Source organism: Onychomys torridus, chromosome 16, assembly GCF_903995425.1.
Source record: "Onychomys torridus chromosome 16, mOncTor1.1, whole genome shotgun sequence".
NCBI lineage: Eukaryota > Metazoa > Chordata > Mammalia > Rodentia > Cricetidae > Onychomys > Onychomys torridus.
The window spans coordinates 62,656,331-62,772,403 of NC_050458.1; the positions used below are offsets into that span (position 1 = coordinate 62,656,331).

Consider the following 116,073-nt stretch of genomic DNA (forward strand, 5'->3'; position numbering starts at 1 on the left):
GCCGCCTCCAGCCCTCCGTCAGCTAATAAACTCAGCTGAGAACTGGCTTTGCACTACAGCCCTCCTTGCCTCTCCCCCAATCTCTTCTTAGACGCCAGAGGTCAGATTCAAGGGTCAGGGGCTGAGGACCTTCCCACCGGGCTGCCTGGCTTGGCTTATCAGTCTGTTGCCTCCAGCAATCTGTTGGGTCAGAAAACTGGGACCTGGGACAGGGAGAGGTCATCCACCAGGAACACTGGGCTCCCCTGCATCTGAGGTGCCCAGCCACTGAAAAAGCAGCTTCTTTCTGATCACATTCTACTCACTGAGTCCTAGGAACTCCCGGCATCTTTAGAAAGGGAAACAGAGACAGAGCTAGAGATGAGTTGAGTCTTTCCCCATGCTGCAGAACAGCCTCAGTGACAGGCCAGGCCTCCCTACCTGTCCATCCCTTGATGTTCAGCAGCTGACTTTAACCCCTCTCTACCCATTCATGTGTACCACCAGCTCTTTAGGCTCCATGGCCTTTTGCAGTGTGGGACCACATGCATCCCTGCCCAGCGCTTCCTGCTACGTTCCCTATTATCACTACTTTCAGCCAGCCCTGTCTGCTAGCTGCTCCCCATTCCGTCCTCACACTTACCTACTTCCTAGCCTGACCTGAGACGCTCCCTACAGAGCAAAAGCCCTCTGTCCGCTTTCTCCCCATGTTGACATCCCTTTTACTTCGCAGTACTTTGAAATGTTCCGTGATTCCCATAGCCGGAAGGATTTGCCTTTTCTTTGAAGGACTCCACCCCAGCACTGTAGATTTTTCTCTCCACACTGACCTTCACCCATCTAGTCTAGTCGTCTTCCTCACAAGCATTGGAGAAAAGACACCAAGCTTGAAGCCACTACCTCAGCCAAGGCTGCATTTCTCACAGTGCTTTGCACAGAATTCAAACTCAGCGTGTTCTCAGTTGAATGATGACAGATGTTCATGGCCTCCAAGGATCATCTTCCGGCTGGACATCTCTGATACACCCTTCAGTCCAGTGATTTAACCATATTGGCTCTGTAAGACACGCTTGCCCTTCTACTGAGCCCTCTTTCCAAACTCCTCTTTGAGGCCTACAGCCCTTCAGAAAAAGCAGTGACTAGAGCAGACAGCCAGTCTCTCTCTTTATGTCCCTCCTCCTGTCACCATACGTCGCCCCTGTGCGCACCTGTCTCCCTTTCCAGAGGCTTGCGCAGTGCTCAGGTTTTTTATCTCCTTGTTGGCTGATTTCTGCAAGTGCAGCATTCATGTACTTCTTTGTGAATCCACCTTTTCTTTTTAATCTAACCACTAACTTCTGAGTGATTGGACTAGAGATGGGTGGCTGTCCATCTAGGTTCACAGTGCCTGCCTAACCCCTGGCTTTGGGCACACACCAGGACTCACTGACCCCAAAGTGTAGGCAGAGAGGAAAACATCATGTACAGTAAGTGTCTGGGATGCTGAACTGGGTCCTTCCTGCTGCTGCCAGATCTACCTATGACTCCAACAGCTCTTGCCCTACAGTGGATTCCCAAGCCAGTTTCTAACCCGTGTTCCCTAGTGGCATATGTTAGCTTCTAGGAACCCCTAGAGATATAACAGAAAAATGCAGGCTACCTCCTTCTTGCTATGGTGAGTGGTTACCAGGGGAGGTTTCTAAAGAACTTGTGTCCAGACTTCTTACAGCCTGCTCAGTTGGACACCTGGTGTAAGAGACTGGCCCCACAGGATCCACCTCAGGTTCTTCAAAGCTCCCCTAGCTCTCTGGACAATACAAAGTCTCCAGGTGCCCCTTTTTGTTTGCCCATGACTTAGGGCCTGCATGTCATCCTCTTTATCCCTTCCCTTTTCCTCTTGCCTTGGTAAGCTACCTTTTACCAAGTGTTTACCAAATATCAGCCCTATTCTAGCCTTTGGACAAATATCAGATGGCTTTTTTTTTTTAAAGATTTGTTGATTTTATCTTCTGCATATGAGTGTTTGTGGTCTGCATGTATGCATGCATGCTACATGGGTCCCTGGTGTCCACAGAGACCAGTAGAGGTTGCCAGCCTTCCTAGGGCCAGGTGACTTTTTTCAGATAACTGGAGTTAATCTACCAGCAGTTGTGAGCTGCCCTGTGGGTGCTGGGAACTGAACCCAGGTCCTCTGCAAGAACAGCAAGTGCTTTTAACCACTGAGCCATCTCTCCAACCTCCAGATCCTTCCTTTCTTCTTCTTCTTCTTCTTCTTCTTCTTCTTCTTCTTCTTCTTCTTCTTCTTCTTCTTCTTTTTGGTTTTTGTTTTTGTTTTTTTTTTTTTTTTGTTTGTTTTTGTTTTTGTTTTTTTCCAAGACAGGGTTTCTCTGTGTAGCTTTGTGCCTTTTCTGGAGCTCACTCTGTAGCCCAGGCTGGCCTCAGACTCACAGAGATCCTCCTGACTCTGCCTCCCAAGTGCTGGGATTAAAGGCACGCGCCACCACTGCCTGGCCAGATCCCTTATTCTTAATAATCTTTATTATGCTCATGAACAAAATATGGCCCATAAATGTGAGGAAACCTGACAGAATTTGCTCAACAAGTTACAGGCGAATTTGCTCATTGAACAAATCCTGCTGGGAGCCTACTCAAGGCCAGGATACCAGGTTGCAGAAAGGCTACAGTCTAAGTGTCAGGACACTAGGGACCACACCTGTCCTAGCCTTCCACACGTGCTGACTGCAGGTACAAGTCTTCCCCCAGCCTGCACTTCCTCTCACACATGCCTCACACAGCCAACCAGAGTGTGCTCCTTCCTCAGGGCCCCCGGGGGACCTCAGGGCCCAGCACTGAGTGGAGCCTGGGGTTGAGCTGAGGATCAAATGCCAACTGTTTTGGGACTTAGGGGAGGTTAAGTTCTCAACTCCAAATAAAGAGTTTCCTGGGACTAAAAATAAGAAATAGGAGGAACAGGCAGAGCAATTAAGAAAGACATTTGTGCGGACCTCAGACCTCCACATGTTCCTGCACATTGGTATATACATGCACCTGTATATATGGATACGAGCCCCTGTATATATGGATACGAGCCCCTGTATACATACACACCCACACACACATCCAAACACTAAGCACACATACACACAAGTACCCACAGTCAAAGAAAAAGAAATAAGGAGCCGGAGAGAGAGAGAGTTCACTGGGTCAAAGTGCTTAGCGTCCTTGCAGGGAACAGAGTTCAGTTCTCAGTTGTGGCTCCTAGCTACCAGGTCTAGGGGCTCAGACACCTTCTCCTGGCCTCTGAGGGTCCTCCACACATACACACATAAATAAAAAGCAATCTCAAAGAGAAGAAATAAAGGGAAGGAGCAGAGGAGGGGGAAGGAAAGCAGTTTAGCCTTCACTGAACACCTCCTGTGTTTCCTCGCTCATTTCACTCACAGTTCACTAGTACACCATTGTTTAGTGAGCAGACCCGCGTTCAGAAAGAGCAGATGATTTTCCCAGCGCCACGGAGCCAGCAAACGGCTTGATCCTAGTGTTCCTGACTCAGAGCCGTGCCGTTTCTCTAGCAGGGCCAAACAGCAGAGAAGAAGACCCGTGCCAGGGTCTTCCGCTCCGGTGCAGCCTGGTTACTTGAGGTTGACCTCTGCATATCACTCCAGATGACCGGTTTCCCACCTCACTGAACCCGGACATATGGACTCATCTCTGCCCTCCACCTTTCTCTGCCACGTTGCATAGGCAGGATCAACAGGCTGTGTGAGTATTCTGGGTAAAGTTGGCAGGTGTGGGGTTGGGGTGCAAGCATGCAGGCTGACCCCACTCTAGGAATTCAAGGTCCGAGACAAGAAGTATTAGGTGTTTTTAGGCTGGAGTTGAGTGGTGGATTAGGAAGACATGACAGCCATGACTACCAGTCCAGATAGCCCAGGCTAGGAGGATTGATGACTGGGGAATAGGGCAGGCTGAGAACTACCCAAGTCTCTTCCCTCATCCCCTTCGCCTCCCTCCAGAGTCAACAAAGGTGATGTGGTTTCTCTTGTGGTTGGTTGCCCTAGACACCTGCAGTTCTGAACATACATGTGTGTCTGTGTGCCAGCAATGTGGTGGGGAGATACAGGGACAGGATGGGGAGGGGGCAGGAAGCCAGGAACAGGGTCTCTTCAACCCGGCATGAAGATAAATGGATGCAAACACTGGCAGAGGTCACCCCTTGACGACCCTAATAAAGAGCTCAAGGAACCAGGTGGTGGTGGCACACCTTTATTCCCAGCACTCAGGAGACAGAGGCAGGTGGATAGCTGTGAGTTCAAAGCCAGTCTGGTTTAAAAATCGAGATCCAGGACAGCCAGAGCTACACAGTAAAACCTTGTCTTGAAAAACCAAATGAGAAAATAAAAATAAAAATCAAAGAGTATAAGGCAAGAGCTGGGAGAGAAGCATTGTGGATATTGGGACTTTAGGCTGAGATTAGGGAAACATAAGTTCTGGGTGAGTTCAGCCATGAACTTCTTGGGTGCTGCCTACATCTCAGATCCCCCGCTCTGTAAAACAGCAAAATCTTGGCTACCTACTTCACCCAACATGTGTCGGAAATCACATGAATAATATATGCAAACATTCACACCACCATCTTGTAATGTGTACCCTCTCTCTGGTGGCTTTAGAGTCCGTCACCATGGAGTATGGGTGATTAGAATTGTTTACTGTGGTTCCTGGATAAACCACACACACACACACACACACACACACACACACACACACACACACACACTGGAATGTGGAGACAAAGGACATTAAACATAAAAACAAAAACATCCCTGTCGATCACAATGTGTTGAGGAAACTAAACAAACACAGCATACTTGAATGCCGCTTACAAAGCCCAACTATTTGGAATCTCTTGGTCTGCATGATCTTGGCTCAGTCACAGCCTCTTTGGCCTCAGTTTCCCCCCAATCGCATGTGTGGGTCGCTTCGGATCATTGCTCCTTTTCTCTGCACCTCAAGCTGGTTTTCCCATTCTGTGATCCCAAGTGTAAAAGGGTACGTGGCAGAGAGGAGAGACTCAAGGAGACTGGAGCTTAAAGCAGCCTGGAGAAAGGACGGCAGTCCTGAGCTGAGCTGGGTTGTGATGGAGCCCAGAAGTGTGAATCAGTGCAGGAGAGTGGGGCGGGCAGGGAGGGGGGGTGCTGGGGGGGGTGACATTCCAGGTAGGTTGAATGGTATGTGCAAGGGTGAGGCTAGGAGGCTGAGGGGTGGCAAACAGATTAGCAACGCTCAAGAATGAGGTTGGCAAGAGCCGGAGGGAGGAAGTCGGGAAGGGGCAGTCCCCAGGCTCAGCAGCTAAGCTGGGAAAGTGGGGGAGGAAGGTGGGTGGGGGAAGAGACTCTCTCAGCCCAGAAATTGGTGCCAAAGCTCATCTAGCCAAACTCCAGTCACCCCTGCCAAGAGGACCCACCCACCAGGGAAGGCCCTTCCCACCCCTCCCTGCTCTGCTCTCTCAGCCCCACCTCCAACCCTGAGGTGAGCCAGGACCCCTGAGGCCAGGGCCTCCTTCACCAAGGAGCAGATGAGGCACCACCCCATCCTCGAGGCAATAATGCAGCAATAAAATAATAGTCGTGGGTAAGAATAATGACAAAATAAATTATCTCCTACCCGCCCTCTGATAAAGCCAGTCCCAGAGCAGCAAAACCTCATAGTGTGACTATTGTGTTTACTAGGATCTGCTTCTTTGAGCAACAGGAGATTTATAAGGTCATCTAACCTACAAAGTTCCCTGGCTGGACATGACCTTGAAGTTGTGAAATACTCCTAGCCCCCCTTGTATGCTTTGAAACTCTCAGCTCAGTGTAAGGTAATGTTTAGTTTGGAGCTCCCTGATCTAATCCACGCCACTCCTTGCAGACGAAGAAACTGAGGCACGGGGTGGGAAGGGGAGGGGGAGAGCTTGCCAGCAGTGACATGGTTAACAAGTGACAGGGCAGGCAGAGGTTCCCTGCTCTGCCTTCTAGGTCAGTACTTCTTCCACAGGCCAGCAGCCCGGCCCCAGCTACCAGTGCCAACATCGATTAAGTCAGCGAGGCAGCACTGGGCCATTCTCTAATCATGAGAAGAAATTCATCTGAGTTGCAAAATGCCTTTCTGCATCCAGTTTGCAATTACTCGCTCCAGTGGGCCCCTACAGGGACACTGTGGTCCACCCACTGGCCCGCTTGACATTGGCCTCGTCATATCTCCCAGTGTGACCCTTTGTTGCTAGTGGCTGTAATGGCTGGAGAAGGGGCCCATCCTGAACAGATCTCCTCTTTGGGGGTCATGGATTTCAAGGCTCAGAACGTCAGGAGAAAGGAGAGAAGGTCTTGGCCTGGGGTCCACTCTCCTTCCCCACTAGAAGTGTCTTCTAAAATGAATTTGAGTTGGGTTTGTGTCCGTCAGTGGAGAGGAGGCAGCAGAGACAGCATGAAGTTAAAGTCAGGGATAAGTGGGGTGGGTGGCCACCAAGCTAGGATGAAAATAAGGGTGTCCAAGCTAAGCTCTTAAGATACCTCACCCAAGCAGACACTCCCTCACTCTCCTCTTCATCTGCTCACAGGAACACCCAGTGTGGCATACTTCTCCAGAATACCACTCCGGGCTCTTCCACATAGAGGCGGGATAAGCTGCCATCTACCATGGAGGAAGCCATCATCCCCTGAGGAGAGTACAGTCTAGTCTAGGAAGAGAACCTGCAGCTCAGAAGAATGCCCAACAAGGACAACATGGGCTAGAGAGACAGAGAGTAGTGACTTGAGAAGGCCCAGAGTCCCCCTTTGGACAGGTTACCAGGCCATCGTGGGCTGGATCAGGGAGGGGATTCGGTTTTCACCTGCCCCTCAGGCCTGGTTATTAGAGGGGGGCTTGACAGTGAATCTAGCAGTCTCTGTCCTGCCAGAGCTCTCTTGCTGGGTCCAGGGGGTCAGGGTAAGAGGGCTGGGAAGGCTGGGTATAGACAACTCCTCTTCCCTTCAAGAGCCCTGTAGTCAGGGTTCTAGAGTTTTCTAGAGCGTTTGAAGACGTAGAGGAACAGAAAGGCATGGAAGTGTTGCACTGTGGCTAAGGGTAAAGATCTGGGCTCCAGTTGGTCTCTTCCCCAGTATGTAAGGCATATTGTTTAACCTGGAGGAGCCTTAGCTCCCTCTCTGCAGATCAGGGCCAGTGGTGCTGCCATATTAGGGCTGCTGGGAGGCTGTGAGATCAGGACATGCAGTGCTCAGCACAGAGCCTGACGCAGGCTGTGCTCTGCTAGGGCTGGAGTGTGGATGCCAGCATCGGGAACAGAAGAAAGTCTCTGGTCTCCTCATCTCCCTCAGCCTGTGTTTCTCTGCAGATTCAGTCTCAGATGAGTCCTGACCTAATTTTTGCAAGTGAATCTAGTTGGGTCTGTAGGGTCTGGGCTCCTAACACCCTTCTAGGGGACATAGTGGAACCTAGCAAGGCGAGGGGAATAGAAAAAATGGTACAACATTTCTGACGCTCCTGAGATACTCAGAGATTTTTCTTGGCCTTGAGAGGAGCCTGGGCCAGACTCAGGGGATACCATGTGAATTGCAGAAGGGGCCTGGCCTCTTCTCTGAAATGTGGCACTGCACATCTGGAGTGATCTGCGCATCTGGCTGCATCCCTGGGGCAATGGCCACAGCTGCTGACATTTGAGGGAGAGGGCCAGTTCCTCAGTGGGGCCTGGGGGGGCTATAAATAACCGGCTAAGAGGGCCAAGGGAACCAGGTTGACCTTTGGGGGGCAGGAGCTACAGGCAATGTCCCCCTCCCCCTTGGGTCCAGAGCCAGAGATTTAGCAAAACAGGAAGAGGCAGTGGCAGTTGCTGGGAAAGTGGGCGTGGCCCGCCCTCCCCCATTTGCCTGGAGCCTTAGGATCCCAGCCAGGACCTGGAAAAGGTGGAGTCAGCTAGGCTGGAGGGAGGGGCAGGCAGGGCAGGCAGGGCAGGCAGATGGGCCTAGTCCCTGCCCTCCTGTGGCTCAGCTGGGCACAGGAAAGGGGAGAGCTGACTGAGAAGGGCAGCCTGATGGGGTGTGCCCATGCACCTCCATGCCACCTCCTCTTCCCTTTCTGCTCCCCATCAGAGGATGAGAAGGTTAGGCACGGAACACAAAATGTCCCTAAGATGCAGGTAGTGTATTTGCAGGCTCAGGGTCAAGGTGAGCCCACCTCCATCTCTCATCCTCATCCAGCATGTAGGTAGGCTGAGACTAGAGAACTCCAGATGGGCGGATAGACACCTCCAGCCTTCTGCAGAGGAGGCTGAAGGGGGCCAGGACCTGGTTCAAGAGGGATGGTGGAGAACTGAACTGTGAGCTGTGAGGAGATCGAAAGCTGGGCTGGTCCTGTGACTTGTACACAGGACAGACCCCTGGAAGCTAACCTCTAACTCAGAAGCAAGTCAGACGTGAAGGAGGTTTCCAGCAAATGTGTAGCTCTGCTTTGCCTTGGGGAGGCTGGCCACTGAGAAGCTACAGACATCTAATAGGTGTATTGCCTGGCTCCCATCTCCAGGGAGCTTGATACTCAAATCCACTGGGTTGTCACTGACTCCTCAGCCTGTAGCCTGAGTGTTGTGGAATATTTAACTACATAGAGATGTGTTACATTTGTTTATGCTGCGTTTGTTTAAATTATGAAACAATGTGTTGCTGTTTCACCTTGCCTGCCTAAGGCACTTGATTGGTCTAATAAAGAGCTGAACGGCCAGTAGCTAGGTAGGAGAGGGATAGTCGGGGCTGCCGGGCAGAGAGAATAAACAGGAGAGAAGAAGAAGGGAGACGCCCAGGACCAGCAAAGCCAGACAGACATGGACAAAGCAGGAAAAGTAGAACATACAGAAAGAAGAGGGCAATGGTGGTGCACGCCTTTAAACCCAGCACTCGGGAGGCAGAGGCAGATGGATCTCTGTGAGTTCGAGGCCAGCTTGGGCTACAGAGTGAGATCCAGACAGGCTCCAAAGCTACACAGAGAAACCCTGTCTCAAAAAACCAAAATAAATAAATAAATAATAAAAACAGAAAGAAAAGGTAGATAAACAGGTTAATTTAAGTTAAAAGAGCTAGCCCGAAGTATGAGCCTAAGCTAGGCTGAGCATTTATAACTAATAAGAAGTCTCGGTGTCATGATTTGGGTGCTGGTTGGTGGCCCAAAAGAAAAAGCCTGGTACACCTGTGTTTCCCCTGCTTGGACAGTCTAGACCAGAGCCATCCAGTAGAAACAGGCTAAGGGCAGCCTGTGTAGCCCCACATACCCTAGTTGTCATACCACCGAAGCCAGGGATAGAAGATTAAACAGTGTGTTTACTCAATATATTGAAAGTATCATTTCATATATAATCAAAATGAAAATTATTGTCTTCTTTTTTTCATGCCAAGTCCTTGAAACCCAAGGTGTGTGTTACACCTACAGCACATCTCATTTCTGACTGGCCACTATGGCTGTGGCTACTGAAGGGACAGCGCAGGTTTATGATTTTGAGCTTAAGCCCTTTGTAAGGCCCTCCTTAATAAGAGCCTAGAAGGAAGCCAGCAAGGCCAGTGTCATGGGTGGATTTACTTTAGGAGAATGGCTGATCATCTCGCTTTCAAGCATGTCTCTTTAGACCTGAATCAGTCCTAATACATCTGTAAGCCGGGAAACTGAGTCACACAGCAGCCGGCATTCTCATCCTCTTCCCAGGCCTCTGGTCTGAAGGTTGGCAGGATCTTACTTCCTCTTTAAGAACACTAGCCTGGGGCTGGAGAGATGGCTCATTGGTTAAGAGCTCTGTTGCACTTGCTCTTCCTGAGGACCCTGGTTCGGTTCCCAGCACCCGCTCACAGCTAACTAACACCTATAACTCCAGTTCCAGGGGATCCAACATCATCTTCTTCCTTTTTCTCCCCTCAAGACAGGGTCTCTCTATGTAGCCTTGGCTGTCCTGAATTTCATTCTGTAGAGGAGGCTGGCTTTGAACTCACAGAGATCCCCCTGCCTCTGCCATTGGGATCAAAGGGGTGTGCCACCACTGCCCAGCCCAACATCCTCATCATCACCCCATAGGCACCAGGCACACATGTGTTGCACTTACATATATGCAGACAAATTAATAAAAAAAAATAATAAATCCTTAAAGAAGATCTGCAGGGAAATGTGGACTCAAGCTAGCGACAGGTTTGAGGCGCTTGGAAGACAAACAGAAGACACGGAGGGGCCAGTTGCTCTAGAGCTCAAAAGTGGAGGGGAGGCTTGACAAACCGACGGGCCAAAGACTGGAAGGGAGTGGTGGTGGTGGTGGGGAGACTGGGAGGAGCGGGCAGAAACTGAAATAAAGCGAAGAGTGCCGGGTCGGCATCTGGAGAGCAGAGGGGACGTACGGGAGAGATTCGCAGTCATTCAAGCGACAGCTTTTAGAACCTTTCCCACAGAGAGAGCACACACAACGACAGGCAGCCCCCCAAAGCATCAGTAGACTGACGTTCAAAGCACAGAAGAGGACTCTCCAGGGAAAGAGGAAACGCAGGACGTTAAGGCGACGCTCAGCCTGAAGGCGCTCAGAATAATGTCAACTGAACAAAGAGAAGGCAGGTGCCATTCCAAACAGCGGTGAGAACAGCGAAAGGGGCGTGCTGTTCACGGTGGCGGACCTCTTTTGAAGTCAGCTTGGCAGTATATGGTGAGAACTATATGAGATGTTTTCACCCGTTGCCGAGGTACCCCACCCAGTGTACTCCAGACCAAATATCTATAGCCAAAGGTTAGGCACGGAGGTAAAATATGTGCACAGTGACGTTCACCATCAAGCTACTTGTAATACGGAAAATGAGAAATGATTTGAATACCTACAATTGGAAAATGATGAAACAGAGTATGGTATTTCCACTTAGTAGAAAGTTATAAGGCTGTTAAAAAGATATTTGTGGCTGTGATACAGCATCATGGGAGAAGACAAGAGCTGTACATGCCCTGTGATGGGGACCATATAAACATAGGAGCAGGAAGGGATTGAGAGGAAAGGTTCAGAGTGGGACATGGTGCCCACTCAAGAGGCTGAGTCAGAACAGTTACAAGTTCAAGGCCAGCCGTGACTACATGGAGAGACCCTGTCTGACAAAGAAAAGGAAAAAAAAAAAAAAAAAACGAAAGAGGAAACATGCACATTAGGGGCTGTGAGGCAGTGTGCGTGTTTCTCTTATCGGTTAATAACTGTTGACACTGAGAGGCTGTGGAGGCAGGATGAAGGCTCATCGAAGCCTGGATTTGGCTATACGAGGTTATTAATTCATCCATCCAGAAAGTCTGTTTCTTCAGCTCAGTCCTCATGTCCTAGCACCATGGATATGAGCTTCATTTTATTTTATTTTTATTTTTAGTTTAGTTTTTCAAGACAGGGTGTCTCTGTGTGTAGCCTTGGCTATCCTGGAACTCGTTCTATAGACCAGGCTGGCCTCAAGTTCATAGAGATCCACCTGCCTCTGCCTTCCAAGTGCTGGGATTAAAGGTGTGGGCCACCACTGCCCAGCTGCACTTAACTCTCTTGAGGGCAGAAAGCCCACAGCAAGGGGATAGGCCAGGACCCCACCCCCCAGATTCCCTGCCTGCTCCTAGGGTGCTCTGGCCATAGGCAGGAATGGAATTTCATTGTCCCTTCTACTGAGGACAGGGCCATGGCCTGAGCTTAGAGGGACAGACAGGGCAGAGGTGCTGGAACGGTATCTCATGTGTCTGTAGCAGTGGCCACAGCAAGATTGGGGAAGGGTTGGGGCATTCACCAGGGAGCTGCAGGAATAGGAGGTCTGCAGTGCTCTGGGGGAAGGGCTAGATGGTTGTGGTTGACCACCTGCTGCTTCACATCACCCTGAAGGTGACAAGAGATGTGCATGAGCCATCACCTCACTGTTCCCCACAGGAACTCTACCTGGGCCCCCACCTACAGACACCATCCGGCCTGAGAAGCTCGGGTTGCTCCCTGCTCACCCGCCTTCTTACGACAGACATGCTGGGGCCTTGAAATAACACATCTTTATTTTCACCATCATTTCCACATCATTTGCCTATGATTCATTTGTTGTCAAGAGGCATTAAAACCTCCAACCCCCAGCTCCCAGGCACCCACTTGTCCCTGTCCCCTCTCCCTATGTCCCAGTGCTCTCCTCCCCATAATGCCTTGCAACTGCCAACACACCCTATGGAAGCCCCTCTTTGTACAGATATGGCCTCCACTGGGGGGTTGGGGTGAGGGGGGCTGAGTCCACTCCACCTACTTCCCTGCCCAAGATTTTGGCCTCAACTCTGGTCTCAGGTAGCTCTGACAGGAAGTTTGGGCTTGAGATGACCTCATGAATACAAGAAGTAGCCCTGGGAAAGAAAAGAGGCATCTCATATAACACTGCCCCCCCCCCCGCCCCTGCCGTGTCCCCGCAGCCCCCAGTTCCAGAGGCTGTGCTTTTCTGAGAGTCCCCACCCCTCACTTTATCGTCATACCTTAAGGCCTGGGCTGGGGTCCCTTCCCCATCATTGTTTCCAACTGGCCTAGAGCGTGTATTTCCATCCTCTCTGTAACCATGTGCACATGCTGAGGAGGAGCAAGGCTGACTCTCACACCATCTTCTTCCACTAGGGCTTTAGGTCTCCTGGACCTTCTCTGGGGGCTCTCTAGGTGCACCAGAAGCTAGAAGGTAGAACAGCCAGGGGAGGAAGAGGGTGAGGGGTGAGGAGGAGAGGAGGGTGGGAGCAGGTCGGGTGAGGGGAGCCACTGTGGTTGGGTTATCTGATGTGGGAGCCAGGTGTGCAGTAGTTTCAGGGCTCCGGGGTGGGGGAAGAGCAGCCTGAGCCGGGAGACACTGCAGAAGCAGCAACAGCCAAGAGGCAGAGAGGAGAGGATGGGGTGAAGGGAAGAGAAGACAGCTCCTGTCAGGAGCCCCTGCCATCCTGGTCCCTGGTCGCCTAGGCACCGGGCTGTCCCCTTCCTCCCCAGCTTCTTCATTCCCAGAGAGACAGTCAGCCTGTTCTCAATACATGTGGCTGAAGGAGGGTGGCCATGAAGTGTGTGGCAGTGGGGACAGGGTCTAGCCTTATCCTGCATCAGAGCAGTTGGGGACAGTTGCTGGTCTGTCATCTCGGTTGGGGGTTATGGGTGGAGAGGGCTTTGCAGGAGGAGATAATGACATTGAGATAATAGTGCCTAGGGGCCAGATACCCCTCAGCAAGTTCTCCAGCACTGGGTCCTGCGGCCTCTGTAGAGGCTGCCCTGGCTCAACCCCCGATTCTGGGGCACGTGGCATGGCACTGGGTGTGTCCGGCTTCCGGGTCTGGTTGAGTACCCACTTAGTCCTTTACAAGAGCATCTTAGAGGGTGGACCTTGTGAATTCCAGCTCCTGGCCCCTCCAACCGTGGTTTGGGGGAGGAGCTAGAGGGAGGTGGTTGGAAGGAAGACATAACTGGGTAGAGGAAAACATCCCTGGAGGATGAGGAGAACATCCCAACGAAGGCTGACATTTCCCAAGCTCTTACTGACAGATGAGGCACCGATTCTCAGGGTTCTTCATGGAGTCATTACAGTACCTTTCTTCAGAGAGCAACGACCCTCTTTACAGAAGAGACAGAGAACGTGCCCTGAGTACAGGCAGGGCTGGGTCCCATCCTAGCCCTGGATGCTGCTTCTGCTGCCGTAGACAAAGCCCTACTAGGCATCATGCAACAGATTCCTTCTGGTGTCTTTATAAAGACTCTGTGTTGCTGTCCTAGGTGAGAAGACTGAGGCTCAGACAGCCCAAGCCATTTCCCCCAAGATTACTTGTACACTACCAAGATGACCACCTCTTTTTATTATTATTAATTATTATTATCATTTTTGTTTTGAGACAGATCTCACCGTAGTCTTGGCTGGCCTCAAGCTCTGTATGTATGCAGGTTGGCCTGGAACTCACAATGATCCACCTGCCTCTGCCTCTGAAGTGCTGGAGTTTATTTGTGTAGGGATGGAAGAGAGTTGGGGGGTAGCAGGCATGCGCGATACCGTGCGAGTGTGGCAGAGAACAACTTGTGAGAGTCTGTTTTCTCCTTCTACGGTGTAGGTCCCAGGGACTGGCTCAGGTCATCAGGCTTGATGGCTATCTCCCTGGCCCAGGAAGACCAACCCTTGAAGCCCATATCCTTATTCACTAATTGGTTTTTCTGACCAAGACTGGGGAGACACGTGGAGGAAGGTGATAAAACCACAGAGCTCATCTGCCTATGTGGTCCTCATGGCCCAGTACCACGTTCAGTCTATTGTAGGAAGAGCTGTAGTGAGCATTTACCAAGTAAACCAGCAAACAACCAAATGAACAATGACCGGTGATCTACAAAGGACTGTGCAGATGTTGTGTATCTCCTCTAAGATTAAGGCATTCCATTCTGAAGGCGAGCTTCTTGAGCATGGAGGTTAAACAACAACAAACTAGCTTCAGGAAGTCCCTGAAACTGACCAGATTCACTATGCCCCTCCCCGCCAGAGTAAGCAGAACTCAGCTTCAAATACTACTCTCAGACAAGAAAGGCTACCAGGAAGAGGCGGGAAGCATCAGAGCTGCTTGGAAGAGGGTTAGACCAATTGAGGCACCTAAAAGGACACTTTCCAACTTGTTTAGCAGTCTGCAGGCTGCGCAATGTGCTCCAGGTTCTCAGCTTTGTCAGCTGTCACCATGCTGGGGTGGGCTTACATGATGCATCTGTCTTTGAGTCATTTCTGGTCCTGTAAGTGACCCCTCACCCATACTCCTGTAAACAAATGCCAATAAAACTCACTGCCTCACCAAGTTGGACTTTGGTGGTATCTGTACTCTGGTCTGTGGTGGGTTCCCTATCTGGGGTGAGTAGATGTGTGTGAGCATCTCCCCAGGAAACGTTTTTGTCACACAACAGCAAGCGCCACCAATATCCCCCGAGCCACCTCCTTGTTCTCGGCTCCAGCACCTCAAGTCCTTCCTGTAAACACAGCAGAAAGCAGGGAGTCCCTTAGGGTGGGGTTTCTATCAGGGAGGAAGTGGAGCTGGCTTCTCACCAACTCTTTTTTTTATCATTTCCCCCATCCCCTTTTAATCACCCGGGGCTGATTCAGAATCCACTCCCTTCTGCCTCAAGGGCTCCTGGGTGGGAAAGGGTGCCGCACTGAAGTCAACATGGACCCCGGTAGGGACAAGCAGAAAGGACACCACCCTCTCATGCCTGGCCTGGTGGCCTTCAGCTCTCAGACCTTGTCAGGACCAGCTTGCCTGGGGTCCAGGACTGTTTGATCTAGCTGGCGGTGCTAGAAGGCAGTGGGAGGTGTGGTAGCCAGGTGCCGACCAAGGTGGAGACCTTGCCCTTCGTCTGCCCAGTTGCCACTGGTGTTCACAGATGGCTGCAAGAATTTCAATTAAATGGGTTTGGGTGAGGGTGGCATGGGCCTTTTCAGAGTCCTGGCACTGAACACCGGTGAAAGGGAAGAAGGGAGAACTCTCTCCTCCTCCGAGGAGAAATGGGGACTGTCAAGTTGGTCACTCCCCTCCAGGGTCTGGACATCTAAGGAGAGCTCTGCCCAGAGCCCCAGGGCTGCCTGGGCTTTCCTCCAGCTTCCTTTGATCAGCAGCTTAGGATGGAGGAGGCTGTGCCTTTCTGGGTCCAGCTCAGAGGAGATTTGCAGCTTGGGATTTGATACTTGATTTTTCCCTTCTTGAGTGTCCTGCTTCCAATAACCCTGGGTCCTGACCCTCATTTCAGATCTGGTCTAATTTACAGGTGTCTGTATACACTCGGGGTATAATGGTTGGGCCCTGGGAGCATTGATGAGCTCCCCACATTCCTGCAGAGATTTTAATCTTTCTTTTTAGCCTAGAATCCACCTCTCTTCACTCACCGATTCCTCATCAGTGCTCTCTTCAACACTGAACCAGAGAGTCCTCAACTAACGCACAAAGACTGATCTGCAGGAGGATTGGCCATGACTCCATCTCCTTCGACACCAGCCTAAGCTTTGGAAAATTCAAAGCCTGGAGAAGTGTCCTGATCATTAGATGGAGCTGGAGAGATAGCTTAGTGGTGAAGAACACTTGTTCTTGCAGACGACCCTTGTTTGATCCCCAGGACCCCCATGGTGGCTCACAGGCATTTGTAACTCCAGACTTAGAGGATCCAGTGTCTTCTCCTGACTTCCCTGGACACCAGGCAAGCACGTGGTACACATAGGTACATGCAGACAAAATATGCATACACATAAACAATTAATATGAAAAAATTAGAGAACATTGGATGGCAATAGGGGAAGTCAAAATATTCAAGCAGCCTAATATGGGATAAATTGTCAGACTGATAGGACTGTCTGAATGCTGAGTTCTCAGTTGGTACAAAACCCAATCTGGCCAAATAGGGAAGGAGAAAGATACAGTGGAAACCTTATGGAGAGGTGGTCCGTGTACGGGGTTTGAAGCCACGTGGACTTAAATGTTCAGTTTCCCAAGTTCAAGGGAAGAGTTTACATTTGCATAAGCATTTTCTTTTCGTTTTTCTTGCAGGGACCCCAGCAAAGCATTTGTTTGTTGGTTGGTTGGCTGGTTTTGAGCAAGTTTCTTGATACAAAGCTCAGGTTGGCCTGGTCCTTGGAATCCTTCTGCCCCTGCCTCTGGAGCACTAGAATTACAGATCTGTGACACCCTGCTGGCTTCCAGAAAAACTCTTTCAACTTGATGTTTATTGTGAAAAACAGACCTTCCCAAGGCTCACACAAGTGGGTGGCGCATTGTGTTGTGTGCTCATCCATCCCCATGTTCAGCGGGATCTATGGAAGCTCGACTTTGTTCTAGTGTGGGAAACAGGCTGGAAACGCATGCCAGACTTCCTTCTATGGCACAGCGAAAGTGTGACTTTACCCAAATAGGGCAAGCAGGATGGTAAAGGGCAGAGGAGAATCTGGGAAAACCATGAATCTGAGCTGGAGATTGAAGGAGCAAAAGGAGCTTGTCTTATTGGGGAACTCAAAGGGTAAAGAACAAAGGGGGTCCTGCAGGGGGCGGTGTGCAGAAGGGGGTCCCGCAGGGGGCGATGTGCGGAACAAGGGGTCCTGCAGGGGGCGGTGTGCAGAAGGGGGTCCCGCAGGGGGCGATGTGCAGAACAAGGGGTCCTGCAGGGGGTGGTGTGCAGAAGGGGGTCCTGCAGGGGGCGGTGTGCAGAAAGGGGTCCTGCAGGGGGTGGTGTGCAGAACAAGGAGGGTCCTGCACGGGGCGATGTGCAGAACAAGGAGGGTCCCGCAGGGGGCGGTGTGCAGAAGGTATACAACATGGGCCCCAAAGTGTAGTCTGGGGCCCCTGTGAGTGTTGGAGACCCCGCAAAAACAAATGCTGCAATACTTTTTTATAATAGCACGATTTGCCTTTCTTTATTCCTGTTCCCAAATGTACAGTGCCTCCCCTTCCCTCGAAGCGGCTTCCATGACGATGTGGGGTGTCACCCCCGCTTGAATGCAGACACTGATGAAGAATGTAGCTGGCTTCTGTTAAGCTCAGCATTAAAGAGCTTTGAGAAATAGTATTTTTGTCCTTACATTAGTGCTGCTTTGAAGAGCGGCCATTTCAAATAGTAATTGCTGACTATTAATGTCTAATAGATTCATTTTTACTATATTTAGAAACTTAGTAAATATGTACTTTAAATGTCTCAGTTTTGAGTTCTAACATCATAAATATTGCCAGAATTTTGGTCTCAAACTCTTACTGTAGCTTAGGCTGACCTTGAACTCTTGATCATTTTGCTACCAAAATTTCCTAAGTGCTGGGATTACAGCGATATAGCATCACACCTAGCAGCAGCTACATAGAATTTACATAAGTAAAAGTTCCCAGGGCTCCTTGTTTTTATGAGGCAAGGGAGTTCTGAGAACATCTGAGAACTTCTGGACTGGCAGGCTGTGAGAGGCACATGTAGAGACCTGGAACCTGTTGGGTACAGCAGCTGCTTATAGTCTTAACATCTGGTGCAGAGACACCAGGACCCTGGAGAGACAGAGGTGGGATTTACATTGCACCCTGGGATATGTGAATGCTGGGATACGTGAGCATGAAAAAAAAAAATGGCGTTAAGCAAAGATGACAGATCAGATCTGATTCTTGAAATGAGCATGTGCCACCGCTGTTCACCTCGGTTATGGGTGTAATCCACACATCATGAAGTCAGAAGGGAAGGAATGCTGGGTTTTCTTTCCTTTCTTTGTTGGTTTGTGGGGATGAAGTTGGAAAAGAAAGGCTGTAACTGAAAGAAGTTGGGGATGGTGGTAACCCTACTTCTTTGTATCCCAGCGTAGATTCCACGCCTCCAGTCCCCAACAACCTAGTTCAGTTGGGTCTAATTTGGTTCATTAAATGACTCACCTGCCCTCTGGTGGCCAGATGGCCCAATGGCACCTTCTTTAGATGCTGATAATTAGGGAACAGACGCCCCTGGCAAGAGGCTGAGATCTGAAGAAGAGGCTGTATAGATAGATATATGTGTGGGGACAATCAAGAGACACAGAAAGAATCAGTGGTCAGAGCATGGGAACAGCGTCACCTCCTTAGTGCACATTTATTTGACCAACTGCAGCTCAACAAGGATGCTGGCAAGCCGGTCTGATTGATGGCTATGCGCCAGATACTGCGATGATTTATTTACACAGGTTGAAGTATAGCAACAGTAACCCAACAAGGTGGCTACTGTTACTGATGCCATTTTATAGAGGAAGAAACCAAGGCTCAAAAACATCAAGGGACAACCTCAGGACTGGGTGTAGTTTCCACTCTTAACTGTTACTCTTGGTGGCTTCCCCTGCTACTGTTTCCAACTGTCTGTTTGTGGGCCTGTGCTTTGGACAAAACACACAGTCAGGCTGCAGACAACCCCAAGCTTCTCACTCTCAGCACAGATAGGGCTCAGAGGCCACACGGACAAGATCTTGACCTTGGGAGGTTCCTGCTTGAGGTGTCCAATGTAAGAGGATAGGAACAGCATTCAGCAGCAGAACCCTCAGGGCCTTGCTGTGGGGTAGTAACTCCCCCTAGTGGTGAGGCTCAAGATAAGCCTCCAGCTGAGACTTGACTGCTGGATGGGGCTCAAAGAACCCGCGGAGAGGGGTGTCTCCTTCCCCAGAGCTACAAGGAAGCCACTGGAATACTTATAGTTTGTTTCTCCTCAGGCTTGAGCAGACCTCTGAAAACCGTCCTGCCTGGGTGAGATAGCTCCACAAGAAATATGCTCTACTGCTAGTAGCCCTCGGCATATCTCAAGATCATACCAAGGTCACCCTTGATTCTGGGGACAGCCTACACCTAATGGCTCTCTGATGTAAAAGCAGAAAATCGGGGTGGGGAGGTGGGGGGTGGACAGGAGATGGGAGGCGAGGAGGGAGGGAAAACTGCGGTTGGGATCTAAAATAAAAGAAGACATTTAATTAATTTTTAAAAACAGAAAACCTACCTTCCTCAACATGAGGCCATCTGAAGTGCAGGCCAGCTCCAGGAGGCCCTTGAGCGGCACTGAGACTTAGGTCAGGATGTTTCTCAACCCAGCTCCTCTGTCTCATGTTATTTCATACAACCTCTCTCCAGGAGAACTCTGGCCTTCCAACTCCATTTTAGGGTCTCACAACACTCCCGGGATACGACGTGTGTAGACTCAGGGTGGTGGTCTGCAGCGGCGAGCCCTGAGCCACAACATCTGCTCTCTCCTACTACCAGGAGCACTGAGTTGGAAATTAGTAAGTTCCAGGCCAGCCTGTGCTATGTGGTAAAACTCTGTCTCCAGAAATAAAGACTGCTTGGGGTAGACCACCCCTGCCAATGGGACATTCTGTGATGATAAAAATGCTCTGAATGCACATTGTCCCTAATGGTAGTTCTGGGGCCACTGAGCACTGGAAACTCAGAACTGTGACTTGCCCAGTTGAAGAGCTGAATGCTAAGTTTGGTTTGATTTTTATTTATTTATTTGTCTTACTTATTTATTTAATGTCTAGTAGAAACTGATTTTTTTTTTTTTTTTTTTTTTTTTTTTTTGAGATACCCATTGCCATTCTGGAACTGGAACATCCAGGCTGGCTTTGAACCTACAGAGATCCACCTGTCTCTGCCTCCCAAATGTTAGGTTTAAAGGTGTACACCACCACACCTGGCCTTTGGTTTGATTTGAAATGGTTCAGCAGGGCATAGTGACACACGCTTTTAATTCCAGCACTCAGGAGGCTGGGGCAGGCCGGTCTCTGAGTTCAAGGCCAATTTGGTCTTGGACAAGGGCAGTCAGGGATACACAGAGAAAACCTGTCTTGCAAAACTAGGAAATAAATAAATTAAATTAGATTTAAAAAATTAAGTGGTTCAACAGTGAGGTAGAGAGCAAAAGCTTGGCGTGTGAAAACTCATCCCTTTGGCCTGGTGGTCATGGTTTCTGGATTGTGTGCTCTTCTGGATCATCTCTGAGAACATTAAGGGTTCCTGGAGCTGTTCCTCAGGTTCATCCTCCCACAGACAGGCCTGACTGAGGCAGCCATGGGTTTGCTTTCTCTGAGTCAACTGATTTCTCATGACAAAGCCCTCCAGCCCAGTCTCCAGTCCCTCTCCTCTCCTCTCATTCCACTGGGACGTCTGTCTGTCCGTGAGCTTGTGGCTTGAAATCTTTTCAGATGTTTTTGCAAATTAAACTAAATTGTGCTGTAGGTTTCTGAACCAACTTTAAAAAAAAAAGGAAAAAGAAAAAGAATACGTGTGTGTGGCAAGTTCATGCCATTTGCAATTCTCAGTGCTGAGTTCAAGGCCAATTTGGTTGGGAATTCTTGTTTGCTGTGTGTGTCTGACTCCTCTGGGCCCTTCAGGAGTCATATTTATGCACAGGGGTAATTGTAACACTCGGAGGCGGTGGCCTGACAGATGTCTCCAATGCAAGGCCTATCATTACCAGTGGTCCCTTGGTTTCCTTTGTGATGTTCTCTGGGAAGTACCACACCTGATTTCGGCCCACATATTAGGTCACATGCTTCTTGGGGGTAAGACACTCTCTGACCCAGCACCTCCAGTTTCCCCAGCTCTGAGTGGAAACCCTCCCCAGGGTGGAAGCAGGACCGCCCACCATTTGTCACACTGCTTGACTCTGCAGGGGGCGGTAGAACACTGCAGTTAATTGAAGGTTTCCAGAGACAGCTGCTGCGCTGGTCTGAAGCCCACCTCTCACACTCCACCAGTGTCGACTTGGGCAACCAATCCCCTCGTCCACGTGGGGGACAGCAAAGGCACATCTTTCGTGGGATCCTTACAAAGATCAAGCAAGTTGGTTTTCATGAGGCGTTTATTTACAGCGGTCGGCGTCACAAAGTAAGTGCTCTGTAAGAATGAGTCGCTTTTATTACCACCGACAAAGCATTTTCATTGGTTTATTTGACAAGCTCTTGGAAAACATTTCTTTTTCCCTCTCTAGAAATCTCTTTGGAGGCTCTTTAGATGTCTAACTTCCAGCAGATCTGTCAGTTGTCCCAACCATCACTGTTGGCCTGGCTTGGACTCCCCTACTTTCTTCCATATAGACAGCAGGAAGCCTCTCCTGTCTCAGGAAATCTTGCTGACTTCCCATTTCCCCGTCTCTTTGTTGCCCTTCATGTCTAATGATCTCTCTCAGAAGTGTGAGCTCTTCCAACGCCTACCTTTGTTCAGAATAAACAAACGAGCCACTTCCAAGCCTGCTGGCCCTGCTTTGTTTTCCTCCCAGCTCCTAGATGTCCCTTTGGACACTGCCTCAGGGACGGTGGACCCTTGGGCGGAGTAACTGGCCTTCTCTGGAGGCCTGTGGAGTTTTGCGGGAGGTCGGGAAGGGAAGAGGGCAGAGGCGAGGCTTTCCAAAGACGGACCCATGTTATTGACAGGACAACAGTAGCACACAGGGCAGAGGTGGAGTCCAAAAGCCAGGCTTCACCCAGGGAGGCTGATTCCTGCCCTCCTCCCACAGATGGGTGGGTGGGTTTATTACCCCGGGGAGAAGAAAGTTCCAGAGTAGGTTTGCTCTAAATCCTGGGTCAACTACCAGAGCAGTGGAAACAGGCTCAGTATAAAACGGCCCAAGGCCATAAGTTCAAAGTTTCTTCAGGCCTGGGGATGTTTCTAATTGTAAGAGTCCCAGGAAGCCACCCTCTCCTCTAATGGTGGCTTCTCATTATAAAGCAATTTTCATTTCCCCCTCCCGTTGAACAGTGAGCTGGATCAGTGTCTGCAGCGAACATCAAAGGCCTCTCTGGTTTTTCCTTTTTGTGCAGTAACAATAATCATCAATGTACAGTATTCTCTCTCTCTCTCTCTCTCTCTCTCTCTCTCTCTCACACACACACACACACACACACACACACACCCATACATTGCTCTGATTAAGGTGCTACCACCTCAATGTTAGAACACAGTATATGTGGGGTCTAATTCTGAAAACAACCCTGATTTAATCAATTTAAAACCTTAAAGCCTTCCGTATGCCATTCTACAATATGGGAATGTGGCCCCAGATGGTTTCCACTTGAATTCAGGGAAACACGGGGCCAGGTGAACACTAACGGTTCTTGCAATGTTAAACCTGTTTTGTCCCAGGGTTTTCAGGGAATAAAAAAAAAATGTAGAGAGAAGGACACATCTGGGGCTCATGTCTCCACTGACCTTAGCACTCTATGGGTACTTTCAATATGGCCGTGTTCCCCAAATCAAGCATTTACTTGAAGGGCCTTCTATGAGTCCCCCTATGAAAATCTTTTCTGTATGGGTCCCACACACCTACAACCCATGATCAGAAAGGGGTGTACTTGGGGTGAGCGAGATCAGGGTTCCCAACTCCTGGGCTGGGCTGCTGCAGAGGAAGAAGCAGAGATTGAAGAGACATACCCAGCCCATCACCTGTCTATGTCATAGGCCTACCTTGACTTTGGGGTGGTGGAGTGAGGGAGTCAGGAGGGAACCGGCACCATATCACTGTGCCCCACACCTTGTGACCACCCTCTCTACTTATCCCCTGAGGTGTGGAGCACTCCTGTCTGGCTTTCCATCTGACAAGCAGGCTTGGAGGCCCGCCTGGGCAGATCTTGGTTTTCCTCCATCCTGTTCTCCTGGGTGGAGAAAGGGCAGCTCCCCTAGGTAAGCGAGAGGAGACACTGATGCTCCAAACAGGGTGATGGGGAAGCTGAGATGGCTTCCGGGACACTCTTGGTGACAAGAGGGTAAGACCCTGGGAAGCCAAAGAAAGAGACACTTTCCTAGGTAAGGCACTGTCAGGGTCAGAGGTGAAGACAGGGCTGGGGATTTTCTGAAAGTTGGGGACATTTGGTTGTGACACAGCTGTAGGTGACAGGAGAGGTCTCACTATCTCCAGGCCGAGGGACCAAGGACAGAGGGGTCTGTCCTGCTGGGACGCTGGCTCTGTTCTTCCATACTGGGGCCCCCTGATCCACTCCCTGGGACCTTTCCTCCAGTGTTTTCTAGGTCAGTGGTTCTGGGAATGGGGAAGAAGCCCACTGTACCAGAAGTACTGACCCCAGGGAGTTCCCATGCAAAACCTCAAAAGTGGGAACTATGGGGCTGGGTGAGTCCTCGTTGGTTAGTGTGGTAGTGTATTTGGTCATCTTGGCAGTGAATGAGTCCACGAGGATAATGGCAGAGGAAGGAGGCCCCACAGTGACTTACTGCCCTGGGACAGAATGGTACACACTGTCGGCAGGATAAGATGGGATACAGTGGGGATTGTGGGTAGGTTGTGTACCCTTTTTGGAAGGGGTAGAGGATTTCCCACTAGGCTCTGGGCAGGTGGGACCGGAGCCGGGGGAGGTACAGGTACCTGTCCCTGAGGCACGGGCACATTTCTCCTGCCTGTCTCCTTTGATACAAGCAGCAGCCTCTTAGGGTGGGAGCACCCCTAGGTAGGGCTCTGCCTTTGGCCTCTGCCCTCTACCCACACTTGAGTCTCTTTGGCAAACGAATAGCAGTCTCTCATAACTGAAGTCTCAAGGGACAGGGCCAGCCTGTGGTCTGCAGGGACGGGAGACAGGCCAGGCAGGGACAAGGACAGGCCAGACAGACACGGGCGACAGCAGAGGAAGTCCAGAAGGGGCAGGAGGTGCTGCTGGGCTGCCACCAGCCCAGAGCCTGGGCACGGGGCCGTGGAGGAGCGGCCCCACCCAGGCCCCACTGCAGGCCACCCTGGTCAGGAGATCTCATTGCCAAAGACCTCTAGCACAAGGGGTGTGAGCTTCATGCTATTCTCGGGCTGGAAGGAGAGGGAGCGGTATTGTTTGGAGTGTTCCTCATTGAGGCTTCGCAGGTCAGCCAGCTTCTGGATCATCTTGGCGTAGAGCTGGTGGCTGCCTGGCGGTGGGTGGCGGCAGCGGATATAGGTCTGCAGTGTGTTGGATAGGCGGTCCTGAATGGCTTCAACCAGCTTGGCATCCTGTACCCCAGGTCGGTCTGTGTCACAGGGAATGGAGGGAGACACAGGGGTGCTCAGCTGAGTTCCTCGCTGCTCAGTTTCACAGCATCCATCCACACAGATGCCCCATGTCAGCATCCCCCCACCCCACCCTCATGACACCCCACTGCATTTGGGACCACCTCCTCTGGTCCTGTCCCCACCTCGCCTCGCTCCTTCGCTCCTTCGGCTATCTCTAGGTTCAGTCTTTGATATTCAGATCCCCCATCCTGGCCAACAGATCTTCCCTCTGCCCGGAAGTCAGCTCTCCCCTCTTTGCCTGCCCGACCGATCATCAGGGAGCAGACTCAAAGCCCTTCCTGAAGAAGGTTGTCCCGGATACCCCCCACCTCCCTGCTCCAGATCTACCTCAGGATCTCTCTTGTAGTATCACACCACCTTCATATTCAACTCTCATCATGTTGCAAATGAGTAGCATTCACTAGCATTCACTTCCTCCCAACCTTCATGAGAGAAAAGTCTATCCTGTTTGCTGAGACTCCCTGTGTCTTGCCCAGTGCCTGGCCATAATAAGTGCTCAGTAAATCATTACGGAGTGTGTGAATGAGTGAGTACACGCCAGCTAGGCACAGAGCACTAGTTCGCTCCCTGTGTACACGTGGTCCAGGCCGAGTCAGGGCTGTATCCTTTAGGCTTTACCACCAATATAACATCTCTAAGACCACAACAACTTCCTTCTCAGTCTTTTCCCCCCCTTGGGCCACAGCCCACAGCCTCCAAAATCAACCCAGGCAGAAGCATCCATTGTCCCATGAGGGTTTGTGCCCTGCCTCCGAGGAACCTCAGGTGATAGGAAAGTTCATCCCAGTTCACCCAAGAACAGAGCCTGAGTATTGGCAACACCCAAGGCCTATGCGTGGCCTGTGGAGCCCTGTTCATCTGGTTCCTCAAAGTCCCATGAATCACCCTGGCCTCCGCGGGACAAAGCCACATGTGTTGAGGGACCCCTCCACGTGCCACGGGGCTATGCCAACCCAGCAGAGTGAGCATTTCCTGATTTGCCTTGTCCTTCTTCACCTCTCCCTCAGACTACCCTGCTGGTTCTGCGCAGGTCTTTATCACTCAACAGTCCCCACCATGTCCCAGGTCTCTCCGTCCCTCCCTACGAGGCTCCGCACCTGGAGAGACAATGCAGATGGCCATGAGCAGGACATGTTCCTCCTCATGTAAGTTCAGCTTCTTCAGCCCCACCTGGAACTTTATGAGGGGCTCAATCAGCTCCAGGGTGTGTCCAGCTGTGAGAGAAAACAAACAACATAAGAGCAGAATCGCCCGCCCTAGCTGAGTCCGCTACGGGGCATCCCCTGCCCTTCCCTCCTGCTGTTACCCGGTTCCCTTCCCCGTGCCTGGTCACAACCCCAAGGGCCCACAGGCTACAGAGCCAGAGTCTGGGAGCTGGAGCAGACAGAGGAGGAGTCCAACCGCACCTTTGGTGACATCACCGACATCATACTTGTAGTCCTGGCTGCCACAGTCCCAGGACATGTCATCCATGGTGAAAGACTGATTGGAACGCAGCATGATGACCTCGATGGCACTTGACTTGAGCAGTACAATCTGGTCGTCAGAGGTGAGATCCCTGGTGGGGAAGGCAGGGAGGGAGGGGTCAGGTAACCAGTAAAAATCTCCAAGTCTCAGGCACCTGGGTAGTGCTTGGACAGGGATCTCCTGGAAGGTAAAAGACCGTGTCTCAGGGAGAAGAAGCCAAGGCTTTTCCAGTAGCTCAATAGCAGAAGCTACTGTGGACGGGAAGAAGGGACAGCCAAGGAAAGCTCCATGTGCTGTGGTGTGCAACAGAGGCTTGCAAAAGGTGGAACCAGAGTCGCCATCAACTCTCCCGGTGTCCATTCCTCCTCAGCAGCACGTTAGCCATCTCTGTCTCCAGGACAGCGCTCAACTCCTTAACTTCCTTCCTGTTTCCACTAGGACTGCTCTGGCTCAGAGCGCCATCACCTTTGGCTTTGGTGTATGTGTGGAGGCTAGAGGTTGATGCCCAATGTCTTCTATTGAATGCTGTGTCTAGAGACCAGGTCACTTGCCTGGCTAGTGAGCCATAGGGATGTACTTGCCTCCGTGCCCTAGCACTGGGGTTGCAGATGCATACTGCCACATCTGGCCTTTATGTGCGTGTGGGGGATCTGAACTCAGGTTCTCATGTTTGTGTAGCAGGTAGTTGATCTGCTGAGCCATCTCCACAGCTGTGGTGGTCTGACTGAAAACGACCTCATTGGCTCATATATTAGGATGTTTAGCTACTAGAGAGTGGAGCTATTTGGGAAGGATTAGGGGGTTTGGCCTTGCTGGAGTAAGTGTGGTCATGTTGGAGGGAAGTGTGTCACTGGGGGTGGGCTCTGAGGTTTACAGAGCCCAAATCAGGCTCAGTGATCCTCTCTCTGCCTGCTGCCTGTGGATCAGGATGTAAAGCTCTCAATTACTGCTCCAGCGCCATGCCCGCCTGCTTCCTGCCATGACGATCATGGACTAACCCTCTGAAACTGTAAGCAAGTCCCCAATTAAATGCAAGCGTTGCCTTGGTCATGGAGCAAGAAATAGAACACGAACTAAGACAATGGCCCTTTCCATGGTTTGTGCAACAGCCTCCTACTGAAATCCCAGAGTCTCAAGTCTTTCCTATTGCTGATACTGGGCAATGCGGTTCTTGTGCCCGAGATCCTCCCTAGGATCAAACACCCCGAGATCAAGCCCAGACTCCACAATTTGGCTCTGCTTGGTCTTTCCGGGCCTTTTTCCCATTACAAACGCCGCCACCCCTCTGTTCTTGCAACACGGCGCCGCTCTGCATTCAATTGCGATGCACTCCTACACACCATGTCTTTGAGGATGTACAGTTCCAGCCAGGAACAACCCTTTCTTTTAATTTTTCTATGACATTAATTTATCCTGTGTGTATATGGAGGGGTGTGTGTGGGTGCATGAGCCACAGGGGTCATGGGTGAAGGTCAAGGGAAAACTTGGGAGAGCCTCTTCTCTCTGTCTACCATGTGGGTCCCGTGGATTGACAGCAAGAGCCTTTACCTTCTGAACCACCTCACCAGGTTCAGAAACACCTTCTTTTAATATTCCATCAAATTTTTCTGGGCTCAAAACTGAGTGATCTTCCATGGAGTCCCCACTCCCAGCTGTCTGGCTCGATCGCCCAAGTCGGTTCTTTTTGTCACCAGTGCGTGTTGATGGTGCTCACCCCTTCCCTTCCTGGGCTTGCCTTGGCGTCTGCTTGTTTTGTGTCCTGGACTCTGGGGTTCTACCGAGCCCAGGCTGGCTGGAGTTCTCTCTGCCTCTTCAGAGCTGGGATTACCACTCCCAGCTCTATGTTTTGTTTATAAGTCACTTGAGAGCCAGCACCATCTCTTAATTGTGTTATTGTTTCCCACAGAATGATCATTGACTCCTGAGTATAAGAGGATCAATAAACATGTTGGTGTGACAAGAAGCCAACCATTGCAGCCTTCTGAGTCAAGAGCTGGACTTGTCTGAGCAGTGGTAGGGAAATGCAGTCGACAGGCCAGCTTGCTTCTGGCTTTCCCTTCTTTTCTTTCCTGACTGTTTAGACTTCTTTGTAGGAGTCTTCTGCAGACAGGCTAAAATGCTTTCTACAGCGCTTTAGTATGTAAGCGCAGGAAACAGACGATACATGATGGGAAGTGGAAGGCTTCCAGGGTTAGGCAACTAGCCAAGGGTCAGGACTGAGAGACTCCACTGGTACTCCAGTTGGAAGGTTCCCATTGGAGACTGCATGGCTAACTCCACTCCAACATGCCTGATGAATGGTTGTGACATGGCCAATTTCTCCAAGAGCCAAGCTCACAGCCTCTGGATCCAGCTGTGAGACTATTAGCTCCTGCATCAATAGCCTCTTCTTCTATTGAGCTATAACCAATAGAACCATATACTTGTTCATGTTCTGATGGCACACAGAACTAGACTTCTCTACTAGCCATGAGAACTACTAACCATAGCTAATTGAATGGTTTTATTGCAACATTTTATTTATTGTTATTATTATTATTGTGTGTGGTGGGGGGTGCATTGTGCTGCAGCATACTCGTGAAGGTCAGGGAACAATTTTGGAGAATCAGTTTTCTCTTCCTTCACGGTAGATTCTGGGAAATTTGAACTCAGGGCATCAGGCTTGGGCACGAGGCATTTTACCTGCTACGCCATCTCACCAGCCCTGGATTTGTTTTTAAAGAGAACTACTGTGTCCTTCTTTTAATTTTTTATCTATGACAAAAAGGTTAACAATATGGTATCTAAATGCTTCTAAGTACAAATACTTAATGCACATTAAAAAGGTGAAAAACTAACCAGGCGTAGTGATTCATGTCTATAATATGATTCAGGAGGGCTACATGTAAGTTCCAGACCACTCTGTGCTTCAAAGTGAGACCCAGTGTCCAAACAAACAAATGCTGACTGCTTCCATTTGAGTTTTGGCTCACTATTAAAACTTGGGGAATTACGGAAAAAAGTATAAAAGCAAATAAATAAATAAACAAAAACCAGCTTAGCTCTTAGGAGGCTGTGTAATGGTGCATCACAGCAACATAGAAGGCATCTTGGTCACTTCTCATGCCTGCTATCCCGTGTGACCATGTGACGCTACTCAGAATAGTGTCTAGGAGTGAGCAGTCATACCTGCTGCTCTGAAAGACAGATGTCCATAGACTCAGGACTGCTGTGAGGGAAACCTACCAAGACCCCACATTACCCTCGGCTGGGAAAGGCAGGGACTTTCTAAGCATGGTTCCCAGGGAACTGGGAAAGGGGCTTGTTCTGCTAAAGCAAGTACCAGCCCAGGGCCTAGCCAAGTGTGGTCTCTCCCAGCCTACCATCAGTCACTATTCACATCTGTGGCCACTTCTGGACACCCGAGGTGTGCCTTGGAACTCTGCTGCTGTCTGGCCAGCCCCTCCCTGCCGGGCTTCCCACGGTGTGGTACTTCCAGCAGGTTTCCAGGCGGATCTTATCTCTTGGCAGCCATTGTTTACATGCCTATCTCTTCCATCAGACCCCAAGAGTCCCTGGAGGCCAGAGATGGTGTGCTAATCAACTTCCATCCCTCAGAGTTTATACAAGAGAGCTGCTGGTTGGAAGCATACATGATACGCAGGAGAGGGTGAGGGGAGCCTCTAGGGCCTGTGACTGGAAGTGACCCTGGAAATGGAGGTGGCGGTGAGGCTGCAGGCATTTAGCTGGGCGTGAGCAGCTGGAGGCTTGTACCCTCCTTCACCGGGCACAGCACCCTGGGCATGCTCAGTCTTTGTATCCATGGCTGCTCTTGGCCGTTTAGAAACTGCTCCTGACCCTACCTCCTCCATGCACACCACAAACAGAGAGGCTTGTGGGTGAGCTGGAGCAGACAAGGGAGGGGAAGCAGAGCCAAGGGAACACTACCATGCTGTGCACGCCCAGAACAGCCCAGGAAGTCTTGCCCTAGGTTGGTCCCATGCCCATGCTGAAGTCTCATCCCAACCCCAGTCCCCTCACCCACACAGATGTCTCCTCCCGCCTACCCCACCTGTCTCCCTAGCCTTCAGGCAGCAAGATCAAAGCTGCCAAGGCCTCAGCTACTGTTCTCAGAAAAACACAACCCCTTAGTGTGGAAACCACAGACCCAGAGAGCTGCCGGGCTGGCTCCCGCCCCGGTGCGGTACCCCTTCTGTCTGGTCAGGGTATCCACATTCGCGAACTTCTGGCTAAGGCCTGGCCCGTTTTTCTTATAAAACAATCTGCTGAGACTTCTCAGGCCATGCTGAAGAAAAAGAAGCCCACCCGAGAGGGTTCAGCATCAATGTAGCACATTTTGCAGCAACACCTGGGTGGCTCCCATGTCTGCTCACGTGTGTACCCCACTTTAGCCATGGCTGCAGGGCTAGGCTAGGGAACCCTGTGAGGAAATGGGGCCTGAAAGGAAAGGAAGGTGTAGATTGTCTCAGCCTTGGAGAGGAAAATGGAGGAGAGAGTAAATAATGGGAACTAAAAATATAGGGGTTAGGAGACAGGGGCTGAGGTACTCAGGAGGGGCATTGTTGGGTGGTCTAGAGGAACAATGCTTTTCCTGCCTCTGCCTCCTCCAGACACCTAACTTCAGCATCTAGAGGGGCGTCTCAGGGGCCACCTGTCCAACCTGCCCCCCCCCCACTACACTGAAGAAAGACTTGCTAATAGAGGAGTGCGCCCTCAGAATCAGGTGGAAGCCAGCTGCTGTCAGAAGGACTTCAGTACCCTGCAGTGTTTTGTTTGCTTTCTCGTTGTTTACACAAAACAAGACTTGGGAAGGCAGTTTGCATGTGGCATGATTGAAGGAGTTGGAACTTGTACTCAACACAATGTGTTGGGTTCCATGGCCAAGCACTCAGGGTGAGCCAGGCCTCCTTCCACACAGGAGACTTACTGTGCCCACCTGGGCTGACAGACAGGCCCTGGGTCCTGTCGCCGCCCACAGCTGAACGTGCAGTGCAGGGGGGTGGGGGTGGGGGGATCTCAACACTGCTGCTTGTGGTGTTTCTCTTCTAGATGTTAGTCACGGATTCCGTCTGAGCAGGCGAGGGGTATCAGGCAACACACAGCCAGCTGTCTGCTGCGTGAGCTCTGGGAACTGCCAGTGTCGAGAGGATGGTGTGGTGACTTAGACACTAACGAACTGCTTTCCTTCACAGGAAGGTTGACAAAACCACGAGAAACACCTCATGTTAGCTTCCACCCAAGGGCACCCGATGTTGAGCCCCAGGACGCGGTACTAGACCCTAGTTTCAGCATCTGGAAGCAGTCTGGCCTTAGCCATTGCTTCGTGGTGACTGACTTCTTCCTATTTCTTGACCACATTTTATACAGGTTTTATGGAAACATACCCAGTGAACTTTTGGAAACAATAAAGAGATCAAATATACATAAAATTAACCATACAGATCTAACCATATTTCAATATATGTGTATCAAAAGTGACAATCCTGTATTGTTTTTCTGTGGGGTTTTTTGTTTGTTTGTTTTGTTTGTTTGTTTGTTTTTGTTTTTGTTTTTGTTTGTTTTTGAGACAGGGTTTCTCTGTGTAGCTTTGCTCCTTTCCTGGAACTCACTTGGTAGCCCAGGCTGGCCTCGAACTCACAGAGATCCACCTGGCTCTGCCTCCCGAGTGCTGGGATTAAAGGCGTGCACCACCCGGCTAAAAATAAACTTTTTAAAAAAAATACTACATTATTTTAAGAATATTTAATACTGCATGAATATTCAGATGTAAGTGGCATACATGTATAGACATATGTGTAAGCATATGTGTAGAGGCCAGAGACTAACACTGGGCATTCTCCTTGACCTCTCTTCATGCTCTTCCTAGGTCCTAGAGCTGGCTAATGTACTAGTCCAGGTAGCCAGCTTGCTCTGGGGATCCCCTCTACCTCCAAATGCTGGGGTTACAGGACTGCCAGGCTAGCCTGTTGTTGTTTTTTTTTTTAACATTTCTTTCTTTCTTTCTCCCTTTCTTTCTTCCTTTCTTTCTTTATAGTTTTTTAAAGATTCGTTCATCTATCTATTTATTCATTCATTCATTTATTCTGTATATAGTATGCCTGCGTGTCAGAAAAGGGCACCAGATCTCACTATTGATGGTTGTGAGCCACCATGTGGTTGCTGGGAATTGAACTCATGACCTCTGGAAGAACAGCCAGTGCTCTTAACCTCTGAGCCATCTCTCCAGCCCTAACCTTTATTTTTATTGTATATGGATGGATGTTTTGCCTGTGTATATGTCTGCACACCACATGCATGCAGTACCTGTGGAGGCCAGAAGAGGGCATTAGATGCTCTGGAACTGAAGGTACAGTTGTAGGCTATCATGAGGGTGCTGGGATTGGAACTTGGGTCCTGTGGAAGAGCAGCCTTCTTCACCACTGAGACAGTTCTCCAGTCCTGGCCTGGATTTCTCTGTGTAGTTTTGGTGCCTGTCCTGGACCTCGCTCTGTAGACCAGGCTGGCCTCAAACTCACAGAGATCCGCCTGCCTCTGCCTCCCAAGTGCTGGGATTAAAGGCATGTACCACCACCGCCCGGCAAGGCCTGGATTTCTTACATGGGTACTAAGGACCTGAACTCTGTTCTTCATGTTGTGTGAGTGTGCTCTTAACCACTGAGTTCTCTCTCCAGCTCCACGTGTCATTATTATTAAAGCAAATTTAGACATGCGTGAGCAAGATCTGTGTGAAGGAGTCTGTAAGGAAGAACGCTTACCCTGGTACAACTCGTTATCTCCACTTGTTTTGATAAGGATGGCTTAGTGCGATCAGGAGATGATATTTTGATACAGATTTGGGTGAGAAATGGCCAAGTCACAGATGCCAGGGAACCCGCCTCCAGTTTTCTAGGATCCTTTTTTCTTTCACAAGTCCAGACATCCTATATGTTCTCCTCACTATCACTTCATCCTGGCCTTGGGATTAGATGTGCAGGGACCTTGTAGGCTGAATCTAAAGTGATGATGTGAGGACTCTGGTGGGAGCCATCTGCAGGGAACAAGGGCTCCTTGGCCTGGTTCTGACACCCTAACAGAAATCCTGGCTGGCCATGAAACCTTGGTGGGAAATCATTCCATCATCTAGAAAGTGAGCAGTGGAGTTGCTCTTATAACTGTCTCTCAACATAATGCCGGGCAGCTCCATGTGCTAAAGTACAGTCCATCCTGGTCCAGAGGTCCTGGTGTAGGTGCTCTGGGATGGGCCTGAGGCTGCTGTCGGGGGAAGCAGTAGGAGATTGCCGAGTATCATCTAGCGCCACACAGGATGCTGACAGTTTTCTACACATCACAAGAGTTTCTTACCTGAATCCTGGGATCATCTTGGCAAAGCCTATAACCTTCTGGATGCTGTAGCTGACAAGGTCTGCCAGGTGCGGCAACATGGAGAGCTGGGACAGATCCAGACTCACAGAAGCATCATCAGGGTCTTCTTCATTCAGATCCAGGTTGGAAAAGCTGGACGGTTCCATCATGTCTGGGGATGATGACGAACAAGAGGGACTACTTAAGGACACTTTGGCCAGCCCCTCCAGGGAGGACCTTGTGTGCGCTGGAGGCAGAGTCAGCTGAGGACCCTGTAGTGACTACCTTCGCCCAGGGTTGCTCTACCTCCTCAGGTTCTCTCTCAGTCTCTCCCCATCTCTTATTTTAGGTCTTTGAGACCAGAAATCCAAGAAGCCAGAGACACTCTGGGGAAAAGTCCTTCTGAGTTATAATTTTGCAAAGCATGCAGTCTTCCCAACAATTCAATTAAAACTGTGTTGGGATCCCTCAACTCAGGGGCAAAAGCTCACTTCCTCAACCCATGGGGCAAAAAGCATGCTTCTGTTATGATCAAGGAAGTACACGGTAGAGAATATTTACATTTTCCAGCTACACACTGGAGACAAATATACAGTCAATGCTGGTATCTGTAAGGACTGAAGCACATGGCTTGTGGCTTACTGGTACCTTACATTATGTTTCTCATGGCGGTGGCTGGCAGCATCTCCCTCAGCCTTCCACTTCCCAGAATTCTCCTCTCTCCTTATCCCGCCTACACTATATTTCCTGCCTGGCTACTGGCCAACCAGCATTTTATTTATCCATCAATCAGAGCAACACATTCACAGCATCCCCAGCACTTCCCCTTTTCTTTTTTTTCAAAAGGGAAGGTTTTAACTTTAACATAGTAAAATTACATATAACAGAGCAATTACTGGGGATGCTGGAGAGAGGAGAATTCTAGGAAGTGGAAGGCTGAGTCAGGAGACACTGCCAGCTGATGCCATCATGAGAAGCAGATGTTAAGATACTGGTAAGCCATGAACCATGTGGCAACTTATAAATTGATAGAAATGGGTTAATTTAAGATATAAGAACTAGATAGCAAGAAGCCTAAGCTATTATGTCAAATAGTTTAAATAATATAAGCGTCTGTGTGTTTATTTGGGTCTGAGCGGGACTGGAGAAAACTCCAGCTACATCAGAACATTATTCAGTCTTTAAAAACTTTAGTCTTAAGTTTTTAAAAAAAATTATCATTCCTGGGTGGTGGTGGTGGTGGTGGTGGTGGTGATGGTGGTGGTGGTAGTGGTGGAGGTGGTGGTGGTGGTGGTGATGGTGGTGGTGATGGTGTGGTGGTGATGGTGGTGATGGTGGTGGTGGTGGTGGTGTGGTGTGGTGATTGATGGTGGTGGTGGTGGTGATGGTGATGGTGGTGGTGATGGTGGTGATTGATGGTGGTGATTGTGGTGGTGGTGGTGGTGTGGTGGTGGTGGTGATGATGATGGTGGTGGTGGTGGTGATGGTGGTGGTGATGGTGGTGGTGGTGGTGATGGTGGTGGTGATGGTGGTGGTGGTGGTGGTGGTGGTGGTGGTGGTGGTGGTGGTGGTGGTGATGGTGGTGGTGATGGTGGTGGTGATGGTGGTGGTGATGGTGGTGGTGATGGTGGTGGTGATGGTGGTGGTGATGGTGGTGGTGATGGTGGTGGTGGTGGTGGTGATGGTGGTGGTGATGGTGGTGGTGATGGTGGTGGTGATGGTGTGTGCCGCAGCATGCACATGGAGGTTAGAGGACAATTTGGTGGAGTTGTCTCCTTCCATCTTTGTATAAGTTCCAGGGATGAACTCAGGTTGTCGGGCACAGCAAGCGCTTTACCCACCGAGCCATTTCTGTGGTCCCCAAACCATCGTCTTGATACAGATTGAATAATGTGGAGATTTAATACAACATAATGTTTAGAAATCTTTAGATGTATTTATTCTATTTAACTTGTATGGATGTTTGCCTGCCTGTACACCTGTGTACCCCATGAATGCCTGGCTCTTGTAGATGTCAGAAAAGGTTCTGGAGTCCCTGACACTGGAGTTTGGTGAAGCCGTGAGCACCATGTGGATGCTGGAAACCAAACTTGGTTTCTCTGCAAGAGCAACAAGTGCTCCGACCTGAGCCGCTCTCCTGCCTCCACAACACACTGCTAGGACAAGGGAGCAAGTCGTCGGGCTACGCAGCACAATTCTGTCTCTGAAGGGAATCAGAGAGACGTGTCAAGGTGTTAACAATAACTTCCTTTGAGCAATAGGATTGAAGATTATATTCTAAAACAAAATGTGTTTGTCTACATTTTCTAAATATCTATGGTGGATGTGTATGACTTTTGTGTAGTAATTTTTAAATAACATCATTTTACCTTTCTGAGTTTGTAAATATACGATACTGAACATACCATTGGTGGGTATGTAAGGACCTTGGACCAACAAATTTATGAAAAGCTTAAAATCACCAGCACCCAGGAGGCTGAGGCAGGTGATTTTCTATGAGTTCCAGGCCAGCCTGGTCTACATAGCAAGCTCCAGGACAGCCGACGTTACAAAGTAAGACCCTGTCTCAAAATAAAATAAAATAAAATAATAAAATTACCTAAAGGACATAAATAATCATGAAAAACTAAAGTACTGTTTGTCCCCAAATGAGACAATGGCTATGTCATCGGATGGGATGAACATTGCAGGTTGGGGGGGGGGTGAGGGTGTGTGGGGGTTGGGGGGTGTGGGGCAGGGGGGTGTTGTCCCAATGAGGGGAGGGGAGGGAGTGCCAGTCACAAGCCATCCCAGTGCTCTGCACTCATGTCTGACCACCTCTCTCCCTTCATTTCTGTCTGTCCTGTTATCTCAGTCCACTTGGCACAAGCATGCCATTTCGACCCATGCACAGGTGTGCCACAGAGTCTGGAGGTCTGGTGTCTGAGGCTAAAGTCACCCAGAGCGTGCATGGGGTATGTGTGTGTGTGTGGTGTTCCATCCCCACCTTCTTCTGGGTCCTGAGAGGTGGACGCCAAAACTGGGTAAGAGAGAGAGGAAGAAAGGACAGGGCAGCATGAGGTAGGATGGATGAGGCAGGAGGATGAAGATGAATGTCTAAGAGGGCCCAGAGCAGGAAAGTACAACATCCCGGACTCCCAGGCATTGAAGGTGGAGGTTGCTTGAGGCCACAGTGCTTGGCTCCCCAGTGCTCGGCCGTAAGGCCCTCCCCCATTATAGGTCATTCTCCCACATCCATCTCACCTTCCAAAGAGTCCAGGACCCAAACATTGAATAGTGACCTCCAGGTCACTCTAGGAAGGAAGTCAAGGATAGAACCTGGCTCAGAGGCTGAGCCTGGACCCAGAGAGTCCATCTGTTCAGCCAGAACCCCAGCTTGGTCTCTTCCCAGCATGCATCTTGCACAAGCCAGCCCTCTTTCTGTGAAAGAAGGGCTGTATCCCCGGTGCCACACACACAGTACACAAATGGAAGGTTTCTGTCCCTTTCCCCATAGCCTAAGGGCGAGAGGAGTGGACGCTTTCCCCCAGTTTGCGCGGTGGAAGGTCTCCTTACCTAGTGAGGTGGTATAGAGATCGGAGCTGGAGGAGGAAGAATCCCCGGAGAAGCTGAGGGTGGGCCTGGTGCTATAGCTCCCTTCACTTCCATTCACACGAATCGGAGGCTGGAAGGTAAAAGACAGGTTCTCAGAGGTCACTATTGTGGGGGGGGGGCATTCTCCTGCCTCTGAGAGCAGAGGCTTCAGGGACGTCTGCAAGGTGGAGGGCTCTCACGGTAGTCCTGCAGCCTCCACCCCTTCCCAGCTCCCCATGCTCAGGCTGTTTCTGATTCTCCACTACCCTGGCTCAAGCCCTGGGCCAGCAGACATACCCGGAAATCCCTGAAGTCAGCGTAGGTGGGGTCGTAGGTCTTGTGGTGGGCATCCAGCAGGATTGCTATGATGCGCTGCTGTTCCTCAGAGAGCTTGGGCCTCAGGCTGTCCTTCAAAGCTTCTTCTTCCTTTCTTCTCATGATCATCTCCCGCTTGCGCTGCACCTCCTCATCTGTCAGGATGACTGTAGGGGCAAGGAGGGAGTCCGAGAGATGGCCCAAAACTCCTCCAGGAACCCTTCCTCCACAATTAAAGCACTGGTATGGGAGGGGCTGGTTAGCTCCTGACACTGGGGCTCCGTGGGACACAGCTGCCATGCTAGCTCTGATCCATGACATGGAGGAAACTGGTTTTGTTTGTTTGTTTGTTTTGTTTTGTTTTGTTTTGTTTTGAGACAGGGTTTCTCTGTGTTGTTTTGATGCCTGTCCTAGATCTTGCTCTGTAGCCCAGGCTGGCCTCGAACTCACAGAGATCCACCTGCCTCTGCCTCCTGAGAGCTGGGATTAAAGGCGTGGAAACTGGGTTTTCTACAGTGAAAAGGCAGGTGCATGTGGGAGGAGCAGAGGTCTGTCTGGCAACTGGAAGTCTACATTCTCAAGGATAAATTGTGGGACCTTGGGGAAAAAAAGCAGACTTTCTGAGCTTTTTTATCTTGCTCATAAAAAGCAAACAGTTTGGAGCATATGGTCTCTCCCAAGGTCTTGACTGAGAGGAAGGTAAGGGAGGAAGAGAAGGAAGAAGAGGAGAAAACACTCTCGAAAAATTACCTGTTTTGAGAACTGGATGTGTGCCTGGCACAAAGCCATATGTTAGTCCTTGCCCAGGCCTCATAGTCCAGGACAGTGTGGGCCTTTCCTGCGTTGGAAGCTAGGAAATGCTAGGAGACCCCTTGAAGAGGCCATTTCCACATTCTCATTTCCTGACGTGGAACTCAGCCATCTGCTCAACTCCAAACACCATAAAAAGTCTTTGTTCCTCTGCTTCTCCACACACACCATCCCTGTCCTTCAGTGTGGGTATGCTTGGAACTTGTGCTCAAGGAATGTTTTGAAGCCTCTTGGCATCCTGAAGACTGGAGCCTCACAGCCCAGGTCTGGGCCCTCCTTTCATCTGGCAACTGATCGCAGGAGATCCTGAAGGCTGGTACAGGGCTTCTGCCATGGTGCCTGCCACCCTGTGCTGGGGCAGCTGCCTACAAGGATGGGTGGGAGCAGGGATGCCTGGCACAGCAGCCAGGCAAGCAGACCGCCTGGCCAGGGCTTGCAGAGTCTGATGTTAGGAGAGAGTACTAGGGCCCTCGGCCTGTACCTACTTGCTCTGCGCTCTAGCTGCCAGGGCATCTGCCCACGGGGAGTGTGGAGTTTCACAAGAGCAGGGGAAGGAACCAGAACCAGAGAGTAAATGGGTTCTGGGCTTCAAGAAAAGCCCATTGAGCTCAGCCCGTCATGGAGGCTCAGGGAAGAGGCTGAGAGAAGTCAGCAGGCGCTGAAGAAGTACCTGTGGTAGGCAGGAACCAAAAATATGGGCACAGCAGGAAAGGGAAGTCTCTGAGAGAGATGGTGCCTTCTTTTCCACAACCAAGGTACGCAGCCCAGAGAACAGTGTTGGCAGGAAGCCACGCCCAGGTGGCTGACTCATCTGCCCAAGAACTGCCAACCCTCCTCCCACAGAGGGTGTCTGCTCAGCCCCTAGGAGGTCAGGCAGGGATGGGGGAAAGGAGCTAGGCGCATCCCAAGGAAAGGAAGGGCTGAAGGTCACGGCCTGTGGCACCATGGTCAGGTGTCCTGTCCCTCCTGCCCGTGTGAAGGGTGAGCAGAGGAAGTGAGATAGGAGCTCAGGAGGCGGAGCTCTTCCTGACACACTGTGGGCGTCCACAGGCATGTGGATCACCCTGGCAGATTTTGGTAGCCCTCCCAGGATCCTGTGGTGTTATTCTCCTACGTAGAAACCTCTGTATCTTTCCTGCTTGTCAGGACCAAATGGAAGTCAAAGCCTTTCGTGATCTGGCTTAACTCTTTCCAGACTCCTTCCCCAGCATCCTTGGACACAGCTTCTGTTCTAGGCACGTTGGCATTGCTGAGCTGTAAACGCGACCTGCTTACCCTTGCGCTGGATGCCTGTCTCCCGGGTCTTTCCTCGGTGGCCAGCTTTTTTGCCCTCTTTCCCATAAGCCTTCCCTGATTGCTCTGATCTGCTCCGAGCTCTTGTTTCTTGAGCCTCCTGTACAATTAGCGTTTTCTACACGCATTGGTTCCCGAGTCTCCCTCCCTTTGAGACTCACAGCTGGTGCAGGTTTTAATAAATGTTGACAGAGAGATTTAAGAAACTCAAGGCCTCCTTTCCTAGAGCCTAAGATGCCTAAGGACAGGGGTTAAAGCTTACAATTCTTATGTCACTTTACACAGGTTAGTCCAGGGATCCCTGCCATGGAGCTTTGCCGTGTAGGATGACACCAACGGTCAAGGACATCCACACAGAGCGTGTCTACCGGGTGAGTCATTCTCACCGGCACCGAGAGGACCGCACCAGACTGTCTGCACTCTGTAGTGTCAGGAATAGCTCTCATAGCACGCAGGTTCCCTGAGGAACACCTCAGTAACCCAAAGCCAACCTCTTTGATTTAATAATTGTGATTGAAACGCTTCCAAGACGGACTGATGGGTACGGGACCACCTGGACCACCATAAGCTTTTCTCAGATGATGCCTTCAAACTCTGCAGGTTCAGGGAGAACTCCCGAGTTGTACACTTCGGGGACTGTGTGTGATTTGGCCCGGCTTCTGCTGACACCTCTGCTAAGTTATGGGTTGTCCCTGTTATTGGCGCTTGCCTCTAGAGGTATGGCTTTCTTTCTCTTTTACATTTTTATTTTATTTTAATTTTAGGAGTGTTTGCATCTTGTACCATATGCATGCCTGGTGCCTGTAGAGGCCAGAAGAGGGTGTCAGATACCTTGGAACTGGAGTTACAGATGGCTGTGAGCTGCCATGTGGGTGCTGGGAATCAAACTTAGATCCTCTGGAAGAGCAATCAGTACTCTAATCCACTGAGTCATGACTCTAGCCCCATGTGCCTTTTTTTTTTTTTTTTTTTTTTTTTTTGGGACAAGGTAGTAGCCCTGGCTGTCCTAGAACTTACTCTGTAGCCCAGGCTGGTCTCAAACTCAGCGATCCACCTGCCTCTGCCTCCCGAGTCCTGGGTGGGTGTCACCACATTCGAACTAACTTCTGATCTTTTGGGACCTAGAATTTCTGGTGATCAAGTTTGGCATCGTAAGAAGATAAGAACAATGTGTGACTTATTTGGCTCTTTAATGTAACAAGCATTATTATAAGTAGCCTTTGGGCCTGGTGGTGGTGGCGCACGCCTTTAATCCCAGTATCTGGGAAGCAGAGGAAGGAGGATCTCTGTGAGTTCAAGGCCAGCCTGGTACATAAAGAAGTTCCAGGACAGCCAGGGCTGTTACAGAGAGAAAACCTGTCTTGGAAAAAAAAGAAAAACAACAACAACAACAACAACAACAACAAACAAACAAACCAAAAACCAAAAAACAGAGGACCTTTTGCACATTGGCTCACTATAACATTTAAGGTAAGTATCATCATTAACCCCATTTTGCAGGAGAGGAAACTGAAGTCCAGCGAGGTAGTGTGACTTGAGGTAAGTATCATCATTAACCCCATTTTGCAGGAGAGGAAACTGAAGTCCAGCGAAGTAGTGTGACTTGTTCAGGGTAGCGCAGCTAACAATAGCCAGCATTCAGACTTGGGCAGTCTGGTTCTGGAATGAATAGTCATACCCACAATTCCATCTGTCTCTGATTTTATATCGAGCTGTAACTGCTCAGGAGGACTCTGTCTCTTCGATGTGGAGTCCTGACACAAAGTGTCCTAAGGAAAGCTAAGAGTGTGAACAACTACAGGAACAAAGTTTGTCAGTGTTTTACTTGAAGGCAAACTGGCTTCGGAGACAACAGCATGGCTCAGCGGGAAAACCACAGTAGGTAAAGTGCCGGCTTGCCAGCTGCTATGACTTGAGCGCAATACTGGGGACCCACAAGTTGTCCTTTGGTCTCCACATGTGTGTGATGACACATGCCCCAGCTTAAATACACAAATAATTTAAAGTTCAGAGTTGACCTTTAACACCTCTCTTCCCCACTGCTTGCACTGACGAGCAGCCACGGCCTCTCTGCTTAGGGGGAGGACTGGTAAAATCTGAGACTCGCTGGTTCCTGTCCGGAGCCTCCAGAAGCAACATTGCAACTATACCTTATTCACATATTCACATACACTGTAGTGATTTGTGAAATAATTAGCTTAAAGGGCTTATTAACCTCTTAGGGATTTTGTTTGTTTGTTTGTTTGTTTGGTTGGTTTTGGTTTTTCCCGAGACAGGGTTTCTCTGTGTATGTAGTTTCGCACCTTTCCTGGAACTCACTCGGCAGCCCAGGCTGGCCTTGAACTCACAGAGATCCTCCTGCCTCTGTCTCCGAAGTGCTGGGATTAAAGGTGTGTGCCACCACCACCAGGCCCTCTTAGGGATTTAAAAAATAATTTTCTTGGTAAGTTGATACTTAGATGCTGCTACTACTGGTCAGAAGATGTGCTTTTTGAAGCAAAGCCAGTGACCTAGTAACTGGGTTCTGGTGAACTCTGCAATGGATGAGATTGAACGTCAGTAGTTGGCTTTGGTAAGCCTGTACAGCCTTGGAGTCGCGTTCTCCACTTCCTGGCAAATCCCTTGGGGGACATGAAATAGCTCTGCATAAGTTATTTGCATGTAAAATATGCTTCCTACCCAGCAAAGCCTAGACTCGATTGGAAAGTCAAGATCTGCAAACACAGTTTCAAAATGTGAAGATGTCACCAGTGACCTCAGAACACCAAGGGAGAGGACGTAACTTCCCCCACAAACGAATGACTCAGACAATATCAGATCTAGGCTAAGCTTACTGATCTCTATAGATCTCTAAGACCTTTTAGATCTTAGAAGAAGCATGTGGGGAGCTGGCGATCATTCATTTCACACATTTACTATGTCCCAGGTACCGTGCAAACGTAAGGAAACTGGGGACAAAAGACGCGTATCTATGAAAACATTGACGTTATCACAAGGGGGTAGTTCTGTGCAGGACAGATGTAGCAAGATGCATGAACTCAGCTCTGTAGTCAAGACCCTGAAGCAGAGGGCCGAGGCCAGCCTGAGCTTGCATAACAAGACCCTACCTCAAAACCAACAAGAATAAGAAACAAACTTCAAACATGAACCATCTGGGACTTGAAAACAGAGAAAAGGAATCTTTAGAGGAACAAAGCTCTCTTTAGTGTATTCCTTAGGGCTCCAGGCAGAGTGTGGGGAATGGAACAAGCTCTGACTCACAGCGAGTGCCTGAGCGAGTTTCCCTAGAGGGAGCCCATAGGCCAGACCTGGGGCACAGGAGATGCGGATATCATGTTAGCTCAGAGGCAGAACAGGTTAATTCTCTTGAGTTTTCTTAGCCGCTAAAACAAGTAGTAGTCACGTGCTTGGGGGTTGGTGTGAGAACTTAAGAAGAAAATGTGTGTTCTTGATGTCGCAGCTGATGCCCAGCAGGTTGTCGATAAACACTGGTTCCTGCCTGCGTCCCTTTTCCAAAAGCGTCCCCTTGCCCTGCTTCCCTATGGAGGGCCAGCTCCCTGCTCTGGCTGGAAGACAGACTGAGCAGTTCCCAGTCCTTTTCTAGTAGTTTGAAAATAGTGAGAGACTTGATTGTCCTCTGAGAGGAGAGGCAAGGCCTGGGGGACAAAGCCACTGCAGGGGATCGTCTCTGACAAGGACAGGGATTTTACGCCTGGTTTTGCAAAGGCTGGGTAACCCAAGACAGGAACTGCAATCTCTTGGAGACAAGCTTCCCTCCTGAGCAGTGAGAGATTGGTTCCATTTCTAGCCGGGGCTCTGGTGGCTCCCCTTTCCCATCCCTCAGCTCAGTGAAGCTCCTTGCTGGGAGCATCAGAATGAAGGTAAGAGGAGGTATGTGAGATGCCACGGAGGGCCCCAAAGATGGAGCTCCATTCTGGATGGCTGGCAACCATCGTGTGATAGTGTGTATCACGGGGGGGGGGTTTGATTTAGCCTAGAGGGCTGGTATGCTCCTTGTGAGGTTCCTGGGGGCTTCTAGAAAGGAACCTGAGTTGAGTTGTAGTCCCAGATCACCACCAGCTTGCTTTTGGATCTCAGACCTGCTGTTTTGTCCTTTCTGGGTCTAAGAGGATCCTCATCTTACTGAACCCCAACAATGGAACCCAGAGCCCTTGTTGGATGGCGGGAACCTTAGGACACTAAGGGACCTTCTCCGAAGAGGTATCCTGTGCCACAGAGGCAGGGCACTTCTGTGTGCTCACGTGAGCACAAGGCACAGAACAGGCCCCATTAAGAATGTTTGAGAACACCTAGGCAGCCTTGGGCCTCTGCCTCTCACTCTCCAGTATAAACACAGGAACAAATGGGTTCTGGGCTTCAAGAAAAGCCCATTGAGCTCAGCCCGTCATGGAGGCTCAGGGAAGAGGCTGAGAGAAGTCAGCAGGCGCTGAAGAAGTACCTGTGGTAGGCAGGAACCAAAAATATGGGCACAGCAGGAAAGGGAAGTCTCTGAGAGAGATGGTGCCTTCTTTTCCACAACCAAGGTACGCAGCCCAGAGAACAGTGTTGGCAGGAAGCCACGCCCAGGTGGCTGACTCATCTGCCCAAGAACTGCCAACCCTCCTCTCCACAAGAGGGCTGTCATGCTCAAGCCCCTAGGAGGTTCAGGCAAGGGATGGGGGAAGGAGGCTAGGCGCATCCCAAGGAAAAGGAAGGGCTGAAGGTCACGGCCTGTGGCACCATGGTCAGGTGTCCCTGTCCCTCCTGCCCGTGTGAAGGGTGAGCAGAGGAAGTGAGTAGGAGCTCAGGAGGCGGAGCTCTTCCTGAACACACTGTGGGCGTCCACAGGCATGTGGATCAACCCTGGCAAGATTTGGTAGCCCTCCCAGGTATCCTGTGGTGTTATTCTCCTACGTAGAAACCTCTGTATCTTTCCTGCTTGTCAGGACCAAATGGAAGTCAAAGCCTTCGTGATCTGGCTTAACTCTTTCCAGACTCCTTCCCCAGCATCCTTGGACACAGCTTCTGTTCTAGGCACGTTGGCATTGCTGAGCTGTAAACGCGACCTGCTTACCTTGCGCTGGATGCCTGTCTCCCGGGTCTTTCCCGGTGGCCAGCTTTTTTGCCCTCTTTCCCATAAGCCTTCCCTGATTGCTCTGATCTGCTCCGAGCTCTTGTTTCTTGAGCCTCCTGTACAATTAGCGTTTTCTACACGCATTGTTCCCGAGTCTCCTCCCCTTTGAGACTCACAGCTGGTGCAGGTTTTAATAAATGTTGACAGAGAGATTTAAGAAACTCAAGGCCTCCTTTCCTAGAGCCTAAGATGCCTAAGGACAGGGGTTAAAGCTTACAATTCTTATGTCACTTTACACAGGTTAGTCCAGGGATCCCTGCCATGGGAAGCTTTTGCCGTGTAGGATGACACCAACGGTCAAGGACACCACACAGAGCGTGTCTACCGGGTGAGTCATTCTCACCGGCACCGAGAGGACCGCACCAGACTGTCTGCACTCTGTAGTGTCAGGAATAGCTCTCATAGCACGCAGGTTCCCTGAGGAACACCTCAGTAACCCAAAGCCAACCTCTTTGATTTAATAATTGTGATTGAAACGCTTCCAAAGACGGACTGATGGTACGGGACCACCTGGACCACCATAAGCTTTCTCAGATGATGCTTCAAACTCTGCAGGTTCAGGGAGAACTCCCGAGTGTACACTTCGGGGACTGTGTGTGATTTGGCCCGGCTTCTGCTGACACCCTCTGCTAAGTTATGGGTGTCCCTGTTATTGGCGCTTGCCCTCTAGAGTATGGCTTTCTTTCTCTTTTACATTTTTTATTTTATTTTAATTTTAGGAGTGTTTGCATCTTGTACCATATGCATGCCTGGTGCCTGTAGAGGCCAGAAGAGGGTGTCAGATACCTTGGAACTGGAGTTACAGATGGCTGTGAGCTGCCATGTGGGTGCTGGGAATCAAACTTAGATCCTCTGGAAGAGCAATCAGTACTCTAATCCCCTGAGTCATGGCTCTAGCCCCATGTGCCTTTTTTTTTTTTTTTTTTTTTTTTTTTTTTGGACAAGGTAGTAGCCCTGGCTGTCCTAGAACTTACTCTGTAGCCCAGGCTGGTCTCAAACTCAGCGATCCACCTGCCTCTGCCTCCCGAGTCCTGGGTGGGTGTCACCACATTCGAACTAACTTCTGATCTTTTGGGACCTAGAATTTCTGGTGATCAAGTTTGGCATCGTAAGAAGATAAGGAACAATGTGTGGACTATTTGGCTCTTTAATGTAACAAGCATTATTATAAGTAGCCTTTGGGCCTGGTGGTGGTGGCGCACGCCTTTAATCCCAGTATCTGGGAAGCAGAGGAAGGAGGATCTCTGTGAGTTCAAGGCCAGCCTGGTACATAAAGAAGTTCCAGGACAGCCAGGGCTGTTACAGAGAGAAAACCTGTCTTGGAAAAAAAAGAAAAACAACAACAACAACAACAACAACAAACAAACAAACCAAAAACCAAAAAACAGAGGACCTTTTGCACATTGGCTCACTATAACATTTAAGGTAAGTATCATCATTAACCCCATTTTGCAGGAGAGGAAACTGAAGTCCAGCGAGGTAGTGTGACTTGAGGTAAGTATCATCATTAACCCCATTTTGCAGGAGAGGAAACTGAAGTCCAGCGAAGTAGTGTGACTTGTTCAGGGTAGCGCAGCTAACAATAGCCAGCATTCAGACTTGGGCAGTCTGGTTCTGGAATGAATAGTCATACCCACAATTCCATCTGTCTCTGATTTTATATCGAGCTGTAACTGCTCAGGAGGACTCTGTCTCTTCGATGTGGAGTCCTGACACAAAGTGTCCTAAGGAAAGCTAAGAGTGTGAACAACTACAGGAACAAAGTTTGTCAGTGTTTTACTTGAAGGCAAAACTGGCTTCGGAGACAAGCAGCATGGCTCAGCGGGAAAACCACAGTAGGTAAAGTGCCGGCTTGCCAGCTGCTATGACTTGAGCGCAAATACTGGGGACCCACAAGTTGTCCTTTGGTCTCCACATGTGTGTGATGACACATGCCCCAGCTTAAATACACAAATAATTTAAAGTTCAGAGTTGACCTTTAACACCTCTCTTCCCCACTGCTTGCACTGACGAGCAGCCACGGCCTCTCTGCTCAGGGGGAGGACTGGTAAAATCTGAGACTCGCTGGTTCCTGTCCGGAGCCTCCAGAAGCAACATTGCAACTATACCTTATTCACATATTCACATACACTGTAGTGATTTGTGAAATAATTAGCTTAAAGGGCTTATTAACCTCTTAGGGATTTTGTTTGTTTGTTTGTTTGGTTGGTTGGTTTTGGTTTTTCCCGAGACAGGGTTTCTCTGTGTATGTAGTTTTGCACCTTTCCTGGAACTCACTCGGCAGCCCAGGCTGGCCTTGAACTCACAGAGATCCTCCTGCCTCTGTCTCCGAAGTGCTGGGATTAAAGGTGTGTGCCACCACCACCAGGCCCTCTTAGGGATTTAAAAAATAATTTTCTTGGTAAGTTGATACTTAGATGCTGCTACTACTGGTCAGAAGATGTGCTTTTTGAAGCAAAGCCAGTGACCTAGTAACTGGGTTCTGGTGAACTCTGCAATGGATGAGATTGAACGTCAGTAGTTGGCTTTGGTAAGCCTGTACAGCCTTGGAGTCGCGTTCTCCACTTCCTGGCAAATCCCTTGGGGGACATGAAATAGCTCTGCATAAGTTATTTGCATGTAAAATATGCTTCCTACCCAGCAAAGCCTAGACTCGATTGGAAAGTCAAGATCTGCAAACACAGTTTCAAAATGTGAAGATGTCACCAGTGACCTCAGAACACCAAGGGAGAGGACGTAACTTCCCCCACAAACGAATGACTCAGACAATATCAGATCTAGGCTAAGCTTACTGATCTCTATAGATCTCTAAGACCTTTTGGATCTTAGAAGAAGCATGTGGGGAGCTGGCGATCATTCATTTCACACATTTACTATGTCCCAGGTACCGTGCAAACGTAAGGAAACTGGGGACAAAAGACGCGTATCTATGAAAACATTGACGTTATCACAAGGGGGTAGTTCTGTGCAGGACAGACGTAGCAAGATGCATGAACTCAGCTCTGTAGTCAAGACCCTGAAGCAGAGGGCCGAGGCCAGCCTGAGCTTGCATAACAAGACCCTACCTCAAAACCAACAAGAATAAGAAACAAACTTCAAACATGAACCATCTGGGACTTGAAAACAGAGAAAAGGAATCTTTAGAGGAACAAAGCTCTCTTTAGTGTATTCCTTAGGGCTCCAGGCAGAGTGTGGGGAATGGAACAAGCTCTGACTCACAGCGGGTGCCTGAGCGAGTTTCCCTAGAGGGAGCCCATAGGCCAGACCTGGGGCACAGGAGATGCGGATATCATGTTAGCTCAGAGGCAGAACAGGTTAATTCTCTTGAGTTTTCTTAGCCGCTAAAACAAGTAGTAGTCACGTGCTTGGGGGTTGGTGTGAGAACTTAAGAAGAAAATGTGTGTTCTTGATGTCGCAGCTGATGCCCAGCAGGTTGTCGATAAACACTGGTTCCTGCCTGCGTCCCTTTTCCAAAAGCGTCCCCTTGCCCTGCTTCCCTATGGAGGGCCAGCTCCCTGCTCTGGCTGGAAGACAGACTGAGCAGTTCCCAGTCCTTTTCTAGTAGTTTGAAAATAGTGAGAGACTTGATTGTCTCTGAGAGGAGAGGCAAGGCCTGGGGGACAAAAGCCACTGCAGGGGATCGTCTCTGACAAGGACAGGGATTTTACGCCTGGTTTTGCAAAGCTGGGTAACCCAAGACAGGAACTGCATCTCTTGGAGACAAGCTTCCCTCCTGAGCAGTGAGAGATGGTTCCATTCTAGCCGGGGCTCTGGTGGCTCCCCTTTCCCATCCCTCAGCTCAGTGAAGCTCCTTGCTGGGAGCATCAGAATGAAGGTAAGAGGAGGTATGTGAGATGCCACGGAGGGCCCAAAGATGGAGCTCCATTCTGGATGGCTGGCACCATCATGTGATAGTGTGTATCACGGGGGGGGGGGGGTTTGATTTAGCCCTAGAGGGCTGGTATGCTCCTTGTGAGGTTCCTGGGGGCTTCTAGAAAGGAACCTGAGTTGAGTTGTAGTCCCAGATCACCACCAGCTTGCTTTTGGATCTCAGACCTGCTGTTTTGTCCTTTCTGGGTCTAAGAGGATCCTCATCTTACTGAACCCCAACAATGGAACCCAGAGCCCTTGTTGGATGGCGGGAACCTTAGGACACTAAGGGACCTTCTCCGAAGAGGTATCCTGTGCCACAGAGGCAGGGCACTTCTGTGTGCTCACGTGAGCACAAGGCACAGAACAGGCCCCATTAAGAATGTTTGAGAACACCTAGGCAGCCTTGGGCCTCTGCCTCTCACTCTCCAGTATAAACACAGGAGGTGGGGTGGGGCATGGAGGAGGCAGCAGCAATGGCATGTCCAGACCTGCATGTTCTTGTGGTGTGAGCAGCAACCGAGGTCTGGAAACTCCTTCCAGGGCTGCCAGTGTTGGCTGGGAGCTGGGATCAGGACTGAGGAGCCTTAGTGAAGGAAGGCCCTAGGAGGGCCAAGGTGACTCTGGGCCTTCACTTTCAGCAATAGTGCATTCATTTCCTTTCCTTCATGAAAGACGCTCTCATCCAGAGTCCTGTTCCGTGACTTTCGTCCGTTCCTGACATGTCTTCCTGGTCCCTCCCCCCCCCGCGCGCACACGCGCGCCTTCCTCTTTCCTCACATCCCCATAGCCCAGAGGGCTTCACAGGGTGTCTGCAGGTTCACAGCTTGGCAAGGCCTGGACTCTGTCCTAGAGCCAGGGTTTGGGGTCTGAGTGTAAATACTGACAGCATTGTGCAAAGGGAGCAAGGGGCTTCTGTGAGGACTCCTGCCCAGGAGGCCCAGATGAGCCTTCCCCGGCATCTGCTGAATGATATGGATTCTCTCTTCAAGCACAACTCCTTGATATATCCAACCGCATCGCTTCACCCACACCCTCGCCCCTCAGGATCCTTGGGGCTACCTCGGTGGGGAAACCTGAATGACAGTGACCACAGCCGTTCTGTGACCGCAGCTTAGCCCCCTCTCCCACCTGTCCCCTGGACACTCACATTCCTTCATCATGCCGATGTCCACACAGCGTTTGAGCCGGCAGGCCTGGCAGTGACGACGGTTGTCCCTGGTGATTCGGCAGTCTCCATTGAAGGGGCAGGTGAACAGGGCCTTCCGCTTCATGCTCCGCCTGCCGAGAGAGCACAGCTCTGCACTGAGTCGCTGACCTGGCCCCTTATCCCTGCCTAGGAGCCGTCATCGGGGGCTGTAACTACAGAGACTTGGCCACAAGGCCCTCAGATGTCCATTGTCCATTCCCTTGGGCCACTCTCAGTGACCCTGAGCCCTGCCCTGAGCTAGGTATACCAACTGAAGACTAGCAGTTCACATTCATCGGAACATGGGTATTAAGATAACCACAGTCCTCAGACAACCAGACTGACTTGACCCACTGGTGGGGAAAAGACACCAGAGTGAGGCTCCACAGCCACCATAAACAGTCACAGACCCTTGGGTCCACTCCAAAGACCATTGGTATGACTGCCTCACTCAATAGATGGGGGTCACTGAGGTTAAGCACTATTCAGTAAGAAGCTAAGGCTTCAGATCTGAGAGTCGTAAGGATCTGAGGCTCAGCTTCTAGCTCCTCGGACTGCGTTCAATCCTAGAAACTCAAAGTGCTCAATAAAGTTGAGCCCTCAACCAAACAGACCCAGACAGCTCAAGGCCAGATGGGCCCAGGATGAAGGGCCGCTGTTGGCTTTGGACTTTGGCTCTGGTACCCTCCATTGATGACACTTCCATATCCAAGAGGGCAACAGCAGAGCTAGGGTTGTAATGATGGTAGGCAGTGCCAGGCTGTTAGGGGTAGTGTAGTCCTAAATTTAGGCCACCCCGTCTCTCCTGTAAATGCTCAGGAAGACACTGAGTGGCGGGCCAGTGTCCACCTTTGCGGGGACAAGAAGCTGTCAACGTTTGTCTTTCTACCTCTTCTGCAGGGACAGTTTTTCCTAGGGGACAGCAAAACGCAAAAGCAATTTGGGAACCGTCAGGGTTACCCAGGAATGACATCATCACTGCCGCGTGGGTCTATTCTAGGTTATGAGCCATGTGCCTCTTCCTCCCTCCTTCCTCCCCTTCCCACTGTGGTTCTTGAGGCTTCACCTGCTACCACAAATGCCCACGATTCTCTAAACCTACGCGAAGACTAGCTGTTTCTAATTCAGAGCAAATTTTCATTTCCTTTTTGTTCACAACGAGGCATTCTGTCCTGGGTCTTAGCAGGGCTGCTCCCTTGTTTTGTCTAGCTTAGGAGTTTCTGCGGTAAACCCTCCATGTGCACCATGGGTACCAAGAAGCACTCCTACATGTGCCCTTCACAGTGGAATGGCAAAGCCTTAACCAGTCTTTGGTGGGGCAGAGAGCTTCCAGACACCAGGTGGAGGATCCCGAGGTCTTCAGAGGCTTGCCTGCACTTCCTCAGGCGCTAGGGTCTTGCCTATGACCTATGACTGAGGGGCTGTCCCAGTTTCTTTTCCTGTCACTGTGGTAGAAGACTGTGACAAAAGCGTCTTTGGAGAGAAAGCGTTTATTTCAGCCTGTAGTTCCACATTACAGTTCACCGGAACAGGGAGGTCACAGAGACAGGAAGCTGAAGGAACTGGCCGCATCGCATCCACCCCGGAGTGTGGTCATAGTTTTCTAAATACAAGAGGTGGTCTGTAAATCTGTGACGCCTTTAAATTATAATTGTTATTTTAAAGTATGGTAACCAGCTCTTCCTGAGTATCTCTAAATATGGGACCAGGGGAAAGGAACGGTGTCTGGGAAGACAACGTTTTGACTTCACGCTCTAGGAACGACAGAAAGCTCACTAGATGGTCACCGGCTGGCTCATTCTCAGAACCAGAACCAGATCCGGAGCTAGCCTTTTGGTCTGTTTTTTTTCCCCCCTTAAGATTTATTTATGTTATTTTAAGTTTACAGTGTTCTGCCTGCATGTATTCCAGAAAGCCAGAAGAGGGCGCCAGATCTCATTGCAGGTGGTTGTGAGCTACCATGTGGTTGCTGGGAATTGAACTCAGGACCTCTGGAAGAACAGTCAGTGCTCGTAACCTCTGGGCCATCTCTCCAACCCTAGTCTGGGTTTTTTAATATGGATGTTTGCTAGACGATAGGCCCTGCTGACTTGGAGGCCAAAGTATTCTCTGTCCTACCTTCTAAAAGCACTTCCACATGTGACTGTCATCTAGTGTCTGCCCACAAGGAGTCAGTGAAGCCAGACTGGACAGCTCTGGCCCCATGCTTTGTCCTAAAGACCCAAACCCTACCCTGCCTTCCTCTCAAAGCTAATTGCCTATGAGCTAGTTTGGTTTTTGAGAAACAAGAGCCTTCCCGTTCCATGGGAACCCAGTGCTTCTCTCTGCTGCTTCGGAGTCTGAACCCTGTCATTCTCTGGCTGGCTGGCAATTATACCCTAGTTCAGGGAGGGGACCACGGGTGGTGCAACCAGGCTAAATATAGAAGCAGTTTCTAGAAAGCCAGGGGTTATAGAGGACATTGGCCAGTTCTCATGCCAGAGACCAATTCGTCAAAACATGAAAGAGACAAGGAGTTCAAAAAACATCAAGTGCCAGGGGCTAGGGCCTCAGGCCGGCAAGTGGGTGACTTCTGCCAGCAGCGTGGTGTCAAGTGCCCTCTGAACTCTGCCTGTGGCTGAGTTTTAGTGACTCGGTGCCTGGGCAGGATAAGGAGCTGCATTGAGTCCTAGATACGGGAGATCAGTGTGAGATCAGGGACACACTGTCTAGGTTGATTGTTGAAATCGCCTCACAGAATGGTGTGTGTGTGTGTGTGTGTGTGTGTGTGAGAGAGAGAGAGAGAGAGAGAGAGAAAGAGAGAGACAGAGACAGAGACAGAGAGATTGCATTGTGTACCTTAAATACAGACCAGTTCTCTTTGTCAAATATAGCCCAGTAAAGGTGGAGCAAAGGTGACATGTTGATGTCACCTGACATGGATGTTTGTAGCAATACCAGTGGGCTCTCAGCAGATGTTCTACGAAACTCTAAGAAAGGCTAACACTGGTCAAGATCACAGTACTGCTTTCTGGAGGGCATGGACCCCAAAATGCCCAGGCTACGGCTTTATCCTATAGATAGGTCAGGGGTGTCAAAACCAAACTTGTTGCCCATTACAGAGAGCAGGTTCACCATGCCATGGGACTTCCACATGATACAGGACCATGGGAAGTCAGCGGGAACAGTCAGAAAGGGGAATGGGCTCCAGCAGATAAAGATGCAGAATGAGGGTGTCGTGAAATCATGTGCATGCACATACACTAACATATGACCAGGTGCACGTGGACACACAGACTTTCAGACAAAGAATTCAGAAGTGAGTGGAAGGAGCTGGTGGCATTAATCTCTCCCAGAAAGAAATGGGGGCTGAAAAAGTGGATTGAGTAGGAGACTTGGATTTTGCTTATATATTCTTTTGAACCATCTGGATTTTTTGGTTGTTTTTGTTGTTGTTTGAGTTTTTGTTTTGTTGATTTACTTTTTGAGACAGGATCTCAGGTAGCCTAGGCTAGCCTCAAACTTGCTTTGTAGCTGAGGTCTGCCTTGAACTTCTGATCTTTCTGCCTCCATTTCCTAAGTGCTACAGTGACAAGTGTGTGTTACCACATTCAGCAAACTGGTTTTTTAGAAAATATTTTTAGTTATACTTTTAAAAGCATCTATCCAGGGGCTGGAGAGATGGTTCAGCAGTTAAGAGCACACATATTCACACACATCCAAGTCAACATAGTAAAGACAGAGAGGACATGGTTATCGATCCTCAGAAAGTGAGACATTACAAGGGAGCAACATTAGCTATTATTCCTGTGTCCTGCCTGGTCCTGCAGCTGCTCAGACCCAAGTAAACACACAGAGGGTTATATCAATTACAAATTGTATGACCATGGCCTATGGCTCAATTTTCTTGCTAGCTGGCTCTTATAACTAAACTCAGCCCATTTCTATTAATCTATATGTCGCCACGTGCTCTGTGGCTTTACCTGCGTCCCATCACATGCTGCTCCCTGGATGATGGGCGTCTCTTTCTCCTTCTCCTTTCACTCTCTCTCTTGGATTTTCCCACCTGGCTCCATCCTGCCCTGCCATAGGCCAATGCAGCTTTATTTATCAACCAATCAGAGCAACACATATTCACAGCGTACAGAAAGACATCCCACAGCAGTCTACCACACCAGCATTTCACATTTATCTCCAATACTCTTAGTACTTGTGAGAAATACACATTATCTTTATTCTCCAAGCAATCCCAGGAGGTATAATGAAGTCAAACAACAGCTTGCTTACTGCCCCATAGTTAGTAAGCATGACATGTAATATAGTCAAGATCTATCGGATTCCAAAGCTTCTGGCCTTCTTACACTCTAAGCTCTTCACCATGAATCTACCACCTCTCGTTTCAAAATAGAGCAGCAAATACATGCCTGCCCAGCATCCAGGAGCAGAAGTAGAGGCTGTCCGAAGGACTCCTCTGGGATGAAAAAGATTGGGTCATTGGTGGTCCCTAGCCGGTTGTGTTGGGTAGCACGGGGTAGCACCTGGCCACTCTGTCTTCTAGCTTCATTTTGCCTATGCACAGACAGGAGCCCCAGGGTACACTGAGAGTGAATTCATGCAAATAGCTCAGATTAGAACACCAGTTCCTACAGACATAAAAACAACAACTAAGAGGAAATGGAAGCATCTTTTTATATCTTTGCACCTGTCTTTCCTGACAATCCCACTGTCCTTTCCTTCCATGTTCTGGCCTCCTCTCTCTAACACATGACTCTTGCGCTGTCTATCAACAACCACACTGACGCTCTTTCTTCCACATGCTATAGCCCGGGTAGAGGGACAGCTGCCCTGGACAAAGTTCTCTTCATCGGCAATAACTATCCCATGAGCCATCTACCTGTGCCCACAGAAGGCCCCAGGAGGTCCTTCCTCCCAACTTTTCTCTTCACTCGACTTCATTTAAGTACTCTGTGTTTGAATCAGCTGGACATTTCCCCATTTCTCTGCTTCCTTCGCAACAAATTCTTAGAAGAACTATAAATATCAGACGAGGCATCTTCCTGAAAACAGAACAGTCCTCTTGTTCCTGGATTCTCACTAGCCTGCCTTTCACCCTCTGTACTCTGGAAGACCCATAATTAACAAGGCCACTGAGGACCTTGGGGCTAGCAAATGAAAACACATTTCTCCACATTGTTTTTTTCTCTCTTGGAACTGATAGCACTTGGCTTTACAGGGTCTGTCTGTCTGTCTGTTTGTTTGTTTGATTACAGTCTCAGGGTTCAATTGAGGGCTTCAGACAAGATGTGCAAGCCCTCTACCACTAAGCTATACCCTCCAGCCTTCAAGGTTTTAGTTAACAGACATTGATAGGGTAGGGAAGGCAAAAAAAAAAGTGACAATGAACTGTTTCTCAATCTAGTTTCCAGAACCCCCGCTTATTTTTTTTTAATTAAGAAAATTTTTCATTCATTTTACACACCAATGAAAGATCCCTCTCTTCCCTCTTCCCACCTCTCAGTCTCCCCCCTAACCCGCCTCCCACCCTCTCTTAAATTTCCTCATCAACCTTGATCTCTTCATCAGAGGGTCCCTGGGTCATTCTTCTCTGCCTTTCCTTTTACATTAGGCCTTAGACAGAGCCATTCATGATCAGAAATTCCATCTATAGATTATCCATTTTATATCTATCCTATGAGGTAGCTGTATATATTTTCTCCTTCTGGCCCTTTCTTACAAGGGCTCTGCTTGTTCATAGGCAGTCAAGAAGCTGTGGATATCCACAAACTTAGCTTCACAGACCTTGTATTTACACTGTAAATATTATATTTGATGTTCATGTACTACTGAAGAGCAGGAAGCACATAGAACATGGAACAGTCTATCGGAGGAACTGGCCAGCATTGGACTCTTAACTCCTGACTACAGATCAACTAAACCATGACCTTTCAAACTTCAGTATCACCCTTGGACTTCAGTGAGTCTTGGACTTCCTGGGCTCATCAAAACTACTATCTCTGCAGTCAGAAGCCAGACCAACCACAAATGGCTGGAGAGGACAACCAGTCCCTGGGCTTGGGGAGTTGCCTGTGAGCCGAGGCCAGGGCAAAAGTCTTCCTCATAGCTGCCATCATGGGCTAGAGGGAGCTCCTGATGAGCTGCCCCTTGGCCACACGCATCTCTGTAGTCCCAAGGAGCTGGTGTCCGACAAGGAGACAGTACTAGCCGCCTCTTGGGGTATAAAGAGATATGTGACAATGGCATACTCGAGCAACTATCTGAACTGGACTGAACTGGAAAACCATCCCAAATGAAATTTAGAAGAGTCAAAGAAATCAAGGAAGGTGCTGGGAGCATAAGGAGAGGAGAAAGGATGTAGACGCAGCCGATTCTGGTTACTGCAGGACACCTAGTCTACCTCTGATGTCACTGTGGACACTGGCGTCCTGAATGCCGAACTGTCTCCTGGGGGAAACACGGGGGTCAGGTTCCTTTGAGCCTTGAGTTACAACATTTTTCATCACCTTGATTTATGTATGTTCGCTCTCTAAAGTCTTCTTGTTTGGAATACAGTGTTGGCTTTCTAGCAATGAGTCACCAACAAACTGCGTTGCTCACAGAGGGGATTAAGCTTATCGCACATGTGTGGTTTCTCCATAAGTCACACCATGGCTTCTTGAATTTAACAGTACACAACATGTTAGTACAAAACTTAGGGACCATTTTAAGTAACAAAACCACTAATAACTATATAACTATATAACTATATATAACTATATATAACTATATATATATATATATAACTCTATATATAACTCTATATATAACTCTATATATAACTCTATATAACTCTATATAACTCAACTCTATATAACTATATATATATCTGTATATATATCCCTCAACAACAACAACAAGAACAAGAACATAGCAGTAAGTCAGTCACCTGCTAAAAGAACACTGTCTGGAGATGGAGCTCAGTGGTAGAGCACTTGCCTAGCATGCCTTCCAAGTCTAAGGTTCAACACTGCAGGGGGTGGGGATGACAAAAATACAAAGACACTCGTTTAGAGCGGGAGCTAGAAGCGAAGGCAGCTCGGTGTCCTTGCTCAGCTTTTTCTGAGAGCGTGCGCACCAAGATGACTCAGCTTGGCATAGCTCTGCACCATCCATAAACGGCAACCAAGGTGTGGCAAGGATTGATTCTGGTGAATCTTAGCAGCTGGGAACATTTTCAAATGTGGGACTCATACACACTGAATTTCAACTGTACGGTGTGTGAGTTTATTTACAGGTCAACATGAGCCAAGGAAAACCAACCACAGTGGTCGGGGTTCCTCCAGTGAGAAACCGGCCTTCATTAATCTCGTGATCAATCAGTAGCCAGCCAAGGGCCCCATTTTCCACAACTGGGCCCCAGGGGAAAAGGCAGAGAGGGAGAACAAGGTGATTTGGGGTAGGGGCTCCATCACTGAACAAAACAGCTCTAAGAGCTGTCAGAACATTGTGGTTATAGATGAGTGACGTATGATCTTTAGTGAGACTCCCAACTCCGGCAGCTCCTGGCTTTATGTTCATTCAAATTTGGTGACTGTGTGAGCAAAAGAAAACATACCAAGAGGGGTTCTGGGAGATGGCTACAGGAACTTTTATTAAGGCAGAATTCCACCAAGGGCGTCAGCATTGGCCTGTGTGGCCAAAAAGTAATATGTCACGGCCGGGCGGTGGTGGCGCACGCCTTTAATCCCAGCACTCGGGAGGCAGAGCCAGGTGGATCTCTATGAATTCAAGGCTAGCTTGGTCTACTCTATACTTTGCTCTTTTCTGATATATCATCAATTAAATCTCAGAATAACACTCCACAGCATCGGGGACGGATGTTAGCACATGTGAACAGTTGGTTAGCTGAAACACAGGGATGCTCAGAATGATTAAGTGAGGTTGGATATTAAGTCGATGGCATGGACAATACTTTAGTATTGTCCTTCTGACCAGCTTTATGGCAGGGTTGGTCTCATTGTGTGCCAATGAGACTCTCCTTGATCTCTCTGTAGGTGACTGCCCAGCTGCCCTGGCAGAAGAGTCCACTTGGGACTGCCAGGCCAACCTTGTCGCCCAGATCTGAACTCCATTTGTTCTTTCCTCTCCTCACAGCGCCCTGTTCTTCCATCTACCCACCTGCAGCCACTAGTTTCTTTCCAAAGAGTTACTTCCAGGCTATTCTCTTTCCAAGATATGCCAAATGCTAACTTTTTCAAACTTCCTGCTCCCCAAATCCTTTTCCCCCCATCTATCCCTTTCTAACTCTGGCTTTGGGTAAGATCATCCTTGGACCCTCTCAAGCATTGTCCCCAAGCTGTCTGAGCCTGCAGTCTTAGACTCACATAAGAAGAGTGCAGGAGGAAACACTGGCCCTGACTGACCTAACAGGACCGGGGCAAACCCCTGACAGTGACTGACAGGCAGGCCGCCGCTGGTTCACCTGGGTAAGCGGGCCATGGGTGAAGAGCCTCGCATAGCTCAGGCTCCGTAACCCATGGAGGGATGCAATCTCTTTTGTTCCATGCAAGGGTTTAGACTGGAGGAAGAGGCAAGCAGAAAAGCCAAATTCTGGGGCTTCCCCAAAGACGTGCCTGGTTTTTAAATGAGGAAGCTGCAATCCCCAGCAAGGAGGGGGTTCACTCTGAAGGGCAGACATGAGGCTCAGTGCAGCAGGTCAAGGGCTGGTGATAAGAAAAATCCACCTCAGGAAAGCGATTTCTGAGCAGTCAGAGGACACAGGTGGAGGGGTGGAGCCGAGAGGGTGCCGAGGAGAGAAAAGGCTGTCACCAAGCCCCCGTTGCTTACAGTAACTGGGAGAGCCACCGCAAGCATAGGGGTCCTCTTGAGGGAAAGGTTTGCTTCTCGCTTTCCCTTCCCTCTGTCGAGGGGACTCACCTGAAGAAACCTTTACAGCCTTCACAGGTCATAGCATTGAAGTGGAAGCCTGTGGCTCGGTCTCCGCACACTCCACAGATCCGAGGCACATTCCGGTCAAAGTCACCAGGGTCAGGCAGGGAAGTGCTGGCGGCCATGGCCTCCATCCCTGTAGGAACAACAGGCAGGCCACAGCCAGGGTGAGAGTCAGTGCCAGATGGCACTCAGCAGAGCCATCAGCCTATGAGAGCCCTTCCTGGAGACAGAACAGAGAGGAAGTTCCTTGGAGCCCTGGCCGCATGGCTGTCTTCACCAAGATAAGAAGAACAAGGCTCAGGACCACACTGCATTCAAATCCCACACTTTCTAGCTCCTTTTCAGAGAGGTAGTGGGCCTCTCTGTACCCCACTTCCTCATCAGAAGAGATGGTCTACTTTTGGGGGTGATCTGAACAAATGTGTGCACCCCCACACACACACCACCAGCACAGGCTCCAGTCCAGATGCCGTGAACAGGTCAGTGCCACTGTCCAAGAAGAAAATGGGGACCACAGTGGTGTGTAAACCCAAGGTCTTGCTATTCTAGAGCCTGGTTCTTGCAGCTAGGAAGCTCAGGGTCCCATGTCCTTAGTGGAACCATTTCTATTTTTGTTTCTGATGCACTTTGTGTGATTTTGGATGTCCTTCCGAGTAATGTGAGTCATCGCCGATTAGCTAATTTTGTTTTCGGAGATGATTTTTTATAAGTAGGCATTATCATCTAGACATGGATTTCACACTTGAGGAAAAGGGAGAGACAGGGAACAAAGTGTGGTGGTGCTGGTACGCCCTTCTCAAGAAATGGCTGACCTTTCTCTTCCATTAGGTAAATTTGGCCATGGGCTTTGCCTGCTGCCTCTAACTGTTGTCAGGCTCAGAGTTGACTCCAGGACATCTCAGGTCTCCCTAAAATGTTCTTGGACTCAATCTCCTAGTTTTTGTGAACCCTCTCAGAGCCATTGTATGTCTGAATGGCCTCTTTGACCCAAGGCAAGCGGGTCACTTGGGTCAGGAGGAAAACAGCAGGGAGACAGTGATGAGGGGTGGGCACCTGCTTCTGCCTCAGACTCGGGTACCGCAGGTGAGAGACAGAGGTCTAGGTACACGGGATCTCAAAGCTCATTAGTCAGATTTGGGGGTGCGGGTTTTGATTTTTTTTTTTTTTCGAGACAGGGTTTCTCTGTGTAGCATGTAGCTTTGGAGCCTGTCCTGGAACTCACTCTGTAGCCCAGGCTGGCCTCAAACTCACAGAGATCCACCTGCCTCCGCCTCCCGAATGCTGGGATTAAAGGCATGCGCCACCACCACCCAGCTATGGCCAGGGAGGGGGTGCAAGTTTTGAGATAGGGTTTCTCTGGGTAGACTTAGCTGTCCTGAAACACTCTGTAGACCAGGCTGGCCTCGAACTCACAGAGATCTGCCTGCCTCTGCCTCCTGAGTACTGGGATTAAAGGCGTGTATCACTACCTCCGGGCCATCTTTTTAAGTTTTTAAAATTACATTTACTTATGTATTGTGTGTGTCTCTATGGGGAGGTTGTGTCTGGTGCACACATGCTGTGATACACTTGTGGAGGTCAGAGGACAACTTGAGGGCTGTCTTCTCTTTCCATCATGTGGGTCCGGGAGACTGCATCAGATTCAGGCTTGGCAGCTAGTGATTTATGTGCTGAGCCATCCCAACAGCTCCTGAAATCCTGATTAATCTCAAAACAATTAAAAATAAAGGGAAAAGTGCCTTATGTCTGGCAACATTATCTCTGTGCAGATGTGCCCAACCTGTTGCCCATATACTCTATATGGCCAATGGTAGGTATAAATGTAGCTTAACACAAAACTGTGAACTTACTTAAAACATTATAAAGCATACGCATGCGTGTGTGTGTGTGTGTGTGTGTGTGTGTGTGTGTGTGTGTGTGTGTGGTGTGTGTGTTTGATTTTTTTTGTTTTTTTGCTTTTTAACATAATTGTGTGGCTCTCAAGCATGAACTTCGTGGCTGGTAGTGTCCTGCTGCAATGTCAAAAGGCTGAACATGCCTGTGGGATGATCCTGAGTCCAAGGTGACTCCTACGAATTTCTAGAACATAGCAGACATCCAAGATGTGGGCAAGGATCCCAAAGCCCAAGATCACGACAGGGTATTAGGGGAAACTGTTTAGGATGCTACTGGCTTCGCCCTAGGTCGTCAGAGACGCTGCTGTTCCAATGCATCATCATGTTGCTACAGAGTTGGGGTCAGTCAGGCTCCCAACACCTTGTGGGTTTGGTGGGAAAAGAGAATTCAAATGGGAGATGGGGAAGAATACTAGTCAGTTCAGTCCAGCAAAGTGAGTCCCACATCACATGACCTCACTGAAGAGGCTGTGATACAAGCCAGGCGGTGCCGCGGAGCCACAGCACGGCACAGTGCACTGTGAGACACTGCCTTCCCGTCAGGAGATGTCCTGGCACGGGGCTAGGAGCCATTGTCCCAGGCTGGACAGAAAGGCTAGATCTGGCTGCAAGAGACACAGGTGAACAGGATCCTCACAGGAGAGTAGAGAGATCGCCCAGCTCTGCTTGGGGCTATTAGGTACTACTAAAAAATGTCAGTGCTTCAGCAGAATCCAGATGGAGAAAGGAGGCTCAGGACTCAGGGGCCTGGAAGTGAAAAGTTCCAGGAGGCACCGGTAGAGAACAAGGTGGGCAGGAGGGAGAAAGAGAAGATGGGACACACATCTCGGAAAGATCAACACAGTGGTACCCTACTGACCGGGAGTGCCCCGCTGACTGGAAGCTCCAGCTCCCACCCTACCCCACACACCAGAGAGTCTCAGCCATGGATTTTGCTGCTTTGGGACTCGTGTGCAGAGGCTGGGGCAGCATTCCCACCCTTCCTTTGTCTTCTTCTTTGCAATGACCCCTTCTTGCCCCTCAAACACAGGAGCGGGCTAGGAAGCTTGGGGATAGACCTACCTGAAGGAACAGGGTGTGAGTAGATCCCAAGGATGCTCTCGTGGGAAGTCTTGCAGGTATGTCCGACCAAAAGAACTCTGAAATGAACAAGAGGAGACATTTTATCTAAAGTATCTTCAGTGTCCCAGCCAGGAGCCCAATATGCCATACAAGACTTGCCAGGGGAGTGGGGTCCTAAGACAAAAACAGGAGGCATGAGGGCTGTTGCTGGCAGGGATGAAGAGGAGGGAACCGGGCGACAGTCACAATGGCTGTCTCTCTCTCCAGGTAGAGGGCAGCAGTATGAAACAGAAGAAATGAGGGTCACAGCTAGAGCAGGGTGGGTACAAGGCCCCCCTCCCGCAAGGCCCCCCTCTTGCTGTGTTCCCCTGTCTGAGGGAGACCTGACACTCTGCTGAACCCTCCTCCAGATTTGGGGGATACTCTGGGAAGTGGAACATAGAGCATCCTAGAATGTGGCTCAGTGCTGGAGGAGACTGCAGCCTGGGGCCCTGGCCTCTGGAGTGCCTTCACGGGCAGGCGTCTGTGACTTGTTTGTGGAGAGTGGGAGTGGGTATGAAGGTGCTGTGGGGTTAAATACAGCAATGTACAGCTCTCAAACCGGATGTTTCTGGCCACTTTTAGCTGTTTTCCAGACATGCAAAGCCTGAGGTAGGTCTGATCCAGGTCCAAACTCCGGGTTTTAGTGGTATGACTGGTTACCAAAGTGGGGCTGGCAAAATTTCACTCTTCCTACATCTCTGCCCACAAGACAGACGACAGACAGACAGATAGAAGACAGACACATACACACTCGTTCACACACATGCTTCCTCCCTGATACCAATAGGAGGTAAGTGTGGAAACACATAGATGTGACGGTACTGGAACTTGAACCCTGGAAAAAGCCCCTAAGCCAAACCCCAAGTAGACAGAGCCCAGGCCCCCAATGTTGCTGCTCTTCAGAAATCTCTGTTCCATTGTGGCAGGAAGGGAACAGCCCAGGGGGCTTCTGAGACCTGGGCCCAGCCCTAGAATCGCCAGCCTCCAAGCCTTCTGCCACCTCTTGGGTACCATCAGGTCCTTAAGAAAAGCAGTGGGTGTGGAGCTGAGCCGATCCGATCCCAGCAAGGCTGGCCCACTGCAGGCTGTGAGTGGTGGGAAGTGTGCTTGCTGGGAAAAGAGAGGCCACTGGACCCCAGACAGGGGTTCCCTCTCTTCCCATTGCTCATGGCCCTGTTGACCACACTGCCCAACAGTATATGTGACTTGCTAGGCTTCCTTCCTGTTTCTTAAGAAGGCTGGGATGAGAGCAATGGCTAAGAAGGGACCATGGCTTTCCTGTCTTCAACCCCTAAGACTTTCAGAGGTCAGACGTCATCCAGGTAGACCATCACCCTTGACCTTAAAAAAAAAAGTCTGGAGACCATCTAACACGCTCTAGGCCTGCTAAGCGATACACACTTTATTTCACATAATCCTTACAGTGGTCCACGCGGCAGGGAGCACACCCATTTTACAGATACCAAAACCAAAGTTCAGAGCATCTTGAGTGACTTGCTAGGCAATGGGCGGTACCAAGCAAGGGCAGATGAGGGCAGGCTGATTCCAGTGCCCACGGTGCCTTCTGCAGACTCCTCCCATTCCCAGGGACATCATCAGAGCAGACACCTAGTGCTCTGTCCTGGGCTCTGCTCCAGGACTGCCACAGTCCTCACTCACTTAGGTCTCACCACACCCTCATTAGTCAGTCATTGTCATGATCCCTGTCTCAGGGATGGGAGAACCAAGCTGCTGGTGTTTGGAGCTCAGCTGAGTCTCCACTCACCTGGCCACACTCCCTGTGGGGAAATCTCTCAGTCATTTCCCCAACGCTAAGCCCTGGATAACCCTCATGTCTTCTAAGGCAGGAGGCGATGCAGACAAAAATCCCCAGGGTCATAACGGAAGACTGAGGCGGATACCAGCCCCCTCAGCCGGGAAATTCTGACCAGCACACAGACCTTTGTCATCCATTCAGCCACTGGATGGTTCTTTCAGGAGAAATTATGCTAGCATCAGCTTCTGGGTCCAAGAGCAAGGTGATAGGAAATTGGGTCAAAGACACGGGCTTAAAATGGGGACCAGTGGAAAAAACACTTCACGTCTCCACACACCCACCGGCAATCGTGTTCTGAGCACAGAGAACATTCTACCACTTTTGCTGGGGCTGTCCCCAGAGCAACCTACTCCTGACCCTGACCTAGCCCTGACCTTATCTTAGCAAGAAATGAGATCACACAGTTCCTGCCCGACACCAATGTCACAACCATTGCCTCCTCGTCACCCCCACTTGCCCAGTTCAAACCACAGGTGCCATCTTCCGTCAGCAAAGAGCCTGAGCTCAGATAAGTCCAGCACGCACGCACGCACCCACGCACGCATGCACGCATGTACGTGCGTGCATTCCTCCTTGGGGTCCTGAGGGTGACTGGAGCTGTGTGTGTGGGGATGGATGGTCTGGAGCTGGAAAGAGGCTGACCACCGAGGTCTTCTCCAGTTCTGAGAAAGCCCCATCATGAAGAGACTGTCACTGAAACTGACCCCTGATCCCTCAGATAAGCCCCAACGTACATGCCTGAGGTGATGCATCCGTCTTCTGATGCTAACGCCCTGTGAACTACGACCCTGATGCACCCTCAGATGGAGAATGGTGCTCAGGAGAGGGGCCCTCAATCAGCTTGGGAACTACAGTGATCAAAACTTAGCTTTTTAATGGTTGACACTGGCTCAAAGCTCCCGCTCCTTCTAGAAGAAAATGGGAAACTAAGTCAGTCCCCCCAAAGCAGAGAATTCTTCCTAACACCCATACCCACAGAAAACCTCACACTGGGCTCCTCTGGGGTAAGCAGGCCTATGTAGCTGCCAAAAACTCTGCCTGTGGACTTGTGTGCATATGACCACTTCTTTCTTTTCCTTTCTTTCTTTCTTTCTTTCTTTCTTTCTTTCTTTCTTTCTTCCTTCCTTCCTTCCTTCCTTCCTTCCTTCCTTCCCTCCCTCCCTCCCTCCCTCCCTCCCTCCTTCCTTCCTTTCTTGTTTACCGTCTTCCTGTGCCCAGGGTGAGCTCTGTATGACCCTTCTAAGTTTCGATTCGCCCTTTCTTCATTTTAGCAGGTCAGTTAGGCACATGATATCAGGGCCAGCCACGGTGACCCACTTCCTTTCTTCTGTTGGCACCATGCCCACTCTATACCCACTTTCTCTGTCCAGAGCAATCGCGGCACTGTCTCCCAGAAGACGCTGGGGCAGGAGGAGGGTGGTGTGCAGAGTGAAAAGGAGGGAGGGGAGATGTACTGAACAAGCAGACCGCATCTGAACGACCCCTTACCTCACTGTCCACCCTCCACATCTCGGCGCTGAAAGGCGACCTATCACGACCTGACCCAACGGTCTTCCTTCCCTTCTAGAATATTCTGATCAGTTCTCCTGATAGAGAACCATTGCTCCTGGCAATCCACTCTCTTCGGACGAATCCCGGCTTAGAAAGTTCAGTATGCAAAGACGCTGTGTAGCTTCCGATTGCTGTGTTGGGCCAGCTCCTTTCTGATGAGCCCAGTAAGCCATTCTCTCAGGGTCTTTGGGGGAGGGTCCGAAGGGGCTGCCACATGGGATCATTGTGCCACCAGTTAGCAAAATATCATAAAATAAAAAGATCCACAATGTTACGATGTGAATGGGGCAGCAGGGTGACGAAAGGAAAATAGAGATGCATTTGATTTTTAATTGATCCCAGGTATGCTCATGATTTGTACAGGGCAGGAAGGAAGAGAGCAAGTACAGCCTGTGTCTGCCTCCATGGCTTTCCCAAAGGTGGAGAGAGCTGCAGGTAGCTGTCTGTGCTCCAACCAGGACTGTCTCTGTCCTCAGCACTACAGCACCACGCACATTTATTATGCTCACCAAACATATCTAACCACTAACTGAACAACAGTAAATTCAGTGGCTGATGGCCCCGGCAGTTGACAGGAAGGAGTTTACCCTTTGAGGTGGTTCTTAATCAGCCATTTGGGGAATATACATCTCTGAGAACCTGTAAAAGTCATGGACTGGTACCCTATAGCATCAGGGGGTAGAGAGTCACGCCATAGAAACTGGGCTAGAAATTCCCATTTACCAAGAATCTCTTGGCCAATGTTCTATCACCTTTGGGTGTACAAACAGTGTCTTAGATCTGGGCAAAATTCAGAGTTAGAAGCCCCTAGGCAATGGGGGAAGGAGACACATGGCTTGCTCAGATGGATTTCCATTTCTTATCAGCAACAATTATTCCTGCAAGCTGCTTTTTTTTTCCCCAGTGGAAAGTCTGCCCTCAGCTTTGTCAACAAGATTTCTGGGCTGATTACTGCTCTCCAGGTAACAGGAGGGAGGCCCCATCATTGCTGGAAAGCGTGGGCAGCCATGGCAGCGGAGCACATGGGGGAGCCAGCCCTGTCGCAAGACGTAAAGCCAATCTCTCGGGTTCAACAGCTAGGGAAATCGAGGCTCTCAGAAGGAAAGTGAGTTATCTGAGGCTACATCACAAAAAAAAGCATGCTTCCTCCCCACCACCCTGGCCAAGTCCTAAGAAATCTGCCTGCCTGAGCAACTCCCAAAGAGACTGTGGGGTGGGGAGAAATGAGCCGTGGGATGGGTTCATTCTTTGAAGGCGGTTGTGGGAAGGCCCCTGCAAAAGCCCTGATAGAATGTTGTGACCATTTAAAATCAATCCCTCTTACAGCAAATACAGAGAAACCGAAGGGTGAATGGGGCTTACTCCCTTCCTACATGTCCAGATCTTGGATTCAGCTGTCATAGCCAATGAGTTATGGGAGTCAATATAGCTAGAAGGCATTTAGATGGATGTGGGATACACCTGGCCTGATCTTTTGCTACTCTAGCTGGGCCTTCCTAGGATATTAGGAAGGGGCATTGCTCAGGGGTATCAAGTACACATAAAAAATGGTGAGACAAGAGAGATTATTTGCCCAGTGACTTGGAGACCAAGACATAAAAATTGGGACAACCTCAAGAATACAGGGAAATTCAGACTTCTGTGAGGATCCAACCCTGATATTGCTGATAGCTAAATAGAGCTTTGCTTTTTTTCTTTTAGTAGAATTTTTATTTTTATTTTATTTGTTTTAACTTTTATTTAATGTGTATTGGTATTTTACCTGCATGTATATGTAAGGATGTTGGATCCCCTGGAACTGGAGTTACAGACAGTTATGAGCTACCATGTGGGTGCTGGGAATTGAACCCGGGTCCTCTGGAATGACAGTCAGTGCTCTTAATCCCTGAGCCATGGCCCCAGCCTTAAGCTTTGCTGTTTGAAAAGTCCCAGTAGGCATGAACTGTCTCTTCCTGTAAGACAGCTCCAAGCCCAGCCTTGGGTGCCCTCCACACCCCTGTCTGGGTTGAATCATCTAATGCTGGGATACTTTCAGAAGTCCTGGAGGCTGGTTCACTTGAGTTCAGAAAGAATGCTCTGAGGCCACCTCTCCCTACCCTAGCTGACCCTGGTCAGGTTTCTTTTTCTTCTTTTCCTCCTGAGGCCAATGTCATCTCTTAGTCACCCAGCTTCTACCTGCATCAGGTGACAGATCAACACTCCAGGTCCCGTGAGCTCTAAGACTTTGGTGGTCCTTAGCATTAGATGTTTGTGTCAGGCCTCTAAATCTAACTGGATGACTACCCAATCACTGTCCCTCAGTGTCCTTCCCTGGTCCTCATCCACTATAGCTGGAGAGCTTCTCTCCAGGTGCCACTAAGCCCCCACAGTCCCACAACACAGATATAAAATAATCACTCAGATGCTTATATTACTTATAAACGTTTGGCCGTGGCAGGCTTCTTGTTATCTACTTCTTCTATCTTAAATTAACCCATTTCTATTAATCTATACTTTGCCACGTGGCTCATGGTTTACTGATACCTCACATCTTGCTTGTCATGGCGGTGGCTGGCAGGTCTCTTCCTAGCCTTCCACTTTCCTGAATTCTCCTCTCTCCTTGTCCAACCTATACCTCCTGCCTGGTTACTGGCCAATCAGTGTTTTATTTATTAACCAATCAGAGCAGTGCATTTGACATACAGAACATCCCACAGCACATCCACAAATAGTGACATGACACTATTTGAATGTTGGGTTGTTGCGATGAGCAAAAGAGACCCCCCCGAGAAGCCATCATCACAGAACTGTGTGTTCAGAAGGAAGGTTGAGAAAAGCTGCAGGTTCTAGACTGGGGTGGGGGAGGTGGAAGCCTATACTCCATCCTAAACTCTCCATCCCAGATACTGCTCATGACATCACACATTTGCAGGGCTGTAAACATAGCTAGCCAGTCTATACATTCACCATGGCTGGCAAGACACTGGCTGCTTGGAGTGGAGGAAAATGGACCATTTTACTCTTTCTCCAAGTAAGCAGAGAAACTGGCCTATATGTCTAGACTCCCTCCATAAGGAAGATAAAGCCTGAGGCTTCCCAGTTGCCACTAATTACTAACCCTCGACCTATCATCTGGCACCTGCCCCCTTCCATGCCTCTGTCCTCATAGAGGGACTGAAATCATAGCAATCCCCCAGTTGTCCCCGGTCTGTTATCAGGACATGGGCAGCCTTCATGCTATCCCTGTCCACCACTGTGCATAGGAACACAGGAGAAGGCAGGTGTCGGGGCTGGAGCCGGGAGGTGGCAGGGAGAGATGTAGCATCCTGAGACCCTGGCTGCCTCAGCTTCTGGAAGGTCCTGTAAGAGGACCTGATCCAGGCTGGGGTGGGGCCTTCACTGGCTTTTCCATTCATTCTGGGTGGGATAGGTTCTGAGGCCTGCTTTAGAATCAGTGAAGGACCCTGGGCTTCTCAGAGATAAGCAGGCTTGGCAAGGTCCAGTTCCATGAGGAACCAATTTACCATAAGATGTTCCCTGTATCTTCTGGGTCCTTAGTGAGGAGAGATATCTCCATGTGTTCGTGAAGCTTCTCAAGGCCTATGCCAAGTAAGAGGACTTAAGCCTTAGAGGCCACCAACAGTCACCCCAAGCAACACCAGCTGCTTCCCAGTTTTTGATTAGAATGACATCTCCCTAGAAAACTTCTCTATATCTTTGATTTGCTCAGGCTTTTGTCATCCTCTGTGTAGATCTGTGTAGATCCCTCTGGGGACCCATTAGAGGACAAGGGGGCAATATCATTTTTTCTTAGTCTCACAGGGGTGGACATTGGTGTTGGCTTCTGTTACCTAATGGTTGTACCGAGGACTGAATCTGCAGCCTTGAGCATGCCAGGCAAGCATTCAACCACTGGGCTATTTCCCCAGCTGCTACCTGATCTTTGATGGTGACCTCTGCCTAGCCCTCAGCACCGACTCCAAGGCAAGGCTGGAACTAGAAGTCGGAGACCTATGGTGAGCAAGACGTAGCTCTGGCCTTCTCAAAGCTTACAGTCCACAGGGGATGGATGACAAACGGGACCCCTTGATTCAGTGCGTCACATGCTACGATGTGGGTAAGCACAAGAGAGGACAAAAACACGGTGGGGAGCCCCTGGCCTCATCCCCGGGGGATGAGGTATAGACCCCGAGTCATAGGGGCATTCTCGTAGAGCCATTAGTCACAAGGTACAAGGGTGAGGCAGAGGAGAGAGCCCAGCTCAGGAGGCCAACACACACACACCCCCCAAAACAAAACAACCCCAAACTTTCATGGGAGCAGATGAAAAGAATGAAAGTTTTGACCAGGGTGGATGAAAGGCAGCTCTCGCATCACCAACCCTTCTTCCATTCATCAAATTGTCAAGGGTGGCAAGATATGGTTGCTGGGCACAGGAAGAGCAGATACCACCCAGTTCCAGCTCTCCAAATCTGCCTTTGCCACACCACTCAGCCTACCCTGGCTCTCCTGGCCAACAAGCCACTTCTTTGTTACCAGGAGTCACTTTAAGGAAGGGGGCTGGGTACAAAAATATACAGTGCTCACAAGCAGCTTACATCGTGGACAGGGGTGGTGAGCTCGATCTTTGCATTAGAGCTCTACTGGACAACAATGCCTGAATTCCACGCATCAGGCCAAATGCTATTGGAGGGTTCTTCCCCCGGGCCGCAGAGGGGCAGGGAAGGTCAGCCTTTCCAAGCCATTGCCCACATTGCCCAGCTCCTGCCCATTGGCTCTTTTCCTCTTCTTTGTCTCCTTTGTTACCCCTGGCAGAGAGAGATGGAGAAGATTTAACTCATAGCTTTTAATAAATGCTGCCTCAGGACAGAGGAGGAGTTAATCCATGGGGCTCTGGAGGAACGGCTTCTCTCTCTCCTGATCAGCAACCTGCCGCCTACAAGCAGGGACCTAGGCAGAGGGTGGCTCATGGCCATCTTCCTCCCTGAGTCCCAGGCCCCCTGTACTACACAGAACTCCCCTTGTCTTCCAACTGCCAGGAAAAGCAGATATCCTGGAGAAGGGATGTGAAGGGGCAGCTCAGAGCCTGGCTCCATGAAAGGCTTCCAGGGAAAGCCTCCTGTGCTTAGGGCCCTCCCCATGCCTGCCGTTCCTTGGAGCCAGGCTTTGCAGAGCTGGGGACCATGATCAACGGGGCTCACTCATTACTGTCCTTCCTACCCACGCTGGCTTCACTGTGTCAGATGGAGCTGCGGCCAGCTGAGCAGCCAGCTCTCTAGGCGAGGCCAGTGGCCATGGCCCTTCCTGCCCCTGGGAGTAAAGGTGATGGCCCCTCCACTCACCACTTCCCCTTGTGTCCCAGAGCTCCTCCTGACCTGAAAAACATCTCTGTAGCCGCTTCTTCAGGAGCCCTGGATTGAAGTTTAACAGAGATAAAAATAATTCTCTTGAGTGAGCTATTTTCTGCCTAGCTTTTGGAATAATAGCTCACGGTGACAGGCAGCGGGGTGGGGTGGAAGCTGGCCGTAGGCCACCATCCTCTTAGGTCCTTCCACAGTGACAGGCCCACTGCCTACTCCCCCCCCCCCCCAGCCAGGCTTTGAAGAGAGACACTCAGTCGCTACTGTCTATTACCACCTGCTGCCACCTGCCGCCACCTGTGGACCCACGTGCGAAGTGAAGGTCAGATCTCGTGGGAGCCAGGGGTGGTAAGTCTTCATGCATAGCTCCTGCTCTCTTTGAATGGGAAGAGGAACAGCACCTCGTCTTCAGTGAGCCGGCGAGTAAACTACACACATCTCACAAGACCGTTGAATCAGCTGAGATAAAACATTTCCAAATGTGTCGCAAAAACTGTCACACTCCATAGAAACGTTAGCTGTGACTTCACTGTGATTCGGGACGAGAAGGAGGAGGAAAAAATTCAGGAAGAAGGCAGACGCTAAGAAAGGCATATTTAAGGATTTGAGGCCCATGATCAGCTCTCTGCTGACATCTAGGAGCCCCAAGTCCAGCCTGGGAGAACCAAGTGAAGAGCAGGGTTGGGAGTGTAGCTCATGGTAGATCACCAAGGCCCAGGTTCACTTCCCAGCACCACACACAGGCACAGAGGTCGTTTGTAGTGTGTGCTGAGCACTGGCTTCAAGTAACAAAGCTCCACTGTTTTCCTGGTCTTGTTTTCTTTTGCCTAGCAACATTTTGTTTAACTGTTAGCTCCTTATGGGTTTGTTTGTTTGAGACAGTGTCTTAAGTAGCCCCTCCTGGCCTCAGGATGACTTTGAACTTCTGATCCTCCAATTTTTGTTTCCCAAGTGTTGGGATTACAGGTGCGGGCCACCAAACCCAGTTTATGCCATGTCGGGGAGTCGAACCCAGGGCTTTGTGCCTGCTCGGCAAGCACTCTACCGACTGAACCACACACCCCTAGACTTGTTAGCTTCTTATTTCTCTTAATGACTTGCCCTCTCCCGCTCATGGGAGAGACTGGAGAGAGGACAGGAGGCAGAAAGAGAGGGAGGGGTCCTGGAGGAAAGGAGGGCTTCAGGTGCCAGCTGGACGCTAGCGGAACCATGTACCACAGCCTGTGCTTCTGTCGAAGGACAAAGTAAAGACTCTTCTAGTGAGAGGCCTCTCCTGTCTTAGTCTATGCAGCACTCACCTGCTAAAACAAAGAAATAGAGGAGACCATAGAGACCCGAGGGCCTCAGGGGGGTTCTGCTGTCTACCCCCATCTCCAACAGAGAGTACACGTCTCCCCCCCCCCACCCCACCCAAGACAGGGTTTCTCTGTGTAGCCTTGGCTGTCCTAGAACTAGCTATGTAGACCAGGCTTGCCTGGAACTCACAGAGATCCGCCTATAGCCTCTGCCTCCCAGTGAGAGTACAAATCTTAAAAATTCACTATCAGTATTTAAAAATAGAATCCATCTGATATAAAGTGTTTGCCATGCCAAAGGACCCAGGTTTGGGTCCCCAACACCCATGTAAAAGCCAGCATGGTGGAGAGGAAACAGGGGGATCTCTGGTCAACCAGCTGGTCTAGCCAAATTGATGAGCTCCTGCTTCAGTAAGAGATAATATCTATCAAAAAGGGTGTAGGGAGCTGGGGGTGGGAAGTGGGGGAGAGGTGGTGGTGGTGGTGGTGGTGGTGGTGGTGGTGGTGGTAGTGGTGGTGCACACCTTTAATCTCAGTACTCAGGAGGCAGAGGCAGGGGGAATCTCTGAGTTCAAGGCCAGCCTGGTCTACAGAGAGAGTTCCAGGACAGACAGGAATACACAGAGAAACCCTGTCTCTAAACAAAACAAAACACCAAACCAAACCAACCAACCAACCAACCAAACAAACATAAGATGTAGAAACAACAGAGAAAAACATCGAGACTGATTTCTGGCCTACACACGTACTCGAATATAATCCCCATCCCTTGCACACACACAACCCCATCCCTCACACACACACAACCTCATCCCTCACATACACAACCCTATCCCTCACATACACAATCCCATCCCTCACACACACAACCCCATCCTTCACATACACAACCTCATCCTTCACACACACAACCCCATCCCTCACACACACAACCCCATCCCTCACACACACAACCTCATCCTTCACACACACAACCCCATCCCTCACACACACAACCTCATCCCTCACACACACAACCCCATCCCTCACACACACAACCTCATCCCTCACACACACAACCCCATCCCTCACACACACAACCTCATCCCTCACACACACAACCCCATCCCTCACACACACAACCTCATCCCTCACACACACAACCCCATCCCTCACACACACAACCTCATCCTTCACACACACACAACCCCATCCTTCTCATATACCAGAGAGAATAACAGAGAGGAGGGGCAGGGAGACGCAGAGGGGGATTTCACTTTAAAAACAAACAAACAAAATACTACGTGTCTAGCATGTCTAGCTTGCAATAAAAACTTAATTGGATCATGAGGCCACACTGGGCTGTAGCTCCAACGGCATTCTAGCTAGCCTGAGGTGGGCCCCATCTTTATAGCAGCCTGAAGTCCCCCATCTCTTCTCACCCCTTCAGCTTTACTCTCTGGCTTTGGCCCCTGCACCAGCTCACAGCGGCAGTAGAGCCCTGTGGTCAGAAAGACACTCTGGAAGAGGGGCTCTGGAGCCAGCCTACCCGCTGGGCCCAGGCCCTGGCTCTTCCCCTGGACCTGTTACCCTCACAATCACCTGTACTCTCTCAGCTTCTGTTTCCTTATCTGTGAAATGAGAAGAATATAACCCTGCATACCTCCTCAGCCTGTGAGGGGGCCATGGGATTATCCGTGCCAACTGCTTGGCTCCCTGTCTGGCACACAGCACCTGCTCAATCAATTTTGGTGCTGGTGACTGTGCCCAATTGGTATAATCACTGGGGAGGATTCACCCAAACTGCAGTCTGGCTTTTAAAGATGATTTAACCTTGCAAACGCTCTCTTCAACACACTCAATCTACCCACATACACAGGTATTTCTATGCAATAAGCGGCCCCTGAAGGACTCTGGGATGACCCGTTGGTGGGTCAGGACTTGGTGATGGGATTCTGTTCTTGGGGATAGTGGGGAACTGAACACACAGTCACAGCCCTGTCAGGTCCAAGATCTCCTCACCCAGGCTGGCCCTCAACTATTAAGACATTTGGTATTCAAGGGGGTCCTGTATGGATTTGATTCTCCTTCTCTTCCCAGGATCAGAACATCTAGGGTCCTTGTGAGGAGATACCTGACTGTAAATGATCCCCCTTCACCTCCGGTTTCCCAGGCTGCACACGGGATTGTAACCAAGGCGCCAGATCTCAAAAGGAGTTCATTAGGATGGAATTTTACCTGAGGCAGCCTCTCCTCCACTTCTTAATATCATGGCACCCAAGATGTGCATGTGCTTGCCAAATAGGCTGGGCAGAGGTAACTTCCCATCCCTGGCATGAGGCCGGAAATTCAGAACCATTTGGAACAAAGAACTCTGCCCTGAAGGTGTTTTCCAGCGCCTCCCGGCCAGTTGGGAACTGCCCTGCTCACCCTGGCCAGGCCTCACTGGCCATCTCGTTTCCAACCCTCGTGAACAAGAAGGGGAGGAGAGACTGAGCCGAATGACCTCCACTACAGAAGAGAGAGCCACCGCGTGAAGAGAGAGAGCTTGGCTGGTCCTAGAAAGGCCCTAACTGAAGTACTGGTTCTTTTACAGTAACTTAATGACTTTGGGCAGGAGAGCCAACCTCTTAATCCCTTTGAACCTCCATTTCCTCTTCATAAACCAGGGAGAGGCATGAGTGAGAAAACATAAAAGAGACATTTAATAGAGTGCCTGGAACATGGTAAGTTTTACTAACCATCGGTTAATATGACTTTCAGCTATTATATAATACGGTAACCTCCTAAGGGTCAAAGGTTGCTGTAGGGAGAAACACTGGGCAGAGTTGGGGGTGTGGGCAGCATGGTGGGGGGGGGAAGCTAGGCAGGGCCGGGCTGTTAAGCCCAGCTTGGGCCTGGCAGCCAAGGTGAGAGAGGCTTGAGGCAGAGGTACTTGTCTGCCCTCTGAGCCGACAGGCACAGACTGGCTGGTGTAATTATAGAGTTGATGGCTAGGGTGGCCCATGCAACTGCCCAGCCAGCCACATTCTTTAGTGGGGTGGGTGGGTGGGTGGCTAAGTTGGCAGCTGATTCTTTGTGTGGCTAGTAGGATGCTGAGCAGTTAGCAAACCCTCTCCCTAGCATCCCCAGGCAGGCTGTTTAACACCGGAAGCATTTGGCTCCCCACCCCTCCATGGCAACTTCTCTATACCCCCATCTCAGCCCTCCAGCTACTCCCTGCTTCCCAGACAAGTCAAGAAGGCTAAAAAGACGAGGTTAGACCCTGAACAATGGACCAATGAAGAAATCGATCTTGCCTGGAGCCTTAAGTATCCTAGAAGCCCTACAGGAATCCCATCAGAGCCTCAGCCTCAGTGCTGTGGATTAACTAATGTTCATGGCTCACATCTTCTGTATCCTTTTCTAAAAACGTATGTCCATGGAAAGTACGAACTTCTCCCAAACCCTTTGACAAAAATGCCACTCAGTAGGTATTAATTGAGCATGTAAGCATATGCTCAGTGCTAACATCGTGCTCTGGGGAGAAGTGAGGAGTTGTGAAATTTTGGCAAGGTTGTAGACTCAAGGTCCCTTATCCACTGCTGGTGGAAGGCCAGAAAGATAAAACTTCAACCACACCCAGAGGTCGGGCACAGAGGTCACAGAATGCAGAGTCCACCTGTCCACAGTGCCTCGGATAAGCACACCCTCAGAAACCAGGTCTCTGGCCCATGACAATACTGTGGTAGCTAAAAGGAGCCTGCAGAAGCTTGTCTAGCACAACTCTGTCATTTTAGAGATGAAGTCGACATTGAGTATTGAAAAACATGAGGAAGAATGGGATGGTCCATCCACAGCCAAAGGGAGAATTTTTTTACATCAATTTTTAAAAAATATCAATGCCAAACATGGAGCTCTGTGTGTACCAGCAATGTCATTCCTAAGTGAACTAGGAAGCAAGTATATCATCATTTCATAGTAGCCCCAAACTGGAAACAACCCAGATGACTGCCCACAAGAGGGAGGACATACAATTGGAAGAGGCTCAGAAATACAGCCCCAGTGAAAGGGCATGTGACAGAGAGTGATGTGTGAAAACCTTAAGGCCATGCAACCCAGTACTGCACACTGTTTCAAAAACACATTTAGATGATAACCCAAATTTCCCTTGCGTTTGATCCCTGAGTGGCGGGGAGTTTGTAATCCCAAATCGGGAGGTGCGACAGGCAGATCCCCGGGGCTTACTCTCTGCACTCTAGCCTAATGGATGCGCTCCAGGCCAGTGAGAGGTGGACAGTGTTCCAGAGGTCGATACCTGAGGTTGTCCTTCGGCCGACATGACTGCCGACACACACCACACACACACACACACACACACACACACACACACACACACGAGAGAGAGAGAGAGAGAGAGAGAGAGAGAGAGAGAGAGAGGGAGAGAGAGAGAGGGAGGGAGAGGGAGGGAGACAGAGAGACAGAGAGACTGAGAGACTGAGAGAGAGACAGAGAGAGGAGAGAGACAGCTCACATGCATGTGCACACATTAAATCTTTTTACATTTATTCATTTATTGCGTTCACGTGGGCATGCACCCAATGCACATATGGGTGTCAGAGGACAGCGTGTAGGAATCCGTTCTCCTCTTCCACCATGAGGCTTCTGGGGACTGAAGTCAGCTTGTCAGCTCTGACAGCCAGCGCCTTTACCCAAGGAGCCTTCTTGTCAGCCCAGACACACGTAGATTTTAAAAAGTTTAATTAATTACTACAAATGCTCTACCCCTAACTTGGGTGGTTAGCATAGTTGCATAACATCTGTAAGCTTGCTATATACTCTTGTATGATGTATTATTTCTCAATTAAAAGACAAAACAAAGCAGAAAAACAGCTGAAGAACCGGAATCACATGGGATGCTCCCTCAGAATCACACTCAGCAGTGCTCCCAGGTTCCTTGTCTAACACTTGGCAGAATGAGAAACCAAATCTGCATTTAGCCAGGTGCCAGGACAGCCATTTCCTGAGCTCCCACAGCACCTTCCACAACGCCTGGGTCTCTGTGCTATCAGTTCGGAAACCGTCATCATCATCTTTCCGGTGTCTTAGCCCATGACTGCTGGATGACTGGGTGAGCCTTTCCAGACCCTACCTACTCTGTGCCAGGCACTTGACTTTACTCAGCTAATCCTCAACAGTCACACATCGGAGCTATGACCATCCCCAATTTACAGACAGGGAAACAGGAATTTGGAGGGATTAAGAAATTTGCCCAAGATCACTAACTAGTGAGTGTCAAAGCCAGAAAGTCTGACTCTATTTCTCCTGCCCTCCCCGGCTGCTTGCCCTGCCTGGAACCCTCTAGCCACATGCTAGAGGACATTGTAGCATGTTAACCCCAAGGGGAAGTGTGTAAATGAAAGGATTCAGGCGCTCAGCACAGAGCCTGCCTGGAGGCCATCAGAACAGGCAAGAGTCCATTTCTCCAGGTAAGAGAGTTAGGATCAGGAGCCTAAAAGGGACAGTCGGGGCAGGGTGGGGGTGGCTAGAGGAGACAGATGGGCAGGTGGGACAGTGGCCTTTAGCCTGCTCACTTAGCGTGCCGCAGTGATTTGTTTGAAGTTGAAAGAGGATCTCTCATTCCATTGCCTTCCAGGCCATCTAAGTCTTGCTGGATTCTGGGCAACTTCTGCGCAACCTTAGATTTCTCAGGTTCTTTGATGCCTCTGGAGTAGGGTGTATGTCTAAGACCACAACAGAGGCGCAGAAGTTTATGGGAGCCTTTTGAGAAACTACCATCCCCAGAGCAACCTTTGGCCCCAAAGAGAACTTACTCTCAGGTCAGCCTGTTCTAACTAGTTAGTAAATCTAACCCTACAGCTCACAAACATTTATTACGGGCCTATAACACGCAAGGCGCAGCACTAAGTGTCTGCGACTGCTCTGGGAATGCAGAGGTGCAGAGTTCCCGGGGATTACTCCTGTGGTTTCAGCATCCTACAGACTCAGGTATTGATCCTGAGTCTCCTTTCCATGTTGCAACCTCACCAAGACTCAGTTTTCCCATTTACAGAGTGGGCACAGGAGTTGCTCCTTCTTAACAAGGTAGAGAGTGGTAGGTCAGGAGGCGGGGCTTATTAAGTACATGGAACAGCGTCTGGTGTCTAGTGCCCAGTGAGCCACTGTTCCTGGAGTTATGACTCCAGTGCCAGCAGGTGGCACACACTAGACCTGTCACCAGCAAAGGCTTGAGAGCTCCACAGTGCCTGGAATGTCACACCATGCAGAACACCTCAAACCTTTGGCTTGACATCAGAGGGCCAGTGAGAGGCGGTAGCTTCCCAGGAACTGGTACTGGGTCCTGCCCAAACTCCACTTTCCCGCTGGTACAGCTGCCCACACCCTGCTAAGGACCAGGACTCTCCCCGGTGCAGAATGAGGACTTTGTGTGGCATCTGTTTCTGGGAACACTGCTTAGTCTATTCTTTGGCATGAGACCTGCGGGGCAGGTTTGCAGAAGCATGGCGTACACTCAGACTCTCACAGCTTCCTCTGCATCTGCCTCTGGCCTCTGCCACTTGCTCATCAGCCACCCTGTTCTCCCCTAGCCAGCCTGGGGGGGGGGCGGTCTCACCCACTTCACACTCACACACACAAGCAGGTGGGATTTCCAAAGAGGTCCTACTTGCTCTTTTCATTTGTGATAATGAGAAAGAATGATTTCCTGTTTGCCCGAGTAGACAGTCACCCCACAGTCAGGGAGGCTCCAGTCCCCCATGCCCTGCGCCTTAATCACTCCAACACTCAGCCTCTGGGGACTCTCCAGAGAGGCTACCCGGAGTATCTGGACCACAGGGACTCAGAAGGGAGGGCAGTTTCTCTTCCACATGTCACTACCACAGGATGCTGCTGCTGCCACCAACGCCTATAGCTTAGGTTGAGCAAGAAGTGTCTGTCCCCACCCTGGACCATTCCTCCAACAGTCAGAGGCAGACAGAAGACTCAAATGCTAGCATCCAAGGGCATCAGTTCCACGCCCCGCTCAGCAGCTTCTCCCCGGCTCTGCACGCTATCTTGGTTGTCCCTGGATCTGGATTCCAAGTGACCGTGCCCTTTATCTACATGGGCAAGGTCTGACTGCCCTTTCCTTCCTGGGTGTATACTCACTTTAGAGAGGGACTTCTTCGTGGGAGGTGAGAGTCCCCAGAGGTCTGGAAGGCAGAAGGACAAATGAAGAGTCTGTAGGGAAGGGATCAGAGGAAGCACAAGGCCGAGTCTTGGTTCCCCTGTACCCCAGATCCCCTGAGAAAACTGAAGAGGAGTTCACAGGTCTTTGTGTCCCTGTCTGAGGTAAGGGCGGCACAGGGAAATCCAAAGGCGAGGCCAGTCACGAGTAAAGGATGAAAGAATGTCACTTCAGTGGTGGGCTGGGTCTTTGACAGGGTGGCCAGGAGCAATTCTGCCCTCAAGGAAGAGACTGGATTGTCTGCCTAGGCCAGAGGGCAGGCTGGGGTGTTGGGGCTGCCCTGAGAATTATGTGATCCCACCCTCACCTCAGCATTAAGTCTCTCCCTCCCATCTTGTCCCTTAATCGCTCTGTATGACCTCTCCTGGGTTTGGATGATTAGATGTCCAGCTGACCCAGGTTCGGGCTTACGTCTCCCCATGGCCAGGCACAAAACCCTGTTTAACTCACGAGCATCCCAGTTTGGATCGTAAGTCATACAGTCAGTAAGGAAGGTTAGGGACAGATCAGAGATCTGCAACTAGCAGTGAGGTTCTGGTGGTCTAGGGCAGCTGCTGGGCTGGCTTCAGGCCAGTCGGAACCCTGGAACTGGGCAGCAGTGGAGCCGTGCCAGGGCTGCTGCTCCTCATGGGGCTGTCTTTGGAGGCTGAAGCCCGGCCTGCTGACATCCCTTGGCAGCCTGGCACCGTGCTGGGACACACAGGAAGCCCTTAATCAAATCTGGTCATGTCCTTATTCCCTCTACCTGCATCCCAAATGTACTCACAGCAGGGACAAGCAGAAGCTTGAGCCCTCTAATCCACTATCCAGCTACAAATTAGAATGTGACCCAGGTACCCTGCCTGGCCTGGCTGTTCTGCATAGACAGCAGCAGCCCAGAGGCTCAGCTCAGCCAGTTCCTAGGATGTAGGGTGGGAAAGTGAACAGAATTCTCCTGTCTTGGTAACTTCTTGGGCTAGCCCACCAGACCCTAGGCCAGTGGTTCTCAATCTGTGGGTCATGACCTCCATAAGGGTCATATATTAGATAATTCTGCATATCAGATATCTATACTACAATTCATAATAGTAGCACGATTACAGTTATGAAGTAGCAATGAAATAATTTTATGGTTGAGGATCACTACAACATGAGGAACTCTATTAAAGGGTCACAGCATCAGGGAGATTGAGAACCACTGCCCTGGGCCTTCCTCTATTGAAGGCCTAGGCTTTGGATACCTGCAATCTGTGCTGAAGGCAGAGGTCCCAGGGGTCTTTGGGGGCTTCTTAGGGGTCTCAGTCTCTCAAAGAGATCAGTTCAGAGGTAGACAGTGGAGGAAGACCGAGAAACCATATTACAGACAAGTATAGAATCCCAGGCATAGACATTTTCAGGGCCTCGAGAATATAGTCTCAGGACTGTATCTGGAGAAGTGTGAGGGATCAGCTGGGCTGCCTGACTCTCCTCCTTTCTCTCCTTTCCCTGTCCCTCCTCCGTCTTGGTCAGGAACCAAGTCATGGCTGCTCAGGAACAGCCAAACCTAAAGCCACAAGACTCAGCCAGAGCACAGAATGTGGATTCCTACTTTTCATAGTTTGAGGCAATGTCACAGTGTTCGCCTCCCTGGGTTCTTCTCAAACAAGCTAGAAAAGGCTAGTGTGTGTGTGTGTGTGTGTGTGTGTGTGTGTGTGTGTGTGTGTGTCACCTGTTTCTGTTCAAGGGTCTCTAGTATCCAAAACAAAGCCAGCAGAGACTTTTACTCTTACTGACTCCTGTTCTGGATGCATGCCAGGACTGGAAAGTATTCCAGAGAGATCCACACAGCTCTCTCCAGTCTTCAGCTAGGGAAGGAATAGAGTCAGTCCTCCAAATGTGAAATACCCTTAGCTCACGGAGTTGAGGTTCCTGGGTCTGGACAGCCCCTCTCTGCCTCTCGGAGACCCACTCTTACTCCCTAGCCTGGGGAATGCATTCCTTGCATTTTCTGCTCCCCAAACCTTCTGAGCTCCCCTGCATGCCTTAGATAGGTAACAAAGTAGAAGCGGAACCGGTAGCTGGTAAGCTGGTATTGGCATATACCTCCAGTTCCAGAGAATAGCCAAAGTCTCTTCATGGTCATCTGCAATCATCCCATGGCCATCAAAAACCATTGCTGACACTCCTGTCCCCCACTCCCCACCCCCATTCCCCATCTCCCCACTCCTGCCCGCCCCATAGCCATGAAGAAGATGGCCTTCCCCAGGGCATTGGGGCAGAGCTGAACTCCGTCCAAGAGAACTTCTGCAATGCTCAGAAAATGCTCGCCCAACTGCTTGCCTGGGCTCTGGCCCCTCTGCTGCTACTGAGCCCAGACAGGAGGCTGACTCACTCACCACAAGGAGGAGCAGGAGGAGGAGCAGGAGGAGGAAGAGAAGTGTGACCTAGGCTCAGTGAACTAAGGCTCCCCCAGCCCTGGCAGACAGCCTCAGGTGGGTGATAGCGGTTGTGGAGACGGTGGACCTGGAGATCACATGCGGTTCCCTTCCAAATCCTTCCTCCGAATCTACTCATCACGGGATTCAAGGCCCCTCACTCCCCAAACAGAAACTATTTCTTAGAACCCCTTCCTCAATTTCCACGCTGGCCCCTGAGTCCCTCTGGACATCTGTGGACAGGCTCTTCTGAAAAAGAAATCCAGTACACTAGCTCTCAAAGCGCCGGCGGTCTTAGAAAGTCAAGAAAAGAAAACTCCATTTAAAAGATCCCACTCCACTATCGCAGATGATCACACATGGGCCCTACAGGGTGATAAACAGGCTACACACACTCCACCCTCAGAGACCTTAGCTCCTTGGACAGCCAATCACGCCCTTCCTTACTCCTCCACTCCACGCCAAAGCTCCGGTCCGAGCAAGGAAACAAACGCTTGTTGTCCAGCGCGGAGAACCGTCTTAGCGAAGGACTCCTGCGCTGAGGGCCACCCGAGCATCGCGGAGGTGCCCCCTCGCCAGCCTCGCTCGAACTTCAGCTTTCTCAGTCCCGGGTGCCCTCTCAAGAGTCCCAACCTCATGGCACCACAGTCCGGATCTCAGTCGCCAACTTTGCTCCCGAGACTTGGACTCTCCAGCGCTTGCACCGGGACACTCAGACCCCCTAGACCCCGGACGCCCGCCCCCGAGTCTAATCCCTCACCCAGGACCCCCTTCCCGCCGCTCCCCGATCCTCACCTGGTCCCGAGGCTGGACACGCTGCCTGGCGCTCCTTTGAGGCTGGGCAGCTGCCTTTTGACAAGCAGAGACGGCTCAGCACCTGGCCCCGCCCCCGCAAGGCCCCGCCCTGGACCGCCCTGTCCTTAGCCACGCCCACCAGGTCCAGCCCTCTCCTGTCCTGCAACCTTCTTGACTTGGAATCAACCAACTACACTGTCGCCCAGGAGACTCTGCCTCGGGAAAGGCCCCACGACCTCCCGCCGCAGCGAGGCGCGGGCTTCTGCCCTCCGTGGGGCAGTCTTCCATGATTTCGTGTGTGCAGACCCACGTTTCTGCCTGCGGTGATCCGTGATGTATCCGCCACCCCCGCCGCCGCCGTGGTTCTACCCAGTCTGCTGCGACGCCTCCGCCAGGTGCGTCACCCGCACCTGAGCTGACCCCGGACCCCGACTCCCCGCGGCGCGCTGCGGGGAGCCGTTCTCCGTGCGCCCTTGGGAAATCGCTCCCCCCTCCCCCAAGTTTCTGCTGCAGGGCGCTCAGCCGGACTCCTCCGGTTAGGATAAACACAGCGGGACCCGAGTGGAGGTTGGAGTTGCGTCCTCTCTCCTACCCCGCGTTCAGCTTAACCACCGAGACGGAGCACGTTCCTGGTTAATTGCGATCCATGACAGCCGGCTTTGCCTAGACTTTTGGGGTCTCTGCACCCCAGATCCTCCCTTGCCAGAGAGACCCTGGTGTGAAGGAATGAAACAGGCACAAAGTACACCCCAAGATCTGGAACTGTGGAAGGCTACTGAGAACTCACTGTAAAATGAAAAAAATAAATTAAAAAAAATAATAAAAGGATAAAAATTACTCTCTACCATACCACATGCTCCGCACCGCACCAGATGCTGGAAGAGATGGGGTCGATAGGGCTCCCTCCTTTGAGTGGGAAGATGACTTCCTAATTTAGTTAAGTAATGTTGAGGAGGTTTGGAAGGGACAGGGAGGATCAGGGAGACAAGGACAAGTGACTTGTCCATAATGACCCAGCCGATCAATGAAGGGCAAACGCCCAGATAGCGCAGTTACCTCAAATAGTGCGTTAGATAGACCGGGAGAAATTCAGCTCCTTACAGCTCCTGATGACTGACCCTAAGAAACCGGCAGGGGCTAAACAGAAGGGAGAGCTTCCAGACAGTGGGATTCTGAGGGCAAGCCATGGAGCAGCTCACGAAGGGACTGTCATGGGAACGTTCTGGAAAGGCTTTAAAATTGCAGAAAACGGGAGATATGCGTTGTTTGAATCCGGGGGTGGACAATCTATGTCGAAGGAAGCGGTCCTTTGGAAGCCCTACCAGTCAGGTGGAGGGATTCTCTATTCTAAGTGAAAGGATCACTTTCCAGGACTCTCTTGAGAAGAAAAGTGGAAGAGGAAATGGCAACACCCAACACCTTAGGGTATTCTGAAGTCCTGTGAGCCTTTGGAAGGCAAGATGGCAGATGAGTACATACTCCATAGTGATCCACTGTGGATCTTTTTTTCACAGCAATAGGCTGTAAGTTTACATATGTAGCATGTTGTATAGAAAGAATTCTCTGGAATGTTTTATTTGATCTTCATGTCAATCTTTTAAGACAGAGTAGCAAAACTTGACATTCTTATAGCTGCAGAATGACAGTCACTTGAACCCCACCTAGTCTTTTCTCTGAACAACCTCCAATGTTTCATACTGCTCCTCCAAAAAAAAAAAAAAAAATCCATGTGCTTTTCACCTATTGGATCACAGTCTAGAAAAACCAGCCATGAAGAACTCAGAGGTTCCAGATTTGACAAATTTCCAAGGTTATACACGTCATCGCTGCGTTTAACACACTGTGATGGGTCCCATCATCACATCCCTAATTATGTCCTTCCCATCCTCCCCTGGTTCCTGGACCACAGCCTCTCTCCTTCAGAACTCTGTCCATCCCATCAAACCTTTGCGACCCTCTCCAGGTAACAATGATCCACCACAGTGTGTATTACTCTATCGTATAGTTTGTTACCTTATAACAAGACATTTATATTGAGCAAGAATTTTTTCCACCTCAGTTTTATTCTTATAACAGTGGAAAAAAAGCAAGATTTCTTTCTCTTCTTCGAGAACCCCTCATTGTCTCCTGACTTCACGTCTCCCTGGGTAGGTCCTGGAATAGAGGTTATTTTCTTATACTCCCTTCCCAGAAGCCTTGAGGGCAGGCAGCATTCTCTCTGGTAACTACTTCAGAGCTAATAGTTTTAAATTCCTCTAGACTAGTTGGGTAGTGGTAGCACACACCTCTAATCCCAGCACTTAGGAGGCAGAGGTAGATGGATCTTTGAGTTTGAGGCCAGCCTGGTCTACAGAGTAAGTCCCAGGACAGCCAGGGCTGCACAGAGAAACCTTGTCTCGAAAATCCAAACTCCTTTGGGCTGATGCAGGAACCATGCACCAGAAGCTCTGCATAAGGCTTGCATTTCCCTGTTCTTTTCTCTAAAGAGAACATCTCTTGTATTCTCTGTTGTCCCCAGGAAGGCTGGTATTGATCACTTGGTCAGATTGCCTCTGCTCAGTTTTACCAGGGATTATCCCCACACAAGACACTACATCAGAGCTCTGTAACTCAGCCATTTGTCCACTAACAAAAGATTCCTGCCAGGTGCATACACTCCCAGAAAGACTTCAGGACCCAGAGGCAACCTTGTCATCCCATAAGGCAAAGCCTGGTCTCTGGGCATCTCTACCAGGCCCTGGGTGCCCATGGACAGCATGGGGCAGACATGGCCTGTCCTCAGCCTATGAACCCCCTTTTCTGCATCCTGGGTAATGTCTCTGAGATCGACTAGCCAAGATGTTAGAACTGAAGTGGATCACTTTGTCTCTTTGAGATCCCCACGGAGCCTGTGCTTGGGACAGAGGGTTTCAGGTAAAAGAATGCCCTTGGTTCTCAATGGAGCCTTCCTCTCTGTCTGCTTTCTTCCCTTTAGGTCTCCTTCTCACTCCATAATATGCTGTTGTTACAGGTCTGGGAAGATTTACAGCAAACCTCTCACTCAGCAGATGCTCAAAGAAAGATGCTCAAGAGCCACAGAGCCACGGGGTCATGGAGGCAGGAGGGACCAGACCATCTTCTCACTTAGTTCCTCTCAGAGATGCTTTTAAGAAATTAAGTTCTGATGCTGGGTGGTAGTGGAGCATGCCTTTAATCCCAGCACTCGGGAGGCAGAGGCAGGTGGATCTCTGTGAGTTCAAGGCCAGCTTGGTCTACAGAGTGAGATCCAGGACAGGCACCAAAGCTACACAGAGAAACCCTGTCTCAGAAAAAAAAGAAAAAAAAATTAAGTTCTGAAAAGTTCACTCATCCATCTTTTAGGACAAAGAGGATCTGGAACTGTTCTTGTTTGTGTTCAGATGGAGAAAGATGTAAGCAATGGAAACAATTCAAAGGGCCTTCCAGAACAATGGCTTCCAAGTTTTTTCTTTTCTTTCTTTTTTTTTTTGTTTTTGTTTTTTTGTTTTTGTTTTTTGTTTTTTGTTGTTGTTGTTTTTTGGTTTTTTGAGGCAGGGTTTCTCTGTGTAGCTTTGCGCCTTTCCTGGAACTCACTCTGTAGCCCAGGCTGGCCTCAAACTCACAGAGAGCCACCTGGCTCTGCCTCTCGAGTGCTGGGATTAAAGGCATGTGCCACCACCACCCGGCGGCTTCCGAGTTTTTAACTGCTGTTAAATACGGTAAAAATGTGTATTCACCATGATCCAGAATACATAGATAAGTTCTCATGAAATAAGAGATGCCCTGAAATAGAATAGAATAGGTTCTCTCCTCTCTCTCCCTCTCTCTCTCTGTCTCTCTGTCTCTCCCCTCCCCTATTGCCCTCCCTATCCCTATCCCAATCCCAGCTTCTGAGGCCTTAAGTCAGGTATTATCTTACTACCATTCTGCCTTTTCTAGCTCTGGGTCTTCCAGCCACAGGAAGCCTATGGTACCTCCAACATCTTGACTTGCCCAGCGTAGGACAGCCTTGGGGAATCACGACTGAGAAGATTCTGCCTGCTCAGAAAGAGCTGGACACTGCCAACTAAATCTTTCTGGCTCCACTTCTCCCTTCCCAGCAGCCCAGCTCATGTCTCTATTCTTGGGGGTTTAGGAGCCCTTCTTTCCCATCTGTTCCCACATCCTCAAGCCCAAGTTGCCAACCCACTGGCCCGCACACAGTGTTGGTTGGCATAGTGATGAAGAGCCTGGGGGGCCAGATGGAGAGATGTAGACATCCACCTGCAACTCCAAGCAGAGGCAGCCCAGAGCTCTCCCAGCTCTCACGTATTTGCTAGGCTCCTGTCCAAATATGCACCAGACAATGATGACTCTTCTCCAACCTCCATATCCAACTGTTACTACCACTGGAGCAAATCAGAGGCTCAGGCTCCTTTCCCATCCTGTACTGTCTGAGGGTTTTTCAAGGATCATGAGCAGTCTTGCAGGAGAAGAAGAGAACAATCTCATTTACAATCCACTTGGGAATTTGTAGTTCGTTCGTCCAAGGAAGAGTGTCTTGTGAAGAGCCTGGTGATGGAGAGGCTCTATGTTTTAGGAATGAGCCACTTGGAAGCAAGCGACCACGGGGTTACTGACATAGTGCTGCTGGAAATATCTGTGGGGAAACTGGCCGCTTTCAAAATCCCCCCATTTGTACAAGAGTCTCCAGGGAGAGTGATTGGGCAACTATCTCCTTTCCTTCTTACCAGTGAGCAAAAGCCCCAGGACCCAGGTCCTGGGCACGCCTCCGTGTTTCTCCAGAACAGGAAGGACATTCCGTCAGCAGCCCAGGAATGTGTTAAACATCTCTCCCCTGGGGCCCCAACTCCAGAAAGATGCAGCCCTTGACAGCTCTTCTCCTTCGCCTTTGGCCTTTAGCCTGGGACCAGCACACCACAAATCCGGGCTGCTCTGTTCTGTAGTGTTCACTTCACTGTTCTCAGTTGTCAAAGACGTCAGCATGGTTAAAGCTTGTGTTTCTGCTGCCCGCCTCCCCTTACAACTGGAGTTACTGTGGACAGGATGGCTGTGGTGTCTCATGCTGTGTGCTGTCGAAATGTCCTACAACTGAGAAGTCATCTCAAGATGCGTTTTATTGTGAAAGCCTACCGGCAGAGAGAAACTGCTGTGCCTGGATGAGAAAAGAGAGAAGGAAAAGAAAAAGGAAAGGGTATGGCTGGTTCTGGGTTTGGGTATCAGATGAATGAAAAAAAGGAATAAAATGGGAAGGGCATGGTGTGGTGGAGGAAGAAGGAACGTTTGTTGTAGATATGGGAGGGAGCATAATTACAGACATCTGGGAGAGTCCAGAGTGCACATGACCCTGAGCGGTGTGCGGGGAAGGGAGAAGGAAGAGATGGGAACCAGGTGCATCAGCCTGGAGGCCCAAACGAGAGTAGAGCTGGGTAACCAAATGGCTGGATTATATAGGGAAGGTTATCCGGGGGAACAGCCCAGCCCCTGGGCTGGAGAATTCAGGTTAGGGGGCAGGTGTACCAGCAAGGGGGTCCTGTAACAAGGAGGGACTGGGGGTTGCAGGGAGAACCTAGCAACCAGGTCTACTTTGATACGTTAAATATGGCACCTCAGCTGTTCATTAGATTTGAGACCTAACCATGCCCACATATAGAAATCTTCTTAAAACTCTTATCAGTAGCTAATATCTATCTCTAATCATGCTATAACTCTGCGTGGGACTCATCCTCAACTAATAAATACCAGTTCTTATTTCAAATGATATACTTATCAGTTATTTCAGATCGATACTTCTTGAGACACTTGTCCTGACTCTTCTGGTATCTATTGTTTGCACTCAGATACTTCACAGAACAGATACAACTCTTGGCTCTTGGGGAAGAGCGCCAGAAGGTGGTATTGATGGCTCTCTAATATAATCAACACACTAAAACTTGATTTAGTGATTGAAAAAATTAAAGCTGGACTTTGTGGTACAAACCTATAATTCCAGGAATTCAGAATGTGGAAGCAGAAACATCAGAATTTCGAGGCCATACTCAGCTACCTCGAGAGTTTAGGGCCAGCTTAGATTACATGAGCCCCATCTTAAACAAACCAGAAAGCAGAACTCAAAGACAATTCAAAAAAGAAGTCAGAATATTGCCTCCCTGTGCTCAGAGGGCCACACAGAACATCGTCTCTCAGAGGCAACTGCTTTCAAGAACAGAGAAGCAACGTACAGATGCAGAAGCCCCCTCCTCTTAGATGAGTGGTCTCTCCTCTTAGATGCTCCATCACTCACTCATGTTAGATGTGCTGTCAAAGCTGATTCTTAGTGAGCTACCAAGCAGGAATTCACAGGCTGAGTCTGCTGCTGTCCAGGGTTGTTTTTGTTTTGTTTTGCTCTCCTCCGCCTGTCTCCTTCCTGCTGCTGTTGGGAGCAGTGGCAGCACTGGTTTTGGGAAAGGAACCTAGACACACTGTCTTCAATTCTCTTCCTGTTGGGTGGGACATTCTCTCTCTGGAAGTTAAAGCTTCTAGATGCAGGATGATCTTGCTGGAGTCTTTAGTTTGGGTCGTTTTCAGTCGGGTTTGAAGTGGTCTTACCTTTGGAAAACACAGGAATTTAGATTTGGGATATCTATACTGCCTAGGGAGCTCCCTGACACACTTCTAAAGGTCCCAAGGACTGAGATTGGGGAGAGTCAAGGAGGCGCAGGCTGGGGTGGCATCTCTCTTATTGGCTGAGTGATGTGAGGCAATTGCTGACTCTCTGAGCATCTGATTTGCCATCAATAGAACGAGACAAGTCTCAGCCACAGGGCTGCTGACTCCAGGGGGCTGCTGGGTGGGGCATCAGTGGCATATTAACTTGGCAGCTAACTTCAGTTGTTAGTGGAGCTGCTTAAAATTGTGTTGGTCTCTGGAGTTTCAGCTGCATATTTCCTTGATCTTTGTTTGTTTGTAATCAGAATAATCCAGGCTGGTCTGGAACTATGTAGCCCAGACTGGCCTCAGACTCAAGATCTTCTACTTTAAACTCCCATGTGCTAGGATTACATGCTTCCTTTAATAGTAATAGTGATAATAATATTATTATTATCAGTTATTTTATTATTTTGAGTCAGTGTCTTTCCATGTAGTTCTAGCTGCCATGGGAACTTGCTATGTAGATAAGGCTAGCCTCGAACTCACAGAGATCTGCCCGCCTCTGCCTCCTGAATGCTTGAATTATCTTTTAATTTAATATTACAATTGTGCCTATGGTATGTGAATGGGAGTGCAGGTAGGTGTATGCCACACAGTTCATATGTAGAGATCATGGGGATGCTTTGCAGAATGAGTTCTTTCTTCCACAATAGGCTCTGGGGGTCACACTCAGGTCATCAGTCTTGTGGGGCAAGACCATTACTTCCTGAGTCATCTCACCAGCCCTTTGGTCTTTTTTAATCTCATAGATTAGAAATAAAGGGAGGGAGGAAAGAAAGGAAACATGAGCTGGAGAAGGAATTGGAATGTTTGATCTTCCATAATTAAAGAAAAAAATCTGTAGCTGTATTATCAACAGTACTACCTAATCTTAAAACGGAGGATATATTAAGTACTGCTTAACAATGCATCATATTCCCCAGGCACAGAGTTCTAGTTTACTTTTTCTTTTTACCTAATATGCTTTAAAGTTAGGCTAACTTAGAGATCTTTGGCTTGACGTAGTCAGCTGTGATCAGTGAAGAACCAGTGGACCCCCGATTGAGGGTTTGGGGGGGACATTGACCCAAAAAATCCGTAACTGATCACCTCCAACAGGTTGCTTCTGCCTTGTGACACATGAGGAACCAATGCAGAGAACCAGCTGGAAGGAATTGTCCAGAGTGCTGCCCATGTGTGTCTTGGGGTCTGAGCGGCTGCAGGCCTGAGCGGGACTGGAGAAAACTCCAGCCACAGAGGGTAAACTGATCCTCGGAGACTGGCTGCCCGGTGATGTTGCAGGAGTGAAAATTACATTCAGAAATAAAAGCTGCTTGTACCAGCACAGACACAGGAACAGTTAGGATCTTTAGAGTAAATCATGTAAGTCATAATTGCTTCTGCTTTATCCCAACTGTACTCCTTGTCTAGAAAGACTCAGCTCTTTGGGGGAATTTGTCTCTTGGTTTCAAGGAGTAAATGGCATTTGTACTCTGCTTTTCATAGGTGAAGGGGAGGCTAATGTAGAAGATGAAGGCTGAATTGGAGAAAACTTTTCTGACCTATTAATGACTGCTCTGCTTGCTTTGAGAAAGTAGTTTACAAGTACCCACCAGGACTTTATAAAGTATGTTCTGAGGCTGCCAAGCTCTAGCAGTTAACATCAAGGCTTAGGCTGCCTTCTTCCCAAGAATGGACCTATTCATGCAGTGGGAGACCTTCTGTTTGATACCAGGGTTGGTTTGTCAAAGCCTGGACCTATCATAGTGCAGACTGTTAAGCTTCTATTGCCCAGTCCCACAAGAGGATATGTTGAATCTTTTAAGCAGCTGTAGGCAGCAAACTAATGGACCTGCCAGGCTCAAAAGGAGTTTCTGATAATGTGCCGTAGGCAGCATTTGTGGATCCTAATGGAAGCCGGGATGCTGATATATATCCATGATGCTATAGACCCGGGAGGACTCTCCATCCTGTATTATAGCCCGCAAGGACTTAAGATAAATGCTCAAAATATTTGGAAGGATGCCTAACAAATTCCCAAAGTACTCCAGAAACATCTGTTTGGATCTTTAACCTCAGAGAAGAGATCCCAGCAGGTTAGAACTATGGCAGAAACATCTGTTTGGACCTTTAACCCCAGAGAAGATATCCCAGCAGTTTAGAACTATGGTATCCTTAGACTCTGCGCCTTGTGTGGCATGTGCCAGCTCAAACTGCTGTGTAGGATTAACTGGAAGCATGGGGTGTGCCTCACTGGGTCAGAAGCTACAACAGGAGATACCTGGGAAGGAGGCTGGAGGTCATGACTAGGACAGGCTATTAGGGGGCTTCTACAGTACAGGTCTTGGCTATTTATTGGCCTGGGTAGCAATTAGTTGCATGCATTGACTTTACGGGAACTCACCACATTCTTCACTTGAGATCTGTGGTCTTTCCTCTTTGCATGTTATAGCTCAATAAAAAGTTCATTTAAAACCTAGTTACTGTGGCATTCTTGAGAGACCATCTCTGCTGTATTCTACATTGCTCTCCTTCTGCAGATGGAAAACTGATGTTCAGAGTGACCCAGTCCCCAGGGGCAGTATCAAGAGCTGAGATCCCTCCCATAAACGCAACTGGAAGGTAGTGAACAGTGAATGTGCACCGGGACCAGGAGTTCCTTTGGGGCAAAGCACCACATCTCTGTGTGCTCCGGAGCCCAGGAGCCCAGTGCAATGCCAACAGTCTAGAACCCATGGGCCTGATCAGACCAAACCAGAGGCGGCAGACAGGCTTCCCAGGAGATGGTGTGGTGGGCTCCTGAGGATCATCAGAGCAGGAGAGGAACTGTTCAATTCTTAGCTTGGCCACTGCCAAGGACTTTTCTTTAACTCACTCACATTCTTGAGGACAACTATCACTTAATTAGGGTTACTGATCTCAGAAGAAGGGGTTTCCACCTTGGCTGGCCTCTGAGTGGTAGCTACTAAGTTAAGTAGGAATTCAGTGAAGAGATCGAACCCATCAGGGGTCTGCCGTCCTTCACGGGCTGCAAAAACTCCTATCAGGTTGGGGATTTAGCTCAGTGGTAGAGCGCTTGCCTAGCAAGCGCAAGGCCCTGGGTTCAATCCTCAGCTAAAAAAAAAAAAAACCAAACAAACAACAACAACAACAAAAGCCTCCTATCAGTTGCACTTTTGACCTGCAAACTCTCCCATCTTCTTCTCTGTTTAGACATAACCCTCCACATCTTGTTGGCCTCCTCTCAGTTTATCTCCTGTACCTCTCTCTGTTCCTTTTCATCACCAGGCTCCTTGTCAGTCAGGTGGTAGCTCAAGCCCTGTGCAGAGCCAACAATCAGTGAGCCTATGACTCAGACCTACCTGGGTAGGAAAATACTATCCCAGTCACCTTATTCTCCTTCCTTTCCCTGAAGAGGGACCTAAACCACAGGTGGACAGAGGTGACACGGCACATTTATACAAGCTGCTCAGGTTTCTAGAAGGAAAACACAGCCTGGGGTTTTCCTAAAGAGCTGGGATGGTAGCGGGGGTGGGGTGGTGGTGAGGGGGTGGGAGTGGGGGCAGGTTGGAGGGGTGCAGGGGGGGGGGAGGTGGTGCTGGGGGTGGCTCAGTGGTTAAGAGCACTGGTTGCTCTGGCTGCTCTTACAGAGGACCTGGTGGCAGTTCATAACTGTCTGTTAACACTAGTTTCACCCAGTTCCGGGGATCTGGAATCCTCCGCTGGCCTCTATGACTACTCCCTGTGGATCACTTCCAAACATGCAGGCAAAACCCTCATGCCCATAAAATAAAAATCAATACATCTTTAAAAGAGCTGGGATGGAGGCTCTGAATAGGACGCTTGACCAAGAACAATGTGCTCCAACAACTGAAGCCTTCATGTGATTTGTCTTGATCTTGGTAGGAATTAGAAGTGAATCTCAAAGGGGAACGGTAAAAAAATAAAATAATAATAATAAAATCACAACAACAAAGAACCCCTGTGCCCTCTAAAGATAGTTGAACTGAGTCGATGCCTTTGTCTGTGTTGGGTGCTGAAAGTCGACGGTCTCCAGTGTGTCCGTCACCTGAGCCACCACCTTCCCCTGATTCCTTAGATCTTAGACTTTGGAGTGATACCACATGTCCTGCAGCTTACACCAGTACACTCTGGCCCAATAGTAAGGCTCCTTAGGGTTTTACAGCTGGTTTATTTCCTTTTCAAAACTCTTCATGTGAGAGACACAATCCCTGCTTTGTGGTGAGTAACAGTCTCTCCGGTAATCATTTGTTATCTTACTTCATTAGATTATTGACATTTGATCCCCCAGCAATTAAGAATTTATTGCTGTGTTTCTTTCTTCCAAACAGCACCTCCCCTTGAAGGACAGAGCCTTTGGGAGGAAATGGTGATAAACAACTATACAGGTCAAGGTTGAAAAGATAGTTCGTTCCTAACAGCAGAACGGGTGGGACACCCTGAACTGTCCCCCTGATTAAAACCATCATCTTCTAAAACCCTAGGGTGATCCCCAAACTGGCACTAAAGACAGACCTCTGTGGAACTCAAATGAAATGAGCCTGTGGTCCCAGGTATTCAGGACACTGATGCAGAAGGCAAGACAGTCAAGAGTAACCCAGACGACAATTTAGTAAGAGCCTATCTCAAAACAGATTAAATAAGTTGAAAGTGCTAGAGGTGTAACTCGGTGGTACACACTTGCCTAGCATGCGTGAGGCCATAGGCTAGATTCTTCGTACTGTCAAGTAAATAGATAAAATAAATACATAAATACCCTCCATCTCTTGTTTTGATGGCTTCACGGGACCCCGTGATGGGAAATGTCTTGTGTAAAGAGGGACCCTCACAGTGCCCCCCACAGCTGTCTATAAGGAGAATGAGCAGTGAGCCTCTACAGAGATGGGGAAACTGGCTTTGGCCATTTGAAATGGTAGGAAATGACATCCTCTTAAATTTGTAATCAAAACCCAAATCAAAGTGCTTCTTTGGGTTTGCAAGTCAGAACCACACACTATCAGATCCTAAAGCCTTCAAGATAATGTATTTAAGGCAATCCTAGAAGCCAGACCCAGGGGCACAGGTGTGTTACCCAGCTGCAGAAACTGAGGTCAGAGGATCAAAAGCTCAGAGCCAGCCTGGGCTACAGACTGAGTTCTAGGCCAGTATGGGCAATGCAGTGAGACTCTGCCTCAAAATTAAAAAATAAAATAAAAAGAAGATTGGGATATAGTTTAGGGGTAGAATACTTGCCGAGCAAGCATGAAGCCCTAAGTTCAATGCTTATCAGTGCCCCGCAAAAGAATTAATGAAAGGACTGGTGGCCTGTGCCTTTTATCCCAGTACTCGGGAGGCAGAGGAAGGCAGATCTCTGAGTTCAAGGCTAACCTGGCCTACAGAGTGAGTTTCAGGACAGCCAAGCAGGCACAGAGAAACTCTGTCTTAAAAAAGAATAAATGAAATAAATATATACACAGTGATGCTATGTTGCTACTGGCGTGATCCAACAGAACTCACCTCTGAAGAGTCTCAGCTTCTTTCGAGTTCTCAGATACTGGCCACTGGTGAATTCCAAGAAGTTACCATTCACTGTCAAAAACACAGACACAGATGGACACAAACCACAGCAGAAATAGTTCCAAGAACTCCAGACATTATAATTTCCAGACACAGTACAAAGTAAGTTTAATGAGTTTAAAGAAATAAAAGAGAAACTTAAAAAAAAAAAAACCAAATCAGATAAAAAGAAAGTATAAATAAGAAAACTTGAGAAAGAACCAAAATAAATTTCTAGAAAGAGAAAAAAAAAAATACTGTGTTGAATCTTAAAATTCTTTGGGTAGATTAAGTAGCAGTTGGGACATAATAAGCGGGGGAAATGAGTAAACTGGACGTCATAGCCCACAAATTGACCCAGAATGTAAAACAGAAAGATACAGACATGGAAACGTGAGCCATTAAAAAATATGATGGATGGAGAGGACGAGGAGACTGAGTTGTGCTAAATCAGGACAGCCGGGGTGGGTTCTAAAAGGAGAGGTCATATTAAAAGAGACATGGCTAAGGTGGTTCCAGAACTGGGGAAACACGGGGCTCAGTGAGTGTCAAGAGGAGAACTGCTTTTTAAAGTTCACATCTAGGAAAACCACAGGGTACGGAGGAGACTGGGGAAGCTGTGGCGGGAAGGTCACCTGACACGGTGTACTGACTGGGCTTGTGCAACCGTCTTCTCCACAGTCGTCAGATGTAGGAACAAAATCAGGATAAAGCACGTGATAACGTGGCGGCAGCAAGTCAAAATACTCAATGACCACAGTAATTGGTCACTCAATAAACATTCCAGTGAAAGATGAAGAATGACCTAAAATTCCAGATCTGGATGAAGAGCTTCAAAAGTATGAAGGGATCTCAAATGATTCTAAGCTGGGGTACTCTCAGTGACAGAGCCCCAAACACAGACAGTAAAAGGATCATTTTTTTTCTTTCTTTTCAGATGAGACATTCACAGCCACCGAGAAATGTTTCACTCAATGCCAGGGAGACTGACTGGGCAGAGGAATAAGAGAGGAGGGCTCAGAGATGGCTCAGTGGCCAAGAATGCTTGCTGCTCTTCATGAAGATCATAGTTCAGGCCCAGCACCCACGTCAGGCAGCTCCCACCCACGGTAACTCCAGATCCAAGGGGTCCCCACACCCTCTTCTGGTCTCTGTGCATACATCCATTCACTCAGACATATAAATAAAACATAAAAATAAATTTTAAAGTAAGTGAAGATAAGACAATTAACAAACAAGTTAAACTTACATGTACAGAACGTTCTACCTGATAGTTAAGAGAACAGGTATCTCTTTTTATTTTTATTTATTTATTTATTTATTTATTTTTGAGCATGGTAGGATGTTCATGAAAATTGGCCATGTTAGGGCATAAATGTCGTCTTAACATTTAAGGAATTGCTTTCATACTAATTGCCTTCTCTGACCACAGTCCAACTAACAAGAGCAAGATCAAGCAGGATAGAATAGGTTGCTCTAGAAACACTAAATGAGTAATTCAAACTGGGCATATTGGGACACGCTTGTGGCAGCACTGTGACAGAGGGTCAAGGTCGAGGCTGCGAAGATGTCTCAGTGAATAAGAATGCTTGCAGTCCGAGCGTAAGGACCTGACTAAAATCTCATCCCCTGGAAGCATCCAGAACCCCTAGCACTGTGGGGAGTGGAGGCAGGAGGATCACAGGGACTTACTGGCTGTGAGCCTCGCTCGAGGTTCAGTGAGAAGACAGGCATAAGACAGAACATTTGGTGTTCTCCTCTGGCTTTGGCTCGGGCACACAACACACACATCCATATACCACACCCCCACCCTGAGTTCAAAGTCATCCACAGCTACATAAGGAGTTGAAGGCAGGCCATAAGATACAAGAGACACGTTCACAGCATCAGCAACAACAAGCAAGCAGGAGAGGTGACTCAGCATTTGAGAGGATGCAGTGCTCTCACAGAAGACTCCAGTTTGGCTCTCAGCACCCACAGCTGGTGGCTCACAACCACTGGTCACTCTGGCTTCAGGGGATCTGACACTTCTGTCCCGTGACACCTGTGCACACATGTGTACATACCCAACCCCTTCACCACACATCACATAATTAAAAATAAATCTTGAAAAACCAAACCAAACCAACACCTATGAGTAACAACAACCAAAAACCTAAAGTGCCTTGAATCACTTGACGTAACCCAAGTCTCTTCTTTTGTCTTATGTCTTTGTCCATGGTGTCAGCAGACACCCCTGCAGGCCACTGCTGTCTGTTCGGCCCAAGGTTCCGGATTGTTGGGATCTGTGTTCTGTCTGGTTTGGTTGTTTGTTTGTTGGATAGAATCAAATACTATCTTATTTTTACTTATTACTCTTATTTTATGTGAGTGCTCTGCCTGCATGTGTAAACACGTGCCATGCATGTGTGCTTGGTGCCCCGGGAGGTCAGAAGAGGTCGTCAGGTCCCCTGGATCTGGAATGACACAGCTGTGAGCTGCCATGTGAGTGCCAGGAACTGAACCCGGGTCCTCTGCAAGAGCAACAAGTGCTCTTAGCCACTGAGCCAGCTCCCCATAAGCTAGAATTTAAAAGTTCACTATACTCATTGGTCCAAAAAGTCACATGACCATGACGAACTTCTAACCTCTTTACAGGATAACCCTCCCACTGGCCCAGGAAATGGGGAGAATAGAAACAGCCATGAACAAACACCACAGTAGGCAATGCCAAAGGTGGAAACAGCCATAAACACCACAGTAGGCAATGCCAAAGGTGGAAACAGCCATAAACACCACAGTAGGCAGTGCCAAAGGTGGAAACAGCCACTAACAGCACAGTAGGTGATACTGGGCAAAAAGAGTACAGGAAAAGTGCTATACACTGTGAAGTTTTAAAACATGCTTTTGAAAAATTGACGGGTGGTGGTGGTGCACACCTTTAACCCCAGCACTTGGGAGGCAGAGGCAGGTGGATCTCTGAGTTCCAGGCCAGCCTGGTCTACAGAGTGAGTTCCAGGAAAGGTGCAAAACTACACAGAGAAACCCTGTCTTGAAAGACCAAAATAAACAAACAAACAAACCATTATGTAAAAGAGAAAATATTTAGAATTAATAAGTACATTATTATACATTGAAAGTTGTGAATGCAACTAACACAGTACTTTCATGAACACATATAACACTAACAGTTGTTTGGCATGTACTATGTGGTGGGCATTATTTTATGTACTTTGCATATCATGCTCTTATGACAACCAGTGAAGCAGGTACAAATGGTGTGCAGGCAACTTTTATAACAACTAGAGCTGTTTTGAAGAGGGGACCCCAACTGAAAATATATCCCCACCAGATTGGCCTGCGGGCAAGCCTGTAGTGCGTTTTCTAGATTGATGATGGATGGGGGAGGGCCTAGCCATTGTGGGTGGGGCCATCCCTGGGCTGGTGGTCCTGAGTTCTATAAGAAAGCAGGCTGAGTAAGCCATGGGGAGCAAACCAGTAAGCAGCACCCCTCCATGGCCTCTGCTTCAGCTCTTGCCTCCAGGTTCCTGCCCTGATTTCCTTCCATGGAAGACAGTGTTTGGGGTGTGTAAGATGAAGTGAACCCTCTCCTCCCCAAGTTGCTTTTGGTCAGTGTTTCATCACAGCAATGAATACCCCGACCAGGACAAGCAGGCAAGCTGAAGTGTAAAGCAGCTGGCTGCAGTCTTACAGACGGTGATGGTGGGCTAGGAAATGGCTGCTGGCAAGCACCTTTACAGTCCATGAGCTACAGCTGAAAACAGGTGCACTAAAATACTCCTCAATTTCAAAGTCAATGATGAGTGTCCTGTGTCAAAAGTTGTGTGTTGCCGGGCGGTGGTGGCGCACGCCTTTAATCCCGGCACTTGGGAGGCAGAGCCAGGCGGATCTCTGTGAGTTCGAGGCCATCCTGGATTCCAAAGCGAGTTCCAGGAAAGGTGCCAAGCTACACGGAGAACCCCTGTATAGGAAAACCAAAAATAAACAAAAAACAAAAACAAAAACAATAACAAAAAATGGTGTGTGTGTGGTGGTGGGTGGGGGAGTTAAGAGACCATAAATTTTAAAAATTTAAGTAATGTAACACAGAAATTTAAAAATTGGATCTTAAAAAGAATCTAGGTAAGCCTATGGCAAGATGAATCAGCTTAGGAAGAAAGAAGAAACAAGTAATTGTTTAGGAGTTTAAAGGGATCTAACTAAAGATGCTGTAGAAATTAAATGATGACAAACTAGAATGAACAACTTGATGCCAAGACAGCCGCCATCTGAAGGGACTTCTGTCCACTGGAGAGAGAGACTGAATTAGCTCTTCAATCGCTCACCCTCACAAGGATGCCACCAGACCAAACAGCTCAATAAAAGGGGAAGACTGGCCTTCAGTTGCAGAGCAGTTGTCCCTTCTGCCAGGGAGAAGTGACAAGTGGCTCCTTTGGATTTGATACATCCCTCTTGTCCTTTTAGCTATGTAGAAGGATCTTCATTTTCTTTACCATCCTATCCCTCAATCCTACTGATTTCCAAACTTTCTAGGAAGTAATAAATAAAAAAAAAAAAAATCCAGCAGCCAAGAAGCATATGGGCAATAAAATACTTAGAACTTAGAAAAATAATCTACATGAATAACTTTGGAAATAACCATTGACTGCTGGGACATGTTTTATAATTCAAAATAAAAGTCTGAGACAGAAGGGCAGTACTCTCCCACTAGCCAGCAGATGCCTACAGCCCTCTGTTAGAGTTCCAGCCCACTGAACCACTATTAGGATGCAAAATCCTCCCAAAGGAAGTCAATAACCTGAGAAGGGAGACACGTAGGGCCTGAGGTTTATAATTTAGGTATTTTTGTCATTTTATGCATGTGGGCATTTTGCCTGCTTGTATGTATGTCTGCAGAGCACATGCTTAACTGGCACCCATGAAGGAGAGAAAGCTGAGCTAAACAGAGGACTTTTAAAATCTTTAATGTGTGGATCTACTAAAACTGTTCAACTGAGAGAAATAGTGTAGTGTTTTCCAAACCCATTGGAAGTATTCCCTGAAGCATCCAGTGGGAAAATTTGTCGTTCTCACACTTCTGGAGACACTCCCCTAGGCAGTACAGCTAAGTGACACTTAGAGGCTGTCTGACCCAGTGTGGTGAGTTGGAGAGTCCGGAGTGTGAGGTGAAGATGTGTGACTCACAGCAGAGGACGTGGAAACGACCCTAGGAGTGTAGAGTAACAAGTGGATGGAGACATTATTACTCACAACAAGGTTGTCCCAAGAGAGTGGCTCACAGGATGTCTCTGAATTAAGGTCTTCCTCGGAACACCTGTTCCCACATTGGACTTACTCCCCTTCTGTTGAGGCTTTCTTATAAACAGAAAAGTTATTGCCATCAACAGAGAGAGAAAGAGAGAGAGAGAGAGAGAGAGAGAGAGAGAGACAGACAGACAGACAGACAGACAGACAGAGAGACAGAGACAGAGACAGAGAATACAACTTCAATAAATGCTCCAAGTTCATCCTAAGAGGTAAATTACAATGTAACTACGCAGAATGTTATTTTGTAACTAGCAAAGGTTCCCGCGCCTGGACATCGTGGCTGTCCCCTATCTGAATGACTCAATAACTGGCATCTTGCTGTATCCATTAAGGGCCAAAGCTGGGGCAGGTTGGAAGAGTGCCAAGGGGGTTGTTTTGTCTTCCCAGGGGAGATAGAAACAGGACTTTGCAGGTGCCTTTTGGAATCTCTGGACTGTTTCATCTGGGGCAGGAGAGAGGTGAGCTGGGAAGGCTGGAGGGGGGGGGAGCCACTGTCCTGGGGTGGCTAGGGTGAGAGGAGTGGGGAGAAGAGGGGGGTCAAAGTAACTCCTCATCTTCTTGGATGAACTGCAAACAAGTTCAATAATTTCCTTGAAAATGGTTTTGCTAAATGCTGCTAAACTGGCTTGATAGTTCCTAGGAAAGAGAAACGATCTTTACAGAAATAAGGCCCCAATTAAACTGTGTACTAGCTACAGAAGTATTGTGATCGTGCTTAAAATGCAGGCACCATAAAAACTGTGTGCTGTACAGAGGTATAAGAAACTGTCAACAGTGAGAAAAGTCAGGGGAACTTCGTTGGGGTGACAAATATGTGGAGGAAGACTTTTCATTTTTCACCTCGTGTGTGAGGTGCTGCACCATCAGGCTTGGGGCCACTTGCTTTCCCAGAGGTAAGCATGTCTTCCTGCTAAAGAAAGAGAAGGATGAGGTGTACCCACTCCTCAGTCAGTGGAATCAAAGCAAATGATCAGAAACCTTGTGGAACCATCCGATTTCCCAGAGAGGAAGAGATCAGACTCCCTCAGTCTCTCAAAGCTTAATGCCACATGGACATCACCGAGTTCCTGTCTAACACGGGAAACATTCCCCCAGTTTCCAGAATTGATCCTTGCTGGTCTTTCCTTCTGGTACGTGCCCTGTGAGTGAGGGGATGACTACCCATCTTGCACTATTGAGGATAGGTGTCCTCGATTGGTTCTTTCCATGACTAGATCATTGCACTTGGCTAAGGACTAAAGGTGTAGAACATAAGCTCTGGCTTCTAGGGTGGAGAACAGGACTGAGTCGGAAAATGTTCCAAATGGACCTTGAAGAAGGAAAGAATAATCAGACTGAGAAAGAAGAAGAGCAAGAAAATAGAGCTTTGTAAAAAGCATGGAGGACCTCTAAGTATCTTTGTGGCAATTTGATCCTTCAGGCCAGGCTAAGGCTTTATTTTACAGTCAGGCCTGGGAAGGTGTATCAGTCAATGAAGGGCCTGCTGTGCAAGCATGAGGTCTTGAGTTTGGATCCTTAGAACCCATGTGGAAACCTGGGTGCAGCAGGGGCATCTGCACCCCCAGCTCAGTGGGGAGGAGATGGTGGATTCTGGTGGCTCATACAGTAAGCTCCAGCTCAGGTTCAGGGAGCGACCCTGTCTCAAAAACCAAGGGGGAGAGTAATACTGGGGTACTAGAAGTCGACCTCTGGCCTCTATTCGTACACACAGAGGCAAGCACACCCACACATACATGTGGGGGAACACACACACACACACACACACACACACACACACACACACACCCAGCAGACTCTGAATTCTTCCTCCTCCATCTGTCCCCTCTTCCTCTTCCCTCTGTCCTTCCCTCCCTTTCTTTTTATTTCTTAAACATGTACAACTATAGACCCAGGGGTAAAACATAGCTTATGCCCAAGGGCTCATTCAGACAACAAAACAAAACACCTAATAAAGTGTCATCAGCGTGTGATGAGAGCGCTTACAGCCCAGTGGAGACTTTACAGTGGTGGTAACACCTGGCCAAAGGACAGAAGGTGTGCTAAGCAAGAGCTCAGGGTGGTCCTCTTAGCCTTCACCCTCTGGTGCTATCCTCATGATCATATGGCAAAAGGGAGCACGCTCCTTTCATCTAATCACGTGAGCGCTTCCAAAGCACAGCATTTTGTCTGGCTGGTGACGGAAGACTAAGTCAGAGAGACTGGGACATGAGAAGAGCCCAATGTGCCATTTACTGAAAGGGACACATGGGAAAGAAGGTGGCTTAAGACCTGGGACAGAGAACCGGCAGCCAGCCAGCAAGGAAGCAGGGACTTCACCTGAACCCCGCCATCAGCTCAAGTGAGGAGCAGGAAGGCAGATTCTGTCCCCAAGCTTTCAGATAAGAGCGCACCTGGCTAACACATTGATTTTTTTTTTTTTGTCCTGGGGAGAACAACACAAAGAACCCAGTACAGCCTGCCCAGTCTCCTGAACTCTGGAGCAAGGAGATAAGATGGGGCTTGTCTTCTGCTGTCTGTGGGTAGCACTCTGGGCACACAACAGAAACCAAGGCAGGAGAGTTCTCTGTTCAAAAGAGCGTGAACCTGGTGATATGGAGAACTCAGAGACCTTGGAGATGGCAAGTAGTTCAGTCACTCAGGGTGCATGAGTGTGAGGGGTTGGCATAGACAGACTACAAATGTGAGCTCGGGAAAGTTGGCAATTTTCATACACGCCAAGGAATTTTACCTCGATTCTTTGGTTTTTGAGACAGGATCTTCTGTAGCTCAGGTTGGCTTTCAACTTCAACTAACTCTGCAATCAAGGATGATCTGGATTTATATTTTTTGAGACAGGGTCTCACTCACTATGTAGCCTTGGCTGGCCTGGACCTAACTAGGTAGACCAGGCTGCCCTTGAACTAATAGAAATCCACCTGTCTCTACCTCCTGGCTGTTGGGATTAAGAGCATGCACTTTTTTTTTTTTTTTTAAATCATCTTGCCTTAGCCTCCTGAGTCTTGGGATCACAGGCATATACTGTAATGCTGGCTTTTCACTGTTTTTTGAGACAGGGTCTCATGTAACTCAGCTTTGCCTTGAGCTCATCTATAGCAAAGGATGAACTTGAACTCCTGACCCTCCTGCCTCCACTTCCCATCCATTGACAAATGTTCATCAAGGCTACAGGGATAAAAACAGAGTATGGGAACGACATGAAGTCCTTACCATCCTGGACAGCATGGCCTGAGGGATGATAGAGGGACAGGTAGCCAGAGCCTAGTGGGTGCTAAAAGCATCGAGAAGAACACAGTACCAACAGGGGCTGTAGTCGCAGTGGTGGAGAACAGCCAGGAAGCTCTACTTCTGCTCAGATCCCAATTCAAGTGCCTTTGCTCCAAGACCCACTCAAGTCAGCCAGCTAGTTCAAGGAGATTCAGCCCACATGGGAGCTACAGCTCAAACAGGCCAGGAAAAGGTGTGGAGGGGACCTCTGGGAGGCACACATGAGGGTCAGAATAACCAGTGTTCAAGAGGCACATTTACTTCGCCATGATGGAGCAAGACCTGGCCATGTGTGGACTCAACCGGGACCGTGTTTAAGCCTGGACCTTTCACTGTGGCTGTTCCCACTCTGGGGAGTGCCAAAGAGGGGACAATCTGGTTAGGGGAAGCATTCCTTGACAACAAAGCTCACCTACTGACCCCTCAGCTCAAGGACTTCCCTGAGCATTGTCACCCCTGAGGCAGGAGAAGGACTGGGAAAACGAACTTAGGGCTACCATGTCATTGTGGAAGCTTCTAGCCCAGGAACATTAGGGGCTTCCCAGAGATGAGAGCGTGGGCCTACATCAGCAGGATGGGAAACCATGCCTTCCTTGAATCGCGGGCTACCCAGCAGCCTCTGCCAGGGCTGTGAGGCTGGGTTTGGAGGGAGATGGACAGGAAAGAGACTGCATAGAGGAAGGATGTGGTTGAGCCTTTCTTTTAGGGAACAGAGTGTTATCTTTTGGGTCAAGAAAATTATAGGGGATTGATAAATTTACTAGAACAGCAAGAATCACATTGGTTTTTTTTTTTTTTTTTTTCCAGCTTTAAATAAGGACATTCTTCTCTCAAAATATCTTCCTTAGCCTTAAAGGGTCTCAGGGAAGCTTGGTGACAGCCAGATACTTAGAAGTGAATTCTGGCAAGAGCTGATAGTTATTAGGACAGACGCAGTCCTTGGGTGATGACCCCAGTGACAGCATATGAGAACATCTGTCTTCTCTTGGGCTCCAGGAGGTAAGGTTTTATTTCTCACCGATAGCCTAAGCCCATAGCCGCCCCGGCCCTGAGGCTACTAGGGTAAGGGGTTCCCAGCTTGTGGGACTTTAAGGACCATATCAGTATTTGGGAGCAAGGAGACAGATTAAATCCCAGACAAAGGCCATGGAACACATCTTTTGGCTGAAGGTCTGTCTCTCCACCCTTCAGATGATTCTGTGTGGCCTTGGCCAAGGACGCTGGGCCCTGGCCTTCAACCCCACACCGCTGATAAACATAGTTCTCCCCAGAGATTCAACTTGTTTATTTTACCCTGCAGCCTGCACCCCCTCTTGACCTAGAGAACCCCCCTCCCTGAAGATATTTGTCCCCAAAATTGCACAGTACGTCTCTCTGGTCTCCACAGGAAGGACCAGGCCAAGATGGGGTTAGAGACCCAGGTCAGTGTGGCCCGTGTGTGTACCAATGGCGGTAACGGGCTGCTGAACTCAACACCCTGCAGACTCTGCTGCCTTACTAGGGACTTCTGGAGCCTGCAAGCCTGGCATGAAGCCTTTAGTGAGACCTTTGCCTGGTTTGTGTAGGCAAAAGAGAATGGTGAGAGGCTGGGTCTAAGTGCAGATGGGTAACTACCATTGGGTTCTCCCTGGCTCGATATCCAGAGACACTACAAGGCTTGGCCTAGAGTTTGTTAGCACCACGGTCAGCAGAGAAACCCACGGTACCCAAGTAACCCAAACTTAGAGATTCCCACCCAATGCCAGCACCTTCATCCTTGCCCTCACCCCAGCTCCAGGTGTCCCTGGTGCCAACGCTGCTGCCCAGAGGTGCCAGGTGCAGGAGAACGGTCAGCTTTCAGTTTCCTAATCTGGCTGGTGTAGGTTCAGGTCTGCCTCCCACCCCACCCCGGGTGCAATTACATAGCTCACCTGCCATAGTGGTAATCAGTAAAGTAATCGGCCCAATTACTCTTAACTGCTGGTTCTGGCAGGAAGGAACCCACCCACACAGCACTGCAGAGACTTTCTTCCAAAGCTGTTTACCTATACTGAGTGTCACTGCTGCCTGGTGAACTGGGAGAACTCTGTGCACCCTCGCTCCTGGTGACTCTGCTCCCCACTCCCACCGGAGGAGAAAGACAGGACTGTAGAGAGCCGGGCAGAGAGCACTTGCGATCTCCACTGGGCTCCAGTCCAGTCTCACAAGCAATGAGTGCCCCGGGTAATGGCAATACAGAAGCAAAAGATCTAGACGGTGCTCTGCAGCACCCAGAGAAGATCTGAGATCCAGGAGAATAAAGGGTCTTGAATTCAGTCATATGCCACCTTGTGCTGAGGACAGGGGTTGGAGGAGGGGGCCGGGGGACCAGCTCGGCATTCCTGCTGCCTTGCTCCCAGTGGGAAATGTGCCACCTGTAACCAGCATGGTCCCTCCAGGCTTCCTTATAGCAGGGCCCGTGCGCTAAAATAAAGGAGGAGGTCACCTCGAGAGAAGACATGCCTGGTTCCTGTTTCAGGAGGCTGAGGCAGGAAGGTGTGAGTGTGAGGCCAGCCTGAGTTATCAGTTAGTTCTAGGCAAGTCTGGTTTATTTAATAAGACCCTGTATCAAACACACACACACACACACACACACAGACACACACACACTGAAATTGTAGCTATAATGAAAACTATTTTTTTTTTGGAGCTGAGGATGAAAACTATTTTTTAAATATATTTTAAAATATGTTTATATTGGGTTGGGGATTTAGCTCAGTGGTAGAGTGCTTGCCTAGCAAGCATAAGGCCCTGAGTTCGATCCTCAGCTCAAAAAAAGAAAGAAAAAAAAAAAAAAGAGATTTGGCTTTGAAGAAGAGCTGATTCCAGCAGTTTTGTGTGGTGTGCTGTGAGTCTTGCTATAGGGAACTGAGCAGAGAGCATGGCTGAGCTGGGAACCCATGACTTGGAAAAGCATGCTTTCCCTACCTCCTGCAGGAAGCAGAAACAGTTGGATTTTCCTGAATTTGAGGACATCCTGGTCTACAGAATGAGTTCCTGGGGAACACAAATAAACCCTGATTTGAAAACAGTAAATAAACAAACAAACAAATAAATAATAAATAAGCTAAAAAAAGAAAAAAATATGTTTATATTAAGTATAAATAGGAGTAAATGCTAGTGTATATCAACGAATCAGGAAAGATAATAATAACTAAGAAACTCCAAAGCTAGTTTCTGAGATAAACTTTAAAACGCAGCGAGGTTTGTTTAGGAAGGAAAAGAAGTGAGTGGAGGGAGACACTCAGCCTAGGAGGGTGTTTCAAGGTCACCAGTGCTGCTGTGACGCACCAGGACCAAGAAGCAAGTTAGGGAGGAAAGGGCTTATTTAACCTCCACTTCCAAGTGCTGTTCATCACTGAAGTCAGGGCAGGAACTCAAACCAGGAAGGAACCTGGAGGCAGGAGCTTATGCAGAAGCCATGGAGGGGGGCTGCTTACTGGCTTGCTCATAGAGCCCAGGACCAACAGCCCAGGGATGGCCCTACTCACCATGGGCTGGGCCCTCCCCTATTGATCACCAAATAAGGAAATGCCTTACCGCTGGATCTCATGGAGGCATTTCCTCAACTGAGGCTCCTTCCTCTCTGATGACTCTAGCTTGTGTCAAGTTGACACACAAAACCAGCCAGCACAGAGGGCTACCCTGAGGTGGGGGGGGAGCCACATAGCCAAGGAGGGCTGCCATCAGAAACGGGCCCTTTCCTTTCTGCACCAGGACTCTGTCTTCTTAAGCTGAGAGCTTTCCAAGGCAGCCTGGCACACAACAGGTATTCTGTGGGTTTGGTTTGTCTCACAAAGACAACAACCCTTCTCCAGCAGGGCAGTCCACGGCCCTAAGACCAGAGTACACAAATTGTGTATTGCTGTTACTCATATTTGTAAAGGGCTGAAGTTTAAGGACAGTTAAAAAAGTAGCCGGGCGGTGGTGGCGCACGCCTTTAATCCCAGCACTTGGGAGGTAGAGGCAGGTGGATCTCTGTGAGTTCGAGGCCAGCCTGGTCTACAGAGAGTTCCAGGAAAGGCGGAAAGCTACACAGAGAAACCCTGTCTTGAAAACACCAAAAGAAAAAAAAAAGGATAGTGCTTTCCTTATAGTAATATTTTTCTTTCACCTGGGTGAGATTTGCTTGAATTAGAGACTAGAAAAGGGGGAGGGCTTTAGCTGCAGAGGGAGAGTGGTCATTTTCAGTATTGCTGTTGATTGCTTTGTTCTTTTAGGGGCTCGCCACCCAGCTCCCAAGTAAAGCACACACAGGCTTTATTCTTAATTATAAATGCCCAACCTTAGCTTGGCTTGTTTCTCATCAGCTTTTCTTAAATTATCCCATCTATCTTTTGCCTCTGGGCTTTTCCCGTTCTCTTACTTCTGTAAATCTTACTCTTACTTCGTGGCTTGCTGTGTAGCTGGGTAGCTGCCCGCTGGAGTCCTCCTCCTTCTCTGGCTACTTCTCTTCTCCCAGATTTCTCCTTCTATTTCTTCTCTCTGCCTGCCAGTCCTGCTTATCCTTTCTCCTGCCTCACTATTGGCCCCTCAGCTTTTTATTAGACCATCAGGTTATGGTGATATTTCATCTGTGCTGAAATGTGATTTTATTTGTATGTTAATAAATAAAGTTGCCTGGGGATCAGGGGTTATAGCCATTAAGCAGAAGTCTGGCAGTGGTAGCACACGCCCTTAATCTCATCACATGACAGGCAGAGTCTGTGGGTTCAAGGACACAGCCAGCATGGTGACACACACCTTTAATTCATGTACCAACCATAGAGACCTGGAGGTCTGTATAGACAGACAGTGATGAGAAAGTCATGTGGTTGGGTTTAGAGCCAATGAGAAGGCAGAACAGAAAGGCAATAAAAATACAGACACACAGGAAGTAGTTCTCTTTCTCAGGGAAAGGACAGCGAGGGTAAGAAGGTGGTCTTAGCTCTTGGCTACTGCTCTCTGATCTCTGGGCTTTTAACTCTGCATTTGACTCTGTTTTTTATTTAATAAGACCATTTAGAATTACATCTACATCAGGTGTTTTAGACAGGCACAGTAACACAGAGTTAAACAATGCATTGTATATAAAAGTTACACACCTTAAAATAATATTCTACAACACAGTATGTACATGCTTTAGTATGTGTGGTATTTAATATGTGTAGTAAATTCATGTCCCCCAAGTGTCCATAGGAATGTCTGATGGGGCTGGAACTTGGCTTGTGTCTCTACCAGTAACACCAGGGGTTCTCTGTCCCACACATGAGCATCATCCCTCACTGTGGTTGTTGAGGACATGAAGCAGATTGCAGGTGATGGCTATGCCAAAAAAAAAGTGGCCAATAGAGGCAGATTTGCCTCATTTTTACCTTTACCTGTGAAAACCAAAGGAGTTGTTTTACAAACATGTGGGAGTCTGTGGGATTCCAGCTCCGACCTGCTCCCACCTTTTGAAGGGTTCTTGGGTGGAGGAGAGAGGAATGAGGAAATATTAGGTAGAAAGATAGACCTAGATGACGAGGAGAAAAACAGAAACACAGGATAGCTTCGGGAGGGCCCTGGGTCAATACCCAGTCACCCAGAGCTTTATTCAACAGGGCTTTTAAAATATGCCAAGGAGAAAGGCAAAAGACCTCCCCCTTGCAAGATCAAAGTACAAAGTACCAACAAGTGTAGAAACTTCCAAACACCTGATAACCACGCCCCTGGTCAAAGCATCCTGTTATGTAGCCCTGCTGGGTAAAGCAAGCCCAGATTCTCTGGCCCTGAGTAAGGTCTCAGTAGAGAGCCTCTGTGGGCCCCCACACAAACACACCTGAGTAGGCCGAGAACAAGCTCCGGAGTCAGCAGCACTTGGAAAGACCAGTTGAGAATGGAAGTGACGACGAGGCATGAGATTTCAGGACAATGAAGTCTTGGACCTCCAAACATCCTGCCCTTTGGAGATGGCCTCAGTTGCTGAGTCTCACTTCTTCACGTTGTCATCTAAGGTGGGACTACTCCAGTTCATACAGGAGTTGTAGTCCTAAAAGAAGGATTTGCTGAGGGTGGGTTGACTGGCTTGAGGGCACTGGGGCATGAGGGCACTGGATGTCCTAGGACAAACTACGCACTGCAAGGTTCCACTCTGGGCCAGCCCCCAGCCTGTGGTGAGCAGAAGGGAGAACCCACGGTTGGGAGAGGAAGGAATGTGTCCTGGTGTCCCAGCACAGCTGGGAGCCATGTGGCGTCTCTGGGCCAGGGCCAGGAGCATAGGCAGACTAGCAATCAGAGGGTGGAGGGGGAGACACAGAGCATCTGGCTTCTGCAAATAACAGCTTCCTGGAAACTGCTTCCCATGAGCATCTCTAGAAGAAACACAGGGATGCAAGCCTCTGTCACCCCATCAGCCCCACCCATCTGCCAGGTCAGCGGCACCTGCGCAAGCCTTTGAAGGTAAAGCTCAGTGACCCCAAACAACACTCACAAACATGTATAAGGCACTTTACAGTGTCAGAACCTTCAGATGTGTTGTCTCCCGTGAGCCTTATGAGAGCCACTGGGAAGTGTGCATTTAAAACTGTTTCTGATTTACAAAAGAACGAAGTGCAGCTCAGGAAAGACAGCCAGACACGGGACTTCTAACACAGACCTGCTGTGTTTCTAGTCTTTGCTTCTCGTGGTGTGGACCATGGATTAGCAACACCGGCCTGCCCTGGGGGCTTGTGAGAAAGACAGAGACTTGGGCCATGTGAGCTAGAATCCGTGTTTAACAAGATCCCCGCGAAGCTGTGTGTTCTATGCAGTTTGAAGTCTGAGAAGCAGTATTTGCTCATGTCAGGCCTCTCTGCTCATTAGCACCCAATGATCTACTTGAGTGACACACCCAGGGATCCCAGCATGCTAGAGCTGAAAGGGACATCCGAAGAGCATCTGGTCTACTCCATCGTGGCACAAATGAAGCTGGACAGAACGAGGCAAATCCCTAGTCTTCCTTTTACTCACAGGGCTTGCACCTGCCTTTTTGGTCTTTATGCCTCTGTTTCCTGTGTGGGACTCAGCTTAGAAGCAGATTTTCCCTGGTATTGCAGTTCAGTCTGATAGTAAACATGGTCACACTTTCAGGGCACATATTAATAGAGAACGAAACAATAATAGCTGTAACAACAGCCTTTTCCAGCCGCCCGGTCTTTCAGTCTTCTGTATCCATGGTGAGGTCACATGGTAACCAGCCTCGTATGAGAGATGAAACCTGATAATCTGAGGACAATCACTGAGTTGGTTACAAATATATATTAGATGTAATAATATGTGGGGAGATATACTTAATAGTAAGGTATGGAGTGATATCTAAGTATCTGCAAGGATGTGAACATCATAAAAATGTGCCTATCCAGCATGAATCCAAGGCTTCGGTCATTTTCAGGTTGATTTTCTAACTGCAGGTGGCCAAGGAAACTAATTCAAGCTATGACAGATTTCTGTTCCTACACATTCTGCTTTGGGTGTCTTCATTTACAGAGTTAACCAGACACTTGATAAGGATCACTGTCTTATTTATGTTTTATAGAGGGGAAATAAAAGCTTGTGTGTAAACACATGCTTTCGTGTGTTCAATGTTTAACATGTGTAGTAAATTCATTTCCTTGCAGTGTCCCTGGGAGTCTGATGGGACTGGAGCTGAGTTTGTGTGTCTACTTACCAGTTACTTCCGGATGTAACTTTCAGCTTCCATGAAAACTTTTCTTTCATGTGTCTTGCCTCTTGTGGGTATGTCCACTTTGCTTTTGCTTTGGTTTAAATGTGTAATCATTCATATTCTTTGCTAGTATCTTTGAAGCATCACTGGATTGGGTAGATGGATGTCTACTGCCTGTAGACAACTGTAGACCTGGAAGCAACCGAGAGCAATTCCTGGCTGCACAGAACTGCTCAAAACTGTTGGTCATTAGAATCTTTGTCCTTGAAAGTATGAAACCTATTCTTTTTGCATGTTACCACAATATTCTTCTGCCTGTGCTCAAGCCTTCTTCCATGAGTGACTCCTTCTAATCTCTCACCCCCCAATACCTATCATCCTGACCATCTCGTCATCTCAGTCAAAGCCCATCCCACTCCAGGGCTACCTTCTCCAACCAGAATGGCTGTCAGTCAACAAAGTGTTCAAGGGTGAACTTTCTCCACCAGACGGCACTGGATCTTTTCCTGTATGGTTGTACTAGGGTTTTCTGAAGGAACAGAAGTGATAGAATGAATGTATGTGAGGTTGTGTGTGTGTGTGTGTGTGTGTGTGTGTGTGTGTGTGTGTGTGTGTGTGTGTGCTTAGTCACCAAGGAGTGGCACTATTTGAAAGGATTAGGAGGTGTGGCCTTGTTGGAGGAAGTGTGTCATTGGAGGGGGAGGGTGGCTTTGAGGTTTCAAGGGCACAAACCAGGCCCAGTGTTTCTCTCTTCCCACTGCCTGTGGATCCAGATGTAGACCTCTCAGGTACTTCTCTAGCATCACATCTGCCTGTGTGTCGCCATGCTTCCTGCCATGCTGATAATGGACTAACCCTTTGAAACTTTAAGTAAGCCCCAAGTGAACGGTCTCTTTAAAGAGTTGCTGTGGTCATGGTGTCTCTCCAAGCAATAGAACACCAGGACTGTGTATTAAAGGGGGTTACTAGATTGGCTTACAGTACCATCCAGGCAATCAACAATGGCTGTCTCACACTGGGAAGGCTGAGAATCCAGTAGTTGTTCAGTTAAGGAAGTTGGATATCTCAGCAGTCCCACTTTGGTGCTGAAGCCCTAGAGGATTTCTGGAGAGGTGCTGGTCTTCATTTTATGTTGGAAGCTTGAGGAAACTAGTTCTGATATCAGTGAAGGATGTTGCACCAACAGGACATACGAACTTCCCTGCAAGAGGGAGGGAAAACCGGCAAAAAGCAGTTTCTTTCTTCCATGTCCTTTTATCTCGGCTGCCCCTGGTGCAGCAACTTTTGTTTCAGTTAATTTCAGATCCAGTCAGGCTGACAACCAAGATTAGCCATCATGCCAATCAAGATCCCAGTGTTTTCAGTTACAGGAGGGATGGACAATATATCATTATAACATGTGTGTGAACGTATGTGCAAGCATGGATGAAGGTATGGAAGTCAGATGTGGCGGTGCACGCCTTTAATCTCAGCACTTGGGAGGCAGAGGCAGGCCAATCTCTGCAGGTTTAAGGCCAGCCTGGTCTATGGAGCAAGTTCCAGAACAGCCAGAGCTGTTACACAGAATAACCCTGTCTTGGAAAAAAAGAAACAACAAACAAGAAAAAAGAAAAGCCATCTTGGTTCTCCAGGGCTGAGGCTGTGGTCCCTTGCCACAAATGTCACTGGGGGGTGGGGTGGGGACACAAAACCTGGTGGAGCTTTTATTCTTCTGCATGGGAGACCCTGGGGAGGGTGAAAAAGGGCCACATGGCTCTCCTGACGGTGAGAGGGACCTGGCCTTCCTGGAGGCAGCAAGTATGAGGATGACCTCTGGAGGCCCAATCGAATTTCAGAGATTTACAGGCAAAAGAGAGCTCAGCCAGCTGTAGCTCAGGAGGTAGCAGGATAGAGAGAGAGACCTTAGGGTGGAGGGCTGCTGGGCCATGGATGCCATTTCACAAGTCCCTCTGACCGCCCCCCCCCCAAGGCTCATGTCATATGCTTGCTGATGGCCTCGCTTACCAAATGTCTAGGGAGCTCTGTGGTGTGACTGCAATCTTTCCCACACTTGGCCCCTCTGCCCCACCAGACTCTGACAGTTATCAGCTGTGAGCCTAGGAGAGAGATGAGCTTTTCATCCCAGCTCCGCTGCTGACTTCTTAGATAACCATTGCTAAGTTACATCTCACCTGTGCATCCATCTCCTCGTTTAGGGAATGTTGGTTATAATGCCTACCATAGGGCTGTTCTGGGGCTAATAAAGATTAAGTCATAGGAGAGGAGGTACCCAACTTTGTGTCTGGGGGCAATTGGGTCACGTGAGGACAGGAAAAATATCACTCATCTTTGTACCTTAGCACATCACCCTGTTGCAGGGCATCCAACAAGCCTGCGCTGAAATGAACCACATTCAATAGAAGGCCATGGAGAAGAAGGCGTCTGGCAGGCTTCCTCTGTGACCTTGCAAGGACAGGGACCCCAGCCCCAGCCCCAGGATCAAGCTCCCTGCTCCATACCTAGTCTGTGGCTCTCAGAGCTTGCTTGTATTAGTTCCTTTTGCTGTGACCAAATACCTGTAAGAAATGGCCGAGGGAAGGAAGCATTTCTTTTGCCCCACAGTTTGAGGAGAGAGTCCAGTGGGGAGGGGAAAGGGAGGAGTGGGAGGCAGCTGGTCCCCAGTGTCTTCGTCCAATCAGGAAGGGGAGAGAGAGCCATGGGATGGTACCACTCACAGGCAGGGTGGGTCTTCTCCCTTTTGGTTAAACCCCTCTGGAAGCATCCTCACAGACACACGCAGAGGTGTGTGTCCCAGATGATTTTAAATCCAGTCAAACTGGCCATGAAGATGAACCGTCACATTTCTCTTCCCTAACGTCTCACAGGCTGGACACATCCTGAGAGTGCCACATTTAAGCTGGAGTGAAGAGCCAGGGGAGGAGGGACCTCAGGATGGAGGACAGCTTAGAGTTGCAGGGGAGGGTCCAGTGAGGTAGAGATGTATTCTTGGGGTGGGCGAACTTAATTCAAACAGCCCCATGGGCCTTTGGTGTGGTTCCTGGGAACAGAATCCAGCACGGGGTCTGGGGAAAGATGGCTGAGAACAAACAGAAGCATGAAGAGCCCTCTCCCTCCTCAGGAGACAGCACTGAATGTCCAGGGCAACAGGGCCAGGGCTGGTGCAGGCCTCGAGGCGGGTGACCTTAAGACAAAGGGTAGAGCTTGCTGCATGCTGCTGGAGGCATGCCCTGCTCACCTTGGACCTGGACTAGTCTCAGCCTTTGGTCCTGCCCCTCCCCAGATTGGATGGAGGGGAAGCACCAGGAGGGTGTGAGGAGGTGGAAGCTGCCCTTGCTCTGGAAATAGAAAACCGAGACTGTAACTGAGTAACTTCTGGAGAGGGCAGGGCACTGGCGGGATTTGCAGTAAGGAAAACAATCTGTCCCGCTCGCTCGCTCGGGTAGAGAGGTAGATCGGATGTGAGGCAGGGCAGAGGGTTGCGGGGGGGGGGGGGGGGGGGGGGGGGGAGGTTGGTCTACTACACAACAGCAAGAATTCCCAGTAGGCACATGGCATTACCATGAGGAAGCTAGCACTCAGAACCGCAGACCTGGGTATGGAGTGGGGAGCTTGATCCTGGAGCTGGGGCTGGGGCTGGGGTCCCTGTCCTTGCAAGGTCACAGAGGAAGCCTGCCAGATGCCTTCTTCTCCATGGCCTTCTATTGAATGTGGTCCATTTCAGCGCAGGCTTGTTGGATGCCCTGCAACATGGTGATGTGCTAAGATACAAAGATGAGTGATACTTTTTCTTGTCCTCACGTGTTCAGTGTCGGGGCTCTGGACGTGATCGCCCCTTGGTGGAAAACCATCACCGACCCCAGGCCAGCAAGATCTACTTCTTTTGCCTTATAGCTAGTGTTTGCTCCAAAGTGCAGCCAAACCCACAGCACACAGACAGGCGGGTGATGGGGGGGGGGGGTGCAGATCCAGAGGAAACTTCCCAACTCCTCAAGCCCAATTCTCTTCCCACTCTGACCACACCCTCCAGACAGTCTCCCTCACTTCCAGCCTGCCGGGCAGGCCCCGGCCTCTCTAGCTTCTCTAACTTCCCTCTCCTGAGGTTTGAAGGCTTGAAGCACACCTACCCCAACCCCCCCCCCCACACACATGCTGCACTGTACATACATCACAAGGTCCTTCACCCCGAAAACTGTAGGTTTTCTTTCAGAAGTTTTTAAAGAATATATCTTATTCTATTTATTATTGTTGCATGACACAGCCCACATGTGAAGGGCAGACAACACTTGCAGGAAGTGATTCTCTGCCTCTACCACAGAGGTTCCAGGAATCAAGCTCTGGTCGTCAGCCTTGGCTGTAAGCACTTTTAACCAGTGAGCTATCTCACTGGCCCGAGTTCAGTTTTCTCACAGAACTTAAGATTTTGATCCGTCAAAGGAATATTACTTTGTGTGTGTGTGGTGTGGAGGTGTAGATAGGAATTGAACCTAAGATCTCATTCTTGGCAAATGCTCTCTACCACGTAGCCATATTCTTCTCAACTTTATATTTCAAGACAATGTCTCACTAAGTTACCCAGGATAGCCTTGAACTAGCTCTCCAGCTCTGGCTGGCCTCGAACCCTGTGATGCTCTTGCTTCGGCCTCCTGGGTAGCTGTACAGATGCAGGGAACAGAGGTGCTCTACTCTCCAGCAAGTCTCCAGGCCATGCCAGGAGGGAGAGCAGTCCTGCTCCGGGTTCAGCCAAAGCTGCCCTAATCCAACTCTTCTCAGTGGGGCTGTGAGGCAAAGAAGGTACCAGCCCGAGGGAGGGGCCCTAGCCTCCCCTTCCTGAGCAGGGAAGGAAGGTGAGAGCCACTGACCCAAGAAGTTTCCATGAAAGCGGACCATGAAGGAACAAACAGGTGAGAGGCAGGGGGAGTGAGCGCCCTCGCCAAGCAGATTCCTAGTCATAAACTGGAGCCTGTGGTAAACAGGAGCCAGAACTGCGCAGAGGGAGGAGAAGGGCTGGGACCCTATTGTCCCCAGGTGTTAGAGGGATAGGCGGCAGCCTTGGTGACTAAGGGTCAACCCAGGGCAAGAGGAGCCGGCTCGCCTAGACAGCCGGGACTGTGCCATAACCATCTCTGCTCCCAGGGCCTCTGGCACAGGTGCAGGCCGTTGGTGGCTGAACTTAGGAGTGTGGATGTGGGAGAGAGAAGGGGTCATGCTGGTCCAAGGAAGCTCGGAGTTCCTACACCAGCTGCTGACTCAGCCTCCCCCCCCCCCTCCCCCTCCGCTCCTCCCTCCCAAGCTGATGGGAACAAAAGATGCCGAGAAAGTTTCCAGTTATAAAAATCGGAGAGGGACAATCAAGAACCAAGATCAAGGCTTCAGATTTTCCATGACATTGGCACAGAGGCAGGGGCACCCTGCCTACCTGGCATGCTCCCCATCCCCAGTGCCTTCTGGGAAGCAGGAAACTGTCATCTATCTGGGCATGGCCATGCCTGCCTCTCCTGGGACGGCCTAGGAGGAGGTGTGCGCCCTAGACTTCTGAGCATACCTTCCTAGTTCAGGGGTCACTTAGCCCCAATTCCTTCTGTCTCTTTGAAGTCAGGCTCAGGGAGCCCACCCAAAGGACCCCAGACAGGCATCAGGGTGCAGAGGTCAAGGGTCAAGAGGGGAGAAGGTAGAGAACAGACGTCCCAGGACAGGTGAAGGAGGTGTGGACTTTGGGTAGGTGGAGTTGCAAGGGTGTTAAGAAAGGCAGAGCTGGACTCTGTAAGAGGTCAAAGGAAAGCTAGAACATGGCTGCTTC

At 49.4% G+C, this 116,073-nt stretch overlaps 1 protein-coding gene across 1 annotated transcript; it reads right to left on the bottom strand.

Moving 5' to 3' along the window:
• Positions 1–22,358: 22,358 nt before the first annotated feature.
• On the bottom strand, positions 22,359–81,822 carry Vdr (vitamin D receptor). Its single transcript, XM_036208753.1, has 10 exons — positions 81,803–81,822; positions 61,368–61,444; positions 58,396–58,543; positions 49,444–49,574; positions 37,169–37,353; positions 36,854–36,962; positions 33,299–33,470; positions 25,897–26,048; positions 25,588–25,704; positions 22,359–24,447 (listed from the first exon to the last, which is right to left on the bottom strand). The coding sequence occupies exons 3-10, from the start codon at positions 58,539–58,541 to the stop codon at positions 24,188–24,190; spliced, it is 1,272 nt and encodes a 423-aa protein (XP_036064646.1). The 5' UTR covers positions 58,542–58,543; positions 61,368–61,444; positions 81,803–81,822; the 3' UTR covers positions 22,359–24,187.
• Positions 81,823–116,073: the final 34,251 nt, after the last annotated feature.

Coding starts and splice junctions, on each gene's coding strand:
- Vdr (XM_036208753.1), bottom strand. CDS start 58,541: ATGGAGGCCATGGCCGCCAGCACTTCCCTGCCTGACCCTGGTGACTTT. Junction 37,354..49,443: donor CATCGGCATGATGAAGGAAT/GTGAGTGTCCAG, acceptor TTGCCCCTACAG/TCATCCTGACAGATGAGGAG. Junction 26,049..33,298: donor AAGATGATCCCAGGATTCAG/GTAAGAAACTCT, acceptor CTTCCCCACCAG/GGATCTCACCTCTGACGACC.